This window comes from Plectropomus leopardus, chromosome 2, assembly GCF_026936395.1.
Source record: "Plectropomus leopardus strain MGB_pleo_1.0 chromosome 2, ASM2693639v1, whole genome shotgun sequence".
NCBI lineage: Eukaryota > Metazoa > Chordata > Actinopteri > Perciformes > Serranidae > Plectropomus > Plectropomus leopardus.
The window spans coordinates 25,567,944-25,712,122 of NC_142177.1; the positions used below are offsets into that span (position 1 = coordinate 25,567,944).

Consider the following 144,179-nt stretch of genomic DNA (forward strand, 5'->3'; position numbering starts at 1 on the left):
AAATGTTGGTGTGTTAACATATTACAAGCCTTATAACAGTACAGTGTTTGTCATTTTGAATTTTTCTACATGTTTTACTGTGAGATGAAATCTCAACCATTTGGTAGAGGCCTATATTTAAAAATAAGAATTATGGGTCTGTTGAAAAAAAAAACAAAAACATTGATTTCTGTAGTTTTTTTGCATTAAAGGGTTAAAAATATGTCCATAGCATCAATTATATTATTATAAAAATAATGGACACAGCTATTGTGATGTCTTGAAATTGTCTAATGAGACCAAAACCCTTTTTTGTACCAAGCTGTATACATGTTTATTTCTGCTGTAAAGTTTGGCATTTTAACATGGGGGTCTGAGGATTGACTCGCTTTTGGAGCCAGCCCCAAGTGGCCTTTTAAGGAACTGTGTTTTTTTGGCACTTCTGCAAAAACCTTTGGCTATATTTATTAGCCACAGAGATTGTTACTTGGTTAATATACAAACTATTTGCATTAGCAAATACATTCTTTGGTAACCCGAAGCACTTGGTTACGTCAGTTAAAAATAAATAAATGTTTGGTTAAACACTGAAAAACATCAAATGACTTAAAGCACATGTCGAGAGTCCACAGCCACTACGTCATCTGCTCTGTGAGGCTTTACTGTGACTCAACAGCGCTTTGAACAAAATGGTAAAATTCTTTTGCTAACATGCTCCTAATGACAATGCTAACATGCTGATATTACCAAAGTCATTGGGATATTACTTTTGGGACTATAAATGTCTGCATAAAATGCCATTAACATTCATACATTTTTGACTTTAGAATTCAAAAATTCATGCATCTCACTCAGGTATTTTTACTTTAGATGTGGTTGTGTGAACCTGTTTAATTTAGGTATACTGAGACCTTAAGTACATGGCCAGTGAACAGAATCCAGGTAAATCCACTTAAGTCACTGCATTAACAAGCAGTATCTTTTAGAATTGATTTAAAAGTTATTTCACTTGTTTATAAAGTTTAAAATGGCCTTGCCTCGCCACGCAATCGCATTTTCTCCAAAATACATTTTGCAAATCAGACAATTAGAAGTATGTAATAGTGCTTTTTAGGATGAAAGGTTGGCAGTGAAGGATGGCATGCAAAAACGCAACCATTAATGTTTTATTCAGTTGTTTTCTATCGTAATTACTGCTAGACTCAGATCTATTTCCGATGTACATTTCTTTCTCAGCCAGTTCCTCTTTTAACTGATCCTCCACAAAGATTTTTGTCTCTCTCTTATTCCTTTTCTGTGTTTTATGTTAGCCTGTCTGTCTCTCTCCATCTCTCTAATTTGGTGGTTAATAATAAATTCAGCTGAGAGACATTGCACGTGTTCACCCCTCTTAAGCAGACATATACACACCGTACAGTGTATACACTTAAATGCACACACAGCCACACTTTGACTATCTCTTGGATTCCTGAAAAATTCATAGCAGTCAGCACTCACATACTTCCACTGAAAGACATCAGCGTTAACACTGGCCTCCTTTTTACTTCTATGCACACTGAGCACTCCGCCAGTTCACCCGACAATCTCATCCCAGATGTTTGAAGCAGCTGCATGTGAGAAATCGCTCAGGTATTTTATTACACTTGTCTGGGGGTGAAGCCTCATAGCCATCTCTGGTTGTGGGGGGCAAGTAGCTGCATGTACTTGGTGGTGTAGTGGTAGCTGATGTACTACATGGTAGATCAGTAGGTTACCAGGGAGGAAGTGGGTATACTCTCCTGTATATTCCAACGGCTTTTTGGCTGATACGTGAGTATACGGCAGAAAAAGAGGTCTGTATACCCCACCTAACAATAATGACAATAATGATAATAATAATAATTATTACTATTAATTTGTATACCAAGCTGTTTACAATGTGCTTTACAGGGAACAGCAGGAGAGTATTAATAAATTGTGAATGCAATCTGTACATTGTACTGTAAGGCCATTCAAAGGCCTGACATCAAAAAGTACACCTGTCAAGCTTGTAATTTTCTAATCAAAGTATTAATACTTCTAAAATGTACAACTAAATTAGTCACTATTCATACAACGCAATCATTTTACCACTAATTTTTACACCAGTCCCCATGCCTGCATTTTTGATTAATGAATAGATAGAAATCACAGAGCAACTGAACAGAGATGGACAAAAGGCCTTGATACATTTTCCAGGCCTGTTTTTTTATGTGTTGGCGACCTGCATGTTTGGGGGCAAAGGAAACAGCAGAGGAAATGCCAGCATTAGCGTGGGAGAGGGGTGGCAACCTCACGCCATCAGTGAGGTGAGTGGGTTTAAACCACAGTCTGCCTTAAAGAGACCTCAGACAAAAACATGAAACAGAGCTCAGTGCCAAGCTGGTATTTTCTGAGTTTCCTTTCGGAAGAATAGTGATGTGTGCGCAGCATGTTTGCATAACAATATTAGACAAATACATTTGATGATTCACGAATGTCTTAATGAACAGGAACGGTTTGGTCTTGTGAACATGAAGTGTAAATCTCTGCAAAAGCTTGAATCAAGAACATTTTTATCTTCGAAAGAAAAAAAGGATTTGTAGCTGTTCCACAGACAGTGAATGGGACACTGAATACTGGATACAACCCAGGGTGATTTTCCAGGGATATGGGCAGATTTTCTGCTTCAGAAATGATCAGTTTAAAGCTGTTGATGGGTAAGAAGACCCAAACAGGTCCACAGAGATCAGATTAATCTCCCATTCACTTTCAGAAGTCCCCTTTTTTCCCCATAGATATACATGAAAGTGAGCTTAAATTTCTACATGACCTTACAGCTTTTGTGCGTATTTCTAGTAAGACTGTCTAAGCTTCGGGCCTCTGGAGGATACTTTGGAAGCTGACTTGTAAATGGACTTCCACTTGTATAGCTCCTTTCTAGTCTTTGGACCACTTAAAGTGCTTTTACACTACATGTTGCATTCAACCATTCACACGCACATTCATACATTGGCGGCCCATACATGGTGCCACCTGCTACTCAGCTAACCATTCACACGCATTCACACATCGGATGGGGTTCAGTATATTGCCCGAGGATATTTCAACATGTGGACTGGTAGAGCTACAGTTAGAAAAAACAAAGTCCGCACACTAGATTATCCCATGAATATTTAATATACATTTACATTATGACATTTCAAGCTACATACTCTTCATCAGACAAGTTAACAATGCAGTCACACACCTTTGAATACTACTACACCACATCACCTGACAGGTCACCTGGTACACAGTAAGCTCCCATTCATAAATACATAGACAAAAACAATGATAGATAACAACCAAAACAAAGTGTGGATAAGACATGATGACAAAAAAAAAGAATGACGAAATTGCAAAAATGTGTATGTACACATGTATAGATAAATGTAAATATCTGCATATATGCACATAAACCCAGTATACAGTACTACACAAGAAAAATATGTTAATGGCACTCACATCAGATAAAAACCTAGTGCACAGTACCTAGAGTCAATCAGAGGAACCTAAATATCATGTGAAAACATCCCTTTATCACATCAAATGACGTTTAAAGTCAATCAGAACATCCTGATTATTACGTAAAAAAAAAAAAAGAAGCTAGAGATAGAACCACTGATCTTCCAATTAGTGGACGGTACGGTCTTCTAAATACGCAATAGTATAAATATATGTTTTTCAGGATGGATTTTCACAGGAGGTGCAGTTTAGCAGGATGTAGAATGGTACATTCATTTCTTCCTGAGGAACAAAAACTGCTCCTCATCCGTTTTTGTTTCTCTCTGAATCCCAGCTAAGACAACACTTCCCCTCCCAAAGAAATCGTCACATAATGAGATTTATCCTCGTCCTTGTTTTTTAGGTTCTACATGGATTTGTGTAATATTTTTGGTATGTGGCTTTTCATTCAGTGAAACAACACCTCATACAGGCAGGGAGCTCAGTTCCTGTTCTGGAGTTATAAATGGGACTGAGGGACTGTGTGCTCGTCTCAACACCATGCTTCAGAAAATTACATTACCATTCTGGAGTATAGATCGGTTCCTCCATCTGGCAGAAGGAGTTTTTCCATTAGTGAGGAATGACTCTCTCAAAAGCGAGTAGATTCATATTGCATATATTGCTTCCAGTTTTAATGGGTTAGACTGTACGGACGTTTCGTCATATTCCACTTCAGTATGAGAACGATAAAGCTGATTAAAACCATCCAGAGTAGAGGTGAATGTAGGAGCGCAATTTTTTTTTGAAAACTTGACTGTGCTGACACAGATGAGGTATTGTGAAACAGGAAATATGTGTACACACAATCTGAAAGCTTCTGTACTTTCCAAAATGGCAGATTAAAAGCTGCCGATGCGTGTATGAACAGGTAGACAGTGGCTGGTAAAGCTACCAAGGAGTTTATGTCTTTTGTCCTTCAGATAGCTCTGAATGCATCCCAATCTTCACATAAGTGTATTGTGTTATCCTCCTTTTGTTACGTAACTCATTCTACTTGGTACTTGCAACATTATGAAGAAATACAAGTTAACCCTTTAGTACCTGGATCAACATTGGTTTTCTTGTGCTGCATTCAGATGTCTTTCACAATTATTTTAACCTTTGAAACCTGAAAAAAATGGTTTGAAGTGACTATCACCTGTCGAGGCAATATTTGTGCTGAATGTGGGCAGTATAAATTGAGCGAAACATGATGTTACTAGTACATTTTCCATTTTCTTTTGTTCCATGAATCGCTCCCAACTGACTGCCAGCCATGCAGCGTCGCTCATGTTGGGCAGTTTGTTTGTTTTCATGGCCAATATCATAAAATATAGACTGCAACAATTAATGTCTCCTCCACACGTACTTCTTTGCTTACTGGATGAGACTGTAACCTCCCTGGTCAAAGTACACCAACTCTTAACTCCACACAATGCTAATTTACTTTATCAAGCTGTTAATAGCTCACGTTAGCTAGGACTTAAAAAAATCAATCAAACTCACTTTTTAAAATCTGTATTTAATGTCTATATTTTTGTTCTGGCTTCACAATCTCCTCCATCTGTTAAATAATTTTAGGTCTGTAGTATTCATTCATCACACAATCGGATATACCCCAGAAACAATATTTTTTAATCTAATACAAATTGCCACCAAGAAGTTCTTGTCACACAGTCTGTTATGTTATTTTCCTGTTCTCCAATATTTATTTCAAACAAACTCTGATAGAGCTTCAATATGAGTTTCAATCCTCAATCATCAAAGTTAGTTATATGTGATGATGTTTACTACTGGAGAGCAGTTTGTAGACACACACACACACACACACACACACACACACACACACACACACACAGACACACACACACACACACACACACACACACACACACACACACACACACACACAGAGTGACTACACATCTCTAAGAGAGCTTGTTGTTGTCCATGAAGGGAGTGGAAACACAAGAGCCCTAAAGTTTGTGTGTGTGTGTGTGTGTGTCTGTTTGTGTACTTCTGTGTATGCATGTATGTCTGTGTTTTGTTAATGTGTGTGTGTATGTGTGTATGTGTGTGTGTGTGTGTGCGTGTGTTTGTATAAGTCACTGGGGGGATAAAGAGCCATTGTCTGCAGCTGGTGCATCCCCCACTCCTCCTCTCTGCAGCTGTGAGGAAATCAAACGCTCCTCTTTTCCCTCTCTGCCTCTGTCACAACCTGCTGACGCCTTATTAGGTCATTCATGGTGAAACGTAGTGATGATGTCCCAGTGCAGCAGGTACACCAGCACCACTGAGCTGCTACAAAATGTGAAATATCCCTCATTACCTCATAATGACACCCAGTGCTAGTAATACTAAACTTGATTTAACACTTTTAAACCTGGAGTGATATCACTTTCAGATGCCTTTCACAAGTATTTAAATCTGTGAGCCCTGAGCAAACGGATGCTTTGGGAGCTTAAAGTTCTCTTAAAAACATGGTGGACAAGGCAATGGGCAACTTTGTAATATTTTTCCACAAATTGCAAAAAAATTGTAGATTTTGATTTTTTTTCCTTTTTGCTAGGGAAAAACAATATAATTACATATATAGTTTTTTCCGTCTTACTTCTCTCTCTTTTGTTTTCTTTTTTAACTAATTTTTCATGGAATTTTGTTTTACTAATTCATTGCTATTTTTTAGGCTATTTCTTCATAGTTTGCTTTCTTTCTTCCTTTATTTGGATCCCCATTAGCACCTGCTTAACCATTGGCTGTTCCTCTTGGGGTCATTTCTTTATTCCCATGTTTTTGAAAGAAATCAAAAGGATTTGCTCAGGTTTTAAAGGGTTGAACAGCACTTTTCAAAGCAGTTAAAAGTTCTTTACATAAAGACATCTAGGTTCAAAGTTCAGCACAACAATTGACAGTTAAAAACTACAGTGAATTAGAGAGAAATAAAATGGTGAGGAAGAGACATGGTTCCCATCTGCGAGTTACACGTTATTTTTTGGCTGTAATAAAAGACAACACTCACATTTTGTCTACTCGACCCATTTTTAAACTACAATTTTGACACTCGATTGGTGCTGTCGCTCAGGAATATGTACAGTAATTGACTGGTAAGTGAATGTGCAGAGGTGTGAATGAATTATGGATGTGTGAATGTAGTGAGTGATAGAGTAAAGGTGGTGTGGAGTTCATTGGAAAATGAACCAGAGTCACTTCTTGAGGGCCATAATTCTGAATTACACCTCTGCCCTCAGGTAATTCATTAAAACACTGAGTGCATTAACGATAATAAATGAACAGGGTGGTAAGAACCTACTTGTAGAGGAAGCATAGGTTACTGCTCATGGACACGTCATACATTTCTTATTGTCTGCCAACTCAGAAAAAAAGGAACAATGTTTTGGGCGTGTAAGGATCCAGTGTTGTGAGTAACAAAAAATAAATCTGTAGGACACATTTACAGGGTTCCCACACATTGTCGTGGACGAATTTTCAAAACTTTTTTAACTTTTTTAAGATCCATAATAAAATTTCCCAGACCATTCACAACGTATAACACAAATAGAACTGTATAATATATGTTACTCCAAATGTTAATTATTGTATAAAAAATCAACAGCATCCTTTTTCAAACTCTAATTGTGGTGTTCATATTCACTTCAAATACTTAAAAACCTCGTGGGGGACACCTGCCTCAAAAACTATTAGTCGCTTAAACTTTATTTGTATAGCACTTTTCATATAAATGAACTGTAAAACAAAGTGCTTCATACAATTAAAGCCACACACACATATAAGCACAGAAACGTGAATAAAAACACAAAAAATGTTTTTTAAAAGTACTCATTAAAATCAAGGACTGAGGAAATGCTGTAAGGAAACACCAGAGACAGGATAAAACCTATAAGATAAAAATAAATTAAAATGTAAATAAATGAATAGATGAATAAATAAAATTATAATAGCAATATTTTTTTTAAATAAGTAAAATTCTCAAACTGTTAATAAGATGTAAATGAAATAATAGCAGCACAAAAACTATGGGCACAGTCATATAAGAACTTACAGTGTATCAGTCTGGCGGTGACGTCCAAGCACGAGGTAAAACAGAGATTATATATCAGTGTATTCTTAATGCATTTAATTAAACACTAGTTTCTGAATATAAGTCTGAAAAACAACGCTGCACCATAAGAATGTAGGCAGTTGTTTTTTTTTAAGACTTGGAAGTGGAAGGTTAATCTTCGTAGGATTACAATTAAAAAAACATTCCATGACTTTTCTGAAGCTTTTAATGATTTTTACTAATTCCATGACTTTTCCAGGCCTTTGAAGTGAGATTGTAAAATCCCATTTTCAGGGTTCCCACATTCGTTGTAGTGTTATTGTAGTGTGAAGAATCAGACAGGAGATCCACACACTATATTGAAAGCTTCTAGTCATTTTAATTGCGTTTTAACGTTTTGATCTAACAGAGAGCTTTTTCTGGAACTCTCAAATCACTATCACAAAGCAGAGTGAGCAGTAAATGGGCACAAATACAACAGATCAAGCCAGTCAGCTCCGCTCTGATTGGCCCAACCTGATTGTTTCAACCTGACTCTCAATCAAGCAGATCACAATCACCTGAGAGACTGATGTGTGTGCCATATGTTGCTTGTTGTGCTTTTTGATAGTGATTTGACAGTGTCTGAGAAAGATCACATTTTGATCAAAATGTTGCACAATTAAAATTACTAGAAGCTTTGAATAGACTGTGTAGATCTCCTTTCTGATTCTTGCCTTAGTTTGATTTTTTTTTCTTTGTAGGCCTAGCTTTACAAACATAAATCGTTATTGTCAAACAAGTCTACAGACAGCAAACATGGTCACTGTCAAGTTTCAGCCATCTGAAGTGATGCATTTCCATGATTCAGTACAGCAGCCTAATCTATTGAGTGAGGTTTATTTCATAGTTGATTACCATAATCATGCAGGATACAGAGTTAAAATAAAAGATTTGTTGAATTATAATTTCCTGGGAAAAAAGGACATAAGTGCACATTGAAAGGTTTCATATAGACAGACCTTGTTGTGAGCAGCTTCATGTAGGAACTATTTTCTGTCTACTGAACTACATCCACCATCCGTATCAGTGTGCAGAAGGAAGCGTGCATTGTCTCATGGATGAGAGGGGAGTGCTGGTGACAAAGTTAGATGTAAACATTAATGGTTTCCTCCTTGGCTGAGCTGTGGAGTTAGCTAGCTCAGTGGTGCTAGGCGAGCTGGCAGTAGATGTAGGCTTCCTACTGTGCAATAATATGGTTAGGGGGTGTAGTTCGGTAGAAGGAAAATAGTTTCTACATGAAACTGCTCACAACAAGGTCTGTGGATCTTTTTGAATAACCAGGTCATGATTACTGGAGAGAGATAATGCTGTTGAGTATTAAAAATGTATTTTTTGGCACTTGGAGCACCAAAAGCTGAGTGCCATCTAGTTGTATTATATTACAGAGAAAGTGGATATCTCTATCGATATCTTCAGCTCTTGGCAACTCACACCAAAACAATCTATTTGATAAATATCACCACAAGTAAGAGGAAAAGTGTGCACTTTTGATTTTGGGGTGAACTGTCCCTTCAAAAAAGATATATCGCAACAAGATCCATTTAGTGAAATAGCATTTGTATGACTGTATTTCTAATGCTCAATCTTTTGCTCCAAGCATTGATTTGGTGTAATCATGAATGAAAGCATTGTAACTTTTATTAATGTAAAGGACAGTAAAAATGCAATCTTTAAGATTCATAAGGAAAATAATAATAATGAAAACAACAACAACAACAACAACAACAACAATTATTATTATTACTATTATTGTTATTATTATATTATATTATTATTATTATTATTATTATTATTATTATTATTATTATTGTTGTTATATAAGTAATAAGTATAATAATAATAATAATAATAAGAAGAAGAAGCAAAATCAAGACAGAATAAAAAAAGATAATAGATGAATTAAAAGACAAATTAAGGTTACGGTTAAAGATACATTTACCACCAAACCACCATAAAAGACAAAAAAAATAAACAATATAAAGAGAAATAAAAGGCAACAGAGATGTCATGAGCACGACTCAGGGAAATAAAATCTGACTCCTCTTTTCAGATTTTCCATATGTCATTCAAAGTTACCCCTCCCTGTAGCCTATAGAGCATCAATGAATGGATATGAATGTGGTGAGAGCAGAGTGAGCTGGTGTGAATCTCTCGCAGCTCTGCACCTTTAAATGTGTCCGCTCCTCCCTCCTCAGTGACAAGCCCGCAGAGCCTCTTTAACGCATCCAGTGGATATGACAAACCAGAGGCGCTCCACGGGCCAGCGTGTCAAATAATAACAATAATCATGGGCTTTAGCGACAGCAGCTCGTCCGAAACTCACACCCTCACACACTAACGAGGCATCTCGGGGCCGTTTTGCGGGTCTGCGGACGCCTCAAAGTTGGAGCGTGCTCGCCCAAATGGACGTCGATGGACTGGAATGAAACCTCCACTTCTTCTGTCGGACTGAAGGAAGGAGGCAAAGAAACCTCTGCATGTTCAAGTTTCCTGCTCCAACCAGAGGGGCATCGGTGCGTGCGTGTTGGATGTGTGTGTGGAAGCGTGTGTCGGGTGCGTGTGTGTGCGCGCCCGCAGGAGCAGCAGCAGCAGCAGGAGCAGCAGCGGCGGCGGTGGCGGCGGCGGCCGCGGGAAGGGAAGTTTAGCGCCGTGATTTGTCTTCTGTCCATCTATTCTGTTGTGTTTTTCATGTCACAGCAGGGGACAGGCGGATTAACCTGATGAAAATTAATCATCTGTGGAGAGGCTCTGTGATCGTGACTATGATGATGATGTCGAGTAAGAGCGTGGAGTGGCTGCAGGAGGAGCTGGAGTCCGGGGCCAGCTCTCTGCTGCTGCTGGACTGCAGACCCCATGAGCTGTACGAGTCCTCGCACATCGAGTCGGCCATCAACCTGGCCATCCCGGGCCTCATGCTCCGGAGGCTGAAGAAGGGCAACCTCCCCATCCGATCCATCATCCCCAACAACGAGGACAAGGAGAAATTTGTCAAGCGGTGCAAGACGGACGTGGTGGTTCTGTACGACGAGGCGACCTCGGAGCGGCAGGAGTCCGGGCTGGGGAGCTCCGTGCTGGGGCTGCTCCTGCAGAAACTGCGGGACGACGGCTGCAAAGCTTTCTACCTGGAGGGTAAGATCAGCTTTGTACCTCAAGATTATGTGTTGTAATTCATAAAAAACTCACACTGACGGAAGACAAATTGTTTAATTCCCCTCTGATGTAATTAACTCAGACTGTCCCAATTACAGGATGGCTGTTCTGAAACTGTCATCCCAACCAAACATGAAACAATTAACGCAAAAACAACATAAATCTTATTTTATTTGACTGTGATCATTTCATTAATAGACAGGCCTGTATTTGTCCATGTTTTAGATGTTTCTGGCATATCTAAAAACGCTATAGATTTTTTTTGACAAGATATTAATTAAAAAAAAGCCTCTTCTTCACATTTAAAAAGCCTCTCGTATTTAGTATTAAAGATTACTAAATCGCTTGTAGGGCTATTTAAGTGTCGCATTGTGGTGATGCTTACCCAAATACAGCTTTCTAAAGTTTGTCATATTTATTATTAATGAACTTTAATAACTAACCCAATATTTTGTCTGTTATCACAAGCAACATAGCAATATTTTTAATAGAAACAATGTAAAACACATGAGTTAACTTTGACAGAACAGTTATTGCAGAGAGAAATAAATCGATAAAAGTGTTTTTTTTATTCTGATCAAGATAAAAGGCTTGAATTATAGACTAAAACAAAAGAAGCGTGCATCGGTGTTTCAATATATAGAGCTGGGTCAAATATGTTTTTAATTAAATACTGCAAAAATGGCCCCGCCATGTTGTGTTCCTTCAGGAAAAGACTGGCGTTTTTGTTTTTTTTGTTGTTGTTTTTTTCATGAATGAACAGGGAAACCTGGAGACGACGGCTGAATAATCCCCCAGCGCCAAAATAAAATGACAGGATGGTTAATGATGGGTACAAAATGCGATCGCGATAGAAAGTGTGGATGTATTTGATTTATTGATAATCGTCTGAATGTTTCGCTGGAGTCACAAGCTCGAGCTGCCATTCACAAAAAGTCCACTGAGCTGAGTAGTGAGTGTAGCAGCAGCAGAGCTGACTGTCCTGCTCATTCTCCCCAGGGCTCAGCTTTTCTCAATGGAGCACATCTGTCCGGCCTGTTTGCTTATTCAGATGACCTAAACATCATGTTATCTGTCATATTAACATGTGAGGCGGTGGTGCATGCAAACATGATATTACTGCTTTTAGCTACATTTCAACCAAAACATCTTTTTGTTCGTTTTCGCTCTATTTTAAATCGCTATCATGATAGAAATTGTAAGTTTGATATTGTTTGTGATGTAGCCTATTAATGTTTCCTGCCTTGATGAAACAAGTTATGTAAAGTGATTTGGATAACCTCAACTACACCTCAATGTGGCTACTGCACAGCCTGTAGTATTCATTTATAGTGGTAAAATTACTCTCAATAGATGTGCCTATTGTTTTAAAAAGTGCTTACTATTTACCACCATTTTTTTCTTTTCGTTGTTATTTTTTATCAAAATTGTATTTATTTGTTTTTTCCCCTTTTATTACTGATTACATGTTTTATTTAATTTTTTTCTTTATACAGGAAAGGACTTAAAAGTAACATTAGCTGTGTTACACTTAAAACTGGCCTGACTCTTTTAAAAAAAAATGGTTGTCAGCATGTTCCTTTTCAGCAGCACAAAAACATAAAACAATACAAATCAAAAACAGCAACCATCAACAGATACAAGACAACAACAAAACACATCTATTATTTTAAAATGTGCTTATCATTTACCACCATTTTTCTTTATTTTTTGGGGGGTCAAAATTAAGTTATTTGAGTTATTTGTTTTTCCTCTTTTCTTTCTAATTGAATGTTTTATTTCATTCCATTATTGTCTTTACACAGGAAAGGACGTAAAAGTAACATTAGGTGTGTTACACTCAAAACTGGACGTTTTTCAGCATGTTCTTTTTCAGCAGCACAAAAACTTCAAACTATACAAAACAAAAACTGCAGCAATCACCAAACTACAACAAAACACATCTTCATCTTTTGTCCTTCAGGTTCATGATCCACCTCCTGTATCCGACACACCTGACACTCAGCTGCCATTTTGTAGATATTGTATCACACAGCCTTGTGGTCATGTGCAGGCGAGAGCATCGATTTGACTCCAACATTGGGGGGGACACATACAGTATGAAACTGGGGGTTCGGGTGTCCCCCGCTAGAACATTTTGAGTGTCAAACACTATATTTTGTGCATTCCAGTAATTTTAAAGGCAATTTGTGCGTTTTCTACACCAATTTTTGTTGTAAATGTCTTGCTTAGATGTTGTCTAAGTAAAAGTTTTTACTGGGGGGGACAAGTGCCCATGTTCTAAATATTGAGAGGGACATCCCCTGCGTCCCCCCTGAATCTACACCTGTGAGCACAGACACTTTTTTATACCACCCAATTAATTATTTTCTTGGCTTTTTCCTCATATTGACTTTTGTCTTTTCCTCCTTCTCCAGGGGGCTTCAACAAGTTCCAGTCCGAGTACCCCGAGCACTGCGAGACCAATCTGGACTGCTCCTGTCCCAGCAGCTCCCCACCAGCCTCCGTCCTCGGTCTGGGAGGACTCCGCATCAGCTCCGACTGCTCGGACGGGGAATCTGACCGTGAGCCGGGCAGCGCCACAGAGTCGGAGGGCAGCCCGCTCCCCAACAACCAGCCAGCATTTCCCGTCCAGATCCTGCCGTACCTTTACCTGGGCTGTGCCAAAGACTCCACCAACCTGGATGTGCTCAGCAAGTACAACATCAAATACATCCTCAACGTGACGCCCAACCTGCCCAACATGTTCGAACACGAAGGCGACTTCAAGTACAAACAGATCCCCATCTCTGATCACTGGAGCCAGAACCTCTCGCAGTTTTTCCCTGAGGCCATTTCATTCATCGGTGAGTAAATGAGGCGAGAACTCAGCCTGTGCCTCAGTGTGTGTTACCACAGATCTGTTGTTGGTAACAGAAGGGTAATCATTATTTTAATTATCAATTAATCAGAGGCACGAGTGTAACTTTGGTTTGAAAAGTGTGAGGAAGTGCATTCTGAATCCCATCTCTTGTATTTTTACATACATTTTGGGAATATGGTAACCAAAACAAAATCTGAGAAATAATTAAGTCGGTCATTATGCTAAATTCTAATAATAATAATAATGATAATCAAAAGAATTGGTTACCACTTTTCTGCCCAGCAACTAATTGATTAATCAACAAATAAAAGTCAGATAATAGTTAAACAGATCTCTTCACAATCTCCTAAAGGCCAAGATGAAATCATTTGTCCAGTCAAACGACCAAAAACCAAAGATATACAATTTACTATTATATACTTTAAAAAGCAGCAAATACATTTACATTTGAGAAATTCGAACAAACGAAATTTTTGCTAAATACAAAGCCTTAAAGGATCAGCTAATCAAATCAATAGCTTTAGAACAGAGTTCCTGTGAATCTTGAAAAAGCCTCAAAGGGCATTACATTTATTTTAAATATCTAAAATTAAGGTTTTTATTAGTTTTAAATGAATTAAATTAATCTTTCAAAAGTCTTAAAAATGTCTTAAAAATGATAATAATGGGAATTATGGGAAAATTGATTTAATCAACCTTTTTTTTTTAACATTTCATTGTAAAAACCATTAATTATCTAATAAAAAAAACAGTATGAAAATGCTATCCACAATTTCCCAAAGGACTAATTGTCCAGTTAAAAGTCCAAACCCCCAAAATATTCAATTGACTATCATATACCTAAGAATATCAGCTTATGTTCATGTATGAGGAACTGCAAACAGTTTGCTCAATAAATTGACTTAAATGATGAGCCAATCAATCACTTCAGAGTGCCTTAGTTGTGCTGCATCATAGGAAGTGTATCCTCCATTACTCATTATGAAGTGAAAAAGATCTAATTTCTGCCATTTAATAGGTTTTGTAGAAATACTTTAAAAGAGAATTAATGGGATATTCTCTTAAAAGTTTCTTTGTCGAGCTGCTTGTAGACTTTAAGATGCCTGTATTTTACTATTCCAGATTAAACATGTAATGACATAACACAAAATATAATGTCTTAAATAAATCCTTGATATTGATTCTTTGAGAATACGGTCATACTCAACCCACAAGAATTTTAAGCCCCTATTTTCGGCATTTCCCGTCATTCCCATCATTTGCTGGGACTTAATTCCCAGAGAATGAGTAAATTCCCTCTCTGATGAGTCAATGAGAACCAGTCTTTCTGTTTCAGATTGTCCAGACCCACAGATTTTTCTTTCTCTTTTAAAGACTAATGTCCTTGCTTAGGTGGGAGGAAGTGTGACATATGCCAGAGCCAGAGGTCGTGGCAGATTTGGGTCATGCTAATGTTGAATGTTGCCGTCTGGCTGGCTGTAATGTGTGGGGATTACATCAGGTCTATTTAGAAACAGCAGGGTAATTATGGGTGAAGGAGAGAAGCTCGCGCTGTAAAAGAGACCCAGATGTGACCTTACAATGTTCTGTTGTGAACTGCGAATTCCTTAAATATCTGAAATTATTGTGTGTGAACATGTAAAGACGGAGGATTTTGATGTTTTCTGCAAACTGATAAATGGACAGTTTTTGCCGCACAATCTGAAGATCAGTTCAGAGCAGATTAACCGCCGGTTACGTGTTTGACTTCTGAGTCTCGTATAGTTGTGGAATGTGAGCACACATCACATATAAATTTAATTTGGCATCCGCTTGGCAGCCTGAGCTCGAGAGCCAACTGACCCCAATCCTACAACAAGAGATGCAGGCGGAGAGAGTGAGGAGAGGCAGAGAGAGATAAAGGAGAGGATGAAAGAGAAATAGAGGAGGAAGAAAGGAAAGAAGCACTTTACTCTCTCGCTCTGATGGCCTGTAGTGATGCAAGTGCAAGGCCTCGAAACGGAGAGAAGGTAGATGGATGTAGCCCGTTAATAATGTAAGATGCTTTTTCTTATTCAGGTTTTTCTGCAGACTGAGAGCTAGAAAGCAGAATGAAACGTGACTTTATCTCTGTCATTGAGAAAGGTCATTCTCAATTTAAAAAAAAAAAAAAACAGACATAAAAATATTAAATGTTTACATAGAAAGATCTAATTGTCATCTCTTGTATTATCACTTGGAGTCTGTATGTGTCGTACAGTGTGAGTGACTTTAAGTGGAGTTGTATTGTGATGATATAATGTGATCTATAATGTTTTGTGACAAATTATTTTAATTTAGATGTAAATGAATGCTACCAAAATGTAGTTGTTGGAGTTATAGATATATTTGTTTACTTGTGAAGAATTTTGTCTCATCTGATGACTAACAGTGCTATTCTGTCAATTGCTTTAAACGATTTTAAGCTGTAGGTGTTTGTCATGCCTAAATAAGCAACGAGCCAAATTTAAAGTTAGGGAAAAAACACAAATTTTAGGTTTGATTTATGAAGTTTCACACTCAAAACCCTCAAGTGTGATCAGAGAGTGTTCTGGCATCACTTTTTTTTTACTGAACTCTGCCAACTCATAACCAGCAAGAGGAGCACAGAGAAAAAAAAAGAAATGCAGAAATATGTCGTGTGAAACCAAAACTGTCCAAACTTTGGCAAGAAAATTGTGTGTTCATGTAGGATTGGCTTGTAATAACAAGTTTATTTTTTTAAAAAAAAAGATTTTCATAGCCTTTAAATATAAGTTTGATGATTTTTTTTTAAAAATGCGATTTGATATTGATAATCTCTAAATATTGGTCATTGTTTATTAGGATCCCTGTTGGCTCTTACCTTTGGGACAACTACTCTTCACAGAGAATTTAAATATACAGTATAATCAATAAATGCTTACGTAATATACTCTACATAAAACAGCTACAATATCAACATTAACACAAATAAATCTCAATTTATTTGCACATCCGAATAGCAGAGAAACAAAATGGAAAATAATATTAATTCTGCCTATTTATATATCTCTTAAAATAACCTCTGTAGCTGTTTTTTGAAACCTTTCCTTTAGAGTCTGGAATTTAAAGTATGGGAGATGTTCCTACACATAACTGTTTTATTACAATGTCAGTTTCAACCATATTGTACAATTGATCTTGAAATGTTTTTTAAAGAATAATTTGTATTGTCAGTAAAACTGTAGATCAGAGACTTTCCCTTGTGGCTTACTGACAGTGTTTACAAGCACCAAATATTAGGGTTTTTTCCCTTATTCTGAAAAAAAAAAATCCCTTCTAGGCTGTTTACATGGCGAATAAAAATGAATATTCCCCTAATATTACTGTATATGTGCAGCCATGTCTATTCCAGTTAACATAGCGTCACATGTCGTTTATCATGTCAAAATATAGAAAAGTGGAACAGCCGGAGCCACATGCACCATTTGCTTCTTTGCATCAAACTAGGATTTTTTAAAAGTTTCCTTCTGTTGGTGGATTTGTTGGACCATGCGGACACAGTCTTCCTCTTTCATTCCAACATCCACCTTGAAAAGGTCGCCGATGGCATTTGCACACATCCCGAAACCTGTTGATATCCAAGTCTTTTGGGATGTTTAAAAATAGGTTCATTTCTCCTTCTGATCAGAAATGTGGGTTTTTCGTTCGGGCATGCATCTCTACCCTAAAGCCATACAATCTGTTGGCTCTTTGGTTTGTGTGCGAAGCATCTATGACAACACACAGAGCTGACTGTGAACAGGCAAGACGACATGTGTCACAAAATGTGGTAGAAACCACAAATGAAATACATATTCTCAATGTGCCGTATAATTATCCAAATGTCTAAACTGGAAAGGGGTTAATTTGGAATATCTAAAGTATGCTGTTTACGTAACCTGCTTCAAATTTGGAATATTGTCAAAATTGGAGTGTAAGTGTGCATGTAAATGTAGTCACTGATAATTTGAAACCTAAAGTGTATTGCTGAAACATACAGCAGGTTTTAACAGTGATCTCATTCCTCCTCTCTTCTCCTCATTCACTCACTCATCTTTTTTCCTTCCTCCTCTGTCCCTCCCTCTCCTCCTCAGATGAGGCGCGCTCAAAAAAGTGCGGCATCCTGGTGCACTGTCTGGCCGGGATCAGCCGCTCGGTGACCGTCACGGTGGCCTACCTGATGCAGAAGCTCAACCTGTCGCTCAACGACGCCTACGACTTTGTTAAGCGGAAAAAGTCTAACATTTCCCCAAATTTCAACTTCATGGGCCAGCTCCTGGACTTTGAGCGGACGCTGGGCCTCAACAGCCCCTGCGACAACCACTCGACCTCCCCGCCTCATGACCAGCTCTTCTTCACCACCCCGACCAATCACAATGTGTTTCAACTGGACACACTGGAGTCCACATGAAAGTTAAATGGGGACTGTCCCTTTTTTGGGGTTCGAAAGGTGGTGTTGTTGCCACAGTAACAAGCGGCTGCACTGGAGGGAAGCAGCCAGTTTAATGAATGTTTTAGCCTCCCGAGGCTCGTTGTCTGAGAGCCTGGCCATGGAGCAGCGTCGGAGGGGCAGGGGAGGTCAAAGATGCCACGTTAAAAAGGGGACGGGGTGTTTTTTTAACCCAGAAGGGGAACTGACAGATATGTTTACGATGGCGTCCTCCTCAGGAGTTGATTGAAATCGAGGGAGGAAGAGCCCCGTTCAACTTGTCTTGTAACGGAGAACCAAGGAGACTTAACTGACTGAGACACTGAGCGAAGGACGCAGCAGGACAGACAGCTTCATACAAAGATAGGAAAAATCTACAGCGCTCGACTTATGAGATAACAACATCCTCTCTGTCTTTCTAACTCGGCTTGCGAGCTGAGCTGACTGGTGCCAAGTGGAGAATCTGGGATTTACTTGTAGGAAATCTCGCTCTACTGAATGTAGAGTTTTACAAACCAAGGAATTAACACATGTGCGCGCACACACACACACACACACACACATAAACAAAGTATGTATGTTTGTCTGTACTGTATGTATGTTAACGTACATAGCAGAAAATGTATGGGCAGTCCTTAACAAATTCAGTATGTCTATATGCATTTTTGTATATTTTTGTGTACATTTACGCACAAATCTATACCTTATATAAATATATACGCATAGAAATCTTATCTATCCAATCCAACAATGGCTTAAGAGATTGTAAAATTAAAGAAGGAGAATGGGTGTGGCGGCGCCAACAAAGAGGAACGTTGTGATATTCCTAGTTGTCTTTTTTTTTAGTTTCGTTTTTCTTTTAGGTTTGTAATGACCTAATGCAGTTTGCACAGTGGTGTAGCCATTGACTTGTTGGCACTCGGAGCCGGTGCTGGAAGCAGGCAGATAAAGGGACATTCAGAGAAGAGGAGCGGAGAGGAGAGGCCAGTCCCAGGCTGCGACGAGTCCCAACAGCTGCACAGCGGAGTGGGGAGGGAGCAGGAACTGGCCCCCGAGCAGAGGACGAGGTTCAGGGGTTAGGGGTTAAGACAAGCAATGGGTCGGACATTGGCATGGGGGTTGGGTGTTGGTGAAGCAGCTACAGTAGAGTTGACATTTGGCCAAGTACAAGTTCCCAATTCCTACTTCCTTCCCCAGTATGACTGTTCATCCAGTTGCCTTATAAGAAGTACCAGTTGTTTCCACCAGCTGTTTTGATTAGTTGTTTCTTTTCAGTTCGAAACTAATCTACCGAACTTCCTTCATTATTTCATCACAGGATATTGTCCGACCAGTATGTTTGCCAAACTGGTTCCTCGCAGCTCTGTTTTTTGTACTCTGAGGCTTGAATGAGAAGTCGTTTGAGGATGCAAAGGCAACATTTCTGAGCAACTTTTTGGGCAGCTTATCATAGCAACCTCGGGCAAAGGAAGTGCCTCAACAGTCTTGTATTACCTTACTTCTTTTTGCCTAAGAGGAAGTTGTTCAATTTGTTGTCCTATCTTAGGTCCCTTTTAGGATACAGGTACAAATTTGCCAAAAAATGGACTCTGGGACAAGAGGCTGTGATTATACTGGTCTCTGTGTTGGGATTATGGTGTCATGAACTGGGACTGGCCTCAGCTACAGACTGCACTTAGCTACTTCAATAGCTTCACGTCCCTTAACTGCGTTGGAGAAAACGGGAGGAATGTCTTTCTGTAAAGGGATCACCCATTTCGTCAAGGAAAAGTTTGTCTGAGTGGATTCACCCTTAAGCCTTGGGTATATGAAAGATATATTAAACACAAATTGATATAAATATATATATTAGAGCTAATAGTAAACAGATCTATATTATTTTGTATACCTGAGCATGCTGTGGTACTGTATGCTCTCTAACAGTAGAAGTAACCACGGGTTGGGATGTTGCTTTAAAAAGGTGGGAAGACGAACGATGAGGTCTGTTTTTTTAACTGCTGTTGCTGCTGAACACAGCGGTATACAGCGTGTGGTCAAAGAGTTTTCTGAGATCCTGTCCACATCAGAAGTATCTTTAAGAGAGAGTCCAAAAACGTGCAAATTTCCTTCTGCTGCAGGAGTTGTCTGTTAAATATAAGTTTTTCTGTCATGAGTGTAACAACACTGCAGCACTTGTGGCAATGACTGTGGGTAGGTTGGTGTCATGCAAGAACATTTTAATTTTTTCTTACTCTTAATCTCTTACTTTTTCTGTAAGGGTTGCTTTTATGAGTGTTTTAGGTCAGATTCAGCTTGTAATATGCAGAAACATTACATAAATCTCTCGTTTCAACCTAATTATTGCCACCTCAATTTCGAGAACCCATTGGCTATCCGTGTGACAACGTTTTAACCTCTTGGGACAATGGCCAAAATTTCAGGGGTTGCAGTGTAGCCAGCGGTCATCCAAGACATCCTTGTCTGTGTACCGTCACTGTTTACAGTCCGATTAGCAATCTGGAACCCACCAGCCATTGGTCTGATGATAATATCTCTACAGATTTTTAAGCTAAATTTTTAAAAGCTAAAAAAATAAAGCTATATCAAGGTCAGACGATAGCCATTGGGTTCCTAGATTGCATTTCGGCCAATGTATTCTGCCTCTTTTGCTCTCCACACAAACTGTTTACCTGCATTTAACCAAAGTCCACTCAAATGTGATTTGTCAATGCTACTCTGACTACTAACAGACACACTTCTGATACCAAAATCTTGCCTGTTGCCTACAAATCCTGCATTTTTGTGCAGATTTCTGTTTATAGAGATTATTGCCACCTGTTCAAGAGGATGTGCACATCTGTGAGTTGTAATTGTTCGCATAATTGCTGCTTTAAATTGCTTTCTAAGGCTGCCTGTTCAGCTCCATTTGTAGTACAGTTTCATTCACAAAAATATAAAAGGAAGAATTAATCAGACATAACATTTAGTTGTTGCAGTGGTCTTATAAGAAATTTTTAAAAAAAATATATGCTACAGTGTCATCACAGACATTCTTTGACAGAAATAAAGCAGGAACCTTGATATGAAATCAGATGCTAAAAAAAGCATCTTGACATTGGAAACACAGCTACATTCAGCCGTTCTCTGTAACTGCGTATCCTGTTCGGGGTCATTGGAGGGCTAGAGATGATCCCAGCTGACACTGGGCAAGAAGTAAGGGACACCCTGGACAGGTCACCAGACCATCAGAGGGCTGACACATAGACAGCCATTCATGAGAACCACAGCTGCTTTTATTTTTATTTGCACCGTTTCAAGCAACTGCATATCCTCCTCTGACCTGTTAGTCTGGGACAGACCTGTAGTTGGTTGAAATATTGCTGTTAAAACTAAAAGTAAAATGTAGAAAATAAGTTATCTTATAAATCACCTGCATGTGATGCTGAAGAATGAATCTGTTTGTATGAATGGTTCTTGCATGAGGCCCATTGTTCATAGTGAGTTTCAGAGGTTTGGTTTCAGAGCGGTGATGTGGACGGGGTCTAACCAGAAACACAGAACTGGGTTTCAAAGGGGACAGCAGTTGAATCTGAACAGGGTTGGTTTTAGCTGGCCTTATATAATCTTTCTAACTTGTTTCTAATGCTGACTGTTCAATACTTTGTATCTCACTTTAGAAAAACATTGTGTAAAAAGAAAAAGTGAAACGTTTGTTTATCTGTTATTTGAATCAGAACATGGTAATAATAGACAGCGAGCTGTCTTTTTTACCGTTAACGGGTCACACAAGGTCCTCTTTGTTACTCTGCAATATATCAAACACCTTTTTGCAGTATTTTGTAGATCCAAGACCTCAAAATTTTTAAAATCTTCTTCTTTTGTACTATATCTATTCTATTATACTTATACAAGATTCAGCTCGATATGGCTTGTGGACTGAAGTAACATTTCACCTGGGGTGTCCAAAATGTTGGGCCGAAGTGCCCATTATTAACCTGAGAGAGGCCCTCATTAACACACACACACACACAAACACACACGCACAGCTTCACACAGCCAGAGCTGCTGTGGTTTAGCATGCCAGTTATGTTTCACAATAGAGGATTACACCACCCGACTTAGAAACTACAAGGTCTTTTTCCGTCTTGTTTTGATATAATGTGCTCTATGCTATTCCTGTGGCCTTTCAATATGAATATATATCTAAGTATATATATGTTATGAATTTATATGCAAAAGTTCCTCTCCTATTATAGCATCAGAGATGAAAATAATACAACCATGCTTGAATGGCCTTCCCTCGTCTGTAGTCATACCCCACTTACAATAAGAAAAATGACTTGATCACTTGCACCCTAGGATTGAAATATATTTCAGTACGGAGCTTTTCTATTTAAAAAGAGTATGGTTGATTTCAAGCTGCTTTCTTGTATTTTTTGTGTCTTTGTAACAATGAAAGAGAAATCAAGTCTTTTTCTCTGTTTGTAAATTTGCCAGATCACGGGAACGGCCGTTTCTGTGTCCTTAAACTTGTAGCTACATCTCGGTAAGAATGTGTTCGGTGAGGGAAAGACGTTGCGTAAGCGAAGGCAGAGAGGTGGCAGCGCTAAAATACAAAGTGAAAGAAAAAGTGAATGATTTTAAAAATGTTACCTCAGTGAGGAATTTTTCAGGGATTTTTTTGACAATGCATCTTGCATCGTGTTACAGCTTCAAACACACGTTGAATAGCTGTTTTGTATTGTGCTGTAAACAGTTTTTAAAAAAGATGCAATCTGTCTGTGTATAAAAACAAGGGGCATGTTAACCGGGGCAGGTTCACCTTTCTGTCTACTGAAGGAAATACGATTGACCCTATGTATTGTACAGTGTATGGAAACAACACAAGACATGTTTATACCGCAAATAAATATTGAAATATTTTTTTCTTTAACATGTTTCCTTTTTATTTCTTACCACAAAATCACATAAAAATCACTTCAAATAGTTATTACAATGGACGCAGGAATTTGCTATAATTACATTGATCAACATCCGGACAGCTAACATGGTTCAATATTTGTTTGATTATTTTCTTGATTGATTGGTTGATTTACAAGATAATACTGTAAGGCAGTATTTTCTGGCAGAAGGGTCGGGATTAGAAAAACATATATCTGCCAAACATCACATATCACAAAATTATGTGAATTTAAACTTTAAATATATAATTTAAATATTAGGATATTTAAAGTGTCTTTATGATATTTATCAGCAACTGTAACTTCTCTTATGATGACCTATTTACTATTATTACTAGGGGTGTATTGACTAAATGAGCAATGATCACGTTGCATCGATGGAAAGTGTAAAAATCGATCCATAACATTCTCTTTCAGGCTGCCCTTATTTTGAAAGTCTGTGTCACGTCACACAGCGTCCGGCAGATAATGGCGAGCAGCCAAGAGAAAGATGGGGATTATAACGCTGTTTACTCGGGAATAAATCATCAGTGTGGAAATGGTTTGTTTTCGGAGAAACTGCGAGTCAACAGACGGCGCACGTCATATACAAACAAAAGCCGAGGAAACAGGAAGTACCTGCCGGGCTACTTCGCTAACTTCTTGCTAACGTTACGTTAGCGGCTCTGTTTCAGCAATGTGGACTGAAATAAACGTGCATGTGGACTGAAAATCATCCGCACTGTTCTGTCAGGAGGTGCAGGGACTAAAACCAGCGGTGAGTAAGACAAAGCATAAATAATAGTAAATTGGTTAAGTTATGAGTAGAGGAAAAGTCCGCTAGCCGCTAAGCTAATCTATGCAATGTGAAATGCCATAGGCTTATGCTTATAACATTAGCATGTTGTGTATGTGGGAAATATGACAGTTGTTTTGTCTATGATTATTGACAGTTATTTTTGAGATTTCTACTTTAGTGAAAAGATCTTGTTGTTAATCCACGTTTTGAGGATGTCGGGAAAAGTTTGTCATACAGCTCTGAAGTTTAAGGAAAAAAGATTATGGTCTGACATATAATGAAAACATTTTTTTCCAGAAAGCGTTTCAAAACAGAATGATCCCGTTTTAATTATTTCCAATTATGTATATGTTGTTTTTATCTTTTCTAGCCAAAAGCAAAAAAAGACTGTTAAATTAGCAGATAATATCGGCCCATGTCGATCACAGGCCACTATATTGATTCGATTAAAAATCGTATCGTGGTAGAATTTGTAATATCGACAAATATCGTGTCGTTGTCCAAAGTATCAATATAATATTGTATCGTGATGAAACCAGTGATTTGGCTGTGTGCAGCTTATTTCACACTTTACCTATCAGCCTGATGAATTCTGTTTTTGATGATGCTCGAGAGCCTCTTGTGGTTACAGATATTCACAGTCGACAGTTGAAAAATCTATTTTAATAACCAGCATTGACTACCAACCTCTCACTCCTCTCAACCAGCCGGGCCACAGTTTGGCCTTCGTCTTGGCTCAAAAACTGGTACCCAGAGTAAAGTTTAGTCTTATTTTGAACCAGAGCATCTACCAGTGAATTCCATACACAATATGTTATACAGCACTTTCGTTAGGCATGATACCAGATGAAAAAAAAAATATTTTTGTTATCTTAGCTGCCTTATCGGCTGTAAGGAGCCGGGAGAGACAACTCTACTGGGCGCAGCTGTGCCAGTGCATCGTTTAGATGTCTAGATGCAGATCTGCACTCAAGAGCACTTTGCTATTTATTCTTTATTATTAGTTTTACTATATTGTCATTATTTGTTTGTAGACCAGCCTCCACTTAAAGGTGCCCACAGGAGGAGTTTAAGTTGTTGACAAAAGCATTAATAAACATATCTGCATACAACTACATTTTAGTTTTTTACACATCAATTAAATGTTTATATACCGAATGTTAAATAGGGAACTTGAAATAAAGTGTCGATTCTAGACTTAATGGCAAATAAGCCTTTACAAAAAAGATGGCTAGCTTCCCCTAATCTTTTTCCAAACACACACACACACACACACACACACACACACACACACAGAGGGTTTGTCTTGTTGTATCTTGTATCTTCTGTCTTGTTGTTTCTAAAGTTTCTGGCAGCTACATATCCGATTGCTTAAACTGAAACTGCAACTTCCCTTTCCATACTGTACCCTGCTGTGTATGTTTAGTGAGCAGTGAAGAAGAAACAGGTTTTCTGTTTTGACCATAAAAAAACTGAAACTAGAAAAAAAACACCTCAGCTGCTTCAATCACAATCTAACCCCTGCAAATGACCAAATGTCTGCATTTCAGTGCATCGTTTAAAAAATATTAAGACATTTGGGGAAATATGTTTATTTGCTTTCTTGCAGAGAGATAGATGAGGAGATCGATACCACAACTGTCGAGAATGCAATTAACATGCATCTCTGTATCTCTTGCATATTCTTTTAATACTTAGTACTGTGAATTTTTGCCCATCCCTTGGACAATTTTGCAAATTTCTGTACATAACTTCCACTGCTTAAAAAAACTGCACAGCTCTTTCATTTTAATTCAGTTATACTGAATGTATTTGTTATTGTTCTATATTCTATATTTATGTTTCTTGATTTTTTTTAGATACTTGCTTTTATTTTTTATTTAATTGTCTTGTTTATGAACTTTTGAACCATTAATTTAGATACATAATTGTTTTGTGGTGATATATAGTTTATAATATTTTCTTATTATCCAGCTGTGTTGCGGAGAAACAAGGGAGAACAAATGTCTTTCTCTGAGCTTCATCTCGCGTGTCCATTAACTGTGCCCCCACATAACCTAAACTGCCTTTTCTATCCACTCAATTAGAGGGTAACAGTGGCACATGTGCACATGAAAGCTGACAGTGAGGGAGAGAGACGGAGAATCAGCAAAGTGAGAAAGCGTGAAGGAGGGTTGGTGGGAATCAAAAAGAGCATCTTAAAGACATCGCTGTGAGCTGAGCTGAGCCGGCTATAAATATCTCCTCCAGTGTTGCCCTCGCTTCTCTTCTCTCCTTCGACAACGGCTCTTCCTTCATTTTTGCTGTGACTTCCCGCACCGAGTGAGCCATTCACCTCATGGTAATTCAGGCAGGATATTACAGTGACAGCGGAGGTGAAATAACGGAAATGAAGGCCCCACCCTCTTTGAAGAGATGGGGGACAGGATGATCGACACCAACGACTGATTACTTTCTGGTTTCCTGGCAACACGATGACAGGGTTTCCCATATGCCCATCACCATTATCATCAAGACAATACGTGTAGCAGGAAATGTTTCTCGCTCTCATTTTGAGTAATTAAACCTGAGGGTTTATCACGAGCTGAGATAGTTGACTCAACAGCTCTGTGACATTTCCGGTGTTGTCTCTTCCACTGAAACACTTCTGTGGGATTCAAGAACTGAAAACATGTTTCACACAGCTCGCTAATGAAGATGCTTCCTCCCGGAAATGTGCACGTTGACAGATAATTTTGGTTCCATAATATTTCACAGAACCAGCTTGATTCACTTCATTATTTTCTGGTGCCCTCAGAGATATTTGACAGGGGTGACCAGGTGGGGCCACTAAAAATCTTGGGGTGGCACACCAAAACCAAAAGCTATAATTGAATTTAGGGGATTTGATTATGTTTTTTTCAGTACTTAAGCTAGTTGAAAACGATGTCATTGTGATCGTATAGTGATATATGTTGGTTTCTTATATTACCGTTAATAATTATCTGTTTTGCATAGATGTAGTTGATATTTTGAATTCCACAAAATTCCCGTTTTAATATGTTACGTAGCTGTGCATGTTGTGGATTCATTGTTCTTCAGATAGACTTGTCATTGTTAAAAATGCAAATATACAGCTTAAATTTGAAGGAGTGCATACATTTTAAGGAACAAAACATTTGCTGGGAACAAACCTTCTCATGTTTAGGGGGGAGACTCCTTGGTACCCAAAGAGCCTGTTTTTAATCAGATACCATGAAGCGAGAGTTCAAGGGACCCGTTTGAAAATGTCCATGCCGAAATGTTTTGAAATGTAATCTAAATGAAAACGAAATGCAGATTGAGTCAGAGTATGCAACACCTGTTTCCTACTTCCACTGCCAGTGATCAGCACCTCACTACAACCACTGGTGTGAGTTACTTTTCTATATTATGAGTTGCATGGTGCATTATTTAGGCAAAATGTTTGACAAGTAAAAAAAAAAAGTTTTTTTTAAAAAAGCTCTTTTGGTCTTTTTGATCCATTGTTAGCCTTAGTGTGTTTGGGTTAAAGAGTCTTATTTTAAGCTTTTGAAACGTGAGCACACTGGCTTGATTCCTTTCAAAAACATGGGAAGAAGGCAATGAGCAACAAATGAAGAAATCACCCAAAATTAACATGAAATTGGTAAAAAGTACAGGAAAGTGACCTGAAAATTTAGTAAGTAAGTAACAAAATAAATAACTACATAAATAATAATAATTATTATTATTATTATAATTCATTAATTAATTCATTGTCTGTAACCGCTTCTCCTCGCAAGGGTCATGGGGGGGCTGGAGCCTAACCCAGCTGTCATTGGGCGAGAAGCGGGGTACACCCAAGACAGGTCACCAGACTATCACAGGGCTGACACATAATAATAATAATAATAATAATAATAATAATAATAATAATAATAATAATATAATAATAAATCAAACAAGGAAATGACTTGGAAAAAGTGCTTAAAAATTATAATAATTATGTCCCATAATTTAAAATAAAAGTATGGTTTTACCCTTTACATTTTTTCTAGCTTTTCAAAAATAATTTTCTAAATCTACAAATTTCTTCATATCTTTGGACTATTCCTACCAAGTTGCTTATGGCCTTTTTTCCCACGTTTCTGAAAGAAATAGCATCAATTTGCATATAGGCTTCAAAGGTTTTAGTACTTGTGAAAGGTAACTGAAAGCAGCACAAGAAAAGTGATATCACCTTTACAACTGAATTGTTCCATATCCTGTCAGCAAGAATATTTGTTCATTTAACAGCCCTATTGTTTAATAAGTACACAACTGTTTTAGAGAAATGATTAACCCTTGTTGCTGTTGATAATGCATGCACAACTGTTGTGACAGTCAGATCAAGTTACCTCAGAAAGGGAGGTTGGGCCGAAATAAAACATGTTGGCAGCAGGAAAAAAAGCAATCCTCTCTCTGTGTCAGTCAGTGGTGACACCAATACTTGGAAGTTATTGGCAAACTGTACAACCGAGCTATAAAACAGGATTATTCAACTACCATTGCATCAAACAAACAGTTGAGGAGTGTTGAAACGATCTGAGGGTGAACGAAGGGTCACAGCGGAAAGACATCTGATCTCAACACTTCCTCTTTTAGAGAAACTGCAGGTGCTAACTGCAGCTCTGGACATCATGTTTTATTGGAACAGACGTTTGTGTGTGTGTGTGTGTGTGTGTGTGTGTGTGTGTGTGTGTGTGTGTGTGTGTGTGTGTGTGTGTGTGAGCTACCATTCTCGCAGTCTTAAATATCTGTATGTTAGTGCCATCATTTCTGCATGCTCACTTCAGTAATGGTCCTGCCTCCATCTTCTTTTAAATGAGATTTTCTTGGTGCTTTCTGTCTGACTGACAGAACTGAAACTCCTACATTACATCTGCCACAGTCATGACATTGACAAACAGAGGAGCTCAGGTCTGGCCACTTTAACAAAAGCTCCACTGTTGCCGGCTCCTTTAATGGGCTCAAATAATTACAGTAAATAACTGCTATAGCTGCTGCTGCTGCTGCAGTACTTAGGCGAGCACTGTCCTCCCACTGTGAGTGGTACTGTACTCTGATGTACTGTACTTTCAGCTCTCCTTCACAGTTATATAAAGAACCAGTGCAGCACTCTCCAGCAACGCACCACTTCAAGAGCGTAATGAGAGGGGAGCCGGGAGGGAGCGGAAGTGGAGGGAGGGAGGGGGGGTGAGAGGAGCGAGGGAGGGAGAGATGTTTCATCATGTTGAGGCCTGCATAACCTGTAAAATGGAAACTAAAAGGAACGGAAAAGCTGGATGAGTGTTTCACCTACAGCATTACTCACTCCTTAAAACCTATTATGATTTCCCTTATTTACTGCCATATATATATATATATATATATATATATATATATAAAATGTAACAGGGTTAGCTGTTCATATTAAACATAATCAAACTTTCAAATTATGGCGTATAACCATTGTGAGTGAAAACCTCAGGCTTCAGGCCGCTCTGAATACTTTTTCTACTCTGGCTACAAGCTGATATCATTTGCTCTGTCACAATTCTGCAGGTGCGCACAAGGGCTACATCTAGCTACGTGCTGGCATCAGGAAAAACAGGGTTGATTGAGATTTCTTCCTGATTTCATGTCATTTTCCTGCTGGAACATGTCTGGCTATTAAGATTTCAGTTTTGTAGCTTTTGTTGGTAATTTTTCATGGTAGAAAGTGTTACTATACTCTGTTACAGTCATTCCTGTGCTACCAGCTGGTACTCATCCCAAACTCGTGACATGAGCTGCTTTTGCAGGGCTTTCGATTTCAGATCCCAATGTTGAAAGCCACCTTTTCACGTCCGCATGATACGCCACTGGGCAATGTCTGCTGAGGGCGCAGCCAGACTGAACCATTTGCTGTGTTATTATATGCCGCCAGATGACTGACTGGATGGCACCTGCCGACATCAGTTGCGGCTGGAGGGGAATTGTCGCGTCCACATGATATGCTGCTGGAGGTTGAAACACTGCCAGTGACGATATACGTAGTTTAAGGAAAACAAAGGTCCTTACAGGGCAAGTTTAGGGTAGTGGATGGATCCAAGAAACCCTGGACTTTCAAAACTGAAAAATTAAAGCATATTTCAGTAGAAACCTTAAACACAAGTGTGAACCTGAAACTGAGGACAATAGGTCCTCTTTAAATCTTTCTGCTATTGTGTGATCACCATGGCAGATAGTTTGCCTTCTGAAGGTTGCTGTGTGTTTATTATGTATTTGTCATTAGATTTAAAATTACGTCAGTATTTTCCGTTTAATGAAACTGCCCAACACCAGAAAAATTACGTGACATCATGTCCATCGTGTGAGCAATAAATAATAATTGATCTAAGCAATTGCAAACTGTAAACAGTATATAAGAGTAAGGCCGCAGTTCGTGGCCTTGTGGTGTGGCAATGTACCCAAAAAACAACGTCTGCCCTGTCATAGTTGAGTCTGTGTCAGTTGGTTCAGTTAAAAGCATCTTGCAGCTGTGTGGTTATAATATTGAATTATAAAGTATTAAAATTTTCTGGGTATTTTTATTATTGGAATAATTAATTATTAGTATTTTAGAAGTATTCAAGAGATACTTCACGTAATGAAGAAGCTGTAAGAGCATTAGATTACATGTTTTATGGAAGTCCTTTTTTAAATTTAATTTTGAGTACAGGACAAACTTTACAGAGAGTGCTGTCTGTAGGTTTTAAATCCAATTAAACATTACAGTCACAGTTTACAGTCATCTGCACATCTTTTGCCAAAAGATGGTAATGATGCAGGAAACAGTTGTTTGACAGGAGCAGCTGGGATACACACACCTCGTCAGCTCACCTGTCTTAGCTGAACTTGCCAGCTCATTAAGCACACACATACACACACCTTAAGGGACTTTGAACTCATCAAGCCTCTGACATCACCTCAAACACAGTCATTGCTGCCATAAAAGTGGAACTCACAATGAAATTTCTTTTAGATAGATAATGAAAGAGTTTTGCTCACAAATCTTTAACCCAACGCCCAACAAAATGAATGGATGTGTGGCACTGTGGAAATTAATCCTCGTCTGAGTCATGTGGAGCAGATTTATTGAGGCCAAATATGGTTAAACACTTACTGCCGGCTACAGCAAAAGATTGTTATAGACTATGATCTCAGACACTATATCTGCTGTGTGTGTGTGTGTGTGTGTGTGTGTGTGTGTGTGTGTGTGTGTGTGCGTTTGTGTATATGTGTGCGCGCGTGCCTCTGATGCTTGTATAAATGCACATGAGCAGCCACGTGTGCTTATGTTTGACTTTGATCCTGTTCTTTGTGAGCAAACAGTTTGCTCTTATCTCTTTGCCCCCTGTGACGTAACCTGAGAGGCCACTCTCATAATTATTTAATTTTTATAATATTGAATGTGTTTTATTAGTTTTGGGGTCAGATTTATATTTTTCAGTAACTCCAGCTGATATTTGTGGCAATTCAGTCACATAGATACAGTTGGTGTCTATGGTAAAGCCCATAAAACGTCACATCCTTTTACACCGAGGGAGAAAACAAAGCATTACTACTGAAGAGTTACTGTGTTGCTCTCTGCATGTTAAATAAACTTAAAACTCCATAGTTAAAGAATGTTTTTCAACCTGGACCCTGTTTTACCATGTCTTTCAAAGGAATAAAATTGGTCCAGTACATAGACTGTATATCATGGTCCACTAATGAGCTGTAGTGCTGTTGCTGGTCTGGCCCATAAACTTTATATAAAGATGGACAACATAGCCCCACTTACCCTCCGCTATGCTGAAATGAGCTTAAAATATCTGAGATTTGGGCATTGCCATCTCGTAAGGGTGATGCCATTGAGAGCTGGAGACACTGCGCAGTAGCGATATCTGCAGTGGGGGAGTTCCCGCCAAAACACCCGTCCAACCAATCGCAAACAGCTCCATTGAATGTGAGTGCACAGATTGGCTGTCACAGCTGTCAATCATGACAGGAAATCCCCCTTTTGTATAATTTAATGACTCATTAAAACCAAACTTATGATTAAAAACAAACACTAGCGCAAACATCAGGGTGATGAGAACTAATTTATTTGGTGTGTACTTTGAGTTTTTAGTCTGGCGTATGTCTCATTCACTGTAATGGAGGGGTGGGCTTTATGACCTATACCGCAGACAGACACCAGGGGGCGATCAAGTGATTCTTTGATTTTTAAAAATGTATTATTTTTTGAATGTATGGATAAGAATGTCCTCCTATATCACAGTTTTCCTCTGACAAAATATATAATTTCTGTCTACTTCTCTTGTATATTTCAGAACTAGTATTCCAGAAATTTTCGTTTATTTCCTTTGATTGATGATAGTTAGTTAAAAAAACGCCAAATTAACTGTAACAGTAACTAAGGGGCTCTGGACTTAGCAAAGGGTCAAGGTCAATTGTTAATTATGAGATATTTCTCATCATAAAGCCTGTTGCTATGTTTAGGCTGTAAACCGTAGAAAATTAAACTTTTTGACCTCAAGAAGATCCAACTTGGATGAAGATGTTTAATTGAATGAGTTTAATAGCTTGCAGTGAGCAACTGTTACGTTTTTCAGCCTCACAATCACATATTTAATAACTTAAGGCTTTTTTGTTTGTTTGTTTAGTTGGTTGGTTGACAAATTAAATTACAACAATAAGGTCTTATTGTAATTTTCCACTCTCACCACTGGCTTATCGAGTCACTTTACCACACAGAAACCTTTTTCCAGATTCCAGCAGTGAAATGTGTGATTCATTGTGAAGTCTGGCGCATCGAGTGATAACAATGAAGTCATACAGGGTTCTTTAACTTCACTCTTTCTGTTCTCTTTCCAATTACACTGAATTTTCACCTCATTTAACTCCTCATTTCCTCTCCCACGTATTATATCTTAATCCTCTTTCATTTTCTTTATCCTGTCTCCCTTTGATTCCCAATCCTCTCTCACCTCCACCTCTTTCCCCCGGCCACTGTAACATGACTCTGTACAGGGTAAAGAGCACACATAGCTAATAAAGTGTGCCGCACGTCCGCTCTAAGATAAATAGTAACAACAACAGGTGATTACCACACGACAGACTGTCAGACCGCAGTCCAGATTGTAAAAACCACGTCTGGGAAAAAATCGTGTGTGTTTTGGTACAGAGATTAGTGAGATAATGATAATATCATGAAACTAACGGAGCACTTTTTGGAATACCAAAAAAAAAAGGATAAAATATATGAAACTACTCTGTTTATTCTAGAGCTGATGGGCAACACGTTTGTTTAGGAGTGAACAAATAGCATAAACTCAAACATGGGCAGGTTATAAGACAATGGGCCCCTGAGCTCAAACATGTAGAAGAGCTCACCATCTCTCCTGCACAGGAGCAAGACACAGACTTTATCACCTGTTTTTGTTGTTGTTTTGTGCCTCTTTATAGTTTTTACATATGTCTCTGTTTTGTTTTGTTTTATTGTCTCCCCGTGGTCATTAATTGTTTCTCTGTGGTCATTTTGTGTCTCTTTTTGGTTATTTTGTGTCACTATGTTGTCATTTTTCTGTCTATTGTGGTAATTTTTTGTCTCTCTGTGGTTCTTTAGTGTGTCTTTGTGGTCATTTTGTGTCTCTCTGTGGTCATTTTGTGTCTCTCTGTGGTCATTTTGTGTCTCTCTGTGATCATTTTGTGCGTCTTTGTGGTCATTTTATGGCTTTTGTTGTTATTTTGTGTCTCTGAGGGTTTTTTGTGTCTTTCTGTGATCATACTCTCCCTCTTTGTGGTCATTTTTTGTCTCTTTGTGCTCTTTCTGTATTTCTTTATGGTAATTTTGTCTCTTTGGTAATTTTTATGTCTCTGTTTTGCCTAGGTCCCCAGAAGAGCACTTTGCCTTGCTTCCATTTTTTCCTGTGGCCACTTGCAGTAATGCAGAGAAAATAGTCCCTCCAGCCCAAAAAGGATAGGCAATCACTGTAAAGGAGACAACTGAAAACCTGTCGACAGGACACTTCAAAATTCAAACAAGGTTAGTTATAAGTCTTTGTATTATGCATTTTTGTTTAAAAAAAAATTGAATTAAATCAAAAGTGATTTAAATTATGTGACACCAACACAATGTAAAGTCTATGAGCCAAGAGCGAACTCAGGGGCGGGGCCTGTTGAAGAAAAACTGTTGCGCATATTTAGTGGGCTGCCTACCATGGATGTAAACCCGAGAGCTAGAAACTTTTTTGGGCATACATGCCAGGCTAGCAGTTCCAGCGGAATGAATAGGCGCCATCTTGGCAATTGGTGTATTGTTATTATCATTTATGTGTATTTTTGCCCCTGCCCCTTGTCATTGTGAGTCTCATTGTGTCTCTTTGCAGCTGTTTTGCATCTCTTTGTAGTTGTTTGTGTCTCTTTGTGGTCATTTTTGGTCATTTTTCCCGGTCGGTATGTGTTTTTTTGAGTGACATTTTGCAGGCAAAGGCCAGGGCGCCCCCTGACACTTTAGGCCTTTGGGCCTGTGTCCATAGGCCCATTCACTAATCCATCCGTGACAATGAAACTAAATCCAGCAATGTCCCTTCAGAGAAAAATATGCTCTTCACACACACACACACACACACACACACACACACACACACACACACACACACACACACACACACACACACACACACACACACACACACACACACACACACACACTCTTAAGCAGAGCCAGGAGAAAAATTATTATGAAAGCATTTATTTTTTTTAAACGCCAACTGGTCTCAACAGTGGAGATAAATCTGTAAAAGACAACAGGTGTGTTTCTTCTGTACTGTATTTCAGTGTGGTGCACTGCCTACAAGAACAAAAAGTACTGCAATATGTTGGTTTATGCTAATATTGTTATATTTTATGTGCATACATTTAAAAGCATCAAGCCTCCTCTGCCATTTAGTGCTTCATTTTCATGCTGGTATCCCAGACACTGGCAAGGTCATCCTCTTATTTTATGAACCTACTTTTAAACCTGTATCACAGCGTTCATCCGTTCACATGTAGACTGTTCCCTCGAGTAATAACAAGATATGTTCAGTATTACAGGTAATATGCACCCATAAAATAATCAGTGATCAGACATGCTCTCTACTCTGGCATTCATGAATGATGAATGAAATGCTGCGCTGTGCTCCCCGGAGTCGGATTAGCACACCATTAGCACGCTGACTCCTTTAAATTGCCTGATCATCTCGGGAGCACCTTACTGGCTTTAGACCACCTTAATGCCCCTCTTTCACCCATGATGCTCCTCTGAGACAAACGTTTAGATTAGAAATTATTACTGGATGTGAGACAGGCACCAGACACTCGAGGGATGAGCCGCTGCATGAGGATGATCTTAACCTCTGAAATAACGGCTGTATTCGTAGGCTGCTCAAATATCAGACCATGATGCTCCTTCAGTGTTTCAAGATTTTAATCCTTAAGTTTTCCATTATATGGAATTTATATCTTCTGTGGTGCATTTCTTTTCTGTTACCTCCACCAAATAAACCAGGATTGAAATCAGTGAAAGTCGGGTGTAAGCAGCACAGAGAAGCAACTCAGTGGCTGAATTTTGTTTTCATGTGTCACTGTCAACATTTGCGTCATTCAGCCCACCCAGTGTGAACTGGCATCTATTCGTGTCTTTGCATTGACTTTGTAATCTCATCAGGCAAAACGTTCACATCTCACTCGTTGTAAACACACTGTAAAGCGCAGGATGTTCTTTTTTTTCCAATAAGTACATTTTTAATGTTTTTATGCTTGTTTTTGCTAGTGAAAATTATCATTAGCATTAACTTAAGTCCATGCACCAATGGGTGACATCACGGTGGCTACGTCTGTTATTTTGACACAGTCTGTGGTCTAGTGTAATTGTCAGTGTTTCTTATTATTGAAAAATCCCATGAAAAGACTAAAACCAACAATGTGTAAGTCCATCTTTTAGTACTTTCAGTCTGTGGCACTGAGCCCAGAGCCCATTGATTCCTACTGAGGATGTAAATCATTAAACAGGTCGACAAATATAAAGTTCATAGGCTCAAAAAATGCATAGTAATTTCCTAAAACAGCTGGGCTTGTTACTCAAACAGGAGTAAAAAAAATATTTGTTAGAGGGGTTTTTTCAGCTGCAGATTTATACACATTTAGTTACAGAAGCAGGTGGGTGTAAGACTTAAAATAAACCTCAGTGCCCATGTTCATGGTGCCCAGTGCAACAGTGAGACTCACTGATTTGTTTTGTTTTTTTGACAACAGTCAAGGGCACAGAGGGATAAGATATATCAAGTAATACTGTGTAAGTAGAATCAATTTATGGATGGTTTGGTCATCTCATGGGATTTATTGTCAATAAAAAAGAGACAATATCACCAAATCTGTCCTTTAAGCAATAGCCTACAAACTGAATGATTTTACAAACAATAACATCATAAGTTACTGTAATAGGTTTATAGGTTTATTCTCACTCTAGATTAAAAAAAACAAACAAAAAAACCAAAACACTGCACTGGCTCAACAAGACCTAACTTTGACTTTTTAAAAATTACCAGTTTCATATAAAACCAGAACTGCATTTAGTAGTTTTGATTGCAAAAAGTTTTTCTTCATACCTTTGGGTGATATTTTCAGCATTTTTTGTGCATGATGAGGGTGAATGAAATTATTTTAGAATACAGCATTTTTTAAGATTGAAAAAATTTGATGTTGTTATTCTGTACAGTGAAGAGCTGAGCCGTTAAAGCCTCTGAAAATGGGGCTTGAAATAGTAAGAATGCACATACAGTATTATAACAAAGTTGAGTGTCTCATTAAGTGTCATTAAGTAAATATCATCAAGTAATAAATGTTCCCAACTATGAGAAAACCTACTTCAAAACAGCTCCTTTTAAGGATGGTGGCATTTCTCAAGACTCTGTGGGCATGGCAGATTACACTTTGATTGACACCTCCTTGGATCCCACCTTTGTCAACTGTCCCCGTCTCCACGACGGCCATGGAGCAAAACAGTATTGGCGTGGTACAGCTCTATCTGTTCCAGTCCTCTGACTATGGGTGCTTTCGTTAATAAAAATCTGACGCTCTACACTAAAATCAGAGAGCTGTTGTTTGAAGCTACAGAGCATTTTATTTCTCCATGAATTAACAAATGACTAAGTTCATTACCCAGAGTGCACTCTGACAATCCCAGAGTGCAGTGCTCTGTACATTCCAACAGTGCTTCGAATTTAGCATGGGCCAGTTCGCATGCTCTGACACTCTGAGTGAGTGTTTCCAAACGCACCCTCTGACCAGAATCACAAGACTCTCAAAATAATACATTTCACTCTGTCACTGAATGGTGAAAATAGAAAATACTTTGTTATCGATATTACTTTAGCATACAGTTGGCATAACGTAGCACAGATGACACGAGCTGAGATCCCACATTTGTTGTCAAAACTATGAATACGATGATAAATTATGGCACTTTAGCGTTAGTTAGCGCTAGTGCCTTATTATTCATTCATCATAATTATTTTTGCTTTCCCATTTGCCACATGCTCACTGGTGTTAATCTGTGTAATGTTGGTAAAAGCCAGGTAACATACACAAACACTGTGTGCTGCACATGTAACTTTTCATTAGTTGAAGACTTGCCAGAGTGGCATTGCTACATCTGGTAAAATTACATCTACAGTATTGAAAGGAGCCTCAAGGAGAATTTGGCATGTTGAATTAGTATCAAGTGACACCTTTTTCATCCATATTATGTCATATTGATCCAAGATAACCACACTCAAATCAAACCAGCTTCAGGAAACTGAAAAACTAAACTAATGAATTTTGAAATTTTGGTTGAGGCTAATGTCTGAATGTCATTTTTTCTGCTTCTATTATGCACGTATAACATTAAATTACATATTAAGAAAGTTTTCACAGAGGCTTTAAGAAACACTGAGCTTTAAACACATTGCCCTCCTATCTGCACGTTGTGTTGCAGCTGCTTTAATGTCCATCCTTTGCTCTGCGTGTGCCTCTGTTTATTTGGTTATATCAGAAGCTCTAATAAATATTTACACTTTTTCTAAGCTTCTGATTATCTTTATACCGTTATCTTGTTTCAACTTCTCTCACATCCTTTCAAGCGGCCGCACACTCCAGCTGCAGCGTGAAACCTATGAGGACACTCAGTCCCTTGGTTGTATGGAGGCTGAGAGATGGGGAAGTGGAGATAAAAATAATCTTTGCGGCCCAATCTATCTGATGATAACAGAGTTCTCCTTTACTGTTACCATGGTAACCTGGGAACAGGAAGGAAGTGGAATTGTTGCAGAGCTCAGCAGGACCGGCTGAACCACTGACAGACCCCAGAATAAGTGATTACAGCCTGTGTGTGTTTGTTTGTGGTTTATTAATACGTTGCACAACCATCAAAGATACAAGTGGAAAGTCGACAATTACTGTGTCTTCCTGATTAGCGTGGAAGCATGTGGTGGTTACTGTGGTGAGCTCTTATCATCATGCTGTGGACTCTAGCCAGAGTCTTATCTGACCCCATTAGATTATCTATCAGCTTGCATAATCAGCCTCTGCAAACTCCCACTGACCTGAACTGCACCGTGCTGAACCCAAATCAGCTGAGCTGACACTGTGCACACCACACTGTGCCCGTGATTATAGAAGTGGTCAGCAGGGTGGCAGAGTGATTCAGTCCACTCTTCACAGTTAAAATGTACCCCGCTGAAGTGTCCTTGAGCAAGAAAATTAATCTCTTTTAGCTCAAGTGGCATGATTCTGTGTCAGAAACTGTGCTTTGATCTCACTGTCGACAGAGTAAAAAGATGCATTTCTCTTTTCAGGAATCATTAGTGTCACATGAAAGTATCTATTTACTATATGTGCTATGTAGAAAAGCCTGTACAATCACATTTACTGGAGATTAAGGGCAGTGGTGAAATGTACATGTGGTACTGAGGTACTATTTTGACATATTTGTACTTTACTTGAGTCTTTCCATTTTATGCTACTTTATGTTTTAATTGCATTTCAAATGCACATATTGTACTTTTTACTCCACTACAACATCATTTTTACATTAAAAACATATGATATGCTTATATGATATGAACAGTTCTATAATCAGCCTAGTATTTCCTATTAGTGTATCTATATAGTAGTATCTTAAATTACCTGCAAACTACAACAATGAAATGCCCTATAAGCATTGGATCACATTCTGATAGTGAAACGTGTCATTTCACTTTGTAGCGGTCAATAGGACGTATTTACAGACGTTTCTTTCACAATATAAATCTTTGGGGAAAAGTTTTTTGATACCTATGGATCACCTCTACATAAATTGCCTTTAAACCCTGGCGCACCTCCTGTGAGCCTGATTGTTTTTTGTTTTTTTTTTACTTTTTAACAGAGTCAGTCAAGCTGATTATAGGCTGATTATACTGGCGCCAGCTCCATGCATAGCACACACGAGAGTGGTATTGATCATCACATGTAGTTCTTTTTCAGGAGGTGAAAAAGACAGTTTCTTAAAATGTTGAATAACTGAAGGGAGTTGCTCCATGACCAGCAGTTAGTTTCAGTTAGCATTTTGTTGCCTGCAGCAACCATTGGCACAGCTCCATCACAGTTTAACTGACATTGTTAGATTCACTGTTTTCCAGATCCATAAAGTCTTGGTGAGAAGTCAAATATACACAGACTTTATAAATAATGGATGTAGCCACCATAACGTCACCCATTGGATTGTGGTTTGTCATTTTGAAGCCTTGGCATTTTGACCGTCACCATCTTTTTTTTTTTTCGGAGCCGGATGGTACCATATTTGGACAGGAGGTTGAAGCTGTGGAAGAGTGAGGTGTGGATCTGACTTACAAACTGTAGTGCCCCTTGCACACAGTGCCCCCGCCCTGATTATGCATGATAACAAACGTTATCACGTTTATATTAGCAGATACCAGGTACTATCCACAACTTTTGATAATGGAAAACCAAAAAGGAGTGAGTTGAGTCAAGCCATACCCTGCAGTGGAAATGCAACATTAGAGAGAGTTGAATTAGCCTGACTAGCTCCAGTTTTTAAGGTTAAAAAGAGTTCACTGTTCCCTGAGTGAATTAAGATTTCAGAAGCTCCTCTTTAATCCTCCAATAAGCACCTCTCCCCGATGTGCTCAAGCATTCCTCCTCTGGCCTAAACTTATTTAAACTCCATGCCCTGTTGTTTGTAGGAAGACTTGAACTACATTGAGATGTGTTACATAATGCTACAGGATTCCCTGCAGGGTAGACTTCACACATAAAAATGGCAAAAATGCACATTAATAATTATTCAAATTCTGCGTTTCAGTGTTGTGTTCTGCTCCTCGCAGATTTAAATGAATTTATATACAGGAGGATGAGTTGAGTTTCATGCTTGTTGAATAAATGCATTTCCCTAAAGCTTGGGTAACAACTTCCCTAACACAGAAAACCTTGAAATCTCTACTTTTATGCAAAATTTATTCGCCACTGAAACTCAGACACCTTTAACTTCAGATTTACTGTTTAACTGGTTACAACAGCTCAGAGTAACAAACACACTAACAGAAAGGTTGACCGTGAGCCGTGTCCTTCAGAAAGACTCACCGAAGGCTGTTTATTCATAGTGCTGTTTTAAAATAGCAGCTGCGATGAAAAGAAAGAAACATAGTATTGTGTAACCTGCGCTCTCTCAGCTCCACTTTCCAAAAAAGTCATACAATATGTAGAAGACTAGTTTTAAGATAAAGAGATTTTAACCAAGTCCCAACATGACAAGCGTGTGTAAATGAGGAATGATACAATTAAATTAAAGGGATACTCCAACAATTTTACATGTTAAAGTCAGTTTTATTACCGCTCAACCTGTGAAGACAAGCGTGTAACCTTCCTCTTGTGAAGTCTGGAAAAATTACTCAAGTGACATCACGTGGATATTTTGGCTTGGACATTTTTGACAGAAAGCCTGTTGTGGGTGTGGATTCAAAAGATGTCTACAAAGTTGCATTAGGGAAGTGTAGGATCCAACCTTTTGGGGGGATTAATCACTATATTAATGATCAAAAGTTGGGCGATCTGGGCTTCTGCTTGCATCAATTTTATTTGTTTTATACTGTGTCTGTATCAGACATCAGTCCGGAGGGAGCATGTGTTTGGTTGTGTGTGTGTGTGTGTGTGTGTGTGTGTGTGTGTGTGTGTGTGTGTGTGTGTGTGTGTGTGTGTGTGTGTGTGTGTGTGTGTGTGTGTGTCCGTTTGTCTGCAGCTAATCTCGCAAATTATTGGACCAATCAGCCTCGTATTTCGTGCACACATTTATGACTGTATGCTCAAGGACCTCTTGTGGTCACAATGATTCACAGTTTTTGAAAATCTTGTTTTATTGACTGTTTTATACCATCACTGACTGCTGACTCCTCAAACCTCAAACAGGCCGCTGGAGACCAAGAGTTTTCCAGAAATCGTCGGCTTAAAACAACAAGCAATACCATCTGTTGCAGGACAGATTTCAGGCAATTCTGTGTTGGTTGTTCGGACTGCACACACGTGTGCAGACTGCATGTCAAGTGCTTTATTATCGAGGAATACTCGCATCTCGGTATTAACGGAGATGAGAGCTCTCTGGTGGATTCAAAATAATCATGAATGTTCTTTCCACATTGTAATCTCATTATGTGCTCACAGGGTGTTCTTGTTTCATTCAAACGCATTTAATTGTCTCTGGGGCTAATTCATCCCATCCCGTCTTTTTCTTTCATGTGGCGAATGCTTTATTTTAGTCCTCTCTCTCTCTCAGTCTCACCTCATTAGTGTCCTTTATCTGTGGGGAGAGCTAAAGATGCAGCGCTCAGAATCAGGATGTCAACAAGTCATTTCCTGCAGGAGACACAGGGCTGTGTGTGTGTGTGTGTGTGTGTGTGTGTGTGTGTGTGTGTGTGTGTGTGTGTGTGTGTGTGTGTGTGTGTGTGTGTGTGTGTGTGTGTGTGTGTGTGTGTGTGTGTGTGTGTTAGGGCTACTAATGATCTACAAATCCCATGGTCATGTTGCAGCTCAGGCTTAGTGTCAGTGCAACTAATTGGCATATATGAATCTGAGCTTTACAGTACAGCAGCTGAGATGTCTGCATTATGCACACAGCGACACAAAAGAACACATGTAAGAGCGCGCACACACACACACACACGCACACAGATTAGTTTATGTCATCGCACTAAGTGGAATCCCTTTAAGTGGAAGAGGGATTCCTGCATTATAAGTACGAGCTCAGTAAATTACACCTGCTAAATTTAGACTGATAGGAAAAAGAAATGTAATGAAATCAGTGTCTTAAAGTGCAGTAAATAGGAATGTTTTAATTCATCAAGAAAAAGATAAATCCCAAAACAGGCTGACATTGAAATAGTGCGGTGTTGTGGTAGTGGCGTTATTGTCCAAGTGGTGACTTTACACAAATATTTGTTTCACCTCTGTTTACCTGTGTTCAGTTTCCAAGTCATGTCAGCTGGCACATTCAGCATTTGCTGTTTTATAAAAGATAATCAGTGATAAGGAATAGACAGAGTGTAACAAAAATGATGCCTTTTTTCCTCAATTTATTATTTAATTAATTAATTTATTTATTTATGCAAAATTCTTGAAACTTTTATCTCTTCTGTCATCAGAAAATTCACTTAAATGGAAACTACAGTCATGGGCAAATTCACAAATAATGGATTGCAGTTGCTGATAGCACCATGACTTGGGGCATCACTTGCAACTGCTTTCTGCCCTGTCTTTAGGCCCAATTCACAAAAGATATTTGTTAATAATAAAAATCAGCGCAAACATGCCCACAAAGTTTTGCAGGTGAGTTTAATTTGCTCTCAGGAAAGGAATTAAATGCGTGCATATAGCCTTATTTAAATACGTGCAAATAGCACAGAGCAACTAACACCATTTGCTCTGCAGCACAGTTAGGGGTGCATTTCTCTCTTGGTGGCTGCTTTTAGAATTGCTTGGTTTCTTTTTGTCTTATGTGTGCAGGCTTAGAGGCTGCAAGAGCCACAAAATCCTTTTGTAAATTCACTTATCAGTGTTTAGCTGCCCACCATCAATCAGAATATGAAATATTTGAAAGGCACAGTAACTCTAAAATGTAACCTCAAACAACCTTGTTTTATCTGTTAATACATAAAAGGCTTGCAAAGCATTTCCTGTTTCAGGTGGTTGTTTTGTCAACACTTAATCCAATTTGTAAAAAAACAACATGCTGTAACATTGACCTGTAAAATGTGCCTGTTTACCTTTCACTAACGGATTAGCTACACATGTAAATGGTCCATTATACAAATACATTAATGAGTTATAAAATGCTACTGTAACTGAGGAGACCTGCTGCTTTTCCATTGACACCCACACATTTCACACTTTTTAATACATGTTGAATGGCTTCTCTTTTTGATAGTGATTCAGCACAACACATGAATCTGAGTTTCTGTTTTCTCTCCCTCTCAGAGGGTTGATGGTTGTGATACTGTCTCTGTCTTGCCCGCTGTGTTAACGACAGCATGTGACAGCCAGGGTCAAGTCAAATCTGCCCTCTCAGTCTCTCAGCTAACAAGCCACACAGTGACACATGGTGTGTGCTCTTCGAGCTGAAAACAGATCGTTATTGGAAGATTTTCTGCTGTGGGCAGGAATCAACAAACATTTAAGATGTAAAAACAATGACTCAGAGCTTTTCACTATCACTGCTATCTGTTGTATATGATGTACACTTTACTACGATCACAACTACATAAAAAATAATTGTTTCAAATGACCTCAGCAGTCTTCCTTTGAGCCTTTCAAGGACTTCTTTGTCCACAATGTCTTAAATGTTGAGAGGGAAAGTTAATTATCAACCTGGGAAACAGCAGGATAACAAGAAACTTTATGGTATTAGCTGCTATGGAGCTTTTGATTGTTTCACACAATCTTTCTCAGCAGATTACTTTTTTTCTATTAATCCTTCAGGCCAATATGAATGAAAAGTCGTGAAATGTTCTGAAAAAATGTCGATTTGAACATCTGCATCTCCATCACAACCACTGAAACTTACCTTTGCACACCACGTCCATACTTAAAGTCCGAATTGTTGCACATTGAAAAAATAAAATCAACTTCACATTGAGACAGTTACATTTGAACACTCTGACTCTTTTGTCAGTCGTTAAAGTTTTCAGAACAGGTTCAATTTTTTGTGCGTTTTTTTTTCATCAGTCAAAAGTCTTTCAAGATGTAGCTGCAATGCCGAAAAATGGAAAAGAAAGGCGAAAGCAAAGGATGTCCCTCCAGTTAACAGAGCGAGCATGGGAGTAAATGTGTCTTTCCATTTTGTCTAGTATTAGACATTTTTGCAACAAAAAGAACAACAAAACACATCGGACTCAGTGTGCAATATTTCTGTGTGTAACGATTTTTACTGAATGATGATTAAAAAAGACTTATGAAAACTACGGACTAGGTGTGCAAAGGCTTCAAGACTGTGTGATACAATTGAAAGCTCCAGAATAGCTATTAGTGGACATTGTGGTCTGTAGTACTGTTTTGCCACTGAAATAGTATATATACGAATAAATGGTCTTGTGAAGAGGACTTTTTAACCCTGGTTCTGAAATTTCATATCTTTTACTTTATACTGTATATCTCTTTTATATTTTAACAATCAAGAAATTGTGATGGCCGTAAATAGAAAGAAATAAAATCGTAAATCAACCTCAGTACACTTTATGTGCTGCTGATTTTCCTCAGTGACACGCTCTGATATATTTTATCAGTTTAACTCCAAAGAAAATTCAGGTTAGTTTTGGTCGGCGAGTGTGCCACTTTCTCAGTATGAGTCTTATTTTGGTAAACAACTGGGATTTTATGTCTTGATGCATGCTGCAGTGAAACAGGAAGTGTTGCTCTGTCCACGTGTCTTTGCCCAAACTGACAGAAGTGACTCTCTCTCTGTCTGTCTCTCTCGCTCTTGACTAACGCTCTGACTGTGGGAAAGTCTTGGCCTGTCCTTGGCCCGGTGCGACAGATTCCACCATGTGATCGGAGGCGACAGATTCCCTGCATATCAGACGACTCGGGTGTCCACGTCCGCTTCCTGCCCTCACGGGCACACACAACACACACATACACACACACACACATACTGACACCTAAACCCCAGTGTCCAATCTGCCTTCCTGTCCTGTACTCAGGGCCAGTGGCCCAGTCCAGGTCCACACAGCTGCCAGTCATCTCAGGTTGCAGCACTCAGCCTGAAAATAGATGCTATGATCATTAACATCCAACATGCTAACCACTGGGCTTCCTGTTAAAGAAATGATGGGTGCGTTGGGTTACAGAGACAGCAGAGGAACCACCACTACTATTAATGATCAAAAAGAAGATAATAAAAAATAGAATATATAAGAAAAGGCTCTCGTGAATGATTTTCACTGAAAAAAAAAAGAATCCAGTCTTCATTAGTTTTACTATTTACACCTGTGCTTTTCCTACTGTCCAGTCACAATGTCTTCTGTGTGAAGGCAAATTTCCTCGAGTTTCACTTATGTGGACGACATTAATTAAAGTTAACATATACCTTCACACCTGCTCTCAATCACCTCATCATTCCCTCATTAAGTGCATGAAGTCCTTTTCCCTTATTCCCCACCAGATCTTGTGCAACCAAGTCTTACCACTCCAGCCCTGTTGTCCTGTTGCTGGTCACCTGTTCCATCCGTCTGCTTGTTACTGAGCTCTGCTTTCGTCTAGCGATACAGTAAGTGAAAATGCAATTGTATGGTGTGATGAAAAGCAAGTGGAACAGGCAAAAGCATAAGTGAGGTTGTAAACATAAATTGCCGATTATAGCATTGCTTGGCAGCTAACAACTACAGATTACCGAGTACATCATCATCTGTATTTGTATCTGTCCAGCAAATTAAATGATCTGTATCTGTGCTCCAGAGTTTAATCTGGATGTGAGTGTAGTTAAAACTGGAAACTGGTGGGACTGAAGCTGATATTGTAAACCTGATATTGATACAGTTTGATCAGAAGTTGCTATATATTTTATTTATTAGAAAACAATTTACGAAACAATCTCAGGATTGAGCTTTTGGATCATTTTTAAGCGCAAAAGTGATTGAACACAGCTACCAAAACTAAGGTTTTCACATATCAGTGCGAATACTGACACATTTTATGATGATGATGATGAGGATGATGATTATTGTTGTAAAAAGTACATTATTCATACTGGATACTTGTTTTATGCAAGTTTTATGCAAGTTCTGTATAATCAACCAAACTAACAACAGCAGTCTACAAAGTTGTAAAGCTCTCTAACATTTTATACCCTCGATTAATGTCCTTGCACTAGCAGACAAGCAACAATACTCCGTCTTTAACCTTACTTTCTTTGAATAATTTTGACATGCAGTTACATGAAGAGGTATATAAACAATCAGTATTTTCTGAAGGAAAAGTCTATCCTTCTCTTGAAATCGCTGGACAGTCTGCATTCACAGTCTGGCAGTTAGCAGTTGTGTCAGTACGGCTGGACTTATTGCTGTTAGGAAACTGAAACTGTGTCTTTCCATAGGGCAAAACGATGGACAGTCATGCAGCATTTTATCACTGTCCTTGTGTGATCTGTTCACCAAAGATGTATTTTTAAAACAAAGTGTAGACAGCGTCTGTTGTAGAGTATCTTTATTTCTGAAAAGAAAAAAGAAAACAGTAACTCAATCACACGTCATTTTTATGTTGTCGCAGTGATCAATCATACTTCACTGACTTACCCTTATTTTAAAGCACTGATTATTAGTCTTAAACGCCTAATGTGACACAAACTTATTATTTAAGATTGATGTCAACAAAACAACAAATTTCTGGCTCTATGTTTCAGATATTGTAATAAAGCACCAAGTTCAGTATTTTCCCCAAATTAAAGTTATAAAGTAGACCACAATATGCAAAAGTCAGCTCTCAGCAGGTTGATTCAGGGGGAGAAGATGAGTAATTTTTGAGTCAGAGTGGTCAGAGTGATTTTCAGTCTGGGGCTCAATGGAAAAGAGGCCCTTATCTGGTGAGTAGGTGTTCATAAGGCCTATTTCTGGTTGGAGTGCCGACAGACAAGCTCAAGTGTTTCCTCTGTTTTATCACACACACACACACACACACACACACACACACACACACACACACACACACACACACACACACACAATGACACACAACAACTCACAAATGCAAAGACATGCGCTGAGATGGACCCACACACATTTGCGTGCACTCACACTCCAGTGCTGTGGTGAAGCACTGATGAAATCCTCACAAATCAACACTCAACACGATCTGGGAGAGGGTGAAGTGTGACAAAACACACACACACACACACACACACACACACACATACAGTGAGCTCAATATTCTGTCACCCTGTCACTATGGCAACTGGGCCACAGCATAACTAGGGTGGTGAAGTGTGAGCGTGTTTATGTGTGAGTGTATAAGTACCTCTATGCATGTGCACATTTGTTTGTGTATGGAAACATGTGCTTATGTGTTTAGGTGTCTGCCCATGCACAGCTGTGATTAACTTTATGGATACACACTAACATCTCGCCTCTCTTTAAGCTTGTGAAGACGATATTCGAGGGGGTTTCATTAAATACTCCAGCAGCTACTGTGGGAATCCTTTTGATCTCACATGTATAAAGTCGAGAGTCTGATTTGTTGTTATTCGTGCCCCAGACAGGCGAAGACAAACGTGGCTCAAACTGTACCTTTAGTAACTTCACTTTTAACTAGGCATTGTGTTTTTTTGACTGACATGCCAAGGGCTCGAGTGGGTCCGTGTTTTGTGCAACTGAGAAACATTGTAAAGAGGTTCCTATTATTGCTCTGACTGAGGACAGTAATCCAATTGTTGACCACAACTATGTTTGAGTTGTTTTATTATAACTTACAAAAAACGCACTGCAACAAAGCAACAACACTCTAGAGACAGTAATGTCAGTTGGTTTAGTTTTAAATATTTCAACAATTACTGTGACGTTTGAAGACATTTATATTTGACTTTGGTGATTGCCACCATTGGGTCAAAAATGTTTTAATCATTCAGAGAAATATTTGATCAACAATGGATTGGCACAAAGTCAGTCAGTCATGAAGTCATAGAAAGTACAACTCCTGTGAAATGCAACTCCATCTGCTCCTTCAATTTGTGCATTTTAATTTAGTTCCTTTTTGCCTCATCTTATGTTGCGACTGCTGCTTTTTAATTATCGATGTTTACAGGTGCTTCTGGTAATTCATGGTTTCTTGTTTTTTGAATAATGTAACTGTAGTTTTGGGTACAGTTGATTCTGTTGTTTCGGGGATTAAAACCACCACAAACTCACTGAGTTCACTGATGTCATTAATGATGTTAATGGTGGTGTCCTGGAAGCAAATCTGCCTTTCCAGGGACAGTGGAGTCATGACCTGCTATACTCTAGCTCTAATTGGCTAGTGCTTGTTGCCCTCGTTGGTTGGATTGGTTAGATTTAGGCAAGAGGAGTGTGATTGGTTAGGGTTAGCGTAAGAATCTCACGGTAAACCAATCAGAGGCAGAGTAAGGCACATTGGGTTGGGTTATGCCTTTGTCATCGTATGTAACGCACCATCTCTTGCATCACTGAGGACACGAGTCATGGTTTGTTCACATAATTTGACCTTAACAAGGTAGTTGCATGTTGTACCTCCCAACTTTGGGCAGCAACTCCATGTTGTATATTCATTGATCCCAAAGCATGTATTTAATTGACTTTGACAATGTCCTGACTTCTCGTGTAGCACCATCATCCATTCAGTTTGTGTAATACTTTGTTTCAAGACCGAATAGCTGCAAAACTTATTTCATCAGCCTTTACTAATAACACCCACTAAGATGGTGACAATGGTAAACATTCATGCCAGTCGAGTCGGATTTGGCTGTTCAATGCGACGATTTGTTTTATTTTCCATACAAAGTTTTAAAGTCTGAATGGACTCTGCGGGACATTTAGTGTGACAGCTGTAGTCATGTAATATAATAAACAAGCAAATGGCATGCTTAAAGGTTTCACATTACACTCACTAATATCCTTAAACTGACCATGGATGTATTAGAAGAACTGGATGGCCTCTTGCAGTACTGCAAAAAACAAAACAAAAAAAAACATTTAAAAAATGAGATTTCATGAGATTTATTGAGAAAAATTTGGCAAGACACTTCCAACTGCAGACACGGCCAATTTTAATCCTTTGATTCATAAACTTTAATCCAAGATACTGACCATAAAATTTGAAATACTCCCCTGTGGGATTACTTAAATCAAGTAAATCTTGCCAACAGTGGAAGTTAGTGGAAACGAGAAAAATAATGAGCAATTTCAAAGACAGCTTAAGACCTACCAGTTCAAACCTCTGGTGTTATCATGTTTTCGTTTTTGTATGTGGTCTGTAAAGATTATATTCTGGTGTTTTTTCTTATAGATAAATCAGCTTTTAGAGTGAGAGGGAGAGAGAGGGGATGACGTGCAGCAAAGGGCTAAGGGTGGAATCAAACCCACAGCCGCTGCTTCAAAAATGTAGCTTTGGTACATGGGGCGCACGCTCTGCTGTTAGCTAATGGGAGCCCCGTACAACATGTTTTAATGTATTGCTGCTATATATGTGCTGTTTTTGCTTTTTTTCCTGTTTAATACTGTGAACCATTTGCTTTAAACTTTACCATAAATATTTTCACACAAAGAGAGATTTTATTATAATAATACATTTATGTATATAACACCTTTCAAAACAGTGTTACAAAGGACAATACATCAACTCACCCCACACAAACAAATGAAACAATACATAGGACAAGAAAAAAGACAAAAAAAAAAACCACCACCAACAATAAATCATTAAAACAAAGTTGAAGAAAAGCAGGTTTATAAGAATGACTTTTTATTAGTAATTTAAAAGAAGTTACGGAGGTTGCAAGATGGATTTCAACAGGGAGACTGGTCCAAAGTTTTGGGGCCCTGACAGCAAAAGCACAGTCTCCTTCAGCTGTAAAATGGATATTAAGGGACTGTTAGTAGGTTTCTGTTGAACAATCTGAGATTGTGTACAGGTCCATATGGGCATAAAATTGATGCAGATGTTAGACCATGTAGTGCTTTAAAAGACATCTTAAGACACCAGTTTAAATCTCTGATGTGCTTTTAGATCATTTGATGTGTCTCTGTGTACCTACAGTATTTGTCCACGGTTTGTCCACATGCCTGTCCGCCCGTTTAACCATCATTGAGGATATACGGGAGTTCGGATGTGCCTGGATCATTAAAGTTGAAATAAGTGAGCGTACTGAGTTACAAGGGGTTCTCCCTGCTTCATTAATAATCCATTAGAGACCAATTCACCTCCAGACAGCAGGAATACTAACTAACGTCTTCCTCTCCCCATTCACAGACTCTCCCTTTCTTTGTCTGTCTCTACATGTGTGTGTCTCACATATCTTCCGGTGTGTGTGGTCTACCTTTTGCATCTTTGTCTGTGTGTGTTTTCTTTTTTATGAATGACCTCTAGACGAGTCATCCTGTCTCGTCTAGAGGTCAGCTCAGTGAAGTGCTGTTGAGAACGCCTCCTGTTTAGCATCTAATAGGTTTGCTTAATTCAGCATATGGCTGGTGTGCAGATTTCCTTACTCTCCAACATGTTTCTTTTTTTATTTCCAAAAATGTAGGGTCATATAAAAAAATGTTGTATAATAGGAAAAAATGCATATATTGTATTTTTCAATTGAAAACCTGGTTTTGTTGTTCTGGTTTAGTCTCGTTTCAATATTTGGGGGGACATTAGAGCAATACCTTCCTGCACTCACAATTTTTATGCACCCATTTGTGCATTTTGTGTATCAACTGAAGGTGTTTTTACTTTGGTCAAAGTTAAGATCCTCTGCTGCTTTCATGTTTTTAGTAGGGGGGACAAATGCACATGTTCTAACAATTGAGGGGGACGTGTCCCCTGCGTCCCCCCCTGTAATCTGCACCTATGGTTGAGGCAGGTGCTGGTAGTAATGGTAGGGCGACTGCATGATTGGTACAAGGTCTGCTATGTAAGTAGTTATAATTTAGCCAAATTCATACTTTGCAAAATGTGTATGTTTGTTGCTATATATATATATATATATATATATATAGATAGATAGATATAAACATAATTTCTAGTATACAGTAAGTCATCACAAAGGGCTGCAACTAATAATTAATTTGTAATCTACATTTACTGACATCTTTAAATATCATATTTTGTCTGACCAAAAATACAAAAAACTCAAATAAATTGAATTATTCATATTATTGATTAATTCCTTCATTGATCGTATCCGCTTGTCCTCTTAAGGGTTGCTGGGGGGGCTGGAGCCTATCAAAACTGTCATTGGGCGAGAGGAGGATTACACTTGGACAGATCGCCAGACTATCGCAGAAACAAAAAATTAACAGTAAGTTGACAAAAAGCAACAAGTTTCACATTTTTGCTTGATAAATTGACTATTACTCAATTATCAATTTTTTTTCACTAAAAATGATAAAAAGGAAAAAAAATATTATACAATCGTACAAAATAGAGAGAGAAATTTAAAATGGTAGAATCATAAAAAGAGAGAGAAAACAGAGTGCCAAAGTTATATGTTAGATAGACCAATAAAAAATGTACAGACATTATCTTAAAATTAAAAACCTGTTGGTGGTGTAGTAGTGGTAATGGTATTTAGTGTACATCTCCACTTCTCTTAGTTAGTGCAACACGCCAACAACCAGCATTTGAAATCAGTTGTTGTTGTTGTTGTTGACAAACACGTGGCTCCGCTTGAAGGTGCCCTGGCCTGTAACATTAGACTGGACTGCACCAACGTAGAGGGATGGATGAGCGGATGACATTAATGATTCATGGCCAGGGTTTGGTTGTTGTCGGTTCCTGGCAGAGCGCCTGATGTCCCTCCAGACTGGCTAAATGATGATGTCATGCTTTAGAGTATCGATTAAACTCTCCCCTCTAACGCATCACTCTGTCTCGCTCTTTCTCCATTGTTCTCTGTGTTTTTCTCTTCACTTGTGCCTCCCGCTCCTCTCCTCTCCCCCTACACTGACATCATCAAGTCCATCATCAGAAACCAGATGCGGCCACTAAAACAATAAAGCTCCCATCCAGAGAGTCATAAAACACATCATAATCAGATGGTCCATGCCAGAATCAATAATTTCCAGTTAGCCCTGGTACCCTAGGAGGCAGTTTTGGATGCTGCAGCGGGATGCAGAGGGGGCTGAGAGAATTGATGGGGGCAGAGAGTTGGGTTACATCTAAAGTGCACCAGAGGATCAATAGTTTGTGGAGGCCTTGGCACACAGTCAGAGTTATGGACCGGTCTCTCATGGGATCTGAAGCTCATAGGCGTTTCACTCTCAAAAAGCATTACACTCATCATAAATGTAAACTATAACAGTAGCCTATTGTTAGACAAAAATATATGCACCTTCTAAAAAAACTGATGGGCTGTACTTTTTTTTTTGTTTTGTTTTGTTACAATGAGGCTTCATGGTTAGCCTAGTGTGGGTAGCAATCAATCACTAAATTTGTGTTTAATTCCTTTCTTAAACTCTTAGTAATTTCAAGAGGTGGTGAAGGAAGTACTCAGATCTTTAACATAGCGCCCAGTGGCCAGATGAAAAATGTTGGCATCTCTGCAATCTATGAATACATGACGTCTGTATGCTTATCAAATTCTAAAAATGATTGAGTATATGAGCTGATTTTGTCATCGTGAGGTGGAGGGGATGATAGATGGGTTGGCGCCTAGGTGAGATGACTGCCGAGCTGCAGGCCACTGTTTGAGACCAATGAACAACAAAATCAGTTATTTTGTCACTGTGTTTGCAACAGGCTGCCAAAAAAAATGCGATTGTTTTTTACAGATATATCCATTTCCATACATATGTGCTGGCATGGCTTGACTTAGTTATAATCATCTTCAATTGCAGGGATTTTCATCTCTATAAACAGGGCTTAAGAGTCTTTGACGTTTAAAAGCAGCGCCGTCTTTAAGTTGTTCATTAGTGCAGTGTGCAGTTGTTGTTGGAAGCTACCTATCATCATGGATTTTCAGGCTGTTCCGATTTTGCCTGCCATCTACTGGAGACAGGGCGACTTTTTTGGGGACACACTTAAAACAGCTGAAGTATTTGCTATGTCTAGTAACAGCAGTGGAGGCTGATGCTGACTTGTCCCTGAATGATGATGAAGCCCATCTGATGGCATCACACCCACACCGAGGCAGTCAATCCATTCAGAGATGGTCCATAACTCAGCACAACTCAACTCGCTTCAGATGGTTATGGACACGCAAATCAACGCGGCGTGGTTTAACTTGGTGTGGCGAAAACAGCCAGCGGAAAAGCCCTACAACCATAGGAACCATGATTTCATGAGCCATTAACTGACCTTGTGTACTTTCACTTGCATGGCTTAATCGAGATTGTACTATTGTCTGTCACTGCCTTGAGACAGCAAATGACGATTGTACAAAGTCTTATTCTCATCTGTAAAATCCAGGTTTCGTTTTCTATTTCTCTGTTTTAATTTGAGTTCAGCTCCTGCTAAAGGGCTGACTACTAGAGTGTGATCCTCCTCAAAGTGGACCTGATCATGTGACTTTTCACAGATCACTGTGCTTCACTCAGGATGTTTGGACACAGCCAGCGATTCTGCCCAACCACGTTTGTGTGTGGGTATACAATGGAGGCCAGAGTGACACACACACACTAACGCACACACACAGACAGAGAGAGAGTGAGTGCCCTGCACTGCAGAGCCCCATTCATTGTTAATCAATGGAGAGGAAATGTAGATCCTAGATTCTAATTATCCTTTGCAATGGCTTCTTTCCTCTCTCTCTGTCTCTTCTCCTTCTTCATTGGCCTCTCTCATATCTTTTTTCTTCCAAATTTGTCTCATACCACCTCGCTTCATCTCTGTCAGCTCCACTTTTCTGCCTTGATCTCTCTCCTCACCCCTCCCTGTCCTTCGCCAAGACTCGTTTTTAGTTGAATGATATATCAAACAGTAGCTAGCTGCTGAATGAGAGGGATTTGCAAACACCCCCTCTTCTACTCTCTCTCTCTTTCTCACTCACTCACACACGAACACACGAACACACGCACACACTAACACACACACATGCATAACAATCCACTGTACTGACTGATCTGCATGAGGGGATCAAAGGGAGTATTAATTCCACTATACACATACACACATATGAAAGCACATGGTCTATACTGAGAGCTATTCATTCATTAATGCTGCACATCTCAGTTTCACACATGACTGGCCTTCAGTTAGTCAAAGAGACGACAGAGATGGGTAGAGGGAGTGTGTGCATGCATGCCTGTGTATACTTTCTCAATATGTTGTTCTTCCTCATACATGCTTATGATGTTGTCTACACAATAGTGCATCTGTAGCAAGAAGTATTGCTAATAAAGCATGCTTACTCTCATGCATAAAGAGATACATTAGCATTTGCATGAATGCACGAGTAATGGTGCGTGTATGCTCCCGTGCATTGTTGTCTATGCATTTGCTCTACGCCGCCTGCTCGCTCACTCGCTTGCTTGGATCTGCTGTCACATGGCCTCTGCTCAGTAGCACACGAGGCAGTGGCAGTGCAGAGGAAAATCATCACATCTCACGCTGTCAGGATTTTCTTCAATTTCTCCACCTGCATGTGAGAGAACAGTTTAGCAGGCTTGCATTAACCAGCTTTGTTATACATTATTTTTGCCTATATAAGTGAGGTGTTAGTAGTGTTAAAGGGACCTGCAATAATTAATCAAGCGAAAAAAAATCCTTGGGACCACATGCCTTTTCAGTCAATATTCAACACATGTTTCTTGAGTTAATGATTTTGTGATTTTGTGTGAAATGTCAATACTGTGTACAATATTTGGTGTTGTTATGACTGAATAAAATTAAACTAAACTAAAACTAAAACTAAACAGAGTGTTGTTTTTCAACCACTTCTGCAGGATTTCCATTCATTTCAGCTCAAACTCCTGCCGGATGCATCATCCCACTCCCACCTGCTTCCATGGAGATCCTGATCACTCCCACTTGCACCAGTGTTTTCTATTGGAAATCTGTCTACCTCACCCTGTAAGAAAACAAGACACATGCAGCCCTTATGGATTAAACTTGAAGCTGTGGGACCTAAAATTGGATAAAAATGTTATGGATTAGGTCCCTGTTTCTCTGGTAGTTTGTGCTGTTTCCCATAGCAGCAGACACAAACCAGATGCTGGAATGTGCAATTTCCAAGAAGCAGTGATGTTTCTTGCTATCTTTACAGATTAGTGTAGACAAAGGATGGCAATTTTTGGGAGCGGGGAGTTTATTGACGTTTAAATAAAGTTAACAAAACTTTATATTACTTGTTTACAAAGAATTTATAACAAACCGAAATGGAACTAAGTGAAAACGGTACATATGGTGGTTTACTGGGAGGCCATGCATTTACATGCACAGATAAACCCAGTGATAACAGATATCAATATTATATATATTTAAATTCATCAATGGTGATGCCAACCACCTGCTCCTGCCCACAGTAGAGTAAATACAGTTTGTCTTGTTGCAATACTCAAATGTGTCTTATACCAAACAAGATGGTGATGAACAAGTTGGCAAACTTGAGGCTTAAAAACAGCAGACCACACATCAAAGGCTGTCATGGTAGCCACCCCCATTATTTATACAGTTTATGGTGAAGACACTAAAGCTGTCTAAGTTAAATGAGTGCCATTTACAGATTGGAAAGACTAAAGACGTAAAGGGAAGGCCTCAGTATTTCATCTCTTTTTTTTAATTAGCCAGTTAGTTGCCAGTTAATGGATGTTGGCCTTTCGCAAAATGAACCAAAACTGACATCACAAGACATGATCATATTTGTATTTTGCTTTAGCAAACCAAATCTGTGAAATCCTACATCCAAGAACATTTAAACACCTTTTGAGTGAAAATACTTTCTACCACATAAAAATCTGCAGGCACACCCAACATCTATTCAGCAGAGAGTGTTTGCACAAAGATTTTGGGCTGACCTGAAAATAAGCCTCCCCATCAAAAATCCTCAGGCAGAGCTGCAGCTCTCTTTTCCTCTTGCCAACGTGTTTAATCAACACCTTCATCTCGCAGCAAACTGCATATGTGTGATTAACAAGATGAGAGACCTACTTTTTCTCCCATAACACAGACAGCAGCGGGTTTCCAGCTGTAAGCACTGCTCTCCCTCATCACGTGTGTCGACATGTACTGGCCAACCATCAGGAGCTTCCACTGTAATTACGTATACACACCTCAACAGCAGAGAAATTACTCCTATAAAAAAGAGAGCAACAGAGAGCAGAGAAAAGCAAAAAGGTATCACACTGTAAAGACTCAGTTACTAAAAGTATTATTGTAACCACTCCCTACATGACCCACAAAAACTACCACTCCTTTAGCTATATCAATTTACATTATACTCATTTAGCTCATGCTTTTTATCCGAAATCACTTAAATTAAATGCATTCAACCATGTGAATACAGACCCAAAATTGCAAGTATCATGCAAGTAATTCGACTTCAGAAAATATGCAGAACTGCTGCAAGTGCTACAGAATTTCAGCTATGGACATATTGGTTTTTCCCCTGAATAACAACAGCTTTTTGAAAATGAAGAGATTTTTGATGTGGATAATTGCAACCCAAGATTTATAGTTGTTTATATAAATGCAGAATCAAGGTTATGCTAAAATTAAAATTACTAGTATAAACATCATCATGAATACTAGTTGTAAAGTGTATTATGACCAAAAATGGTCATAAATCAGTTTAATGAAACGTTACTAATCGCTGCAAATAAGAGCTTCAATTACATATATTGCACTTGTAAAACTGTGCTACAAAGTTTGTGTTTAAAAGTGACGTTTAAATAACAATCATGTGATAAAAGTTTTAATTTTGATTTTTGAACTAGTCAGAATATCCCTTGTTGGTCTTGTGTATTGTGTATTTTTGACACAAATGGTAACAAATACTTCAACAGAAACATAGACTTCTGCAGTTGAAAACATGCTGATCTAAAATTCAGTAGAGAACGGTCCAGTGCGTGGATCCTCAGAGAAAAGGTTTGAAAATCACAAATATAGAGCAGATCATTGAGTGAGACCGGCGACTGGTTTTGTCCAGGCCTGAAGAAAAGAAGCAGGATAATAATCAGAGCAAACTCAGAGCCAAACAAGTCTGTCAATATACATGACTCAGCTCTCTGAGGAGCCTGTTCTTGATAGGGACGCTTTACTGTATCTCTTAACAACGCTTCAACAAAGAAAATTGAAGGTCAAAAACACCCAGGCATGACCATCAATGCGCTTTTGGAAAACAGCCTCACATAACAGTGCTTTCATAATTTTTTTTTCCTATTTAAATCCAGAGATGTAAGACACCGTGTTAACCTAGATTTGAAAACATACAGCCTTTATTACCATCGACAATGAGTCACAATATTACACACTTTGGCTGATCAGAGCAAAAACATGGGTAGTTAAAGCGTTTTTGGCTACCTAGCTTATAGAAGATAAAGTAATTTGTTAGACCATTTTTACTCTGAGGCATTTAGCTACCTGATGCTTTTTCTGAGGTGAGCTGTTTTAGCAGAGTTCAACTTATACAGTATATCATCCTGTAAATGTAAACACACACACACACATGCACACATTGTTCTCAGAAAATCCTTTCAAATAATTCAAAAAGTGTCCCTACTCCACTTAAATAAGAAGACTAATGGCCAGGACATATTCTGCATCTTTAACCACCTGGAAAACGTGAGGTCAGGCGCTAGGTGCTACTCTTATGCCCACTCTTTGCCAACTTTTATGGGCACTAAGGGTGATTGTGCCTGACGTTGCTTAGCAACCATCACCAGCCCCATATCATAGCCTATTTACCAGAAATCCCTTTTGGAGCTGGTCTTCTTCAAGGAGTTGTTCTCAAGTGTGCATTAGGTGTAATTTGTTGTCAGTGGGATAGATGATGTAAAGCTCTGGGGACCTTGCACTAAAACGATGAACTTCTTCTCAACATTAACAATAAGAATGATATGTATAGATTAAAGGAAAAGATATCTACAAGCTGTGATTGGTTCCTTGTCAATGACATGCTGTGCCCATTGCTTTATGCCAAAAGTTGAACTTTGTTAAAATCAGGATGCAGCCTTTGTGCCCTGAGAAAAAGGCGCTTGGAAACACTTTCGTGTTGCAAAGGCGTAACTCTCACTTTGTAAACAATTGATACGAGGCGCAAAAAACCCGGCGTGTGACCTTTCTCACGTTGTATCTGTTTCAACCTGTGTAAAGACTGACTAACTAAAAATTAAGGGCATAGCCACTGCGATTTTACCCATTTATTTGTGAACTCCCGCTTTGAAGTGTGGCTCTTTGACCATTGCCATTTTTGGAGCCAAAAGTGATCAAATTTGGATGAGAGGGTGGTGCTATGCAGGAGGAGAATTTGAGGTGTAACCACACAGACAGACTGTCAGTAAAAGTGGCCACAGCCTTAATAATGCGTAACTTTAAGCTTTAAAAATGTACCCCGCATTTAGTTGTCATGAATGGGGAAATTAGTTATAGAGACCAAAACTGGGTTTTGATCTTTATCTCTGCTGTAAAGTTAGGCATTTTAACATGGGCATCTATGGGGATTGACTCACTTTTGGAGCCAGCCTCAAGTGGCTATTAGAGGAACTGCTGTTTTTGGCACTTTTGCATTGGCTTAATTTGCAGCTCTGTAGGTTAATGTTTGGTTTCAATACGTTCAAAATACAAATACACACCCACTGTCTTTTTTAACCTGCCTCCTGAATACATTTGAATCTCTGCACATCATTCTGTAAAAGTGTCTACATTACATTTTTTTAGATAATCCAATGTGCCTAATTAATACGTGACTTAGTTTTCATGAACTAACGGCAATTTTTAACATGTTCTATAAAATCTCAAAAGAGCATTTATATAAGCATGAAGCTGTGACAAAGATGATCAACAATTAAAAAAAAAAGTGTCAGCAGCTGTGTTATTTCCACCAAGGGTCAATCAGTCACTGAGTAGCTTTATTATATGGGAGAGTTTGGGAAATGGGCCAGAGTGTAAATTGGTGTTAAAGTGACACACATGCTTTGCTTCTGACAAAATTCCTCTGCTAATTGTGGCTTATATGTGTTTATCACTTTGTGCCTCTGTGCAGAAAGCAAATGTTTGTATTCACATGTTATTTACAGAATAAAAACATGACTCTTTAATTGCTGTGTATGCCAAGAAGCCAAGTGTGAAATTAACTCTCTCACATTAAATTCCACAGCACAGGTGACAAAATGCATCTGTTACCTAACAGGTGTGGTGAATGATTGACAGAAAAACAAGCAGAAGATTTCACATAATCTGGCACGTTGTTATATGATTAACATATATTTAAACTGTGTATTCATCTTAAATATGAGTTGTGATTGGATAGGAAGTGATTATATCCTATTTTTCTTATTGTTGTTGTCATTGTTCTGGTAAAAGGCAATAAGAAGTTTCCAGATGCAGACACGGCAGCAGAGTTGAATAGTAAAAATGGCAACCACTGCCCAGGTAGCTGACCCTCATGTTTAACTGGTCAGTACTAACTCAAGAGATTCCCTCCACTAAAAAGTATCTTTTCTTTCTATTTATGTCCCCTAAAATGTCTGACCTAAACTTTACTAACTTGTATCTCTGCAAAGTTTGTCACTAGAAAGTTGTTTTCACATTGCACTACTGGAGGGCGATGTCTGTGCACTTCCCTAAAATCAGACATTCAAATGTACAGAGGGCAAGTTAGATGAGATAAGGTAGGTCGCTAATATAAAAGCCAATTGCTGTCCAATATGGACATGCTGACAAAGAAACCTGAAAACTCTAGGAGTTTGCATGTTCTCCCTGTGTCTGCATGGGTTCTCTCCGGGGTCTCCGGCTTCCTCCCACAGCCCAAAGACATGCAGCTCAGGTTGATTGGTGACTCTAAATTGACCTTAGGTGTGAATGTGAGTGTGTATGGTTGTCTGTCTATATGTGTCGGCCCTGCGATAGTCTGGCGACCTATCCAGGGTGTACCCCGCCTTCTGCCCGATGACAGCTGGGATTGGCTCCAGCCCCCCGCAAACCGGGTTACAGAAAATGACTGACTGACTACATTTTAATGATCGCGCTTTTTTATGAGTAAGTTTACTTCCAGCGATGATGACTGTGTGTGCGTACTGCGTCTGCAAACTAAAGTTCTCACAGTTAACGGGGGATATCCACTGTCTGAAGACAGAGCTGAAGAAAGAGGACCAGTTGACTGAAAGCTTTGTGTCTGTCCCTGTTGTACAGTCAAAGCATATCTCCTACACTTGCTCCTTCTGTCAGGCTGTCCCTGTTGCCCATTTGCCTCCCTACATGGTGTCACCAATGGTGTCCACTTCTGCGGCCACCCTTCCCTGGCTGGCATCAATGCACGCCGGCACTGCACCAGAGGTTCCAGTGGGCAAGAGGGTGGCCATCCCTCCATATAAGAGCTGGATGCACAGGCACCAGGCACAGCCACCACCAGTGCTGCACTGGGCATGATTAACACTTGTGCCGCCAGACGACCCGGAGAGCATGTTGAAAGTCCTGTGTTTGGTTGGTTCATCAACCTTGACCTTCTCCCTTTGTGGACTTTGGCGCTTTTTATATTACGTCTAACTCCCTCCGTTGCTCCCGTCATAAATGCTACAGCCACTACAGGTTGCCATATAAACCTAAATGTCGGAGGTAACGTAGCACTGTACTACCTCAAATCTATGCTTCCAATGACAACTGATAAGGGCCAGATTTAACGGGCTGATAACAGACTTCTCAACCTACAAGTCGGCGTAGCAGGGCCCGTCTGATAACCACTGATAACGCTCACTTAATCAAGCAATAACATTTGTGGAAATGCAGCTTAGCATAACATCTAATTAATGTTATTCAAATCAAAGCCTCATTTTTTTAGAGCATCAACACTTTAGAATTATTACATTTTCATATCAAACGCACCTCACAACGCCCCTCAGTGTTTTCTTTCTGCGATGGATCTCATCAGTATAATTCAGTAGAAATGCCCAGTGGCAGAGATGATAACTTTTAATCTTTCTCTTTCTCTCTCTCTCTGTCTCTCTCAGGAAGGACACAAAAGTGAGTCGTGCCTGTTTGTGAGGCTGGTCTCTTCCCACCTTCCCGCTGAGACAGAAAACAGGTCAGAGTAAGACTGGCTGTCCCTGAGACACATATTGTATAACAGGCTACCCAACAACACTGTGTTCAAAAATACCCAATGCTTAGCTTCATTGTGTGCAAGTGTGTGCGTAGGTGTGTTGTGAAAACACATATATGTGTGTGTGCTGTATGTGCAACAAATGTGTGTGTACTGTGTGAATGTGAGCGAGTGTGGCAATGATACAAGTGAGTCACCAGAATGTGATTAATACAGTTTGTTTGCCTTAGGTTCTGGTCCATTATTTAACCAGCAAACAGCTTTACATTAATCTGTGACACCTGCGATAAGGAGACTGTTCTCCGAAGAAAAACAGCAGCATCAGTAATTTCGGCCCAAAAATGACATGATGACTTTAAGTGTGAGAGTCCTCCCAAGTAACCACAGGAAGTTATACTATAGAATAAAAAAGTCTACACAGAGAGGAGGTTAGGGTGGATGGTTAGATTGGAAAAATATTGGATTTGTAGTTCACCCCAAAATCGAATCTACCTCTGTCTTTTTCTATTTATTTATTAACCTGTGGTGCTTTTTATTAATGTAGATTGTTCGGTGTGAGTTGCCTTGTGATGGAGATATCAGCTGTAGAGATGTCTGCCTACGCTCCAGTATAATAGAAGTAGACGGAACTTGGCTTGTGGTGCTCAAAGCATCAAAAAATACATTTAAAAAACTCAACAGCAATGTCTCTTTCCAGAAATCGTGACCTGGTTACTCAAGATAATCCACAGACCTTGTATCACCGCACAGAATACAATGTGCATGACATTAGTACAGTACAGCTGTGCATATACCAATTAACATGTCCAACATGTTTATTATCACGTCAAAATATGGAAAAATGGAACAGCTGGAGTCACTGTCATTTTGCGTCTTAGCATCATCTGTGTAAACACAGCCTCCATGATTTATTCCTTCAACCACCGTCTTGCAAAAGGTTAATGTTTCATTACTTGCACATGCTGTTAATATCCCAGTCTTTCATAATATTTAAAAGTAGATGTATTATTTGTTCTGACCAGAAATGTGTTTTTTTCTTTTTTGCATACGCCTCTACCCATCAGCCCTGCATACTGTTGGCTAGTTGGTTTGTGTACAACGAATCTATGACAGAGCATAGAGCTAAAGACACTCAAGAGGCCGTGTGACACAAACTGCGGTAAAAACCCCAATTGAGACATATATTCTAAAAGCACTGTATATGTATATAAAAGAATGCTTTTAAAACTCCAAAAATTATCAGCATATCCCACGTCTCAGTCAAAAAATGCTGAATTTGGAATAAGGCCTAATTTGGAAAATCTGAATGGAATTTGCTGTTCACGTGACCCACATCAAATTCTGATGCATTGTGTCACATCGTCATATTCAGAATTACAGGAAAGTGTGCATGTAAATGTACCCAAACCTCCTGTGTTTCTCATTTGTCTTCTATCTCCGACTTTTTTTCATCTTCCTCCTTTTTATTCCTCCTCAAAATGCTTGACTCCTACTAACAGCTGTGCAGCAACTGAAATTTAAAGCTTTTTTTATGTGCTTCATTAATATCGGTCTTGATATATTTCCCTTGATGAATCTCCAATAATGAGACCGTCTGATACCCTGATACTGTCGAGAAGCCACAGCAGAAAGTCTCTGCCTTGAGTTTTCTCTTTCAAATACAACAATGCTCTTGGATCCTGTGAACAAAGCAAAGAGAGTGAATCAGTGATATGTTTTTGTGTGGTGACGGAGTGTAAAGTTTTAGTAGTTAGCAACAGATCTTTATAATCAGTATGTGCATTCACAATGCGCCAATGAAAGAAGACCGAGATAATGTAATCATATTTACTGGCTCACATTCATTTTCTGGCTGCTGAGTTTAGAATTAGTTTGATTGAGAGCGGAGAGGGGACGCCTGAGACAAGTACATTTCAGTAATTAATACTGGAAGAAAAAACAGTGTGTCGCAGTTTTTCTAGGTCATTTAAAGAGAGGAAAAGCCTTATCGTGGGTTTACCTCTAAGAATACTGGATGTGTTGGATATCATGTTGTTGTTGTCCTCAGATAATAGGGGATTTTTTAATCATTTTGATGTCTAATAACCAAGGTCTTCGCACATGGTCTTAAGTTATTTATCTTTGCATTCACTTGAAAAATTAGTAATGACTGAAAAAAAAACTGTTACTTGCCCATGTTTTTATATGTTAAGACTTAATATTTCTGCTTCTTGTTTCATGTTTCGTTTCAGTTCATGTTGTTTATTTCGGCTGTGTATCTGCATTGTTGTGCAGGAAAACTAATATATGCCAAAGCAAAATATAAAAAGGTTTCCTACAAACATTAAATAACAAGGATCTACCGGAGAGGTATGAACAAAATGAGTTGTGTTAATATTTTTGGATTTTATGGCATATTCTATATTTTCGTCGTATTTTTGTTTCTGCATCTCCTTGCTGATGACTTTGTGCATCTTTTCTGTTTGATTTCTTTGAGTGTTTCTTTGTTTTGACATTTTATAGCGCTTACTATTGTATTACTGTAAGTGCTTTTTGAATCTGTCTCATGTCCTGACTGTTTAATGTAGACTGACATCTGTTGTTGTTTTCTTTTGTCAGAAGCAAATGGATGCACAAAGTCAAATATGATGGGAAAAGTCAAACATCAAGACTGATGTGCAAGGTCAAGACGAGAAAAAAACAGAAGGTAAATAACTACACTGACAAATTCAAGACTGATACATGCTTTTTTTTTAAAAAAAATGTAAATAGAAGCACATTTGTGCCATAAAAAGAGCCACAACAAAGTGTAAAATACAATATAATTGTTCCCAGTTGTTAGAGTGGGTGGGGTGTTTTTCTGTTATCATGTGAAATGTTTCTGTTGCAGTAAAAACTGTTAAGTACCAAAAACGTTACAGGATGAGAGAGCGGGGGACGCACGCCAATGTTGAATAGGATTTTTTTGTTGAGTGAAAAGGGGTTTATAATCAGAATAACTTTTAATAGAAACTTATTTTTAATTTCTGGTCAGAAGTTTGGAGCCTGTGTTAGGACGTCTTGGATTTAGTATTTGTATAGACAATACAGTTCTCTTTGTCATGCAACAAAATAAAAAAAAATTAAGTTTTCAACATATTTCTACTTTGTAACTTGTATTGATGTGTGTGTACCAGCTTAGCCACAGTGATGTGGATGAGGGAGGATAAAAAAGATAGAAAGATAAATAGATAGATAGATTGATAGATTGATCATGCTTTATATCCCCGGCCTTCATTCAATTCAGCATACTTTTATTCATCCCCTCCCATTAACCAATAGGAAAGCTCAATCTTAGCCAAGATCGCCCACATGCTTTCTCCCAGCATCTAAACACACAGTCTTTTTCATGCATTCATTCTGCCATTCATTTTCGTATACTGAACTCCGTCCTTCAACCACAATGAATGAAGTTAGTGCAGCAAAGCAAATGCGGAGTCAGGGACAACAGAGATAGACAGTGTTATAGAGAGATTATGTACATTGGATTGTTCATGCTACAGATTAGAAGAACCGAAATCTTAAACACATTTAAACTGCATTTGAGCACTCAGAGCATGATGTACATCCAACACAAGCTCACACACTCACACACACCTATGCGCACAGCCGGCGTGAGAGAATCACTCAGTGAGTAAAAGTCAGTGCAATCTTGAAGAGCAAGTGAAGGGACAATACAAGTGTGATGCACCAGTAAGGGTTTTGTTGTGCATCCGTCTGCCCTGCAAGCTAACGAAAAGCAGGGCATTACCTGCAAGCCATTTTTCATTTTAACCAGGCAGGAAGACATTCATCACATGCTGATGGCGAGGGAGCATTTGCACAAAAAACACACCACAACTGCTGCAGATCCTTCCTGCTGGGCCGCTTAACTTGAGCAATCAATGATTCACTGTTGCTCAAGGGCACAACTGCAGAAGCTGTTTAAAAAGGCCATGTTACTGTCGCTTCTGCTATTTAAAAGAGCTGTGTGATTTGAAAGAGATATTTTACTTTTACATCTATTATATTCATCTGTTTACTTGCACTTTGATAACTCTTCTGATCTACTGTGACGAGAAATCTTCTGCACTGAAAACAAATTCTTAGTTCCTAAACTTGTTACCGTTTTTAGAATCTTTTAGGAAGCAACAGGGTTGTAAATCATCACCAGGGTTTGTGTGTGACAGCCTGAGAATCAGACTGAATTGCTGTTTTGTTTCACTTCATTCATTCAGGCTGATATCAGTTTGTTCAATTTCTGTTCGCTCTGTTTTAGTCAACATGAAAGCTGCTGTAGCGGTTGCATGGAGCAGTGAACCTACCGTATGTAGACAATCCTGGCTCAGACTCTGAATCATAGATACACTCTGAATGTCGTAGGTATACAGCACTTCTAAGAGATTGTTATGTGGGTCCAGTTGGAACAACCAGACACCTACCACCACTATTTTTAATTGATGTAAAACTTGAACTCCAAATTTAAAGCCGAAGAAAGACACATTACATGTTCACACCCACTGTGACTCTTCAGGTCTTCAATATCCTGTAGTGCTTTTCCCCCACTTATTTAATTCATTTGCACTCGTGCATGTGACACTTAATGGATCCTCCATTCTGTTTGGATGTGCCTCCCTATAATACCTCCCAAATCCAGAGACATAATAAGCAGCCTCTTTCATGTGTTGAGGTAAAGTGAGTCCCAGAGGGATTGACTCTGTGCTGCTCAAAGACAAGATTTCCTCTCACAGATGAAAAGGAAATGAAAGTGGGTGGGGAGCAGTGCAAAAGAGAGAGAGCTGAAGAACAACAGAGGGAGTTCAGGGTTAAAACTGAGAGAGAGGTACAAAGTGAGAAAAGAGCAAAAGAGTTGGAGTCAGAGAAAGGGGAGCAGGATCATCATGAATGAGGGAGACCAGGAGGAAAGGGGGATTATGTGAAGGAAATCAAAGTGGAGGATAGAAATATAATTGGTGAAAGAACACCCACGTTTGTTGCCACAAATGCTGTTAGGAAATACTATGATGTGCTGCTCCACCGATGTTTGGCTCCAAAAACATTGGTGGAAATGCAGTGAAGATTATATTGTAGAAATGTACCTGATAAAGTGAACACTGTTTGTATATTTGGGATGTAAAATCTGGCATGATCAGGGAAAGTAACCAGTAGCTGTTGCTGTCAAAGAGTTGCTGTTGCTGTAGAGGGATAGCATTTAATGGAACTATTCAATTGTAGACTGCAAAGACATATAAGAGGACCATGTGAAACAAATAACAGTGAAGGAGAAAGAGACAACATCAGATGGATGACAGATACAGAAACAAAGCCACAGAAGGCCAACGCATGTGATGTCTTCTGTTCTCTCAAAGGGAATCGATAAAGTATCAGAGCGGTCCCCTGTAGACTTCATTATTGGTGGGACTTAATGCACAGCTCTGAAGGCACTGCTCATTCTGCAGAAGCGTCATTATACTGCATTTATATATATATATATACTGTTGCCATGTGATGTTAAATAAGAACACCCTTCTGACATTAGAACTTACTTTAGAGAGGAAAAAAGATAATTACAACAAAATTATCATGGCATCGAATGAAGATGTAATTGAACTTTTTCTGTGATATGAAATAGGCCATGCAATATCAGGGAAGCAATATTGCAAAATGTTTAATAAACATAAACAATAATAGATGTGCAGGGATTTTTTTTCAATAGAGAGGATGTAATATCTAAGATCACGTTAGACAGCACACAAGACCTTCATATTCTGTAATTAAATTAGTGTTGGTCTTGGGAGAACTGAAAGTGTGTGTATATGTTTGTAGGGACCATTCTCATAACTGTCTATTAAATATTAAGCTACAGCCAATATGGGGTTAACTTTTCTTAGCACAGTGACTAGAAACAACAAGTCTGGCTTTGTCTAAAGGTAACAAAATCTGCCTACCAGCACCTCTAAATGCACTAATTAACAGATTTTATTGAGTTTGTTTAATGTTTACAAGGAACAAAGTTTAGAAGTGACAAGGTGTGTTTTATAAGAGTTTAAGTGTTTTACTTTTTCTTAGCCAGATGCAGTAAATTCCTGCAGTCTCACCCTGATTAACCTTCACTTTGAACTTTATTTTTTTAAAAAGAGCCTACCGAACAAAGCAAGTCAATTAGTCGACTATCACAGAGTGGAGATTTTGTGTGCATCAACCAAGTGGCAACCCCTGAGGCTGAAAATGAAGCCAATGCAGAACTGAAAAAACTGCAGTTACACCTAATGGCCACCTGAAGCTGGTTCCAATATACTCTAGAAACTCACTCCCCATACACCCCCCACATTAAAAACTTTACAGCAGAAATTAACATGTTTGCAGCCTGGTACAAGGGTCTTAAGGGTGTACCCACTTTGAGTGACAGGCGGTTCTGTCAGTTGACACGTTACTAGCATGGCCACAACGTTAACATAATGTGTAACCATGCTGTAACGCCAGATTTGCAGAGTATAGGTGTAGCTGCAGCCATCGCTGTCAATATTTCACCATGTTTTCAGTTTATTAATGTTAACTGTATCATTGTTAACTGTATCACTGTATCTAAAACAAGTCTTGTTGAGTGTTTGGTTGTACAAGAACCTCACATTGTAAGTCAATGGAAAAAAAAAACTTTCTGGGACCCATAGCATCAAGTGACAGTGTAATTCCACTTTTGGCCACTATGTGGAATTTGCTTCAAAGTCTTGCACTCTTCCAGGGGGGATGGAGGTATGCTGTAAATGCACCATGCTAACTAAGCTAGCAGCTAGTGTTATTGTTAGCTCCACCCTATTGTCACAATAGGGTTACTTCTGGCCCCAAAAGTCCAAGATGTCGACAATAAAAATGCCAAACTCAAGGCGTCAAAACAGGAATCCTTAAACCAATGGGTGACGTCATGGTAACCATGTCCATTATCTTATCGAGTTTATGGCATCAACATGAAATATTACATGAGTTTTTAGTTGTATCTCCACCCAAAACCTAAAGTAGCAGAAATGAGAGCAAGTTTTTTATGCAGTTATTTGAGGAATTTTCTTATTCCCCACTTGTGCAGGGAGAGTTACTGTGGTAATGGTAATTGTGTGTTTCACTGAACAAAGTGAGATTATTCAACTTCATTAATAAAGATTTCACACCGATAATGCCGAGAAAATATTCACAGCGATGTGTTCATTGTGCAGTATGAGCTCGCACTCCCACACTAACAAAACTACCACGTGTGAAGAATCTCACAGGAAACGGAAAGCTGTCCTCTCTTGACCACCATCGGATCAAGGAGAAAGCATGAAATAACACATGCACCCAAAATCTGTAATTGACTGAGCAGAGCCGAGCTGAGCGCTGCAGAGTGGAGCGGAGTGGAGAGAGAGGCTTGTATGATCAAACAGGGGTCTAAATATAGGATGCTGCTGCATGATTTCTTCTGCTTGAGCAGGGATTCACCCAACCTCGGCTGAGAATGAGAGGAGGAAGGAAAGGAAAGGAAGACGAGAAGTTAGGGCCATGTTTAGAAAAATCTCTTGGTTCTGTCAGTGTATGATCAAGGGTGTGTGTGTGTGTGTGCGTGCGTGCGTGTGTGAGAGAGTGAGAGAGATAGAGATAGTAAGCTCAGTCACATGTCTGTGCATCCTCTCCCATCTATCACAACATAGGGGAGGGTCAGCAGCCCTGTAATCTCTATGAATCTGTTTATAAATGTTGGCCGCTTTACAATCTGTCCATCATCTCACCATGCTGGATATCGTGACTAAAAGAGGGAGTCAGTCCATGAAAAGCACCAAGCAAAGCATTAAAAAAAACATTTTTAGTTCTTTATAACCTCAGACATAAACAGGCACGAAGCCACATCATTTTTTTTAAACGTACTGTTTTTTGTTTTATTATTATTATTATTATTATTATTATTATTATTATTATTATTTCAGCACTGCGATATTTTTCCTTTGGGGAAAGTTCTGTCATGTGTACATCGTGTCATATGTTTAAATGTATAACTGCATTAAAATAATAAACATATATTTTAAAAAATAAATAAAAAATCAGGCACAAAGCAAAAAAAAAAAAAACGTGAATGCGAATTTATGGTAAATATGTCTGATGGTCATTTTAATATTTTTGTCTGAATATTTCTTTGTACTGAGCTGACATGGTAACAGATCAGATCAATAGTCAGCTGAGGGCTTGATAGCCTATTAACTTCAGTGTTGGAAATCTCAGGGTTCCCACAGTCGTGGTTTTGGGAAAATCATAGAAATGTACTGTGTAATAAATCAAATAACATTAATGTAACATAACGGTATATTCATTTTCTGTAGCTGAAGACATAACATAACACTAAAATGTTTGGTTGAATGTTTTGGATATGTTATGTGTTTGTTTATTTGTCTCTTCTTTCATGTTAGCTGTAGGCATGTCAAAGAATTTAAGCAATTTTGACTGAGGGGAGGGGCTTACAACTTGAAATGGCTGTACTTTATCGCTGTTTTTTTGAAAAATGATTTTTAGGAAATGTATTTTTTTTAATGGGACCCCCCCCCCCTTATTTTTTAAGAAAATGGATTTAGAAGGCAAAATTAAACAACAACAAAAAGGAGAATAGCACTTAGATAAGTATCTTTGACAGCAGTGGCAGATTTTCCTTTTATAGGAGACGTAGATGCCACCACCCCGATTCACCTACTGCAGTGTGCAAGGCTGGCACCTTGTATAAATACCACCATACTTCTTTTTTTTTTTTTTTGAACACTTTTTTTATATATTTTGGTTCATAACAATAAAAACAAGTGTTGCCAACAGATGGCAATAGATAGATGGTCACAGTGTTAAACAAAATCCACCAACTCACTTAACTTTTTATATTTCTCTCAATTTTTACTTTTACTTCACTACATTTCCTAAATAAAATGTAAACTTCTACTCCACTGCATTTCCCCTAAGCATTTTAGTTACTTACTATAAAACAAGTGAGGACGGGTGGAGGGGATGGATGAATGAGGGAATGAGAGGGAAGAAAAAAAATAATTTTGTTCTTGTGATCCTTTAAGTTGTAATAGACCTCATTTTAAGTGAAATTTTCCTTTTAAAGGTGGTGTATGTCATGAAGAAATAACCTTAATAACTCTCAAAATTCTGACAGCTCGCTTTATTTTCTAAGTAGCATTTTACTTGTACTTTTACTTTACATACTTGCATTTATTATATAAGATTACTTTTGTTACTTAAATGCAGTATTTATCAGATATTTTAAGGTTTTTACCCAATAATATTCTAATAAGTGACATTAACTTCTACTAAAGTAATTTTCTGGCAAGATATTTGTAATTTTACTCAAGCATGCCTTTCAGATACCTCATTCACCACTGTTTATGACAAATAAAAGAAAGGAAATTAAACAGCAAAAAAAAAAAAAAGAAAAAGAAAGAAAAAAGAACAACAACTTGGATGAGAAAGAGAAATGCATGGCCTTCCAGATACAGGAAGTCATGTAATTTCCACTTTCATTTCGAAGGAAGACACATGAATTAAGTAGACATATGACTCATTCATGTATGTGCGATCTCACACACTCACACACACACACACACACACACACACACACACACACACACACACACACACACACACACACACACACACACACACACACACACACACACGATAAATGTGATGCACAGAGGGTGACATCCTGTGGTCAGCTGTGGGCTCTCACCCGTCATATCAGACGCCACCGGCAGGAGGAGGTGTCGGTAAACCTCTCTTTACGCCATTCCTCTTCTTCTTCTTCTTCTTCTCCTCCGCCGAGTTTCTTTCTCTTCCGGTTGTCGTCTGTTCGTGTGGCAGGTAACCAAGATGTGAATTTCTAAAATCTTCATCAATCCTCGTGTATTTTGCATTCACGCACAAAAGCGGCTTCTGAATTTGATAAAACACTTTATTGGCAATGTTTCCGCCGCAGTATGATTCAGATGTGATTATCGTTAACGGATGAATTTTACATTTAAAAATTGCTAACGCTGCCTTTAGCACAGCAGCTAGCGACTTAGCAGCAGTACAACAAACAGCCCCAAAACGGCCTCCCTGTTTTATTATTGTCTGGTTTCTTTGGGGTCTGATGCTAATCTTACAACGACATCTGACAGCTATAGTTTTATTGCGAAGTTGTCTTTTATCTAACGCACTTTTGTCTACATAGTAATCCCTAGTAGTTGCCGGCTGGCGATTCAAACGTAAGCTAACATGCTAATAGCAGTGATGCTAAGCAAAAATAATATTCAAATTTTTCCTTTTTTCCAGATTAACCAGCGTCGAAATGGCAAAGTCCAAGAATCACACAACCCACAACCAGTGTAAGTATGACTGCAGTTTAAAGTTTAACAACTAAGGAGCTATCATTTAAAAATGTAGGCTGCTACACCAATCATATGTGATCAGATATATTTCAACATTGGATTTTACCTTTACTTGCATGATACTTACTAAAGAATATTTTGAAGAGGATGCAAGAAATGGGACAAATAGATCAGCTATTTTGTGTTAATTTTTTCTGTCCTCGTCTGTGCAGCTCGTAAATCCCACAGGAATGGCATCAAGAAGCCCAGATCTAACCGTTATGAGTCACTAAAGGGGGTATGTACAGTTACAGCTCTGTCTAGATGGATGTCGTTTTACATACGTATAAGTAACAAAGTTAAGGCCTTTGTGTACCAGGTCTTTATTTGTCTTTATTTGCTTTTTGTTATCCACCTGCTAAAAATAATAATGCAGAAGAATACTGCACACAGTATCTGATGCTGTTCAGTATTGCATTTGTTGTAATAATAGTGATACGTGTGGAAATGTATCGACACATGTACACCCTTGTTGTCTCCACTCTTCAGCTACATTCAGTATTTGTAACTGGTTACCTGACAGAGTTAAGCTGTCCTCTTTCGTTCGAAAAGCTCAGACTACGTAAAGAAGGAAGTGCATAGATCAATGCATGCCGTGTCTCATGGCTATTTATTTTTACCCATATCAATTACCTGAAATTTTCTGTGAGGGCCGATGTTATAATGGTTTTCTCCCTCACTGTATCCACACTCGTCGGGTTTCCATAACAGCTATGTGCAAAACTGAGCAATAGTTTTGAATTGCGAGTTGAGTGCGTTTACATTGAGTGGTGTCATGTGACTTTTACTCTCGTGAAAACGTTCCTAGAAGTATGATGATGGATGTTCAAAACATTAGTAGGTTTACTGCAGCCACCGCATTAGCTGTCATTATTTCCAGTTGAAAGTGATGTAGGCGTGTTATGCTAGTAATAATGGTAAGGCAAGCCACGTATGAGGTATTTTTGGGAGGTGAAGAGTCCATAAAGCGATTATTTCACAAACTAATTGTAGATTCAAAACTTCTGGATGAGCTGCTCAACTTTTGAGGAGATGTGCGATGCAATAACACCTCATGAAGGGCCTGTTGTATCTTGCCTGAAGGAGCCAGGTCTTTCATCTCCTGATTTATAAAAGTGAAAAAGTGTTTCCTTTGCAGTTTTGTGAAATATGGCTTTTTCAAATCTCCTGAAATACCACCTCATGTTTTTGTGATAAATGGAAGATTTTTCAAAACTGATGCGTTTCCATTGGGTGTATTTTATATTCACAATTTCAATTTGCACAGTTTTGTTGCGGAAGCAGCCAGCTGCCACATTTTCTTCACTGTTAAAAGGAATTGGTTTCAAGGCAGGCTTTCAAACAACTTATAAAGCTCCGTCATCTCAAATCTTTGCAGAAAATATTAATGTTATACGTGTAGCTGAGATATTGAAAAGAATTAAATAGTGAAAGCATTGTTACAAGTGTTCCTCCTGTCTGTTGTTCATTTAATTGTGGGAAAGTTAAAAGCATTATTTGTGGGTAGGTTTAGCAGTTGTAGCAGATGCCAACATTCCTTAAATGCACGTTATTCAGCTGGCACTACAGCATTACAGTTTAAAACTTTGCACATCCCCTTAAAATACTCCATAAAAAATATTGTTCCAATGGAAAACTAGTCTTATGTTGATCATTTGTGCTTTTACTTACAGGATTATTTTCTCATACAGACTATATCATAATCACAATATAATAAATATGATGTCTATAATGCTACTTCTGTTGTCAAAGTTGATAACAGTACCAGTGAGGTAGTTTCAGTACCATCCAGTGTTTTTTTTTTATTTCCAGTTTGTAACTTCTGTGAAAAATAACTCTCATCTTTGCTGAAACTGTCACTACACCAACACAGCAAGAGTCTCTAACACAGCTGTCAATCATGTTCACCGCCGCCCGTGAACTGTGGCTTGTTGTGGCTGCTCGGCGGTGCTTGGTTCGTCGCGTTTTCCATCATGGCGCCCGGGTCGCTGACTTTCTCATTTTACAGCTAAACAGTACACTGTCTGGGTAAATTCTGGCAAATTGGCCATTAGAAGCACTATGAGGAGGCAGAATGGCATCATTTTTTCAGACTATTCTCATTTAATTAAGTGTGGACGTAGTGACAGTTTCAGCAACTATGACACAAATTATTTAACAAGTACCAACTGCAGCTTTAAACCAGAGACTGATATGCATGTTCACTACTTAAATGCAGATAAACAAGTATTTAGCTTGCAGGGGGGTTTATGTTTTCAGCTTTTGTGAGTGTGTTTTATATTTTTTCAAATTGCTTCATTATTTTGCTTAAAAAAACAAACATGCAATTGTGCACTTACTGTCCTCTCTCGAGTTCCACCCTACTCACTTCACTGTTTTCTTTCTTTGCTGCAGGTGGACCCTAAATTCCTGAGGAACATGCGCTTTGCTAAGAAGCACAACAAGAGGTGCAGGAAGGCAATAAAGAGGCAATAAGCCTCCATCCGGTCACCTCCACGTCTGCCAGCGTCCCACTGACTGTGTTTCCACCGTCACAATAAAGCTATGCTTTGTTAACAAACCATCAGATGTTTCTCTTTTATTGTATCTGACTTTTAAGGAATGATGATTTTGATTTGGCGCCTGGGATTTGTCCAAGGCGATGTCATCATAATCAATGTTGATCATTATAATCAAAAGAGGGAATGGAAGCTTAAGACACATAATATGACCACAAAAGAGGGAATGGAAGCTTAAGACACATAATATGACCACATGTCCCTGTTTTGTCTCTGGCTGAGGACGTTTGTAGCATGTTTACCACCTGTCTCTCTGGCCACCTTAAATACAAGGCAAACAAAAGAAAAGTAAATGATTTAAATAATTTAAAAGATAAATTGGATGAAGTAGATTGATTTTTAGTATGAAATTAATTTGTCCCTTAAGGATTGTGGTGGAACGCCAGTTATAAACATTGACTGAAGGACTCTTAGACTAATTGCAACATCAAATTATGGTTATCTGAGAAATATCTTCACTGATGAATAGTTGTGAAAAAGTGTTGTTTTTTAAGGAAAAGTAGAGTACATTACCTCTTACATACAGGATGTCCGTATATGTATGTCTTAAAGGCCAAATAACATGAAATAATTTAAATGTGTGGTCTGCAACTTTTTTTAAATCCTTGATAGAAAATTAATTCACTTTCATAATTGAGGTACTGATCTGTCAGTGAATTACATGCTACAACAAAAAAGTGGCCAACTTATCAGCATGACTGTTAAACAACTGTTTTTGTTTAAGTGCCCAAAAGTTACCCTGCGTGAAGAAACTGAACACCCTCGTTCATTATGTATCGAGTCTTTTTAAAGTCAATTTGTTCTCACACAGCTCCTTACCTGGAAAAGCTGTGGAGACAATACAGGAAAGAGAGGAGAAAATACCATGTTGAAAAGTGGAATTTAGAAAGCATCTCTGGCAGATTATATTTATTATTTTAAAAAAAGGGATCTAATTTTGTCTGTGGTAGAAAAACACTTGCTTCTACTGTAATTACTAAAATTTGGGGCTATTATGGAAGAAGTACACTTATTCTAAATAAAGAACAAAATGCTGAAGAAATACAAATGAACAATCACAATTTTAAAGACGCCAACAGGGTTTTGGTGCATGGAGGTTGCATTTTTTTTCATAGCTTCTTATTTATGATTATGAGTAAAATAAAAACCCTGGTAGAGAAACTGGATTGTTTTTCTCTACTCAAAATCCAACTTTGTGACCTCCTGCGCATATGAAAGCCATCTTTTTCATTTAACTTCATAATCTCTTTTTCTCTGAAATTTTGCTGGGAAAGGTTGGAACTATACATTTACTATCCCTTCCTACTCTCCTCTTCACACTTAAAAAAGAAAATCTTCCTTTCAATCTGATTTTCAATTTTGTGGCTATTAATTATCCAAATGCAGAAAGTAACTAGCAACTAAAGCTGAAAAATAAATGAAGTTCAGTAAGAATAATAATAATAACAATGAAAATAAATAAATAACACAGAGCGTCCAAAATGTGGTGAAGTAGAAGTACAAAGTAGCATTAAAGTTGCTTTTATTTTGTTGGTCAAGCACAGTAAAATGTCCTAATTTTAATTTCATTTATGTTTTATTGTATTAAATGAGTTAATACAATCAAACAAATAAACAGTAAAACTTTTTTTATAAACAGATACAAAGGTGACTTTTTATTTTATGCTTATTTATGTATTTATTTTTGGTCGCATTTTATTTATTTTGGTCGCATTTGTGGTTGTATTTTGCATTTATTGATTTTTCCAGCTTTACGTAACAAAAAATCTGTCCAAAATAAGTCAGTCAAACAAGAACACAAACATACATGTGCACAAAAAAATGACATTCTATATAGAAGATAATAAATAATACGTTAATAAAATGTCAGTACATAAACTAATCAAAATACTTAAAATAGTATTTAAAAAAACAGACTAACAAAAGTAATACATTTTCACATTACATCAGAGGTTTCACCAAATAGGTTTTTGTAGTAATCTAAAATGTTGTTGCTTTTTTTGTTATTTATGAGTGAGTGAGGAAAACGTTGAATTAAAGTCAAACAAGAAAAAAAGACTGAAAGTGGGGTGTGAACCTCATAATGTTTTGTTTGTGGATAAAGAATTTCCCCTTTAAAATAATAATAAAAAACAACAACATAATTAAAATAGTTAATATCTGTATAATCATAACAGCCAGTTATATCTTTAAGGGTGATATTACAAGTATTAAAAACATGACAACTTAAATTATCGCATTTTATTTTCATGCCACAAACTAGCTTGCGTGGTGTCGTCATTTCCGCTCACGTTGACTTCAACTTGCATCATTTCTTGTCTCTCTTGGCAGCCGGGGGCAGAAAACATGTGAGTATATCCATTCAAACTCAATATTCACAACTTAAAGGCTTCGTTACAGCCACACTTCGCTGTGCATCTGATAGTAAATGTGTCTGTTTAAACGTCGCCTTTGACAAACTTTGCTGTCCGTTTAGCTTCAAGCTAACTAATTTAAGCGTTGACCGGCTAGCTTAGCCTGCTAGCTAACAACAAGGAGGCGTCATTCTTGTGAACTTCTGCTGTGAAAAACTGAGTTATTTGACGTGATTAACCAGTCAGGGAAACGTTTCTGCGGCTGCATGTTGAACCTCGAAATAAAATATTGGACCAGGCCTCAGTTTAGTACATGAAATGTTAAAAGAAGCGCCTGTTCTGTTGTTAAACTGACGAGCACTGACAGGTTTGACAAGTCAGCTATTAATAAGATTCAGAGGGAGGTTTCGTCAAAGGTAGGCACATTTTTATATCCACACATAATGTTGGTTTAAATTACTAACTTTTATTTTTTAATTATTTTAAGTTGACTGATGTTGCTTACTTTATGTTTGCGTATTAACTTTGTTTGCCCTTTTGTTCAATTTTCTTGATTACATGGCTTTTGTATATGTTTAATATGCTTATTGAGGTGGGGTTCCTCATAAGTTTCTCAATGTCACCTGCACAACCTGGTCTTCTTTTGTTGTTGTATTTCTGTTTTCGACAAATATTGGTTGTTGAGGGTTGATACCAATACTGATTATTTGTGCTTAATGCAACAGATAACCAATATTTGGTCATATGCATTTACAATCAAAATGAAAAGATTTTTGTCGAAATTTAGAATTTGGATATAATAAACTCTAAAACAAAATATTTTTTAAATGCATTTAGCAAATATTACTCAAAACTGAAACTTTAAAAAATCTTCTACAGCAAGTTCCCTGCAACAAGTTCAGTGAAAAATTAAATATGGCATGAATGAATAAAAACAGCTCCCTGAGGTTTTACAAAATAAAGCTCCTCCATGTTGACACTTTCTTTGCACATATTGCAGACTAACTTCTCTGGTGTTGGTTGAGTATAATATACACAAAGTTTCATTAATTAATTTTATGGCTGCTCTAATATTAAAATGCTTATACAGATAACTGGCAAAATGCTAAATATCGGCCCAATAATCGACCAGGCGGACAGTCTGTCTACCCCTAATATCAATAGAGTTTTAAATTTCATATTTATATAAGCTCATGTTATATGTGAATTGTTAGTTTGTCTATTTCCTATGTATTTTTTTAAGTTGTTTATTTCTTTTACTCCTCAATTTGGTAATGTCTTTTCCTGTATATATATCTACAAATTATTTTTTATAGGTAGTATAAGGAAAATGTTATTAACAATACACTTTTCTTTTTCTCAAATAACTTGTCCCAATTGTTAGGTAGCATTGTGGGACAATGAATGTGTGTTGAAAGTTAGATTTACTCAATCTTGGTTCATTTGTTTAAATTATGGCTAATCATTGATAGTTTATTGGATTATACTTTATTAAAATCTCAGCCCTAAATGGGGAACAATAAAATATTTATCATGTAATCTTCATGACACATACTGTGAGATTTATTTCAGTGTCTGCCTGCTCCACATGTTTATTGAGTTACATTATTGTTTTCTGTGTTTTGGCAGACATCATGGTGGAGCCAGTACCGGAGTCCATCAACTTTCCCTCCGAGGAGGAAAAGATCCTGAAGTTGTGGCAACAGAAGGACTGCTTCCAGGAGTGTCTCAAACAGTCCAAAAACAGGCCCAAGTAAATCCAACTGTCTATTGTTTATAGTTATTAATTTACTGTGTTAAACAGCCGTCGAAGCCTAAGATGAAGTTAGTGTTTTGTTAAACTTTAACTCAAGCCAGTGGTCTAAATTTTCTTAGTTTGAAATACATTTATCTCTGTATAAAATTTGAAAAACAAAAAAAAAATACTTTTAACCTAGTCATCAAGCTGGTAATAAATAACTATGCTTTTTGTATTATTTAAGCAAATGGTTTTTTAAAAATATTTTTGAATAAATTATTAAATAGTTTTGAACAGAAACATATTCACCTTGCTGCATCATGTAGTGCTGGCAGCGAATAAGCACTGTTTAAAGGGATCGTTATTCCAGCTGTTGCGCTGCCAAGTCACGCACTTGCATATCCTGATTAACCAGTTATTTTTAGACTCCATTGAATACTTTCATAATTTTATCTTCTTGAGTATCAGTACTTTCCATCGTATGAAAACATGTAGAAAGAAACACTGGGGCATTAATGTCAGTTTAATAAGTTTATAGGAATCTTCTCAGGTGATAATTCTCAGTAAGCACAAAAATTAAATGTTAAAGCTACAGTTGGTAACTTTTATGATCTTTTTTTGGGTCATATTTTCTGAAACTGTCTCTAAATTTTGAAAGAAGAGCAGAAGACTGTTGGGCGGTGCTTGGTACGCTGTTTAATTGTTTACAACATGACTGCTGGGTCACAAACCTTATTTTGCAGCTAAACTGTAAACTAAAATATGTTACTGAAAACATTTGAGGTGAGAAATATGCAATGCTATGACAGATCTCAAGTTTTGTTAAAATTATTGGGGCAACTCCTTGTATTACACTTGATTTTCTCTAAATATGAGACATTAATTCTGTAAGCTAAGAATGAGAAGGTGAAAGCTTTTGATGCTTTCAGTGAAGTAGACTGCAGAGATGAGAGATTTAACAGATTTTTGTTTTGACTTTGTTTTTGATAAAGCAAGCAGAAAAAATCCTGTGTAACTGGGCAGTTTTATTGTCTCGTTGTCTTACATGCTTGATTGAGAGGAACCGGTCATCTTGTCTTATCATGACATAGCTAACATTTTTTTAATCAGTGAGAAAACACTATCAAGCCTGATGACCAGATCTTTAAAATTATTTTCCCATCAATTTCCTAACCAGGTACACCTTCTACGATGGCCCTCCTTTTGCCACGGGTCTACCCCACTATGGGCACATCCTGGCTGGCACCATCAAGGACATCGTTACTCGCTTCGCCCACCAGAGTGGCTTCCATGTGGACCGGCGCTTTGGCTGGGATTGTCACGGCCTGCCTGTGGTAAGAGTCTGTCATCCTGAATATTGTTAAAATCACATTGTATGGATTTTTTTTTTGTATATTTACATGTACATCCGGTGGTTATGTATTTGTCTCGCGTTGCTTTGTGTGTTTTTTTTGTAGGAGTATGAGATTGATAAGACTTTGGGGATCAAAGGGCCCGAAGATGTGGCCAAGATGGGCATCGCTGAGTACAACAAGCAGTGCAGGAACATTGTCATGAGATACGCCAGCGAGTGGGAGGTGAGCATACAGGAAAGAACAGTATGTGAGAGAACTGTGTGGAATCATACTTGAGAGGCCAGTTTGGTTTTTTATTTCATTTGGCAAACAAATGAAAAAACACATCTTTGAATGAACAGTGCATTGAACCTGCTCTGTGACATGCTGACGGTTTTAATATTATAGGATTTATATGTTCCTTGTTGAAGACTGACCGAAATAATAGTACTTTATAACAAGTTTCCCTGCAGAATTGTAGCATGTGATCGTTTCTGGGTTTTTTGATTTGCTAAATGAATGTTTTTTTGGTTTTTTTTATTCCTAGAACTCAGTGAAGCGAATGGGAAGGTGGATTGACTTCAAAAATGACTACAAGACTCTCTACCCATGGTTCATGGAGACTGTCTGGTATGAATGTTAGATTTACTATATACAAGTTTAGCCTTAAAGATACATGATTTGTATTTCACTTGTATACAAGGAATAAAAGGTAGACCCCTTTTGATATACTTATATCAGCAAATCATTTTCATCAGAGATTTCTTTTGATTTATTTTTTTTCCCACTTAATCATTTCTTAAATTATTTAATTTCGGTCTTTTTCAGCTTATGCCCCATTTCCCCTTGTTTTTGAAATTGGCCCAGTATTGAGCAAAAAGGCTGTTAAACAAGGTGCGATTTAACCACAGTAAAAAGATGAACCAAGACGGAAGGCTTTAGCATGTGTCATTTGTTTCTGTCAACTTTGAATGAAGTCTGTTTTACGATGATAAAATTAAAATAAAAAGTTAAAATTAAACATTAAATTGAGTCTGGTGGGTTTTGGCCGTAGCAATTTTGGGAGGTTTTTGAATTAACAAAAAGGATCTTACTCTTATACTAAAAGGTCTTCCTTTCCATAAGGTATCAGATGCTTAGAATAATAATACGAGCCTATCGGAGACAACAGCAGCACTTTTAATGGGCGGAAATCAATGGTGCTAACATGCCCCGAGTGGTTGCATTACAGCTGGCAGCAATAAAACAGGCTGCATAGCCTGTTCTCCCTCAACAGTGGACTAATTTTAAGCATTATTGTTACCATTAGTCACAAAGACACAAAAAATGGGAGCATAGGGTCAATTTTTAAATACCAAAGTTACCCTTTAACTTATTTTCCAGAAGGAAATCTGTTTTTTTGCCATGCTTTAAACACAAAGGTAACAGGAGTACAAAGATGAGAATGAATAATCTCAGTGTACTTAGAGTGTAATACTTAAAGCAATATATAATAAAAAAATGCAATACAAAACAGACTTAGTCCAAGTCTTGAGTCTGTTCCTTTGTGTGTAGTTTTTCTCTGTTGTTTTCCTCTTTTAAGTTTTTTCATGTATCCTCTATCCCTTCAGGTGGGTGTTCAAACAGCTGTACGATAAGGGTCTGGTTTATAGAGGTGTCAAAGTCATGCCTTTCTCCACTGCCTGCAACACCCCCCTGTCCAACTTTGAGTCCCACCAAAACTACAAGGTTGGCACAAATTACAACTCGACCTCCCACCTCAACTGGTCTAATTCAGCACCAGTAACAGCATTTAATGTTTGAATGAAAACACTGAATTGACTTAATCTCTGTTTTATTTTTGTCTCCAGGATGTTCAAGATCCATCTGTGATTGTCAACTTCCCGATAGTTGGCAATGAGGATGTGGCTTTGATCGCCTGGACGACCACACCATGGACACTGCCGAGCAACCTGGCCCTCTGTGTTAACCCTGAGTTCTTGTATGTCAAGGTCAAAGGTGAGCGATGAAACTCCACACATAAGTTGTTGTTTTCTGACGTGTTCCTCGAGCTGTTTCACCATTATACACAATTAATTTAAGTTTTTTTTGAGCTTTGAATGGCTTCTCCATTTTGTTCATGAATTTGATTAGGTGCAAAAGTGTTTCCAAATATTTTTACTGAGCCAAATATGATCATACATGAGTATATTGTTATGTCAATGCTCATTTCCATTTATATAAAATAATTATAACATTATATTTTTCTTTTGAGAAAAAGAGAGAGGAATTTTAAAAGAATACATAATTTAAAAAAAAAATGTAATCTAAATTGACAAAAATAAAATGAATGTATATACTGAAAAAGAGACGTAAAATGAATCTAAATTTACAAATAAAAACATAATCAAGATAAGGGGGTCTAGGAACATTGATTTCCTACCTTTATCTCCTCCCTTAGTCTTCTTTTTCTTCCTGAACCTCTTCTGTTTCCTTGTCCATTCCTCTCACTTATTAAACTCATTAATTAAAATGAAACGTAATTTAGGATTAAACTCAGTAAATTCTTTGTCATTAAGACATGCAGTATGTTATCCTTTCCAAATGCGATGTGCTGGTTAGATCATGTAACTACATTTTATATTCAGGATCTATCGTTTCTTTTCCTGCCATGCATTTTTTTACATGAGGTGATAGGAGGGTATTTTTTTAGGCTGTGGTGAGTCTTTTCAATTCTTCAGAGAAAGTAAGAACAGTAATAATAAAGGTTCTATTTCTAGAGGAGTATTAATAATTTCTCAGATGTTGTTGATGATGTCAGACCAAAAATATTCAACCTTTGGGCATATTACAAAACTATGAAAAAGAGTTACCTCTGTGGAATGACATTTGATACATTTTGGATTTTTTGCTGTGTATTTTTACATCAGTAATAGAGCCTGTAGTAATTTAAATTGGGTAAGCCAGTGTTTGGTGTTTTGAGCATTTGCATATGTGCTCAAGACTGCCCACATGTTATCTGCTGTTTCAGTAACTATTTTTTTGCCAGCTGGCTTTAAAACTTTTAGAAGATGGAGAGGTTATTGATAGCAAGGTGTAGGGATCTTCCTAATGATTTATTTTCTTAGACAAGTTAGACAGGTTTACACTGAGACTGGTCGATTAGTTTAAAGATAAGCTAACAGAAGAAAAATGTGCACAACTTGATTTATAACGTTAAACCTTGTCTAAGAAAATATTGTGTTTAAGAGCCATTTCGAAAAGCTAATCACATTTTTCAGTAACAAATTATATTTTGAAGGCCACTGAAACATGTGGCACTTTTCATCATACCTTATGAACACTGCACGACAACTCCATAAATAAAAGTTAGCAAATAACATATATTTACTAAGTAATTAATGTACCGCGTCATCTCTATACGATTTCATTTATTGAATCTTAAGAGCACACGTGTGTGTGTAAAAGGGAGGAGAGGGAGAGCTGTTGATGATCAGTGTGTTAGTGTCGCATGCTGATTTAAATCCCTCCCGTTTTCTTGTGGGTATTTTAGAATAGGTTACAGGTTATCTCAGGTTATCTGAAGTTTAACTGACTAGTAATTCTGGTTCTGTGTAGCAACATTTGTTCCACTAGCCAACTAATAGCATTCATTTGTTGTAGGATGATGGTAGAAAAGTGTCTAGATATGATGATGTATGACGATTTTGTCACTTTTTTTGTGTGAACACACTACATACTTAAAAAACCTGCGTAGGATTGTTGTGTGGTATGAAATTGGGCGACAGCTTAGGGTTTTGAAAATCAGTGCTTGGTCCCCCGTGCCAATAGAAACCCCCCTGATGTGCTGAATAGGACTGAATGCCTCTCTGCAGGGTTTGTTGGTCTGAAGTGTTTTGTCCAAACAGAATCTGCTCTTCGTGTTAACCTTGTCGTCAGGATACTTTCAGGTTACTGTTAAGAAACATCATTATTTTGTTGCTGTTGTCTGTACTTTCTTCAAGTCATTGTAGGGGAAAAAGGAAATATCTGCTCAAATATCCAGACCACAAACATGTTTGTGTTGTGGGTTACATGAATTACAAGGACTGATAGTTTTGTTGAACGATGTTACTTAAATGCTGCAGCCTGAGGCCGAAGTTTTCTGACTGAAAATCTTGTTTCCCTCGTGGGTTGAGTATTCTGGACCACAGTATCAGCTGATGGGTGTTTTTATTCAGAGAGAACAAACAAAAACAAATTAACAGAGGAGGAGTGCCGCCTTGGCAAATTTGCACCCAGAGGAAGGGATTTTGTACCATAATGTGTTGGTGGAGTTTTTAGCCTCTGGCTAAGTGTTAGCTGATGAAATAAGAGGGTTTTTTCATTGTATGACAGGAGACTCGATGTGACTGCAACTTTGTTGTTATCTACAACTAAGCCGACGCTTCACATTTAAGAGCAGTAAATTGATGCTGAGGCATAAGTGATATTCATATAGGCTCATTAAAAACATTATTTGTCCTGTAAGTACATGTAGACTCACCCACATAAAATGTCCCTCTCAGATTTAAACAAAAGACAAATGTAGTTGTGTATCAACTTTGCTAATGGCTGCTACATACAAGTTGCTCCAATAAGTGTTTTTGCAACTTTGAGTAGTAGCTGCAAAATCCAAAATCTATGAGTTTGTTAAGGCACAAACATTGGTAAAAGCAATAATAGAACAGCTGGAACAGTCTGGTGATAAAATTACATCACTTCACTGTAATGCAGCCAGTAGGTGGGTTTCCATTAACCCTGAAATTGCGCAAATTGATATTTCAAGTATAAAATATGCCTAATGGAAACACTTAAATTTTGAAAAAACTCCTAATTATTGCAAAAAAAGTATTTACGCTTGCATGAGGTAGTATTTCAAGTGATTCGAAAAATCCATAATTTTCAAAACTGCAATGGAAACACTTTTTTTTTGCTTTAATATGTTGCATGATGCCATGGCTTTGCCTTTTGTTGGCCAGAACTGGCTCCCTCAGACATGATGCAGCAAGTGCTACAAGAGGTGTGGATCTTCAGCATAGTGTGGGGTCCTCATAGACAGTGTCCTAGTGTTTCATTTTCAGTAGTCATGTAAACAGATTGGTAGCAACATTGTCTTTTTTGGAGAAAGGGCAAAAGACTAAATATTCTGTGCATGGAAAAAGAAAGTGAGCCAGCACGCACAGCACCAGGACCCTGAAACTGAAGCAGATTTATTTATTTTATTTTATTGTATTTCATATGGACAATGTGAATTAACATAGCACAACTTCCGCCTGATACAAACAAGCTGTAACTGATGTTTTACATATTGAGATTATAGTTTTTTCTAGTTTCCAACTCCTGTCTGTAATTAGGCTTTTACTAAAGAACAGAAGGAAAAAAGAGAAGTATCTAGGTCACAAATAATAACATGCATACAATAACAGTAATGGTAAAAAAAAAAGTACAAAAGGTAAACATTTACGTCAAGATTACATAGAATTACAACATACAGTCGCAGTGAAAAAACAGGCAAAGAAGACACAAATATCAGTGTTACATACAGTTACAACAATTTTGCTTCAGCCATCTGTTAACACTTTTGTTAAAAATCTGAATACCTTGTGTTAATTTTATTTTGGTTGGTAGTGTGTTCCACATTTTAGAGCCTTTTATGAGCCTTTTTTAAAAAGGCTGACTGCCCTAAGGAGGTCTTGCTTCGTGCCAGTTTACACTTGCTGCTTGCTGTGCCCCCGGTGTTGCCACCACTGTTTTGCCTGCTGATACATTTGCATGAAATATCCAGTGCTAAATTGTGAAGGCATTTAAAAATCAGTTTGAAGGATGAGAATTGAAAGAAAATGATCGAAACTGAGCAAATGGTACTGCCTCAGTATGTAGCTAAATGTAACTCAACCATCATTAATTTCATTATTTACCCCTGTGCTTTTTATACTGACATGTCAAAATATCCTCAGTGGAAAAAGGCCTATCACTTTAACATAAACTGACAGTTTTGTCCCTGTGCAGGTCATCTACATTTGTGTGTGTCTCAGACCTGACAAATGTAGATGAACCTCAAATCAGGTCAATTAAAAAAAGTGTTGTCCTTGTTCAAATATAAAAAAGAAAATACTCCAGAGAGGTGGCTAGTGTTTTTCTGTTACCCTCCTGATGTAGTTTTTGGTTCCCTGAGAGAGAATCTGGTGTTTTTTTTAAAAGGATGACCTAGATTCATGCCAGTGTGTCAGTGTGTATATGATCCTGCAGGGGGCACTGTTGAAGCACAGTCTGTCCCCCTCACTGCACTGCCTGCGCTGTGCTGCATGGGAGACCGCCTTGGAATACCAATGAATGTTTTTTTATTTTTTTTATATCAGCTCAGTCTCTCTTTTTATCTCCCGTCCTCTCTCTCGCTCCATCTTCATCCAAATCCCCCCCCCCCCTCATTTTCTTATCACTCCCTTTGCCTCCACATGCACCTGTTTTTGTCCTTCGCTGTTCTTATTTTCTGTCTCTTTTCGTGTCTGTCTCTTCTCCTTTGCTGCCTTTGTTGCTGTTTGAGTTGAGGGCTGTCAGCAGCGGCAGGTCTGAGCTGTGCAGTCATTTGTCACACCAGTGAAGAGAAGAAACATCTTTTATTGATGCTGCCCCCTTCTCTCTCTCTGTGTGTCTCACTGTCACTGGCCATTTTTGGTTTTTGCCCTCCTCACAACTGTTGTCCCTAATGTTCTCCACCTTTTATTCGTCCTAAAGTCCTCATTTGGCCAGTTTTCCAGGAGGTTCAGTAACCCAAAATGTCAGGCAGTCATCCTAAATAAGGTGGTGTTTGTGTGTGTTTCAGTCAGCCCTGTTCTTGGTTGATTGGTTGCAGCCACATGATGCGGTCCTTTGCTGACCTTGACATCACGGCTCACTGTATAATTATGAAGCAGGAGTTGACATAGATGTTTAGCAGACTTGAATGTATCACATCTATTCGATACCTGGATTTGAACCATGTCTGATGAGGTGCAGTTTATTATACATGAAATTCAGTTCAATAAACATAAATCATTCTGCAGGGGCTATTTAGATGGCAGGCTTTAAAAAGGGACCAGAGCTCCCCTAAAAAAAACCTCATTTTTCATCATATTGATCAGTATCTTTAGTCTCACCTCATTACATTCACTGTGAGCTTTGAAAGCTGCACCGAAAAGGAAAAAAAGGGAAAATATAAAATCATCTGCTGAGACTTTAATGTGAATGTTGTGACTTTCTTCAAAACATTTTTGTTTTTGTCTTCATTTGTCATGTAATAAAGACTTTTTTTTTTTACATGAGAAATCTTGACATTGAATAATGCTCTCTGTTGTTGTTGCCTTTTTGTTTAATGCCACAGATGGTACAACACGGAAGGTCCAGTACACTTCTTTGAGTCAATCAGTCTTTCAGTAAATCAGTCAGTCAATCAGACTTCATTTATTTTTAAGATTATTTTTTGGGCTTTTTTTCATTGTGTGTTAGGGGGAGAGAGAGGATGACATGCAGCGAAGGCCTGAGGTTGGAATCGAACCCACGGCTGCTGTGGCAAGGACATAGCTTTTATACATGGGGTGCCATCTCTACCAGCTGAGCTACTGTGCGCCCCTATCAGACTTACAAAAAAACAAATAAATGTATAGCACCTTTCAGAACAATTAATGAATGCACTTCAAAGTGCTTTACAAGCCATTTTTGTTAAAAATAATGAGATGATCATAAAATAAAACAGAATAAATCATACTGATTGACCATAAAATTTGATGAGAGAAAAATAAACAAATGATAAGAAAATAACCATAAATAAATAATAAATTATAAAATTATAAAATACTAAATAAAAGCTAGACTAAATAGGTTCTAAGTAAGAATGGGCATTTTAAGTAATTTCCATATTACAGTACTTGCATTAAATAATTGTAGAGCTCAAAGAATAGAAATGTAAATTGGGCAACAACAGAAAAACAAGTACATGCATTTATTGAACAACCAGGCTTCAATTAGCCTATTAAACCATGTATTAAATTTGTCTTAATTTGTTGCTTGTACGCCTTTTTGTAATGACATAAGATGTGTTCTTGTTTAATGTGCGCCTCCATGTAACAGCAGCAAAGGATGTTATGCATTGAGCCTTAGGTCAATGAGAGGTCTGGATTTACTCAATGACTCGATCTGGCAGTTAAGTGTGAAAAATTAACAAACACACTAATAAAGTTTTTGTGTTCATCTCTCAGATAACACCACAGAGAAGACCTACATCATGATGGAGGCCAGACTGGGAGCTCTGTTCAAATCTGAGAGCGAGTACACTCTCCTGGACAAGTAAGTACACAGGACGCTGTAATCCCCAAAAACAAACGTGTAGAGTGCAAGTGACTAATATGTGAAAGACACAGTAATATGAAAAATACATTCTTGAAGTTCTAATCTCATGTCCTTGTATAAATTGTTCATTTATTTCTTGCTACAAGCTAAATATATGTCAAAAAGATAGATTTGAGTGTTTTTGTATCATAATCCCTCTTTTTGATGATTCATCTTGATCTCGGAGGTGTTTAAAAATGCATCTAATCAAACCCCCGCCCATCATGCAAAACTGCACTTGACCGTTAGCCAGTGGGTAGCGAGCAGAGAAATATCATAGCAGGTGGTGTGTGTTTGGGTCAGTAAGTTAAAACTAAATGTGCTTGAGGTCTAATTTATTAATTTAACCCCTTAACCCCCAGCCTGTAAGGTGCCAAAGTAAAACAGTCCTTTGCTGATCCACTGGGGGAATTGGTTCCCCAAAATTACTTGAAATTATTGAACCGCAGAGCCCGGTCCTGTTTCATTATTGGCAACATGAAACTGCTGTTTGTTTTCATCAGTGCAGCTTTTTTCACTGATGCATTGGCAATCTGAGCACTGATGATTTGATGAGGTCTTTTAGCTGCCTCATGTCGCTTTAAAACACATCAAGACTGATTGTCAGCCTTCTGTTATTGCTGACAAATGCTGCTAATTTGCATTAAAGCCAATATGACTGACCTTTGTAATAGTGTTTTAAGTGTTTATGGCTCTAGATCATCTTAGTAAGTGGCGTTGTTAGGAATGACGCAGAGTGAAGAAAACCTATTACCCGAAGCACGGAGAAACTAAATTCTCCTTAATGTTCGTCTATGCGCATAATATGGAGATGGATGGAGCCCTATGTCCGCACTCGGGGGCAGTGTAGCGTACTTCAGACAAGATACTATAACTGAAGGAGACAACAAAAACAGTTTTAAAAAACGGCATAACGGAACAAATCTGTTAAAAAAAAAAAAAACAACTCTTTGTCCACATGTTGCAGTGTTTTTAATGGCCTCACAGACCACCACCATCTACATGCTTCCTCCGTTGAAAAATACATTTTTACAGTTTTACATTCCTCGATCTTGGCCATGTTGTTGAGTGAAACTTTTCTATCTATTGGCTGCATTTATGTTATTGTAAAGGAGGCTTGCAAGTATGAGGGCAGTGACTTTTACAGTGTTTTCAATGATTATAATGAGCCCTCATACCACCACGTTCTAACTGGAGGCGAGTGTCGGATATCGCGCTGCATCACGTTGCATCGTATGCTCTCTGTCCACACTGCATACATTTAAATGGAACTCTGTCGCTTCATGTAAACAAACCGCTTAGAGATCAACGGTGCACTCAGAGCATACTCAGAGACATAACCACTGAAAAGATGTGTGAGCACTTATTTCCCCATCATCTATAGTCACAACAGCACTATTGAGGGTAACTTCGAGAAATCATTGTTGTAGCTTCCACTTTACAGCATACTGTCATCTCCACTTTCTAATACAAGTTAACTTGCTAGCATCCCACAACATTTTCCAATATTTACACAAACATTCAGCTCCCTTGTGTTCTCCCTGCAGCCAGAAGCCATCTTTATTGTAGCGACGCCCACATTCCCATCATGTCCCGTGCTGGACTGAGTCATGTTTAGTTTGCAGTTGAGTTTGCTGTTTTATGTTCCAAAATGCAAAATCTCTTTCTGTTAGTGTTTCTAATGTATCTGTTCAGATCATGGTAGCTTATGCTGTTTTTTGGGGGGCGGTTTTAGTGTATTGTTTACACCATTAGTGAATTGTCTGTCATACTTCATGACTCTAAAATGCCATCCTCAGCACCAGAGCTTCTGCTTGAATAAGAGATCATACCTCTTAAAAAGCATTTAACTTAGGTGTCCACATGTGAAGCCCTATTATTTGCAGTGCTGTCAACGTGTGCGACAGGAATAAAATAGAAAAGGGGCATGCGAAAAAACTGCTGCTCAAAACGGCGCACCGCATTGCACTGTATCATGTTGTGTAATGTTGTTCACTGTCGGGCAGCCCCATTGGAAACAACTTAATCAAACAGATTTAATCACTGACACTCGCTCACGTTGCATCTAGCTAGGACACAGTGTTCGCTCTTCTAAAATCCATGTAAATGCATGTGCATCTTAACAGAAAAACAACTTATGTAATATATAATATTTGATTGATTCTAAACTGTAGCATCTTTTTAGGACCGCAGTAGAGTAGAAGAAATATTAGTGAGGAAATAAAATGAAAATGAATTACAGACTTGAAATGTGTTTTGTGTATTTTTAGATTTCCGGGCAAGACTCTGAAGGGGAAAAAATACAAGCCCCTTTTCCCGTACTTTGCCAAGGTTAGTAGTTTGTGTTCCTCTTCGTGGCTGTTCTACAGGTTTATGTATTGTTTGTCACAAATGAAGACAGACACAATGTCTCACTTTAATTACCTGTCTGACAACAAATTGTCATCTCACTTTACCATCTTAAATCTGTCTCTTAATCTTTCTCTATATATCACTACTTGTGGCTGTTTCTTTTGTTTCCATACCACTCAACCCTCCGTGATGCAATTCTCCTCATCCGTGTTTCACTTCAGTGTGGGGAGAGAGGAGCGTTCCAGGTGGTGATGGATAACTACGTCAAGGAGGAGGAAGGTACCGGAGTGGTCCACCAGGCACCGTACTTTGGAGCTGTAAGTGTGGTCTTTCACTGTTTTTCAGCTTTTGCATTTTTTTAATCAAGAGATTTATAATTGTTGTTTATACAGTTGAAAGTAAAAGGAAGAAAAAAAAAATTAGCTTGCGCGTCATGAATGTCTTTGTGACCACAGAAACCTAAAAATATTCAATTTAAACTGATTAAAAAAAATAAATAAATAAAATAAATGTGGCATCAGGAAATAAAAGCCCTCTGCAGTATAATACTATAATAATAAATAAAGTTAAAGTTAAAGATATAAATAAAAGTCCCCCGAAATAAATAAATAAATGTAAAATTATTAATAAAAGTCCCCTGAAATAAATAAATGTAAATTATAAAAACGTCCCCTGAAATATATAAATATAACATTATAAATAAAAGTCCCCTTAAATTAATAAAACAGTCCTTTTGAAAAATGTCCTTTTTTATTTTTATTATAAAAACGACAGATGTAGGGAATTGGCACCTATTGGCAAGTGTTTAAAAAACATTGTGATGCATTTCCTGACTGATCAGAAAGTAATGAATAATGGATGATGTACTTTGACAGTTCATCATAGTCTAAGGTTTTAGCCCAGTAGTCTAGACTCTCGACCAAGACTAACAGAGTGCAATAATCAAACAGTGCACTGTGGTGGCTGAGTGTTCTGTGTGCAGCCCTTGCAGTTGATCCTGCTCCCTTCTGTCACTGTCACAGAGCTCAAACCTGCCTCCTGTCAGGCTTACCCTCCTCCTTTTTAATTATAGTGTACTCCACTTCCTCGAGTGATTTGGAATGAAGTTCAGAAATGCTCTTCTGAAATGTTGCTTCTAGTGAGCTTGTTTATCCAATCCTGCAGATGCTCATATGGAGCAAACTCTAGAGGAAAAGGTTCACTTTTTGTCAAGTGTAACAAGTCATTTGGCAGTTTTCCTGCCGTTCAGTGTTTAAAAAGTTTAGTCTTTCATGTCTGTCTAGAAGCATTGCCTTTACCGACACAACTCAGTTCAATTATTTTCTGTTCCTGTATTTGCTGCTTTTCTGAATTTGCAGAGGGTTTCATGTTGTAGTTGTTAAAGTGGTTAACATGTTTTCCTCATTTGTGCTGCTTTGAGTGCCTTCAGCCATGGCAGGTGTAGCTCCTGTGTAGCAGAGTTAACACATGCAAGCATATATGACATTAACATATTATAACTTTACAAGAGGACTTAACCTGTAAATATAACTGTGGTCCATTATAGAATAGAATATAGGAAAGAATCTATCTTTATTGTTCACAAGAGTGGAAATTTGTTTTTGGCCCACCAGACACAGGAAACAAGCACAATAAAAAGCAGATAAGCGAGTAGAAAACAAACATATAGATAAGATTATTAGAAACAGTTAACACATAAAATTGTTCATAGCAGTCACTTTGAGTTAATGAAGTTAGTGAAATACTTATTTAAAGGAATACTTACACGATTTCCAACCTGCTTTCTATCTAACGATGTGGGTAGTATATTTAGATAAACTGTGGTAAACTTCCCTCCATGTAGCCAGTACCTAGATATCCCCCAATGGATTTTTGCTGGCTCTTGGGCTATTGCTCGAAAAACAGGCTGGACTAACATATTTGTTTTTTTTACCACCTGTGCCGCCACCACAGGCACAAAATTGTATAGAGCTGCATGCTGGTGGTTGTAGGTTTTCTACCTATTGATCAAAAGCATAATTTTCTCTGTTTTCTCTGGTTATATATGAAAAATTTCCAAACTCTTTGCCTCTGTCTACTGCAAAGACATATTAGTTTTATGTGAGGACTCTTTTTATCGGTGAAATACTTGTTCACCTGTAATTTCTATGTTGTTAAGAAATGCACAAGATAAATGCAAGATAATTGTATGAAATATTGTGATTGATTTATTGTATTGATTTTTATTTGAAACATGTAAAACAAACAAAGCAAAACAGATAAAAACAAAACAAAATAGTAATGGGTGATGATCAGTACAGAACTCAAAAAATAGACTCTAACAACCAACAAAAACAAATTCTTACATGTTCAAAAAGGCAAAAGTACCCCATCTCAGTTAATTCATGAACTTCATCAACTAACACGAGTTTATATTTCTTTCAAATGCTACAGTATCAATGTATTCCCACAGTCTCAAGGCCAATGTTGTAGTGCTATCAGAGGTATTGGGTCATTGCTAATAGGTTAGATGCCCTTGTCAAGGGCAGATGGATGCCCCTGTGGCTATAGCCAGCTGTGGATACATACTCAGTCTTAGCTTCCTCTTCTGCCCTCTCTGCCTTTTTTGACTGCAGCTCAGTCCCCACAGGGCTGTTAACTAAACCCTTCACATCAACATCCCACATACATTTTACTTTCCAAGGTTTGATTTTTATTTGATTTGTTAACAGTTTTGTTATTTAGTGATCACATTCATATTGATTTGTTGATGGAAATCTCAAACACAAACACATTTCCTCTGAAGATATACAGTGTGAGGAAATGTGCTGTAAATACATTTTTCAAATTTTATGTTGTCATGACTGGATGTGAAGTGACCCTGTGAGCCATCCATCTTGGATCTTCTTGACAGGGTGTTTGAATACAAAATACATTTACAGCTGGACAGTACTCAGATCTTTCATGCATAGCTGCCACATACCAGTAGTGCTTCTTTCAACACTGCAAAAAGTATCCAGCTCAACAAGGAATTTAATAAGCAGTCATAACATTTCTTAAAACTAGTGAAGCTGGCTGCCAAAGAGGTTAGATAATTATTTTCATATGATTCGGGTTTCCACACACATCATTGCACTCTGTATGAGAAAGCTGGTTTATTTATTTTTTTTTTACTACCATAGGATGGGACACTAGTACATATTTCTTTATAAGGCCATACCACAGGAACGGCCTTCTTATTGATGTTCCCTACTGACTCTTAAAACTGTCAGTAGCTGCAATCTTCGGTCACACGGACAACTTATGTACGTCAGTCCTCGTTGAAAATGCTTTCAGAGATTTTGCTGCCTCATCTTGGAGTCAGCCACAGAGTCTCAAGATGGTATTTAAAGTCTCAAGATGGGAGATTTTCAAATTAGGATTAAGTTTGACCGCTGGATGCACATGTGCAGTTAGTTAATGCTGCTAATTCAGTTGTTTGCATTAAAGTGGCTTTTTTTTTAAAGTCTGTTGCTTCTTTCTTGTACGTGAAGTTTTGTATGCTGTTAGTGTTAACTTTTTTGCAGTTGTGTTTTGTCTATTATTTTATGTTAAACTCTTTTTGCTGCCATCTTGGCAAGGGCTCCCTTGCATAGGAGATTTTGAATTTCACTGGGAATATTCCTGTTAAAATGAAAGTTAAATGAAAAACAAATACAGTTTGATTTATTTGGAGAATATTGTTAAAACAAAATTTGAAATGCATGGATCCCTGTATTAACATAGTATCACCTAATGTAACTTAAAGGCACTATGCAGGATTGTAAACGCAATCGCTAGTGAACATGAAAGCTAACCCTTGATTCACTCTCGTTTGGCATTTTGTGTGGCTATACTCACGTTTTTTGGGCGCCGTGTTTCTTTGATGCTTGCTGCTTACAGTCTGGCACTTGGTCGCTATCTTTTTAAAAAACTGAGGCCTCACTTAGACTCTGTGGGAGCTCACACCCATAAACGTCCCGAACAAAGAAATAAGGCAACACAGGCAGAAGGTGGAGTCTTTGTACATAAATATATTGCCACACACTTCTAGTGTGTCATTAGTGATGATTTAGGGATTACCTTTGTGCAAGTCTATACGTTTTTTTGTTATTTTCTTTTTGAAAATCCTGCACAGTATATCTTTAATTACTTGCAAACACATTTTAAAGATGCAGTAATAACATTTGGTATATGACTGTTTTATAATTTGGATTGCAACTAATAATTTTTTTTATTCTTAATTAATCTGACCATAATTTTCTCAACTGATCCATAAATTGTTAGGTACAGAAATGTCAGAAAATTGTAAAAAAAAAAAAATAATAATAAAATGTCAATCACAATGTCCTGAAGCAAGAGCTGAAATATTTACCTTCCTGTCTGTACAGCAAGTAGTTCCAAACCTGAAGTTATGAAGTTAAACATTATACAACACTGTGATTTTTGCAGCATCTTTTGCTTTAAAAAAATACTTAAATGATAAATAGATTGTATTAATTATTGCCAATATATGTTATGTCTATCATTGATTAACTGACTAATTGTTTCACCTCTAGTTACAATGTATATTATTTACAATGTGCTGTATTTGGAATTAACGTAGAATTGGATATAACAGATGCCTTCACCAAGTAAACCCTTTAAACTGTGTATTATTCTCTCTGCAGGATGATTACAGGGTGTGCACTGAATACAAGATCATCCAGAGGGACCAGGCTCCTATCTGCCCTGTGGACGCCTCGGGCTGCTTCACTTCAGAGGTCACTGACTTTGCGGGACAGTATGTCAAAGTGAGTGACACATCAGACATTTACATGTAGATTAGGTTAGCAGACATTTCAGGGTTTTCCACCCCTGGTAAGAGCCACTGGTATGATACACAAGATAAAGCCCTGAACGATATTGATAGCTGGTTTAATTCAGAATTTCATTTGCCGCTCTCTGGGCACTCACTCTCCTATTTCTCTCAATTTTCTGTGTTTGCATCTGGAGAAAAATGTCTTTCCATAATGATTTTTGCCACTTTCATTCCCAACACTTTCACAACCTCTCATTTTAGTTACAGGTTTAATGCTTTTAAGAAATATGATTGGTGGTATCTGACATGGGAATATGAAATATTCATCATGTTTTCTAAATGTGATTTTAAATTATTCTTTAGGTGTATGACTCGTTCATTGATATGGAGGGAATTAAGGGAATTGGCGTCAGAGCAGTTTCACAAAATTGTGTAGGAAAACCTGCAGCCAAAGCACTTTGTCACTGTTTAGCAGTGCACTGGGTGCCCTCTCTGTCACACCCAACTTCATTACCATCCTAAGTGGATATTGAGTGAAAAATAGCAGTCATACATGATCTGATCACTATTTCACATCCTGGTGCAAAGGCCAGGGAGTGGACTCGACCCGCCTGGCTGGTAACAGTACAGCGTTAGCTAATAAAGAGCATGCGGCCACAGTTCTCTGAGAGTCTGTCATAATCCACTTTTGAAATATGTTAAAACCAAGCGTGAGTTTCATGGCTGTCTGAGACATTCTTTATTGCCGCATAAAAACTCAGGGGTGATCTGAGGGAGCATCAGTCGCGACGTGGGTTACACAAAGAGAGGCCGAGAGAGCAGCTGTTAGTCTGTAGATTGAAAGCCAAACTCATTATTTGACACATCATGAGAGCCGCATCTTACACCCAGAAGAGCCTGCAGGTTAGCGGCTCCAGCGGCAGAGTAAGAGTTCAGAGCCCGTCGCCTTCCCGGTGCCGTGGATCCTCTTATGACAGCCGCGGGCGCTCCGGTTATCGCAGTACTGCGGTTGAGTTGGGAACAGAGATACACCAGCAGCATGCCAACGAGAAAGAGGAGATGCAGGAACTCAATGTCAAGTTTGCAGGGTACATCGAGAAGGTCCAGGCACTGGAGCAGAGGAATGCTGCTCTTCAAGCTGAGCTGGCTGCACTGCAGAGCCGCTACAAGGGAGGCCCCACAGGCATTGGGGAAGAATATGAGCTCAAGTTCAAAGAGGTGCGGGATCTGATTGAGGCTCTGACTAATGAGAAGGGAGCAGCTGATATCGAGCGAGGCTACATCGAAGAAGAGGTTGAGGTGTGGAGACTAAAGCTGGAGGAGGAGCTGGCACTCAAAGAGGAGGCAGAGATGATCCTGAGGGAGTTTCGCCAGGATGTTGACAACGCCACACTGCAGAAGGCTGAGCTGGAGAAGCGTATAGAGCAACTGGTGGCCGAGATAGAGTTCCTCAAAAAGCTGCACGACGAAGAGGTAGCTGACCTCATGAAGCAGATCGAGGACTCAAAGATTACTGCAGAGCTGGGTGGCGATCGGCCCGACCTGGCTGCTTATCTGCGCAACATGCGTGCAGAGATAGAATCTGTAGCTGCCCGCAACGTCAAGGAAGCTGAGAAGTGGTACAAAAGCAAGTTCGACACCCTCAAAGAGCATGCCGGCAAACATGAGGAGCAAATGAAAGCCATGAAAGATGAGATCACGACCTACCACACCCAAGTGACAGAGCTGCAGAACCAAATCGACGGGATGAGGGCTCGCAACGCATCCCTGGAGCAGCAGCTGGAGGACATGGAGATGGCTCACATGGATAAGGTGGGGAACCTGGAGGGCATAATCGCTCAGTTGGAGGCCCAGCTCTGCGAAACCAAACTAGAGATGACCAAGTACCTCCAAGACTACCAGGAACTGCTGCACATTAAGCTCAAGCTGGATGCAGAGATCGCCACCTACAGGAAGCTGCTGGAAGGGGAGGAGAGTAGGCTTGGAATTGCCAAAGATGCCTAAATATCCGAGATGAGAGGACCCGCAAGTCCAAAGCAGCAGCAGAGAAGACCAGCAGAGCATGCATGGTGGAGTGGAGAGATCAGCTCATTATCGTTAAAAAGATTATTCCCTATCTTACCCAGTTTTCCCTATTTTATCCTCCTTACTCCCTAGACTGGGTACCGTTTGAAATGTTTGTATACCAGTGCTGATTTGACACCTGAGCTTTAGTATGGATGCCAAAGTAGTTCTTTGAAAAACATGCGTTTTCTAAATTTGTTAAATTTAAGAAATGAGAGCAATGATATCATATGTAAAATGTTGCGTGAAAAAAAACGCATGCCTACTCTTGTGAGGTGCTGGCAGGAAGTATGCGATCAAGAAAATATACAACAATATACAACAATATTATGAATCTGACCAAACATTTGATGCCAGCTTTCTGTACTTAACGGTTTTGAACACATTTCTTTCGGTACCCATGAAGTGTTGAGGTTTGATACCCAGCTCTTCTTACCCTGTTGTTTACCTTCCCACACCCTGACCCTGTTGTCCTTATGTCTTTGCTACAATGTTTTCCTGCCTTTCAATTTCTCCCAGTCCTTATGTATTTCAAATTTTGCATGATTTTCTCACAAACAATCCTCCTGTCCTTCCCCTTTCCTATCCAGCCCTACCCTTTCGCTTCCAGTGTCCCCCTGGTTCCCTGTTTATGGCCCTCAGGTCTCCTTAGTTATACCATTTTCCTTAATGACTTTTCCTGCAACAGCCTTGCAATACTTCACCAAACCAACCCACTGTTACCTCTCTCACCATTTTAGTCCCCTCCTTTTGCTGCATCTGCTCACTTTTTCGCCACCATTGCTTCTCATGATCCAATTTGAGGATACTACTTCCTTTATAAAACATTACAAATTTTTTTCCAAACTGTGATGTGCTTCATCTCAGTCCAAACCAAGCAGATATCAGTGTTTTGACTGATCTTCACAGCCCCCCTATGATTATTCCAAATGTTTTGACAAAGACAAAACTATTGACCATTTACACTAATGTTGACCAACTGTTAATTAATAAAGATTGAAGTGAGTGCATACAAAATAATGCATTGATCTTTTTTTCCCTTTCTCCTGTGAGTTCCTATGTTGTACTCTTTAATAATGTGCCTTTTCTTGCTGGACTACTTGGTCTCTTTCTGTAATAACTTTATTTTACCGTCTGCTCTCTATCTATCTCTTCTATCCTCATTTTAACCTACAAAACAGGAATTGTGCTGAAAAGCTGTTTTTACCGAGTCAAGCACAGTAAATTACAATTATTTTAGTATTCTGCTTTACCCTGTCATGCATTTTAAACACTGAACGTGCCACTAAGGAATAAAATTGCTGTGTAAATCTAAAGCAGGAAGATTTGTTCTGGTAGTTTAGCTGTTCAAATTTTAACACAGGAGAAACATGTTTTCAAACCAGGAACTCTGCTGATTAATTAGGCTTTGTGACAAAGAGTCTCTAAAGGAGTCACAAGTGTGTGTGAGTAATCTGGTAAACATATCGAGAAACCCTTGTTTATACTCAGTTGACCAGATGGTGAAATTCTCTCGATTGGTTTTAGGCAAAGTTCCAGTAAATCTCCACATCACAGGTGTTCTTTCATGTTTTAATGAGCCGGGGTCAGGGCATGACAAAATTTACTCCTGGCTTAGAAAGTTTAAAACCCCCTCTCTCTACAAAGAGGTCACGACCAACAGTCTGCCAAACACCTTGGTGAAAAGTCATATTTATGAGCTTCCTGTGAATTGCACTGCGAGCTTGGTTAGAGGGAGATGAAATAGTGCGTGATAAGGCACAGAGATGATTGCATATTAGATTGTTTGCCATAAACAATGAGCTGGGTGACAAAAAGGACAATTTCATCCTACCTGTTTGGTGGTACTTATCATACCTGAATGAGTAGACCGTGACCTTGGCTGCACGACTTAATGTTTTTCTTAGAGGAATGTTTAAAGCTGTGATGCATGCAATGATCCAGAGCTTTCTTTCCTGCAGGAGAAAGTGTAATATTAAAAGTCAGTAATGTTTACACAGTGATAAGGAATGATAGGACAAATGTTTTGCTTTAACTCTAGCCATGGCTGGAGAAACACACTCTCTGCACTGCATAGTAGGGCTGCAGTTACTCTGCACCCTTTTTAAAAACAAGAAATCAAGTAGAAATACAAAAAAGGGCCAACTGCATCTTATCTTGTTTATATAGAAGATATAAAAGGGAACCACTTGTCTGCACTGAATGTATTGATCCATAATAATGCAGCATGTACAATAATACAAAACATTTTAATTTAATGTATTCTAGATATTACAAATAATAAGTTCAGCTGTAGTTGTGGTGCTGCTAATTCCACATTATGAATCCACAAGCTTTTCTTGATCTGAAGAGTTTTACAAACAATATATGGTAACACTTTTTTAGAGTTTTTTGGAGTATTTCAGCAGCTTACTATTGTCTGTAAATGTTTATAGAGTAAATGTGGCAATTCAGTTCATACTCACGGAATAAATACGTTGAACTTGTACTGATCACTGAACCTAAGCTGCATAGTTTGGGTGAACAATCCATATTGAACATATATATTCTACAGAATAAAGTGAGACTGTTGAATGTCAACTAATAATCTGTTGAAATGTTACGAATACCCTATAAAATTTCTGTAGGCAGCCTATTAAAATAAAGCATTACCCAATATGTAAAGGACAAATCCTTTAGACAGTAGTAATTATTTAAGACAAATGTTGTACTGCGTTTTATAATTAGGACTGTTAATTTGAGAGGTCTGGAGCCCCTTTTACATTGCTTGTTTAAGCCGGAAATCTTGCGCCATCATTTCACCTTGCCATTCAGTATAAAAGGTACATACACGGGGGACAGAGCTGTTAAGCCACAGCATTTTTTTTGACAGAATCAGTAATAAATATGTTAATATAATGGGTAAAATATAAAGAGCAATGGACAAAGAAAAGAAAATGGACATGATAAAAAAAAAAGCAAATAGTATTTTTAAAGATGTGCTTCATGAAGAAACTGTTCACTGCTGGTTCTAGTAAAAAAGGGTCCACTTGTGGAGAAGAGAGCTTGAAAGTGCTTCTATTAATAGAAAGTGAGAAGAAAAATGGTGAGATGCAAAAAAAGCCAAAATGTTTAATTATGTAAAGCTTTGGCTGCAATTGAACTTTCATAAGTTTTTATTTGGAATTTTAGTATCATCCCTAATCACATCTTTTTTTCTTTTTTTTTTCCATGTTTTAGCAAGTCGATCGCCCGAAAGTCTTGTTTTTGCTTGAACTTCTCACCTTGCAGTAGTGATGTATAAGTGTAATCCAGAGTGTGTCGGCACACTATGACTTCATGTTTGAGTGTATTTACAGATGCATCACTGGACGCTTCTCAACACACACAACAGTTTATCAACCACAGAGGACAGTGAAGAGCAGCTTTTTCAGCCTGGTGTAAAGTTACTCTTTAAAGCTGTATGTTGTGAATCATGTCTGTTGTTTTGGTTTTCTTTTATTTACAGGATGCAGACAAGAACATTATCAAGTGGCTGAAGGAGAAGGGTCGCCTTGTCAATAGCAGCAGCTACAAACATAGTTACCCCTTCTGCTGGAGGTAAGATATGTACACAATTAAAATGTGAAACTAATGTTACCACTGTGCCATGTTAGTGCGGCTCCTTCCAACTCAATCATAGCGTGACAGAAAGATTGCACAGCTTTTCTGGTTGCTAACCGACCCCCCAAAAACAGGTGTAAGTCTCAACACATCCACAAGAGGTGAAATGCACCCCTAATTTTGCAGCAATGCAAATAGTGTCTTGATTCTCCATTGCTTCTAGTGTATATTTAATTTAGTTGATATGCAGTGCCCTTTCTTTGCAAATATACCTCATTGCAAAAACGGTCTAATTCACAAAGAACGAGCACAACAAATATAGCTATTAGCCACATGCAGTCATTGAAATTATTAGTGTCTTCAGAGAGTTGGTAGAAACTGAAATGTAGTGACAGACTGGGATATTAAATGTCAAATTTGGTTTCTCACCATCACGGTTAAATTCCTTGCCTGAAGTTTTGAGGAATTCTCTGTACCTTGTTGGTCAGGACCCTCTGCCATTGTTCTGCTCGCTGTCTTCTTGGTGCAAATTCAACATTTATGCCCCATTAGTAACCGCTATCCAATGCAAAAAAGGGCAAATTGCACTCAGTTTATGGCAGTGTGTATTATTAGCATAATATCTTTTGTGAATCAGATGTTGATATGGGGCAGATAGAGGTTGCAAGGGAAGTGCAATTCAGGGTGCTATCAGCAGTCGAAATCCATTTTTGTGAATTTTGTCCCTGAGTCTTACTCTTCACAGTTACAGAATAGCCCCAACCTGGTTAGAGGATTTTTTTTTTTTTGGGGGGGCAGATAGGGGTGAGACAGTGAGAGTGAAAGGGGGAGAGATAGAAGGGATACCATGAGCAGAGGGCCACGGGTCAGAATCGAACGCATGGCCACTGCGACAAGGACATTTGTATGTGTGTGCCTGTTTACCAGGTACCAACTACTTGTTGCCCCACATCAAGGGTAAGCCTCTTGCAAACTGAGTTTTAGTGCAGTGTCGCACTTATCAGTGTCAGTCGTTTCATGCTACATTTATATTGGTTGATCAGTAGATGTAGGTCATAACAGCAGTTATACTCCCAAATTTCTGATTCGGTCAGAATTTCATCTCAGGCTGTCTTTGATCTCAAGACTGTGACAACAGCCATCCTTGAACCTCTCTCACTGTTCGATGACGGACCACAATATTAGAGCTGTGATGTCACGTTGGTCATTTTTCATATGAGACAGCCCAAAATCACATGGTCTATACTGGGCTATAGTTAAGTTAAATATTGTATTTGCCACTACAGTATGGGCAGCCTTATTTAGTGCTAGAAAACATAATGTACAATTAGCTCTGTGTTCAGAACAGTGTTTGAAAGCAGAGGTTTGAGGTTCTTCTGTGCATCTATCCCTCAGATGTCAGTAGAGATTTTGTGGTCTCTGCACAAAATTAACTGACATAACCAATGTCAGTGCGGTGACAAACACAGAACCTTTTAACGTATAACGTTATCATATCGTGACTAACAGGCACATGTAGACAGACACACACAGAAACTTACTTTCTGAGGAGACCAAGTCATTGTCTCTCTTGGAGCAGCTGCAGTCTGACCTGAGCAGGATTAATTAACCCAGTAAATATGCAGAGATTTGCTCTTTCAGCCACAAGGAGACACAGGCTCGTACAGATGAAACGGTCCTGTTATTAACCACACAGCACCTGTAAGGTAGAGCTCCGACACAGTGAAGAGAGATGAGCTTTCGACAAAGCCTGAATCCATAAACCACAAATTGGTGTTGGAGATGAAAAAGTAGAATTCTTTAAAACATATTACGCAGCAATGAGTCAGACAAGTTAATAGAATAACGATTTCACATTTATTTTTCACTTACTCTTACTTATTCAGAACACATATTTGAGCTAAATTTGACTTGGCTCACATTTTCTCTGCTGTTTTGTGGTTGAGAAAGAACATCTTAATGATGGAGAAAAGATAAAGATGGAGTCTGCAGCTCTGTGAGGTTGTACTTTGGCAGAGAAGAGCTTTGAGCTTTATGTTAACATACTTGCAATGACAATGCTGACAAGAAGAATCAAGGTTTTTTTCCCCCCCGTTCCTTAACTAACGTTCACTAATTAATACTGAATACATAGCACAGCAGATACATGACGGTCTGTTCAAAATTTCAGAGAATTCTTTAAATAGTGACAGTTAACTTTAAACCACAAATTTTAAACGCATTGTGGGCCCAGATGAAAAGTGAGGGGATCACCATAGTCATTAGGATTCATTCCTGGGCACCATGAATGTCCGTATATTTCACAGCAAACTATCAAATACAGGGTCCAGGATCCTTAAGAAGTCTTAAAGGCATTGAATAAATTATCTTAGAAATAAGGGGAAAACCCTTTATTAGTATTAAAATGTAATCCGGATTTTGCAGCATGAGCGAAAACAGCACAAAGTTACAAGTTGCCATCACTGTAATCAAGGCGGTGGAATCCCACATGCGTGAGAAACACAAAATCACCAATGAAACTATGAAGTATGGCTGAAAGACACCACCACCTATTACTGACTGTGCCAGCCCTGCTTCTGTTCAGTGGTCAGTACAGCAGATTAACATTAAAATACAAACGCATGCAAAAGCGAATAACAGTTGCAATCTGTAGCTTCGTACCTGAAAATAAATGGCTGGATTAATTAATTATGACTCTGATCTTTTAATAGTCAGAATGTTGCAGCCTTATGTTTTATGTAATGTGTTTATGCACTTTCAGATCGGACACTCCCCTGATCTACAAGGCTGTCCCCAGCTGGTTTGTTCGAGTGGAGCACATGGTGGAGAAACTCCTGGACAACAATGGCAAATGCTACTGGTAAGCCATTTTCTGGGACAGTTGAAACCGTTTTTGGTGCTAAGTGACAAAGTGAATTGACAGCTATAAGCGTCAAATGGTCTAAAATACTTCAAGACAAGACAGACAGCAGTCACAGTCCCAAAACAAGTAAGGCTGCGATTCTGCATGACCACATCAGGTGTTTTGTTGCAGCTATGGAGTAGTTGTTGCTACGGTAACAACTAATGGGGATCCAATGTAAATAAATAAATAAATGGGCCTCTCTCTGATTTTTAATGTGAAGATATTACATTTAAAATGCAAGTTGTGGTGAATTTTCTTTATTATCATTAAACAGGATTAAAATCCTCCTCAAAGCATTGTATTATGATGCACACGGGACTGATGCTTTATATAAAACATTAGCGTGATGATGCTAATTTTAAAGGCAGAACGTGAAGCAAAAGTAAGCGTCAGCATGATGGCATTGCTAAGTGGTATTACCCCTGGTGCTCCCAGTGCTCTTTTCTGAGCCACAGTAGCTGCCTCTGGTAATGGGACTGTCAAACTGAGATGAATGACTAGCCGCTAGGAAGGTGAAGACGCACAGACACACATGTACAAAGAGACCGGCACAAACGCACACACTACTTTAAAGGCTGTATTCCTTATGTGAGGGGTACAAGTGTTGCACCATGTCCATGTGGATGGTAAATTAATTTACAGTGTGTTATAGTGTTTTTTTATGTAGAATTGGTCATCTCACTTATTATTTTTAATATTGATTAGTCTGCCAGTTTTCTTTTCAATTTATGAACTTATTGTTCCATAAAATGTCAGAAAATGGTCAAAGCTCAGGGTGACATCTTTTATCCAATTAAAGCTAAAAATAAATAAATAAATAAACCAAACCTACATTTGCTTTCATAGAAAATTAAGAAATCAGCAAATATTCACATTTGAGGAGCTTACACCTTAAATTTGGACATTTTCCTTTTGAAAAAAAAAATCTTGAAACAATTACATAATCTAAATTATGGCTGACCAAATTTCTTCAATTCAATTCAATCAATCAATGGACCTGATAGTTTCACCACTAGTAGTTTTGATTTTTTTTTAGTAATCAAGTATCCTGCCAATTATCCATTGATTAATTATGTAAACTGTTAAGAAAGATTTTTTCCTTATTAAAGAGCAATAATAAACACATAACACATAATACACAAAATAGAAAATAAGACTACATACAACTTTGCATAGAAGTGTGCTGCAGTTGCTGCTTACACCACCTGATACTTTGATTTTTGGGGTATTTTTATGCATCACTGCAAGGGGTGCGTGCGTGCGTGCATGCTTGCTTTCACAAACTGACTGCAGCATTTCATTTTCTGTGGTTACGTCCTTAAGTTAGCTAAGTTTTGCCCAAGATTATGTGGAAAATAAAATGCTGCAGTCAATTTGTGAGAGCCTAACCAGCTAATATATTGATTTACGTTCTTAAAAGCGAAACTTTACCGATTTTCAACCAGCTTTGTGTCATCGCAGTGTGTGCTGCTTGTATTGTTTGTGCTGACATTTTTGGCTTCCTACTGCACAAAGTTCCCTGCTCATCCACTGGCGGGGGTCCCCGGGTTTCCTGTCAAGGGGGCTTTAGCATTGTTAATTTGCATTTAGTGTTACTGCCCAAGTTGCAGCAACACAGAGCTGGCTACAAATCGGCATAATTGGCCATAAATAATGGATGTTTTGTTATGAGGCTTTACCTTAAATATAGCAGTCAAAATAATTTACATTAAATGCTAATGTTAACGTCGCCATGGGTTGGGTCCGCTCCATTAACTGGATGTGCAGACTCTGCTTTCTGTTGAGATGCTGAAGCATTAATGTGAGGCTAGTTTGGTTTTACAACAGATTCAGTGTACAGCTTCTTTTTTTGTTGTTGATGTTGTTTTTTAGCTTAAAATGATCCCAAATTGGCCTGCCCCTCATCATTTTTTTCTCTTCTTTCATTTTACAATCTATGCCATCAAATATCTTCTGATTTTATGTGTCCTCTTTACGCCACCCGTCCACAGTAAAAGTGTGTTATGCCACAGTAATAATCATCCGTGCAAAACCTAGTACGCTGTTTATAGTTATTAAGTAATTAGGTTTCTACAGGAGTTGTTTCAGCCCAAGAAATTTTAAAAATCTGTAGACATTATGAAACATTTATATTGTCTGTGTCTGAAAAAAATCACAGTAGATTTATTATTGTTTTTAATGATACATTTAGTTGATATACTTTCCTCCAGTGCCTGCGTGGTGACGTACTGATGGTGATGCTCTATTGCAGCTTTCTAATTAAGCTTATTCTCCAACCTTAATTTTTTGATTCTGTGAAAAGATTTTTTTCCTCGTTGATTAGACTCCAGTTTCATACTTCAGTCTGTCTGTCGGTGAGGGTTGCCAACTCATCAGCATCTTAAAAAAAGTGAATGCTTGCATAGCTCAGCACCTCCTATATGGAGTTCATGTTAGCTGATGAGAGACTTGAAAGAATCCTTCAGAAAGCAAAGTGGTTGTTACCATCCTCTCAGGGTGATTTGTTCATTTTTATCTCTCTTTCCTCAAATGGTGCAGTGGGCAGACTCAGGCTAAGTATATATTGAGCAAGTTCAGACTGATTTCTCCAGATGTCTGTCTGTCTGAATAAATTAAGGACCAAATTAATGAGCGCTTGCAAGGAGAGCTGGTCTCTTTTGAGGCTCAAGGTTCAGGGAGCTCAGTTACTGGCGCCTGAATTTCAGAACGAAATTTCTCGACCATAAGTGAGAAGAAAATGTGGCGTTGAGTGACTGGTCCAATGATGACTCAGGTATGATAAGGCAGGAGTCAGACATAAAGTTTCTTTTCTTTCTTTTTGACTGTCTCGTTGATTCAACCCCAGTGTTTGCTAACCCACTTTGATATTCTGAGTAATTGTTGAAACAATCAGTGGGAGACAAAAGCAGGCCTCTCATTTCTAAGCGACATGTCGGCTGAAATTATTGTTTCATTGTTGTTGCCAGTAGATTTTAGTTAGCCAGAAATGGTAAGGATGCCTAAAACTCTGAAAAAAACAAAAACAAAACAAAAATACGTATTTTTGACTTTGGGGTGCACTGTCCCTTTTACATTTGCAGTCAACATTACAGCAGACAAACACACAATTAAAACCAACACTTTTGTGCTCGTGTTTTTGGTTGAAAAACGAATCCACCAACCAAACTCTTCATGTACAGTTTGTCACTCTCACAGCGCCGGGAACACTGCTTTAACATGTAGAGAAATCCAGAGCTCAGCAGACCTGCTGTGCATAGTTACAATTACTGAGCCATGATTGGATAATCATTGTTCAGGAGGAGGAGTTTAGCTAACAGTCAATTGCCCATTAAGCTGCATGTTGCCTTTCATCGGTTTTCTTTTTCTTTTTCTGTTTTTCTCACCCTCCGTACCTTTTTTCCATCGTGCACACGCTCATTCGGCCCTGACCACAAACTCTGTCCCTCTGTCTCCCTCTTGTATCCATCCCTAGCGTCTCTGACTTATAATAGAAGCCTGTACATGTTAAATGGCTCTTCTGTGCGTCTCGAGCACAAGACAGCACACTTTAAATTCTACATTTAGCATGAAGCAGGAGTGGGAGGGCGAGCGGGGCTGGTGAGCAGCAGCAGCAGGAGAAAAAAAAAATCATTAAATTGATATATTAGGGGCCTAAATAGAAATGCCTCCTACAAATGGGAATTGATGAACTCGTTGCTTAGCGCGTGGATCCTGACGACGATTTATGCCCCCCCTGCTCTGTTCTCCTGAGCAACATGGCCCAGCACAGCAAGAGAGGGGGACAGAAAAAAATGAAGGGAAGAGATTGTGAGATAGTGGATTAAAGCTAGAAATCGGTCGAGGCAAAACAGGGAAAGGGGTGCAGAGGAGGGAGTTGCCTTGAAGGGAATGTTAACCTTTGCAGTTGAGCTTCGTAAAGAGAGCAGCGCAGTTTATTTTTAGGGCTGAAACAAGAAAGAAAAGGAAAATGAGTAATAGGAAGAAGGAACAATAATGGACATTATAAAAATGCCTTCTCTTGTCAGAAAATGCATTGCACATTTAATTAGCAGAGTATCTGCAGGTCTTATAAGGATTCTAGTAGGTATTAAAAACAATATTAAATTTGATTTACAATTATAATTATTTCCTCTTGCTTCCAGTATGCACTTGTGTTAGTTACAAAATGTTTTTTTATTTGAATGCAGGCTGTTTGAAAACATTACACACTTAATAAACTATGAGTGGGATTGTTTTGACAGTGGATTGTGAGCGCAGGAGGCTGTTCAGACATTTATTTTATTTTATTTTTTATTTTTTTATTCAGACTTGTCGCAAACACTGCCATTACTGCCAGTTACAGTAGCTAGAGAGCTCATTGTCTTATAATGAAGTATCTGTTTTAGCAAAGACATATTTATTGAACCTGTTTTTTTTAACCAGAAGGAAAAGATTCACTGAGATTACAAACCTCTCTTTAAACTGTCCAAATCAAGACAGGCAACAGCACAAGCACCATGGCTGCAGACATTAAAGAAATGTTACAGTTTAAAATGAAAAAAAAAAAGATATAAAAAAACTCCCTTCAGCGTTCAAAACATCCACAGCCAGATGTGCCTACTCCCATGTCATTTAGAACAACATTAATGGCGTTTTCATAGTAGGTACAATTGATCACATCTTGCCTGATTTATTATATTTTTATATTATTATTATTATTATTATTATTATTATATAATTACTTTATTGCCCCGCCTTGCCACTCCCCCACCACTTTCACATTATTAATTTTTTTCCGTACTCAAGAACTTCTGCGTCATCTTTTACATGACAATTACGGCCCTTTATGCCAAGTCCAGGTGGCGTTAATTGAATAGGAATTTCTGTAATATATACTGCTGGTAAGTAAATAATTCTCTGCCATATCGTCTCTACTTGTTTTCTCTTTTGTTTTTACATTTTGGACTGTTTGACAGTGAAATGGCTGTTTAATTGCATTCTCTTTGGTGTTGAAAAGGTCTTTAAAAGTCTTCGATTTCACTTGGTGAATCCTGAAGAAACCCTGATAACATGGTTTCCAGGAAAAGCGGTGGTTGTAAAAGGCAAAGGTTTTTTTGGCTTTTTTGCCTTTATTAAAGATAGGACAGCTGTAGCATGAAAAGGAGAGGGATAAAGGGAATAACATACAGCAAAGGACTGAGGCCAGAATCAAACCTGCGGCCGCTACAGAGCCTCTGTACATGGGGCGCTCGCTCTACCAGCTGAGCGACTGGGCGCCACGTTTAGTAAGGTTTAAACAGGAGTATGATCACAGTGTTCTTGTTGTGCATCATTTTGAGACAAAGTAGACCTCCGTTCTTCACTTGAATCTCTTGATGTCTGAAATCATCGTTTTATATCGTGAGAGAATAACTGAAACCAGAACACAGATTATAATCTCTCTGTCTCTGTCTGCAGGGTTCCAGAGTTTGTGCGTGAGAAGCGTTTCGGGAACTGGCTGAGAGACGCACGAGACTGGGCGATTTCCAGGAACCGTTATTGGGGCACACCAATCCCTCTCTGGGTCAGCGACGACTTTGAGGAGGTCAGGAAAACACACAGATGCGCACTTGTTACATTTTAATAGAGTACTTAATGCATCTAATGTGTCCTTGTACTCTGCGGAGATCACACAATTTGTCTGTGTCATGACCAAATACCAAGACAGTTAGTCTTTTCTTGGGGTTGGCAGCGCTCACAAATCAATCTGGGCTGAGCATGAGAGGGCATAATTGAAAAGTTGAACTCTCCATAACTCTCACTTTTATTTACCATAGAAATGGGTTTGGGGGAAAAATGTCTTGTGTCTCTCCAAAGGAAGATTGGTCCGCTGCGAGGGTGCAGAAATCCAACTCCTCTCAGAAATTGGCAGGGTGGAAATTTCTTCTCGCTGACCTCTTTTTGACACTCACATAATTTAGCATATCTGGCCCTTTTTCTGTGTGTGCGGAGGCTTGTGTAGGAGAGACTCTCTGGCATGGCAGAGTGAGGTGACCATGGTGTCAAACCAGCGAGTGTAGCGTGACTCCGTTCTGCGAGTCAGCTCCCCTCAGGCACCATTACCGAGTGCCTCCGTAAACTCAGCACATGAATGATTCATTAATGTAAACAGCAAATAAAAAAGAACCAAAAATGTGTTTGGTTTCTCCTCGTGGTGACTTCAAAAGGTCCTCATGACAAACAGTGATCGGGAAGGAAAGGAGGGAAGACACGGAAAGTAAAGGGAGGAGGGAGAGGGGATGGAATAAATTAGCCAGGGAAGAAAATCAGGAAATGAAATACGTGAGAAGGGGGGAAAATGAGAGATAAACGGGGGAGGGAAATAAATGAAGAAGAAGACGGCAGAGAAGCCAGCCAAACGGTATAAATGTTCGCCTGTTTTATGGATGTTCGTCGCCAAACCCGGCTGGCTGTGTGAATTAGACTGAACTGAATAAAGATGTCAGAATTGGGTTGTTTGAGCGTTTGAAAAATGAAGCGTTGGTCCCCTGGCTGAAAGAGGGACAGGCAGCGACCTGCTTGCTGGAAATAGCATTGTGACTGTTTCCAGAACACTTGCGCTCCCTGGTGCCTCTTTCACACACCCCACAGCGGCAAATCACACACCCAAAACTAAAGCGGGTGTGTCTGTCTAAGTGTGTGTGTTTCTCTTTGTGTGGCAGTATAATATCTTTCTCTCAGTGTTATTTTTTTTGTTCTCTCTTGCTCTCCATGTTCCTGTCTTTTCTGGATATGTTTCTTTAACTCTGTCTTCTTTTTGCATCTGACGAAAGTGTATCAGGCTGTATCTGGGCCATGATACCTGGTGCTGTGGCAAAACTAGAGCACAGCCTACAGGTTAACTCTCAGAGGAGACCAGATAACACACTTTACCATACTTTCTAAGGTAAAGTTATTTAGGAAGTGTGTTGAAGTAGGCCTACTTTCAAGTTCTGATGTATTGTGATAATTTTTCATCAGAAATATAGAAGAGGTTAAGTACTGATAGTCCTTCATGGGTAACTTCAAATTAATAATAATAATAATAATAATAATAACAATAATAGATTTTATTTTTAATGCATTTTACATTTGCAACAAATGTCAAAGTGCTACAAGATAAAAGCATTAGCATAAAAAACATAGATAACATAGATAACCCTAACCCAAAATAAAAGCATATCTACCTAGATGTCCCTCCTCTCCCCCATTGCAAAACTCTGCATGATGACATATTTTACATACGTATTGCCCACCAAACATGTCACCGTGGAAACAAAGAGTATCGAGCTGGATCAAGAGAATTTCCTGCCCCTTTCTCTCTCTTTTAAAAATGGACCGAAATCCGATCAAACGGTAAAACTAGACAATGCAGATCAAGAATCAAGATTACATTTCCACACTGTCTGTATGTCTCCTAACATGTTCTCTGAAATATATTTAGCGCCATATTTAGCCATATTAGCAAGAGCTTGTGATCAGGAACTGGGCGTCATACTGCTTCACAGTAAAACGTAGGCTGAAAAAACTGAGATCAACCTGTAAAACTAAGCAGCATTGATCAAATATAAACCAAGATTCTGTTACTGAGCTGCCTATTTCTCACATGATTTAGCCTAACATTTAGCTGTAATACGACATCAGGCCGGCTGCCTGTTAAGTTTATCTTAGCTTAGCACAAAGACTGGAAACCTGGCTCTGTCCAAAGGTAACAAAAATGTTATATTTGTTTGCTCATTGTGTACATGTGTGAAGTATTTATTTTCTCATCATAAGCTTAATATGGTACATCTAATGGTAATATTTCTATTTAATATACATAATATTGTTTAATATACACGGTCTGTTATATGTAGTGTGTGAAATGAATTTGTCCAATATCAGATTGAATATTTGCACTGAAAAATACAACGTCACTAATTTTATTCAACGTAAACACACACACAATGATCAAACAATGATCATTATACGGGCTGCAATGCTGATCTTTTTTTTTTTTTTAATTAATTGATAAATGTTGATCAAATGGAGCACAGAGGTCTAATGTGATGTTTCCAAATTGCTTGTTTTATTGGGTCAACAGTCCAATGATACAAAACAGAGAAAAGAAGCAAGTCCTCATTTAAGAAGCTGAAACCAGCAAATATTTGATGTTTTTGTGTTGTGATTTAAACAGTTACTCATTATGTAAATTACTGACGGTTCATTTTCTTTTACATCAGCCAATTGATAACGTAACTTAAACTTAGAATAATAATTAATTTCTTCAACGGTGAGTACTGTTTAGTCAGATTGCTCACTCAAGCTAATTTGTGTGTGTGTTTTTTGTGTGTGCTTTTTCATCAGGTGGTGTGTATCGGGTCCATGGCCGAACTTGAGGAACTGACCGGAGTCAAAATAGCTGATCTGCATCGGGAGAAGTGAGTCACTGATCGAACACAGAGATTATCAGCTATCTACCTGAGCATGCACTTGGTGTGTGTTTGCTGCGGGAGTGTGATACCCTCAGTTTTTGGTGTGTGTGTGTGTGTGTGTGTGTGTGTGTGTGTGTGTGTGTGTGTGTGTGTGTGTGTGTGTGTGTGTGTGTGTGTGTGTGTGTGTGTGTGTGTGTGTGTGTGTGTGAGAGTGTGTGAGAGAGAGAGACTCTGATGTTTATGATATGGTATCTGTGGTCCTATGTGTGTGTTGCCGTATGAATTTGTCCTCGTTAAATCTGCCCTCTGGCTTTCTAATGTGACCTGTCTGCCCGAACCAGACGTGTGTTGTGGAGCACAGATCACTTTACTCTTCCGCTCTCCATCCGCTAATAGCCTTTAATCACTTCCATTGTTAATTGATGTTGGAGTAAGAGGTCGCCTTCCTCTTGCTCTTGTGTTAGGATTATGTGTTTAGTGTCTTGTGCAGGTCTGGAAAAGCAATTAAAATAATTTTACAATCTAGGAGAATTAAAAAGAAACTCATTTATTTAAGATTATTTATTTTTAAGAATACCTGATCATCTCTTCAGCAGTTTGTCTGGCATTTAAAAGTGTTCGGTGGTATGACTCAATACGGAGGATGTATGTATGTCTATAAGCTAAATGGACAGACTGTAACACAAAATTTTAAGGTTTGAAGTGGCCAGCTCCCAGAGAGGATAGCTCTGCCCTCATTGTGAACATTTTCACACAATCTTAATAACGCGCCACAAAAATGACGCACTAAACTACTCAAAATGTACTCAACTGTGTACTTCGTTTTGGAAAATTCCTGCGTAACACTCTGCCTTTCCTCAATAGGCCCAGGAGCAGAGCTCTTTAGAGCAGCAAAGTACTGCGACGGAGAGGCTTTAGTGGCCAACAGCAAATTATTAAAGGTGTAATCTGCTGTTTTTAGGCCTGAATGCTTATAATTCTAGACAGGTTTAATGGGTATTACTGGATGGGAATAGAAGGTAAATTTCCTTAAAGGAATACCAAATGACCATTTGAATACCAATTACCACTCCGTGTTAACTTGAATTTGTTAAGAAAGGGGAAAAGGGAGCCTTGTTTAACAGCAGCAAAAGTAAACATCCGTTTTCAAATTCTCACACAACTCCTGCAGTATAATCCAAGTCTCATTTATGTGGTCGTATGCTCACTATTTCCCAAACACTTGCATTTTTGCTATAACTTCAATATTTAAAACACTTATGCATAGGGCTGAGCAATATGGCCAAAAAATTATAAAGCAATATTTTTAGGCTATATCACATACATATATCTAGATATGTTGAAATCTAAAACTAAACTCTTAAAAAAAACTACAGAAACATTGAAATTAAATAAGGACACTTCTGTTACATAATTATTTTACTTTATAAAAGTGCTTTATTTAAGTTAAAGTACTGTTTTAATGAAGTTTATGAAGAATGTTGTTATAATTAAATAAATAAAAACAGCACCACCAGTGTTTTTTTTCTGCTCATCTTGGGCTGGAAGTGTTTTTTAGTTGTGCACTTGTTGTAAACGCATGGAACGCACTGCAGGTGTGAGCAGAGCGTGACGGCAACCTCACCGAACTGCTGCATCTTGCACACTGGCGTTGTTCACACTGGCATCATCTTCACTGTCTATTTTTGCTGATAACCGCATAGATCGCCAAGCCATCTTTTTGCTAGATGAGCAGCACATTTTTTGCAGACACTAGATATCAGACAAAAGCCAGAGACTGCCATGTATTAACTTGCAAAAGAGCAGCCTCCCTCTCCCCGTGTCAAGTAATTCCCTTGTGCTGCTACAGGCGCAGCTATTTGAACAAAGGAATAGCATGAAAGTCAAGAGCACTCATTCCACAGCAAAATCTGGAGACCAAAACGTCCCCAGAAGCACACTGCACAGCATGCTGACAAGAAAAAAGAAAAAAAAGACTGCTTTACTTGAAGCAATGGCAATTGGCTCAGGGTCTCTGACTGATGATTTGAATCTATGACTTTAAAGGGGCAGCCCTAGAAAGTTAAGAGTCTAACTGGTTTAGCAGTTGTAGTGGTTGTCAATATTTTCTGAAATGCACATTGCTCAGCTGACACTGCAGCATTGATTACACAAGTATAAAACTTAGCACATCCCCTCAAATACTCCATATGTACTTTCACTTGCAGGATTACTTTCTCATGCAAACTATATTACAGTCTTAAGGTATCTCAGGCGACTTAGGGGTCTCTGACTGATAATTAGAATCTAAAGGGGCAGCCCTAATTAATATATTTTAGAATTTATTCTGTACTGACACTTTGTACCTTCTCCAGCCATCTGTTTTCCTCAGCTTATGTAACTTTTACTGAAGAAACTATGATTTTGTTCTTGGGCTGAATCTGAGTCGCTATATGGAGTAAATTAATCCATATCCTTGTGTCTGAAGCTTTTGACCCAAAGCAATAACCAAGCTTATTCTTGTGGGTGTCAGCACAAAGTTGTTCTTTTCTTAAACCTCGTTCCCAGTAGTAAAAGATTATAAAATCATTGTTTTGGACTTCAGCAAAGAAGCCTATAGATCCATGGATCGACCATATAGTGTACACATGTTTAAAAAGTTCCCCATGGCCACAATGAAACCTAAAATAAAACCGAACTGGTCAAAATTCTATTGCTGCCATCTGTCTGAACCTCCTCCTTTCTCTCTCTTCCCTTTTCTGTCTTCTTTTCCAGCATTGACAGTCTGACCATCCCGTCACGGTGTGGTAAGGGCGTGCTGCGGAGGGTCACGGAGGTGTTTGACTGCTGGTTTGAGAGCGGCAGCATGCCTTACGCCCAGGCCCACTACCCCTTCGAGAACAGGAAGGAGTTTGAGGACACGTTCCCAGCAGACTTTATCGCTGAAGGCATTGACCAGACGAGGGGATGGTAAGCTGTAGATGAATGGATAGATGGAACAAGGCTGACAGATGAGGAATAGAGACGTTGAGACCTTCCCTGCTGAGTTCATTGAGGGAATTGACAAGAGCAGAGCATGAATGGATGGATGGACACAGATAAAATGTGGACGAGTTCCTCAAAGGCTTAATCATTGGCCAGAATCATAGTGGATAAATGAATAAAATGTGTAGATTACATAAATATGAGTTTTTCTTCAGTCCTACCTCAGAAGGAATGAATTGTAATGTTTCAATCCCTACTTGTTACCCTGACCTTGTTGCTTTTTGTATCCTGTCATAGGTTCTACACCCTGCTGGTGCTCTCCACAGCGCTGTTTGGCAAACCGCCCTTCAAAAATGTCATCGTTAACGGATTGGTACTCGCTAGGTGAGTCCATTGACTTATTAACAAACTCCTTGCTTTTCCTTCTTTCATTTGCAAATAAAGATTGCCTCCATTAAATTATAAAGGTGTGTTTCCACATAACATTTTCTTAGGCAGAAAAGTGTTGGCAGGCTGCTGGGGAGAACTTCATCCTAGCATTTCATAAGTAAAGAGCTCCCAATGTTGTTTTTTATGATGTGCTAAAAGTGGATTTTGTTTCTATGGCAACAGTATCTTCACATTAATGTTAGCTAGGTGGCAAACGTAACAGTGCATAAACAGAGGGTTGACCACTCAGTTAACTACAAGCTTACAACATGTATGATGATAAAAGCACAACACTCACCAGCAACATTAGGCGTCTGTCTTTGTCCTCATGTGTCTGTCTTTGTCCTCATGTGGTCATGTATGCTTTTTTTTAATTTTTTTTTTTTTTAGCCTGAGTGATGTACACATTACTACCCTCTCTCAAAAGATTCAAACCAACAATATTTCTTTCTCTTGATACTTTCCAATTTCCAATACCTCCAATTTCCCGTTCAGGCTTTGGCTACACAGGCAATGCTTAGTGCTGGTATCCATTTTTTGTTTTTTGTCTTAAATGGGATTCGTTGACAATAAGAAAAATACAGGATATTGCCAACTTTATCCTGTCAGTCAGTTTCAAACACATCCGAGTTATTATATGTCTTGTGTGCCTAATCCACTGTTTGTCCTTGTCTTTACCCCTATTTTTTTTTATTGTTTTCTCCTCCCTTCTCCACCTGCCCATTCATCCATCCTGTAGTTTCTGCTGTTTCTCATGATCAGTTTGGTATGTGTGCTGTAACATTTAGCCCTGAGAGCTGCTCTACAATAGGGCAACTTGTCCTCAGCCCTGGGGTCTATAGGCAGCACTGTGCTCACAGGCCTACTGACCTGGAAGGACTAATTTGAATAGTGCATGGTTTCTAACATACACTTCTATGCGTGCATGCATGTGTATGTGCATTAATGCCTTTGCTTGTCTCATTCCTGCAGCGATGGTCAGAAGATGAGCAAACGCAAGAAGAACTACCCAGATCCCGCACTGATAGTGCAGAACTATGGAGCCGATGCCCTCAGGTCAGCTCTGTGCTTGAATGTGAACGAGTGTGTGTTTCTGAAGCATGAATGCTTGTGTGCCGGTGGCACGATTCTGTGTGTTACCCTACCGTATGTTATTAGCAGGCATGGCTTTAAAAGGTTTGAATTGCTGTCCACGCTTTAGTTGGCTCGTTCTTCGTCATACAAACAGTATAGCCCCACTCACGCATACTATACATACACATTCATACACGCGTTTCTCCTCATACATTCTCTCCTTCGCCCTGAGCAGTGAGAGTGCTACGGCCATATGGCCTAATGAATAAAGCACTATGCAGTAACGCCATATGCTCACATGTATACGGATGAAGAGTGAGCTGCAGAGATAAAAAGAGAAAGCAGTCTACTTCTTTTTAAGGCTTCCATATATAAAATGTCTCTCGTGTGCCATAAAACTTTACTCACAGAATTTTATATTTTATTTTTATGGTACAGTGAGCTCTTTAAGAGTTTTACTTCAGCAATGATGTTGCACACAGACCTCTGTGCAAGCACCTCAGCCCTGGCCATATCACTAAAGTACTAATAATGAAGGTCAAGCTCATCCTCAAGTGTAATATTGCTATAATGCAACAGTAACCAACAAAATAAAAGCTTTAATCAAAATTTATTGATATTTTGGGGCAATTCACTCTCAAAATAAAATACTTTTTGCTTGTATAGGTCAGTCTACTGACTGTCAGTCCAGTCAGTAGACAACTATGTAATGAAACCTAGTTTACCAGTTTGTAGTTTCAAAATTATCACTGCAGTTACAAAATTGTTTGCTCTCTGGCTTGTTGCACACAAGGGAGGGATGCACCTCTAAGTCATTAATGGGGCAGTCTAACAGCAATCTGTCAGTACAATAAATTATAGTCATTAAAGAAAGTGGATTTAAATGACAGTTAGCAAAAAAATGACCCATTTTATATCAGTATTGTAGCCACTGAGCTCTGGAAGTTACAATGTTGCCATGGAAATGGTGGAGTAATATTTTTAGTGATTAAAGGTGTGTGCTGTCTTGCTGATTTGATCACATTCCAAATGTGAAGTTGACCAATCAGATTGCCTGGTCGGATTGACTTTTTGTATAATGCCAATTCTCTTACATTAGATAGAAAATAAACCAGCGAGAGACTGAAATACAGACTGTGTTTTTGTTTAAGTATTGTTAGTGTCAACCATGAGTCTGTGTGTTGGCTCATTTTAAGATGCCCAAAAGTATTTAACCAACTGATGGTTCTGTCTATCCTGCATTTTATTCCTAATGTATCTTTAATAGTTGATGCTATTAAAATTGCACAGGGCCTATTTCATGAAGTTGCATCATGTTAGCTTGCTTCCAGAATCATCATCAAAACCTTTTCTTACCACTCTAACCCACTGTGCTGATGCCTGCCACAGACCATTTTACTGATATGGATTATTCTGAATATCTGTCATTGTCATGTCTACGGTGTCTTTATTTAGCTTTAATGAAGAGATTTCTTTGCACTGAGATGCTGTTGGTAAAATTAGGTTTTTGGTCCCAAAAATTTGTGCAGAACATATTCATGTTGGACATTTAGCCTAATTGGTGAAGCTAATCCAGATACGTTTGACAGCTGAATAGCTTTGCATTAGGAAAATACAGCCACCCTCACAGATTTCCTTTAATCATGTCCAATAAGTGTTTTTACGGTGACCATGTAAAAAAGGAGTGTTTTCTCGGACTGTTGTTGCAGGAAGTTTTAAACAGGGTTTTAACAGCCTCTACGCATCAGCATGAGCAACATACTGAAGTTCAAATGCTGCTTTCAACCCACAGTGGCACTTTAGAGGCATGTTGTACCTGCTAAATGTCAGACAAATGACAAAGTGACCTTTTGTAAGCCGAAAGTGGCTCTTCTTGCTTTGTTCACTGATGTATGCTGTCTGCATCTGCTAGATACAGTTGCAATTAATGATGTGGTTCAATCGCCTCTAACGCTGTGCATGGTTTGCTCGCTTGCAACAATGTGTGTTCCTGTTCCAGCGTTTATCAGAGCTCAATGGGGCATTATTGGCAGCTGGTATACTCTGACAATGGTTTAGAATTAAAAAACAGATGCAGTTGTCTCAGGCTCTATATTGAAATAAATCCTGACTGAACTAGATACTCTCAGAGTCTTGCACAGTCTCTTGGGACAACTCTACCATTATTATAGAAATCAGTATCAACAAATTATTATTTTTAGCATTGCAAAAGTTTACAGTTTATTAAGTTTCCAACATCTGTGTAGGTGTACAGTATGTACACTCCTACTTTCCATATATAAACTTTTAATGAAACTAATGAAAACATGTCTTGGTGTGCACTGTCTGATGAACTGTCATTTAAAGAGATAACGGTGATTTATCTTGCAACAACTGATTATTTTCATGATCGGTTAATCATGAGTGTGTATTGGGATTCACTGTTTTTGAGCCAGCCGCCAATGGCCATTCGATGAACTGCAGTTTTTTGGCACTTCTGCTTCGGCTTCATTTTTACAGCCTCAGAGGTTGCAGCATGTTTAAAATTGAGAAAAGCAGAGAATCTGCACATTTGAGGCCTAAAAACAGCCTTTTCTGCCATATTTGCATGAAAATTACTTCAACAATTAATTGATCATAAAAATAGTTTACTTTTTTTGTCAGGCAGTTAATTAATCTGGATTAGCTCCAAATGTACATATAATGTTATTGTTGATTAAATGCCACAGCAAAGCATAACATAGCAATATTATTATATTGAGTACGATGACATTTGACCTTAGACTGTAAAACAATAGTTGTAGCTACTGTGATGTTTGTGAAACTTTGGTGAATATGTATCTGGGCAACACAGCTTAGTTTTGCAAAGTTTATTCTGACAAACCACTTGTTTTTACATCTCTCTCTGCACATGTTGAAGTTATTACCTGTGCTCCCACTGTATGCTCTTACTCACTCATAATCAATCCTGCCGCATTAACCAACTCTTTCACTGTCTTTCTTTGAAGGCTGTACCTCATCAACTCTCCTGTAGTGAGAGCGGAGAACCTGCGTTTCAAAGAGGAGGGCGTCCGAGATGTGTTGAAGGATGTCTTCCTGCCGTGGTATAATGCGTACCGCTTTCTGGTGCAGAATGTACAAAGGTTACAGAAGGTAATGAACAGAATAAAAAGGGCATTACTTCCAACAACTTCCACTGTGTTCCTTTGGATATTCCTCATCTAAAAAACACAGCACTGCTTGATAGTACAGCAGTTTGTTTACCGCTAAATAACGGTACAATTGTTGCAGTAATACCTTTTCCTAATGTCCCTTTATGATTTGTTTACTGATGGTATTTGGGTCCAATTTGAAAAAAAAATCTAAGCATAAACCTTTTTTTCTCTCGATTGTCTCAGACCTGCACTTTAAAAACTCGTGAGAGCAATTTTGAAAAAGAATCTGAATGCTGCATGTTGAATGGGTAGCAATTCAGTCACTGGATGACCACTCTTACACCAACCAGTAGGAAAGAAAATATAAACATATCTGTGTTTCCACCTGTAGACAAAGACAGTAACATCTGCTGCAGGCTGAGCTACCTGCACCACCTGCATGCCATCAGTGTAACAGTTGGGGTTTCCCACACATTCATTTATTTTTGGCAGCCTGCCATGTAATGATTTTTTAAATTTTTGGAGCCCGACCATTCGTTCGCAGTGCTGTTGGCATACATATACATATATATGTGGTATATACTGTATATACCACTCCGTTATTCATTGCACCACACTGTTGGAGTGCAGAGAACTTGTGCTGGTTCTAAAAATTTGCTGTCACTCCCTCTGCAGCAGCTGTTTCTCTCATTCATCGATTTGATCAGCTCTGACTATCAACCCTGTAACTCAAAATGCTCACAGTGCTGCTCTCATGAAGCGTTTCACATGCACTACATTCATGGATCCACAAAAACACAGAATGATAATACTAAGTGGATAAAAATCGTCATCAGCTTTTGCCCCCCATAGACTCCAATTTTGTGGAAAACACTGTACATCTGCAGTTCAAATTTTGTTCAAAACTTGTGGCTTATATGTAAAAGTGTTCAACACACACAGACACAAACATCACCTATGAAAGCAGGAAAACATGTCAGAACACTGTTTGCCTGCAGAGGCATACATGTGAAGTATTGCTGCAGAACTCGCTTTCTTTGCCTCTAGATGACAATATCAACATTTCTTTACATGCAGGACGAAACTGCTATGACTTCTACTTTTCTTGGGTGTATGTGGTACAGGTTTCAGGCCTGGTGTCAGCCGCTTCACATTAGTGATATTATGTGTCGTCATTAACAATAGTAACTTGTGTGTTTATGTCAGGAGGATGACATTCAGTTCCTATACAATGAAAACACGGCGAAGAAGAGTGACAACATCATGGACAAATGGATTCAGTCCTTCACGCAGTCCCTCATCCAGTTCTTCAAGGCTGAGATGGACGGTGAGACCGACGTCCTCCAAACACAAAAGCGCACACAGTTTTTACTCCCAGGAATTCCATGTTTTAAAGGTCCCATATTGTAAAAATGAAAATTTCCATGTCTTTTTATTTATAAACCCTGTTTTTAGTAATATATAGAAAGTGCTGTTACAGTGCTCTTAAAGTCATTCCCTGGTTGCAGTGACAGTGCAGAGATGTCGAGAGTGCAGATGTGAAAGACCTGGAAATGCTAACCAGTCAGACTGGGCTTTTCTGAAAGGGGTTCTTAAAGAGATAGGCCCTAAAACGAAACATTTGAATGCTAGTATATTCAAGCAGACAGTATGAGAAAGAGAAAGTGTATTTTGAACATTAAAGCATGTTCTTGTAGAAACCCTTGATATAAGTATCAACCTGAAAATGAGCACAATTTGAGACCTTTAAAATCCATCCCATCTGGCAACCTGGTCATGTTGTTTCTATATTCAGCGTAAATAAACTGACGGTAGTTTCTTGTTGCAGCTTACCGCCTGTATACCGTTGTGCCTCGTCTGGTCAAGTTTGTGGATATGCTCACCAACTGGTACGTGAGGACCAACAGACGCCGTCTAAAGGTGAGAATCTGAATCAGAGCTTATTTAGAGGTAATGTTGTTATTATGTAAGGCAGATGAAGCTAGGGACTAAAATGTATGGAGGCCCAGGAGTGACAGTTAGTAGCAGTAGTAGGATCTGATGAGTCAAGTAGACTTTAGTGTATAAATACAGATGAATCCACATTTGATGTCCTGTACCTTTCTTGTTTTGTTGTTTTGTTAAGCACATAAGTTATTCATTCAGTTGATGGACTGCTGATAAGTCTCCTCATCATCGCCTCCATCAGTGAACATTTTACAGCAATCAGTTTGTGGCCCTCCTCATCAACATTTGGTTGAAGTGAATTGGGGATACATGCTCCGATGTGTGCTCGGGCACTTTTATCTTTCCACTGTTCCAAGGGGACCGCCTGTATTGATGTGTGTGTGTGAACTTTGTAGGGAGAGAGTGGCACTGAGGACTGCCTGTGGGCGCTGGAAACCCTCTTCAGTGTTCTGTTCTCCATGTGCAGGCTGATGGTGAGTCATACAGCCTCTGTTTGCGCCTGTGTGTGTGTGTGTGTGTGTGTGTGTGTGTGTGTGTGAGTGTGTGAGTGTGAGAGAGACCGAGAGAGAAAAGCGAGTGTATGGGGGAAAATTTCTTGTGGTGAGGTTTTGCTTTTGTGCATGCAAGACACAAAAAAAAATAATGTTTGTGTGTGTGTGTGTGTGTGTGTGTGTGTGTGTGCGCGTGCTGGCATGACTATGAATTATGTATGAGTAGGAGTAGGAGTTTTTATTTATAACACATTGAAGATGTTTGCATGTGAGGCGAGATGCACACTAAGAGCCAGTTAGCCTAACCCAGATCAATACAGATCAGCTGTGAGCTACACAAATTAATTAACCACGGCTGAAATGGTAGAGAATTACTTGGGAAGTGACCTCACTCTAGCACAATTCTCTTTGAACGTTTGCACCTATGAGGGAAAAAAAAACTGCAGTAAAATGTGTTTTGTTTGCTGATTTTTTTAGCTGCTTCTGACTTTTAGACCTTTCGTGTCAAAAAATGTAAATTAACTACAGTACAGAGCAACTAATAATTCTCTCCCCTTCCTTTTTCTCTCATGTCGACTTGCTTTCTTCCCACCTTCACCTCAGGCTCCCTTTACACCCTTCATTACAGAGATGATGTACCAAAATCTGTGTCACCTCATCGACCCCGCCTCTGTCGAAGAGAAGGACAGCAGCAGCATCCACTATCTCATGCTGCCCCAAGTCAGGTTGGAAAAATCCTCCGATAAAGCTAAAATTTTATGGACATCGACTGTTTCATGCTACTTATACTGAAGAGGAAAAAAGGCAAAAGTGCCCTTAGAGTTAATGCTATTCACACTAGCTAAGAGTGTCTAATGCTATAGTGATGGTAAATGTGTCACCCTGCTGCTCCCACATCTTTTAAACATTTCGGCTGTGTGGATCCGGCTAGAAATTGGGCATGTGCAGTACATACTCTTTAGACAGACTTTCCAGGAGTACTTCATAGTAGAAGCCTGCTGCCCTGCATGATTCACAGGTCACCTATGCAAACATCAGAAAAATTTGTTTAACTTTCATCTATCGCTGCAGCAGCTCTAAGGAAAACGATTTATGTAATAAAAAGCTACATATCAATTCAATAAACTTTAATTTATCAAAAGAGAATATATCAGGATCTGCCTGATTCAACTCACAAGGTGGCAGTGATTGATTTTGATATTATTTTCCCCAAAAATGTGACATTGAGAACAGGCAATCCTTGATAGATTCATAATAACAGTGGTGTTGCGTGACTTAATTTATGTTGAGAGTATTTCTCATGTCACAGAAACTGCTGGGATTGAAACTTATGTTATGGATGTGATCATGCTGTCTGTGATATGACGATGTATTTGTTCCAGTGCTTTGCACAGATCTAACACTTGGCGTTCGGCCATCATCCACCCCTCTCCGAAGCTCTGTGCACCGCCTTTGCCTGCCGAAAAGGCGGCAGGGTCTGCGGCACAGCACGGAGGTCCCAAGGGACTGCCAGTTGACACTGATCATATATATTTTTAGTCTCATAAATGTCCCTGAATTTATAAATATGTAGCTTATTACTTAAGCATTCCTGTAATCTTAAATCACAACATCTGCCATTACAGCAGACTCTGTATTCACTCATGTCCAGGGGCGACCTGTTCTTTAACAAATTTTAGCCACAATGTTCTTTCCATCTGCACATATATGTTACACAAGGTGACAAGATCCTGTTTTGTTCATAGTCTCAATAAGTGATGATAGTAAAAACCTTAATGTAGCACTTTTCAGTCACACAATGCAGATCAAATGTCAACTTTTATTTTCATTTTTCTATGTAGGGAAATTAGTTATTTGCAACTCCTTCAAATAGCATTGACTACAGAGCCACACCCCTGTATCTTCTAGGACGTCTTTTTCAAGGACTCATAATTAGTTCACACACGTACTGAAACCGGATTCAACCAAATTAATTTAACTAATGTCATCTGGTTCAAAAACTGCCGCTCCTGCCACAGAATCACCCTGCAGCTCTCACAGCAAACCGCTCCTTGTGTTAGCCCCTTTACTCACAGGATTTCCACTGCTGATCCAAAGCCTAATCAGTTTCAGCCAGAGTGCATGGCCTTACTCTACCCCGATCGTATCACACTCTGAACTCCACAGAGTGGAAGCTTTTGAAGCTTGAGGGTTCACAGTAGTTTCTAGATGACTGTCAGGCTTGACAGCAGCTGTTCTGTGTCTTACCCATTTCTTCTCTTCATTCATGCTGTTCGCTGTGTCCTCTTCCTCTGTCAGTTTATACACCATCACTCTGATCAGATTTCCATTTTAGTATTTATTATCATACATGTTATTTTATGGGATTGATTGGCTCTGTAGATAAAAAGTTGTGTTTGAATGAGCAGATTTTCTGTTCATGTGTCAAATACAAGGCTGTTTTCTGGGTGATAAAAGTTAATCACACTGATGAGTTTTCCACAGTGGTAAAAAGTTAGTTTCAAACAACAACCAGGTCATCAGAGACTAGAGATTAAGAGAGGATGCTATGTATATATACTGTATATATTTTTAATTATGCTAATTGGTTTTCAGTTTTTAAGATACATTCAATACAAATACTTTTTTGTGTTCCACAAACAAAAAAGAAAATTGTGGGTCTAGTTAAAGTAGGGTACCGAACTCGACTTTTAAGGATAGTGAAATTATTACATCAGTACTACTTAGTTCAGATTTATGTTGAATCCATCTGTGCCAAAACAAGTACCTGAGAACAGATCTGGCTGAGAACGCTGGGTTTAAAAAAAAAAAAAAAGAGACTACTGCGAAGTAGCCACAAGCCAGACACAGAGCTCCCAGGCCTAAAGAGGAGATCTGCTTCTGCCCTCAACCTCAAACAGAAGGCAGAAGCGCCCCGAAATGGGGAAGCTGCCCACGGAGCTCTGCGGCTCTTCTATTGACTCCCTAGCAGGCCAAAACTATTGCTGCAGCAGCGATCTGCTGCGATAGTTTCGGCGTGTGATCTATTTGCCTTTCTAGATTATTTTAATAATAGCCTGGTGTCACTGATAGATAAGCAGACACACCTACACACACACACACACACACACACGCAAGCAGACAGACCGAGACAGAACATTACCTCTATGTGTGATTAGAAAAGAGAGAAGGAGCGGAATTAATTTTTAGTCCTCTATGTCATCCCCTGCAGCTTGTTCAAAAATTACATTTTTATTATTTCAGTGAAAAAATAGCACAGAAACAAAGGTATCGTGAGGTACCAGAACTGAATTCCAGGTACCTGTAATGTGAAAGGTACCGAACCCTAGTTCAAGTTGCTTAAGAATTCAAATGCAAAGATTCACTGATACCATGTGTCCAGAAACAATGACAGTGCATAGGTTTACATAACAAAAGATTTAAATGTTAGATTCAGTGTACACCAGGAAGGGAGGCCACGTTTTCTCAAATTTGTCATTAGAGCCACAAAGTATAAACCCAAGCTTCCCTGAAGTATAAACCTGAGTTCCTCTCGAGTTTGTGCGCTTTGGCAGAGAATTACCCCACACAGAACTGCACAAGGCCTGTCTTTGATTGTCAACCCTAAATGGATATTGCTCTCAAAATATAATCATTTCATTTCCTTCCCTTCAATTACCTCAGTAAAATGCGTGCCCTGGTGGCTGATCAGTTTTATAATGCCTGGGAGGAATTTCTAATTGCCCAAACTTAATTGCATCATCTTTAACTGCAAAAAAGTTCTGACATGATTAAATATCCGTTTGATTTAGCATAAGGAAAAATAGTTTTTGTAATGGTTCATATAATCTCCTCTGTCACTTTGGCAGCGCTCAGTGCTGCTGCTTTATTAGCCTCTTGTCCTTCCTGCTGTCGAATGGGACACTTCACCCCCCCCCCAAAGGTCAGCCACCAATCAGGCACGGGGAAGAGCTGCTCCTCAATCAGCTCATTAAATGATTGGCTGTCCCCGGAGTCCTCTCCTTTCTCATTTTACTCCACTGTTGTGTGCACACAGAGAAGCAGACTGCTGCAGTAAATGAACAAGCATTGTGTGCGTGCACACACACAGACACACACAGACAGTCTGTGTTCCTGCAGACAGTTCGGGCTAATATCTCTATTATGCGTGATTATTGGTGGCTGTGCAGCTCTAATTTGGATTCAAAGGCGGAAGTCTCTGTGTACCTTATTAGTGGATGCTCCTTAGTTAAACTCGGGCGCTGGTGGTTTTGAACTCTGTTTCTACTAACCTTGTCACGCTCTATTATTCATTTTTCTAGCTATTTTGCTTTCTGAAACCGACAATTAACCCGAAAATGGTGGTCGATGCTTGTGAGTTATGGCAGAAATGCACCTACATCCCCTAACTGTACCCGGAAATTGTGCAGAATTTCACAAATTAATGAATGATTCTCTTAAGACGATGGGTTGTTCTGAAAGATGTTCCTCTCATCCTCCTACATCCTGTTATTATAAGAAAAGAGCTCTGTCAGGTGCTACCCATTGCACTTCTCCTCAGGTATAGAGTTTTGGATAAAAACTTTCTCTCCTGTGTGTTAGATGGGATTTACGAGAAAAAGCTGCGATAGCACACACTATAGAAGCTAACTCTGGAGCTGACAGTGTCACTCATGACATAATGTTAACGTAACAAAAATTAAAAATCTCTGGAAGGCTGCATGCGAGAGAGACTTACTATTTTTTGGCCCAGAAGTTTAAGTTAGCTGTTGCCGTTTCAGCGACAATCGTATCAGAAGATTTGATACCTAGCCTTCAACTGCCTCTTTTGAGACTTTGTTAAATATATGATAAATTACACCAAATGTCTTCTGTTATTATTTATCTATTTTCCGTGTTGAAAACATTTATTGTCGTTGGGCATCCATGATGCCTTTGTCGAACCAATCAAAGGCTGTGTTTCTGACTTTCTCTCAGATGCGTTGGGTTGTGGTTGCCCCCTCAAAGAAGCTGCATCATGGCACTGTTGGCGAGTCACTCTTAAGACTTTAGCAGAGTTAGTATGTGTATGCAATTTAACCTATAGAGCAATATGCCTGACCAGTCAAGTATAGTCTCTGTTGTTAACCAGCTCACGGTTGACCACCTTTTTTCATTCACGTGATCCAAACTGCTGAGTTAAGAAGTTATTCAAGCACTTATACCATGGCATTGTAACCCTACTTATGTGATAACATTCTCTTAATCTGTGTTTCTGTTTTTTTTCAGGGAGGGTTTGATTGACAAGCGCATTGAGAGCGCCGTTTCACAGATGCAGTCTGTGATTGAGTTGGGCCGAGTCATCCGAGACAGGAAGACCCTGCCCGTCAAGGTGAATCATCAGCTTTACACAGTCCATTCATACACTATTTAAAACTATGGGAAACATAAAATATATCAGCTGATATTTGATTAGTGCAGATAAGCCATGTCAGATGATTAAAAAATCAACAAAAAGCAGCACAGAAATGCCAAAACCATGTTTGTATTTTTGTTTTATAGGCATTTCACGCACCATTAAGCACTAACAAGTGAAGAACTTTGAAAAATCTAGTACATTAATTGTTCACAATTGCTCAAGGGATCTCTTACTTGTTACATTTGTTACATTTTAATATAAAAATGATGAATATCTGTAAATTTATATTGCTTTAAGATTTTTGTGCCACCCAAATATTATTATATTTGCTTAAAAAATCCAGCATCAATCCAACCCTCATGTTCTCTGTACTGTGTCACAAATTCCTAAATTTCCTTTAGCTTTCAGTGTATCTGGTTTTGTCGTGTTCATGCACTAGGTATGGTTGTCATGTGGATAATGGCAGCCCTTTTTTTTTTTTGTTACGGGAGCTATTGACCCACTGTAATGGCGGTTTGTATTTCAGTACCCATTAAAGGAGGTGGTAGTTATTCACCAGGACCCAGAGGCTCTGAAAGACATCCAGTCCCTGCAGAAATACATCCTGGAAGTAAGTGAACCAAGAGCAGCCTTTGTTTATTTTGTGTGATCATTTGTCCAGTCTGATAAAGTAGCCCTGGTAAAGTGTCATTTACCAGTGCTCTGCGTCACAGCCAGGTGCATCTTCATCTCATCTTTCCAATTTTTTGTCTTTTTTGTCTGTTTACTATGCTTTAATCAGCACTATTAAATTTCAAAGTTAAAGAGAAAGCCCTCCTGGAACCTTGTTGACACTCCAAAGCCAGTGTGTTGACTCCACAGAGGGGGTGTACAACAGAGGAAGCTCATCTTCACACGTCGTTTGTGTCTTCAGCTGTAATTGAAATTTCTGTGCTTGGTTCACTTGAAAAGGGGGTGGAGGAGATGTCTTGGAAAAGAATTTCACATTTGATCTACTCCACTTGCCACACACGCAGACCTTTCAAATATAGAACGCTAACATGAGCAGTATTTTTTTTTTCTCCAGCACAAGGAAACACTACATTACTGTTAATGTGTCTGTGTATGTCATAGACGCAGTTTGCATCATTATAGTTTACACAGCTCTTCTAGCTCTCATTTCACAAATAGATGTTGCCACATTACTGAGTTGATGATACTGCAAAGTAATGTTTTTTGCCATTCATACATCCTGTGGGTTTCACATATAAATTAAAAAAAGACATAAAGTAAAGGACTGCAGTGGTAAAGGAATACTTTGGCCTCCTAAGTGACCATTTGTATATTAATTACTCACCTCTTGTTTCATTGAATCAATGAAAATAACTTTTTTTATATGCATCCACGGTTAAGGAAGAATTCTTGATAAATGGAAATTATAGACAAATGCATGTAACAACAGCAAAGCTACATGAAAACATCCATCCACAAACTCTTAACACATCTCCTGCAGTATAATACAAGACTCATTATCCAGTTGTATGCTCAGTACTTTCCAAAAAGACAGCCCTTTCCGACAGGGAACTTAACAAAAAGAAAAATTTATAGTTGCTATCTTCAAATCTAGACTCTGTCAACAAAAACAGTAATTTTACCTCACTGAGCTCGGTAGCTGCCGTTATGTCAATGCCTTAATCAGTGATGTTGTTTGTGTTATTATGTGACTTTTGTGTTTTAAATGGTAAGTTCAGATTCACCAAAGTCACACAATAATACAAACAAATAAACTGATGGAGGCAGCGTTATCAGCATCTCACATGTTCCCGGAGATAAAATTATTGTTTTTGTCGATAGATTTTTGCTTTGAAAAGGATCGGTTCAGTTCCCTGTCTGAAAGGGTGCTCTTTTTCAGAGGTACTGAGCATACTCCTAGATAAATGAGACTTGGACTATACTGCATAAGTTGTGAGAGAGTTTTTAAACTCATGCTTTGAAAAATTACTGATGAATTGAAGTTAACAGCAAAACTATATCAGTTTTTGCATTCTTCATTCACCGTGGAGGCATGTGTGGAAAAAAAGTTGTCTTCACAAATAAAGTATGACACGGGGGTGATCCATTAATGAACAAAAGGTAATTTGGGGGTGAAATATTTCTTTAAATGTCATTTTATTAAATGGAACATCATAAAGTATGGTTACTGTATGCACCAGGAAATGCTGATTAATTTCATAAGTTTGTTGTGTCCATTCAGGTGCTGTCAAAAAGAACGGAAAAATGACAACTCAGACAGTACACAGACTAATTGTCATAGCCTTTTAGTGCAGGAAGCCATTACACTGACAATTATCCCTATGTCTTTGGGTTTGATTTTCCACCAACGAAGCTCAAGAAGTCAATGCTGTTCCACAGCTGACTCATATAACCCCACTGCCGTCTTAACTGAAAATTATTCAACCTCTCAGATGCTTTACCTGGAAGTGTTGCTGTTTTTGTTCCCACTATAGCCACATGAAGTCTTGAAGGTCTCAAGCTGAGAAATTACTGATGCATCAAGGATGGAAAATTGATTGCGTTTCTTGTTCTCATATATGGCTGACCAAGAAAATTGACAGAACATATAGAGATTAAGGATTATGTGGGAAAAGGGCCTCTGGTGCAACCTTCTGTTGGATCCTGCAAGATTAATCTTAGTTCAAGCCACTTCTTATCTCTCACTCTGTTTCATTTCTGGTGAGGAAAACATTTAACCTTGCTGGCTTCTAGCTTCCCTCCAATAAACAAGGTTTATTTGATCAGAATTGAGAGCATTTTAAGGTCCTGCAGCCGAGGGAAGAACCTTCAAACTCTCTTACTGTTGATGGCGTTTCAGTTTAGCATTTGAAAGTTAGAGAAATTAAGTCTGGATTCACCTTTTCACTCTTGCGTCTTCTTAGATTCATTTTATTATTATGCTATAATTATTACTATTAAACAGGTAATTCTTTGTAATTTATTCAAATTGGTTTTACTTATATGTGCACTGATTGGACACCTACTGTTGCCGACTGGCTCAACGACCAGTTGATTTCATGGCTGACTTGCTGTCTGAGTGAATTACATTTTTTGATTGCTCCTTTACAGCACATGACTGAAGCAATTACAGGTTTTAATTTGACTCCTGCAGGATGTAACAAAGCATTTAGCTTAACTCAAGACCCCACACAATTGCCTTGTCTGATGTATAGAGTTGTGGGATACTATTGGCATTAATCCTAGCTTCATGGGTTTGATAACTTTAAGCCATAGACTACAAAAAAGTAATGGACGTAGTCACCATGATATCACCCACTGGTTTTTGAAGCCCTGAATTCAGCACATTGGCTGATGCCATTTTGGATGCCAGAAGTGAGCAGATTTAAATAAGAGGGTGGATGTGACTCATAGACTCTAGGGACATCTCGCAGACAACTCGTCACTTAAAGCTGCTGTACCTTTATGTATGTGCAACTTTAAGCCTTAGTAACATTTAAATGGGTGAGTTCAAACTGTAACCTTCAAGGCTGAAAAATGAAGCCACTGTGGAAGTGCCAAAAGACCATTGAATTGCTGCCTTGGAGTCTTGAAGTTGTTGCAGTTGTCACCCTACATCAGGAATCTGATGAGTGTTGTCATGTGATGCATAGGTTATACCATGACACAGGGTTGGTTGCTTTAAAGAAAATATCAAAGCCAAAAAGTGACAAACAGCGTTCTTAGTTAAGTTATGAGGCTAACAACTTAAAGAAACATTGTGTGCAATAGTCCACCTTCCACCTTCTCTTCCCCTCTGTCACTCTCTCCACACCCTCTCACACAAACATACACACACACATTGCTGCAGCACTACTTGTCTACCATATCTTGTGCTCTCATTGATTATAGCTCATTGACAAATTCAGATCTTTATCTTGGTGCGTCTGCAATACATCACAGGTCAGGAAGGAAGGAGCTCCAAAAACTGAGAATCAGGGCTAAAGTCATGTAGTGTGAATTGGGCATTAGTGGCCAGTGCTAGTGTTTCAGTCTTAACTTTCAAAACAAAAGAAGACACAGCAACTTTGCCTTTCACACGAAGCAAGGGTAAACCCTGAATGGTGCTGATTACATTTTTATTGTCTTTGTCTTGAGGCAAAACATGAGTGTTGTAAGTCTCCAGTGTTCAGAGGGAAGAAATTAGGCAAACAGTGAGATTCGCTGTTGATGGTCAGTGGCAATTTTAATTTTAGCTTTGGTCAGCATTGTTTGGCCGAAAAGCATGTTGATGGCTCCACTGTCGAGAGGTTTGAGGATGTTCAGTTGAAATATCCATCAAGATGCTGTTTGAGTTTACAGCAGCCTGAATAAATTGTAATGCAATAAAATCACACAAATAAAAGCCATGTATGCCCTCAAGATAAAAGAAGTTCTTTTTGTGCACTTCTGCATCGATTCAGCCTTGTTTTCCGTAACCGTGCTCAGCTCAAAACAAATGTTGTAGCTGCTCTGTTCAACCCCACACTGCCCTTCAGTTTATTACTCAGCGCACTGTAGCAGCTTATCTGTGCTCTCTGTCAGCAAGTCACTTAAACTCAGTTTCAGTTTTCAGTTTGACCGACTGAAAGATGCTGTGCGTGGCGGGCCAGGGTTGGTATCAGTATGGCTAAATTTAGCATCTCTGTCTTCACCATATATAACCAAATCACAGATTTTTATTTCCATTTAGATTGAAGAAGGAAACGTACTACATTGAAAGGCGGAGATATTGACTGAATAGTAGGAATCGCTCACGGACTGACTAAGAGGCCAATTTTGTGGCTGACTTACTCTTTGAGTGTATGACTCACTCTAATCAGTTTTTGATTTGCTCTTAACAGTGCATGCCCAAAGTGTTTACGTTTTAATTTTTAAATTAAATTTTGTCTAATTTTGTTATTGTTTGGAATTCTGTCAAGTTAGTTGTCATTCATTTTCAGTGGGCATTTAAAGTTCTAAGTGTATCTCCATTTGTGGATAAATCACAAGCATTTTTTCTTTACTTTTGATACAAAAAATGTTATTGCACATGGCACTAGGTATTTCACATTCCATTTGGTCAGCAGAAGATATACTGGGTGCAGGATGAGCTTTGTAAAGGTTAATTGAGCAAATGCATTCGGCTCATCTAATGTCCACACTGTTACCAGGAGAGCTTTGTTCATCTTTTAGCTGTGTTTTTTTGGCATTTAATGGTTAAGCAGCATATAATGAAAACAAAGGGTCTCAAAAGTAATGCCATGCCTAATTAAATTTCAATTTTGTTAGTTTTGCAGTGCACATTACAGGTTTTATGTTTCAACTTTTGTATTCATGTTTTCGAGTTTGGTTTTGTCAACATTAAGAATCCTGGTACTCATCAGTATACTTGGAATTTTAACTCAAAGAATAACAAGACAGTGACTTTAACTTCTGTAAGACATGGATTGTGTCTTTTTTTTCCTCCTGCAGGAACTTAATGTCCGACAGTTGACTCTATCAACAGACAAGGACAAGTACGGTATTCGTCTGAGAGCCGAGCCAGACCACATGGTGCTGGGGAAGAGACTAAAGGGGGCCTTCAAAGCTATCACTGCTTCTATTAAGGAACTCACCAACGAACAGCTCGAGGCCTTCCAGAAAACAGGTATTGATGAATGTGGCTGTCTGGTTGTGTGAGCAAAATCTGTGAACTCATAACTCGTGGTGCAATGTGAAACAGCTATCAGCAGCCTAATATAGTTCAGTCATTTACACATGTGAAAGTTTACATACTGTCTCTGCAAATTATATCCCAGAATTATTTTTATATATTAATTTTTCAATCAGACATTTTGTTCTCTGTGCAAGTGACCACACATACAAAAGACTTGTTCAGTCGTCAAAGATTTTGTTCACCAGGTAATTTAGTCAGTACAGAGGAGTTGGTTCCTGTTAGGATTTTAATCACAACTGCACAATTGCTGCAAATTTTGTCAAAATCATACTAATTACACCAAAAATCCAACAATGAATCGTTGCAGTGAAGGTCGGATACAGACAGACTGCCAGTTTATCCTCTGAATGCAAACCCCTCGTCCTTCTGAAACTATAATCAGAGCTCGAGCACGGATCAAAGCAGTGCAAGGTATCTTGTCTCTCCAATTATAGAAAAACGAGGAGAGCCCCCAGAGTCTCTGGGGAAGGGAGCAGCGGAGGTCAGCTGGGCTGTGGGAACTTAACATTTCCAATCAGTTGGATGTTTGAAGTCTAGCCAATTGGAAGGAAAGACGGAGGATGAGCGATGACAGGAAAGAGGTAGATGTGGTATAGGATGGTGGAAAAATGATGGAGAGAGGAAACACACAGATGGAATTACGCACAGCGTAACTGAGTAACATTTCACTGACGTGATGTTTGAGTGTGCAAAGCTTGCTTTTAAAGGGGACTTATTTTTCTAATTTTCAGGTTCATACTTGTAGTTTGGGTTTCGACTAGAATGTGTTTACATGCTTTAATGTTCAAAAAACACTAAATTTTCCTCATACTGTCTGTGCTGTAACACTTGTATTCACTTTCTTTCTGAAGCACTCCATTTTAGCGCCTGTCTCTTTAAGCTCCCCTCCCAAAAAAAGCCCAGTCTGCTCTGATTGGTCAGCATTTACAGGTCTACATTTCAGTGTCACTGCACCATCATTGCATCTGGGGAATGACTGTAACAAAGAATTCCAGCACTTCAAAACATAACAGGACATGTTCCTGCAGGAATATGATGCAAAATAAGGTAGAAATTCACAACATTGGCAACGAAGATTACATGTTTCCCCGACGTTAGCGTAGAGCTTCATGTAGCTGTGTACTTGCAGACTGGGAATGACTTTGACCCAATTCCAATTCTCCTCCTTGGCCCTACCGCTCTGTTTGAGTGCTGTTGTGTAGGGTAGGGTGTCTCATTTCTTTTAGGGGATCAAGGAGTAGTGATCATCCAGCCCTCCAGGTGGCCCTCCAGACAGAGTGGTATAGGAAAATGTAAACAAGCATATTCATTAGTGTTAGGTGTTAGCTAGGTAATGCTATTTCAACTGTTTATCATTTACTTTTAGCTCACTGTTATAACCTTTTATTCATCAGTGTTAGCTAACTACTAATTTACATATGGGCCATTGTCAGCTGCTGATGGCATAGTGTCATCGCATTGCCTGAATTAAGATTTCAAACCCTACCCCTTGTGGCTCTTTTTTAAGGACCCCTATTTAGTGGAGGGCACTCCAAATCTAGGCGTAGGGCCAAGGGGGAGAAGTGGGATTTTGCCTTTCTATTTAAAATGACCAATAAAAGCTTCTAAACACTCTAGACATGTCCCTGTTGGAATGTTATCTAAAATCAGGGAGCAATTTAAAACATCGGCAACCAAGATTACATGTTTCCCTGTCATTAGCATGTAGCAGTGTAGACTACATAATTTATACACTTGCTGTGATGTGCCTGGAGCAAATGACTATATAAAGAAATCCATCACAAGCTGACAGTAGCTTGTCTAGAAAGTAGGGAATGGTCTGAAGCCTGAGGTATTTGTTCACTGGGATCATTTATGTTTAACTTATCATTTTTACCTTGTTTAATATAAATATCCAACATTTTTACTTTAGATATATTACAGAAAATAAGGAAAAGCTTAACAGGTCCCCTTTAAAGTGCTAAACTTTATACCGCATCACCGATCTTCCTTGTAAGGGATAGTTAAACACAGTATAAAGCTGCAGTTAGCAGGCAGTTTTATTATCTCAGCACAAAGACTGAAGCAGGGGAAACAGCTCGCCTGGCTCTGTCCCTGCAGAGTAACAAAAACAAAAAAGGATGGGAAATCATTGGAGTACAAAAACAAAATAAAGGTCTGTTAACTGATCAGTCAGGTAGTGAAAGGTAAACCACAAAACAATCTGTCCATGGAAAAGATAACAGCTCACACTGAGTTGAGAGTCCACTTTTAACCTCTTGAGCAATTTCTAGCCGAGAATCTGTGACTCAGAAAACCCTTTTAGACTAGAAGGGTGGCAATTTGGCAAGAAACTGATTGTTCGTTCATGGCTATTGGTTGTATTACTCATTATTCCCTACCTGCACCTTTTGATCCCATCATTTTGTCGGGGCAGAAAAAAAGAGGTTAAGAGAGAAGGCGGAAAAGAGCAGAGAAGCGGGGAGGGACACAGGAAATCAAAGCATGGAAATCTCGGATTAGAGAGAAATGGAGTGACTGTTTCACCCAGCCTCTGGGTGTGGAGAAGTGAAGAGGAGAGGAGAACACGGTCACGGTTTTAGTCAGAACACAGACGTGGGTAATTGCTGCCACTGGCAAAATGGAGATATAAACCTGACTAGATTGGGTTCGCTCTATTGTTTAAATGCTCAGATCTCATGTGGATGTGGCCAAGAAGACTGCCGTGTAAGGAATCTCGAAAGCATGCAAATACTGGTCCAGACCCCAGCTAACTCGAAACAAAGCCTCAGTCTGCATGCAAGTTAACAGAGCACTTTACTCAGTATGATTCGGAGTAATTGAAACCATTTCTAGAATCCTTCAAACACCAAAATTAAGACCCATTTCACACAATCACTCAGTAATTTATTCAAATTTAATTAGGAGAATAGTTGGGCAGAAAATTGTTTATCACATTTGCATTAACGTCTGTTGCCATCATTGATTGAATCATAATGGGCATCAATATAAATGATTTTAAATGCATCAATGCATTTTCATCCTCTCCTAAATTATCGATGTCTGCTAACAGACAGTGCAATATTAGTTTTGTGTGCATATAGATCTCTCTGTCAGAAAGAATCGAGGATCCTTTTAGAATCTCTCACAGAAAAAAAAGAAAAATCAGTATGTTATCTTTCTATTCAAATTATTATGTTAATATTTTTGTTTATTTATGCAGTAATGTGAGTGATCTGAAAAAAAAAATGATACCATTTCCAAAGATTTTCTTAAATATTTATCACTCAACATCCATCTGACTTTGTACCAGAACATTTTATGTCATTGTTGACAAGAATGTTTCAACCCAAGAGGAAAATCTTAATATGCTTAGTAGCAAACTTTTTAATTAATGTATATTAAGTATGGTTTGACTCATTTTCTCATGCCCCCTGGTGAGTTTTGTTTGGGCTGTATAATTTATGGCTGTTCAGATATGTGGTCTGATGCTGCGACGACACTGTAGTGCACAGTGGTGTTGCATTCTGCATGAACAGCATATTCACACACGCTGTTTTTCTATGAATTGATGAATGCTGATGTAAACTGCCATATAACAATGTTTATTTCTTGATTATTTTACATTTTCATATTCTAATGTGTAATTGTAAGGATCCATCATGGTGGACGACCATGAGCTCCATGAGGAGGACCTGAGGCTCATGTACTCCTTCGACCAGAGCTCTGGCTCAGCAGCTCAGTATGAAGCACACTCTGATGCACAGGTATGCTACAAATTTAAACCCAAGGTTTTTTTGCATTAGATACCTTTTGCATCTAAACTGAAGGCCATATTGGGAAAAAAAGGATTAAAAAGGAGTAATACTTGTTTTTATGTGTATGAACGTAGCTTCTGTATTTAAGGAATGAAGTGCAAAGTTAATTGCAAGACGGTAAGGGGCTCCTCATAACAGAATTGCCTTTGGAGAATTGGTGGCTAACAGGAAATTGGTTTTCTTTATTTTGCATTTTCTGTTTAAGTGCCAACTTTTAAGGAGACTATGTAAATGCCCTTGTAGTAAGGAAGTAGTTTGACATTTAATTTGCTTTTTCAAATCCTTGCTGGAAGTTAAAGGAGATCAATACCTCTCTTACGCCTCATTTACACGTAGCTTTGTGTACGTATGCAAGTCAAACAGAAGATCATTAAGTCTTATGAGAACTGCCATAATTTGCCACAGATTTCTGACTGTAAGCAAAAACAAATTAGCTGACAGGTTTTATTTCCTAAATTTAGCAGCTTGATTTAGTTGATAGCTCTGGATTGATAGTGGTTGCATGCAAGCTAGGTAACATACAGAGAGCATACACAGTGATTCATATGTCTTTTTTAAAAAATAGTTTCACAAAACTAGCCACACACCTGGCATGCTAACCTCCCCACTTGTTTGTCACCACTAATTAATGGTCCTGTTTTTTTCTTCATGCACATATTCTGTAACACTGGATAGCAAAAACAGACAAAATTAACTTATTTCCCATTTTTGCAATGGCTTTTCTATCCATCCTGGAAGAGATGCATTTCTTTGTGTTCAATGCTTGGGAGCATCCTCATTATACTAGAAAAATAGAACAGAACATAAAAGCATACCCCAGGGATGACGCTTTTCTGTAGGCTAACGTGGATGTTATCTTTGCCCTGGTTTTGTCGTCAAAAAGCCTATGGGATTTTTCCATTACATTTTTGATTATTGCAGAAAATAAGCTCTGTGGTAAACAAACACTTATGATACTTGCATGTTTTGTTCAGCAAGATAATCTTCACAGATAAACACCACTTCCATTTTGGAAGCGTAAATGCAGTCGAGGCTATAAACAAACAGCCGCATGAATTAATGCTGCCACCGTGACGACGCTGTAAAGCCGTGTTCAGCGCAGCTCGGCGTGATGATGCTTTGTAGTCTTGTTTCACCACTTGTTAGCAGCCACCTTTTTTAAAGATACATACGACCTTATTTCAGTCGTATAACCAAAAACCCATTCAAAAAATCCTTGACTTTGATATGAGAGAACCAGAGGAGCTGAAATGCTAACTCATTTCCGGGTTGTAGGAATTACTAGGGCTCTCTATTACAAACAGAAACAGAGAGGTTGTATCTGTATGGGAAATAAGAAGTTACTGCTAGCCGTCAGTTAGCTTAGCTTAGCACATGCTGGAAATGCGGAAACCTGAGCCTGGCTTTGTCCAAAGGTAACAAAATCTGCCAACCAGCACCTCAAAGGTCATCAAACAAAAGTTTATATCTTGTTTATTTAATCTGATAACAACAGAGGTGTGGCAAAATATTGTTGTGGATTTTCAGAGGGTCATGTGCTACGTTCCTGCACCCAGACAAGACAATGCCGTCCTAATGCTGTGCTAATCATATCCTGGCAGTAGCTTCAAATCTAAAGTACAAACATGGTGGTGGTACCATTCTTTGCATAAAATTCTTAGCAAGAAAGAGAATAAACTTATAACCTAAAATGTGAGGCTGTTCCTATAACCTGGTAGCAATCACATCCTTTTATTTTTCAATGAAAAAAGATATGAAGTTTGGATCTTTTTTCTTTTAATTTCTAGTTATGTATTTCTTTTTTTAATTCTTTTTTTATATATTCTCTATAAAATTGTAGTCACTTGTTAACAAACATGAAAAGGCATAGAAACAGACACATGTTCACCTCGACTCCTCCTGTCTCCTTAGTTTTACATTACTGTTGTATAGATTGAGCTGGAAAGCGTAATGTAACAGGATCTAAAAACATAAATGCTTCTCTGCTGCGGCTCCTGCACCGACCTGCCATATACTGTAAATGCATTTATTTTTCTTTACTGTAAGTGTGTGATGTATGAAATCATTTCACGGCTAAGTGGAAACCAGCATGTATGCGTTTCCCACAGGCCCTCTCTAATCAGTGCTCCTCCAACCGTACACACACCACACGGCTGCACCTTAATACCAGTTTACTGAGCTGGCTTTTTAATTCTCTCTGTTACTCTCGCTCGCTCACGCCGACTCCCCAGCTCCCATCTGTCTGTCTCTCTGTTCTTTCTCTCTCATATTCCTTTTCTGTATGCTATTGTGTACTCTTCTCTGTCACCCTGTCATCTCGTTCCCTCCTTCCTCACCTGATAAAGTGTTGAGAGCTGGCAGCAGCTCAGCCTCACACAGCAGGATGCTCATTTTACATTAGTGACTCACACAGACTACAATATTGCCATTGTTGCTGCTTGGTTAGTTGTTTTTATTTATTACTTTTACATTATAGATGTTTGAACAACAATGGAAGGCAGATATATTTCAGAAGTTTGGTCTCTGCAGCTGTACAGTTTGTCCCACTGCACTGAAGGAGCCTGTTACTCAGTGGCTACAGTAACCTCTGATGTCTTCACATCATGTGAAATTCTGTCACTCTCTGCTACTAGTCTGTCGAATGCATATTGCAATAATTGAGTGGTGATTATAGTACAACCTGTCATCATTAAAGTGCTGCAGGAGCACATTGTTTGTTGTTACAGTAACAGGAAATCAATTCATATCTTCACTAAGGCTAGTAGATGGAAGATAAAATACTTTTTTCTCTACAAGACACCTCCGTGTTCTGCACCTCCCTTACCCAAATACCCAAATATAAAAACTAAATGTCCTGATTAAAACTTGGTGTGTGTGCTCAAATACACACTAAATTACTTTGTTTGTACCCATTGCATGCATCAGTGCCAATTGATGGTAAACCCCAGTAAATAGTCGGCACCAGGATCAAACCACCACTCTTCCGATGAGTGAGTGACCTGCTCTACCTCCTGACCCCCACACCCCCCTTTAAATTGCTGGCAGTCGAGAACAAGGTTTATTTAACATAAACAACACAATATTAGCTTTTTTCAATAAGGTAATCAAGACAAAGGCTTGTGTTTTTTTATTACAATTATATTTATGAAATTATGGAAAGCACTACATGAAATATATAATAATTTTGATAAGTCATCTTGTAGGTGACACTTCACAATTCGCTCTTCTTTTTCTTCTTCTGAACCGTTTCCAGTTTGAACATGTATGCCTGAATTACTCCCATATCACCACTTTGGTAGTAGCTAGAAAACAATAACAAGCAGAGATTTGTGTTCATGATGGGCAGAGTTGAAGGTGAGCAGGTATGCTACGCCTGCAGGTGAGCAGCTGAGGGGCAGATGGAGAAAGAGGCAGACACTATTTTGCATATTCATTGAACCAAGCTTATTATATACAGTCAATTCCAGGAAAGGAACTTTAACAGGGAAAAAGAGTAAAAATATTTATCGTCATTGGGGTTTTTCAGTTGAAACAGATATTACATATAAATTAAATAGTCTTGGCAGGAAAAAATGATGTATCATAATGTGAAAAGGTAAGCCAAAAACAAAACAAAACCAAACACAAAAAACAACACCACTACAACAAAGACAATATTAAAACAGAGGTGAAAAACAGATGTTACAGTTGTTACAATGTACAGAAATCATGAAGATTACATGGGCAGATTACAGTTTATATCCTTATTTCCAGTGGCCCCGACCCCACTTTTGTCATAGGTTTTATTGGTCTCTATCAACATTTTGTTTAAAAAAAGTCCATGAAGCTCCCCCAGATATAAATAAATAAATGAAAAGTGTTCTTCATGAGGCAAAACTGCCATATTAGTCTTTGGTAACATCACTTCTGTTATCACTTCTGTTGTCACTTCGGTATTTATCTTCAAAAATAACAAAACACTTATGTTGTCCCGTAGGTCCTGGTGCTGCTGGATGTCACCCCGGACCAGTCCATGGTGGATGAAGGCGTTGCCCGAGAGGTCATCAACCGCATTCAGAAACTACGCAAGAAGGTGGGACAATTATTTCAGGAGCTCTACTCGCTCTGGAAACTAGAGTGACACATAACACACTACTGGTGAATTTTGCAATCCAGTGTCTAATGAAGAGAATCTGACATATTAGAAACAGTTTGCCAACACATGTAATCAGGGCCGTGCCAGGGTGAGCAAAACATGCCACTGAGGCAGTTTGATGAGTTGTAATGGGAGACAAAAATACCAGTCAAGGCTGTTGCATGGTGAGCAATGTATGACAGTTAAGCAGCGGAAAGGAAATTGACTGAGTACGAGAAGCATTTGGGAGCATGGCACACTCGGACTGAAAAATTTACACCAAATCAGTGTCTTATTTTTAAGGATGATGACAACCAGCACGTCTTCTCCTAGAAAAGTTGTTTGACCCTGTATGCTCTCTAGAATTAGAAATACACAACAAAAACTGTTAAAACCACTTTTCAAATGGAGATACAGTTTTGTTTTGTTTTTTAGGAGGTTTTCCTGCTTATGCACCTTTTAATATTACTTTTGTTGATAATAATCTTTCAGTCTGAAATCCTATCCTAATCCAGTATCTTAACCACAAACCCTGTCCCTGTCATATGTTTTGAAAATTACAGCAGAGCTAAAAGTTGATGAACAGAATTTAAAACAGAAGCAATTTAAATGTATCATTTAAGTGAGTTACTTGAGTCAAGTCAAGTCAATTTTATTTATAAAGCCCATTATCACAAATCACAATATGCCTCAGAGGGTTTTACAGCATACCAAGTCTGTCCTTAGACCCTCACATGGACTAAGGAAAAACTACCCTAAAAAACCCTATAACAGGGAAAAAAATGGTAGAAACCTCAGGAAGAACGACTGAGGAGAGATCCCTCTTCGAGGATAGGAATATGTAGGAAAGAGAGAGGGAGAGAGGGAATTAAAAAAAAAATACAAAACCATCTTGATTTACAGCTTATCATATGTGTCGTACTAATCTTATTGTTATATACAGTAAATATTGGAACATTTTGACATGTTGAAATCTGATGGGGAAAATGGGAAATGTTGCCGACAAAAATACAGAGAAATATTTTTTTTTAAATGTACCAAATGCACTAAAACAAAAAATAAAAATATAAAAGTGCTGAAAATGAGGTAGTGAAAGAAGAGTAAAATGTAGTATATAGAGTACAAAGCTTTATATTACTTTTTACAATCCATTTTAAATATTTAGCCAAAAATATTATATGGTGAGGTATGCAGTTATATTATTCAGAGGTTCCATACTGGACCATTGGTTAGACGAAACAAATATTTGATGACATGCGCTCAAAGAAATTATTTGGTCAGTTTTTTAGGTTTACAAATTTCAATTACATATAAAATTTCCATCCTTATGAATCAAGAAATTCTAACATAAACCAAAAAAGTACCATTTATGGAATTAGATCAATTAAAATTGAGATGAATAGAATTTACAAAATTTACTTGACAAAGTTCCTGTAATTACTGTTAATTATTTCTACCAATATAAAATATTTTGGTGTTTAACAATATATCTAAATACATTATTATCATTAATGTTTACCGCTAATTATTAACAGTAATACATTAACAGTAATTACATAAACTTTTACCGGATAAATAGATACATTCTTTGAGTTCTGCTAACATAAATTCTCCCAGTTGTATTTGATAAACATGGATATAACTTTTTTTGGTTGATTTGATGTAATTGTAAAACATGAATCTAAAAGTGGCCCAAATCATTTCTTTGAGTGTTGTGCTCTAGGAGACTGAACATTTTTTTTCATTCTTTTCTGTAATTTTATATTTTTTCATTTTCTAAGAAAATACCTTTAAGGAATATATCGACATATATCTAGGTAGCATGTACAAGACAAATAAAAAATACACTTTTAAAAATCATCACAAATTAAATGAAAATATGAAAAAAAATAAAATAAATAAACATAAAAATATAAAAAATATTTCTCTCACAGCTAGTAATCACCAATGTCTAACTTCATCCCACCATACAGTAAACATAATTGGAGGTATGCATGGCTTCCCTCCTGTTTCTATCAGAGGAGCATCAATAATCCCATGATTCACTCAGGGTGACCCAGAATACTTTCTAAGTCTGTATGTTCAAGGTAATTACTAACAGGACCCCATTCTTTTCAAATACTTTTCATACACTAAACCAATAATTGATTAATTGAAATGAATGCAAATAATCATTAGTGGGAGCCCTACAGGGTAGAACAAACAGAGAACTTGCTGAATTATTTTACATTTCCCTCCCTTTGATCACCCCCCCTTCCTCTTTATGTCCCATGCTAAATTTGTCAGGGCAGTTTTGAAATCTTTCCACTGCAGCGTCACAGTTAGAAGTTTCTCCATCATAAGGCAGGCTTAATGGAAGCTTAATTACAGTCTGGCCCCTTTCAGATTCTAATGTAGGAGCTTTGAAGTGGTCTGGGGAGTAAAGACGGATTAGCCAACAGCCCCTTGTTTTCACAACCAACAAACAGTTTTTTCCGTCCCCCTATAGCAGTGGTGTGCACTGGCTCCCGTCCAGGCTAAATTCCTCCAGTTATTTCAAACTGAGATCTGTTAGGAATTTTCCACCCCGGGGATGGGAATTAATTTTTTAACAAATCTTTGACATGTTTGGTAGTAGTTTGTGTGTGCGCATTCATGTTTTTATCAGTGTTTGCACGTGGATTTGTGTGTGTAAGCATACGCAGGGTTGAGAAACAGGTTAGCCTCTACTTTTTTAAAAAATTTATTTTATTTTTTGGCATTAGGCTTCTCACAAACTGGAGATCTCTGTGGCTCTATCTGACACACACACACACACACACACACACACAAAATACCAACCCCTTCAGGGTAGGGTCAGTACCTTGACTTGGCAGGAAAAGCCTATAAACCTTCCTCCATTGATTGACTGCTCCTCTGTATCTAGCTAACGTTATCACTCCGCCCTTGAGCCACATACTGCAATAGGAGTGTGTGTGTGTGCATGTGTACTATACATTCAATATATGTGTGTACGTCTGTGCACACGTCTGCACA

The 144,179-nt window shown here is 38.5% G+C and overlaps 4 protein-coding genes and 1 long non-coding RNA gene across 6 annotated transcripts in view; all 5 read left to right on the plus strand.

Annotated features, from left to right (window-relative positions):
• Nucleotides 1-9,469: 9,469 nt before the first annotated feature.
• On the plus strand, nucleotides 9,470-22,981 carry dusp7 (dual specificity phosphatase 7). Its single transcript, XM_042506167.2, has 3 exons — nucleotides 9,470-10,735; nucleotides 13,174-13,602; nucleotides 17,735-22,981. The coding sequence occupies exons 1-3, from the start codon at nucleotides 10,327-10,329 to the stop codon at nucleotides 18,049-18,051; spliced, it is 1,155 nt and encodes a 384-aa protein (XP_042362101.1). The 5' UTR covers nucleotides 9,470-10,326; the 3' UTR covers nucleotides 18,052-22,981.
• A 496-nt stretch (nucleotides 22,982-23,477) lies between these two features.
• LOC148190221 (uncharacterized) lies at nucleotides 23,478-64,227 on the plus strand. The gene is made up of 5 exons (XR_015775328.1): nucleotides 23,478-23,766; nucleotides 33,683-33,838; nucleotides 45,521-45,625; nucleotides 61,167-61,240; nucleotides 63,857-64,227. It is a non-coding gene; the product is annotated as an uncharacterized LOC148190221 (long non-coding RNA).
• Nucleotides 64,228-70,969: 6,742 nt separating this feature from the next.
• rpl29 (ribosomal protein L29) lies at nucleotides 70,970-74,233 on the plus strand. The gene is made up of 4 exons (XM_088089240.1): nucleotides 70,970-71,122; nucleotides 71,576-71,628; nucleotides 71,844-71,908; nucleotides 74,065-74,233. The coding sequence occupies exons 2-4, from the start codon at nucleotides 71,592-71,594 to the stop codon at nucleotides 74,143-74,145; spliced, it is 183 nt and encodes a 60-aa protein (XP_087945366.1). The 5' UTR covers nucleotides 70,970-71,122; nucleotides 71,576-71,591; the 3' UTR covers nucleotides 74,146-74,233.
• Nucleotides 74,234-76,491: 2,258 nt separating this feature from the next.
• iars1 (isoleucyl-tRNA synthetase 1) overlaps nucleotides 76,492-144,179 on the plus strand; it is a 73,318-nt gene continuing 5,630 nt past the window's right edge. Inside the window, exons 1-28 of one of the 2 annotated variants that reach the window (XM_042506187.2) lie at nucleotides 76,492-76,576; nucleotides 78,212-78,335; nucleotides 79,498-79,654; nucleotides 79,778-79,897; nucleotides 80,202-80,284; nucleotides 81,265-81,382; nucleotides 81,505-81,652; nucleotides 87,889-87,976; nucleotides 90,289-90,349; nucleotides 90,592-90,687; nucleotides 95,038-95,160; nucleotides 100,720-100,811; nucleotides 103,576-103,674; nucleotides 109,156-109,282; nucleotides 112,063-112,136; nucleotides 114,885-115,079; nucleotides 115,392-115,478; nucleotides 116,496-116,579; nucleotides 119,585-119,729; nucleotides 120,938-121,058; nucleotides 121,560-121,651; nucleotides 122,074-122,151; nucleotides 122,773-122,894; nucleotides 127,417-127,519; nucleotides 128,073-128,156; nucleotides 133,010-133,184; nucleotides 136,887-136,999; nucleotides 141,027-141,122. In XM_042506187.2, coding sequence (XP_042362121.2) covers nucleotides 78,217-78,335; nucleotides 79,498-79,654; nucleotides 79,778-79,897; nucleotides 80,202-80,284; nucleotides 81,265-81,382; nucleotides 81,505-81,652; nucleotides 87,889-87,976; nucleotides 90,289-90,349; nucleotides 90,592-90,687; nucleotides 95,038-95,160; nucleotides 100,720-100,811; nucleotides 103,576-103,674; nucleotides 109,156-109,282; nucleotides 112,063-112,136; nucleotides 114,885-115,079; nucleotides 115,392-115,478; nucleotides 116,496-116,579; nucleotides 119,585-119,729; nucleotides 120,938-121,058; nucleotides 121,560-121,651; nucleotides 122,074-122,151; nucleotides 122,773-122,894; nucleotides 127,417-127,519; nucleotides 128,073-128,156; nucleotides 133,010-133,184; nucleotides 136,887-136,999; nucleotides 141,027-141,122 — 3,000 coding nt within the window. In that variant the 5' untranslated portion in view covers nucleotides 76,492-76,576; nucleotides 78,212-78,216. Of the gene's footprint in view, nucleotides 76,577-76,628; nucleotides 76,999-78,211; nucleotides 78,336-79,497; nucleotides 79,655-79,777; nucleotides 79,898-80,201; nucleotides 80,285-81,264; nucleotides 81,383-81,504; nucleotides 81,653-87,888; nucleotides 87,977-90,288; nucleotides 90,350-90,591; nucleotides 90,688-95,037; nucleotides 95,161-100,719; nucleotides 100,812-103,575; nucleotides 103,675-109,155; nucleotides 109,283-112,062; nucleotides 112,137-114,884; nucleotides 115,080-115,391; nucleotides 115,479-116,495; nucleotides 116,580-119,584; nucleotides 119,730-120,937; nucleotides 121,059-121,559; nucleotides 121,652-122,073; nucleotides 122,152-122,772; nucleotides 122,895-127,416; nucleotides 127,520-128,072; nucleotides 128,157-133,009; nucleotides 133,185-136,886; nucleotides 137,000-141,026; nucleotides 141,123-144,179 lie in introns of those variants that run through there. The other variant, XM_042506179.2, reaches the window with a different exon arrangement.
• On the plus strand, nucleotides 95,173-98,268 carry vimr1 (vimentin-related 1). The gene has a single exon (XM_042506198.2). It carries the CDS (start codon nucleotides 96,036-96,038, stop codon nucleotides 97,170-97,172), a length of 1,137 nt encoding a protein of 378 aa, XP_042362132.2. The 5' UTR covers nucleotides 95,173-96,035; the 3' UTR covers nucleotides 97,173-98,268.

Excerpts from the sequence above, each read along its gene's own strand:
- dusp7 (XM_042506167.2), top strand. The coding sequence starts at position 10,327 with ATGAAAATTAATCATCTGTGGAGAGGCTCTGTGATCGTGACTATGATG. Across the intron at positions 10,736-13,173 it reads CAAAGCTTTCTACCTGGAGG|GGGGCTTCAACAAGTTCCAG; the intron begins GTAAGATCAGCT and ends CTCCTTCTCCAG. Across the intron at positions 13,603-17,734 it reads TGAGGCCATTTCATTCATCG|ATGAGGCGCGCTCAAAAAAG; the intron begins GTGAGTAAATGA and ends TCTCCTCCTCAG.
- rpl29 (XM_088089240.1), top strand. The coding sequence starts at position 71,592 with ATGGCAAAGTCCAAGAATCACACAACCCACAACCAGT. Across the intron at positions 71,629-71,843 it reads TCACACAACCCACAACCAGT|CTCGTAAATCCCACAGGAAT; the intron begins GTAAGTATGACT and ends TCGTCTGTGCAG. Across the intron at positions 71,909-74,064 it reads GTTATGAGTCACTAAAGGGG|GTGGACCCTAAATTCCTGAG; the intron begins GTATGTACAGTT and ends TCTTTGCTGCAG.
- vimr1 (XM_042506198.2), top strand. The coding sequence starts at position 96,036 with ATGAGAGCCGCATCTTACACCCAGAAGAGCCTGCAGGTTAGCGGCTCC.